A 138319-nucleotide genomic window follows, 5' to 3' on the forward strand; every position below is an offset into this window, starting at 1 on the left:
CAAGCGGGTTTTTATGTGCTCTGGAGTTATTTCTTTGCAAGCGGGTTTTTACATCCTTCTCAAACATTTCACTGGAAGTGGGTTTTTTAAGTGCTGTGGAGTCAATTCGTTGCAAGCGGGTTTTTAAGTGCTCTGGAGTCTTTTTTTGAAGCGGGTTTTTAAGTACTCTGGAGTCATTTCGTTGCTAGCGGGTTTTTACATACTTCTCAGACATTTCACTGGAAGCACGTTTTTAATTGCTCTGGATTCATTTCTTTGCAAGCGGGATTTTACATAATTTTCAGATATTTCACTGAAAGCGGGTTTTTTATGTGCACTGGAGTCATTTCGTTGCATTCGGGTTTTTAAGTGCTCTGGATTCATTTCGTTGCAAGCGGGTTTTTATGTGCTCTGGAGTCATTTCTTTGCAAGCGGGTTTTTCCATCCTTCTCAAACATTTCACTTGAAGCGGGTTTTTTAAGTGCTCTGGAGTCAATTCGTTCCAAGCGGGTTTTTAAGTGCTCTGGAGTTTTTTTTTGGAAGCGGGTTTTTAAGTGCTCTGGAGTCATTTCATTGCAAGTGGGTTTTTAAGTGCTCTGGATTCATTTCGTTGCAAGCGGGTTTTTACATACTTTTCAGACATTTCACTGGAAGCGGGTTTTTTATGTGCACTGGAGTCATTTCTTTGCAAAAGGGTTTTTAAGTGCTCTGGATTCATTTCGTTGCAAGCGGGTTTTTATGTGCTCTGGAGTTATTTCTTTGCAAGCGGGTTTTTACATCCTTCTCAAACATTTCACTTGAAGCGGGTTTTTTAAGTGCTCTGGAGTCAATTCGTTGCAAGCGGGTTTTTAAGTGCTCTGGAGTCTTTTTTTGAAGCGGGTGTTTAAGTGCTCTGGAGTCATTTCGTCGCTAGTGGGTTTTTACATACTTCTCAGACATTACACTGGAAGCACGTTTCTAAGTGCTCTGGATTCATTTCGTTGCAAGCGGATTTTTAAGTGCTCTGTAGTCATTTCGTTGAAAGTGGGTTTTTTCATACTTCTCAGACATTTCAATGGCAGCGGGTTTTTTAAGGGCTCTTGTGTCACTTCGTTGCAAGCGGGTTTTTACATACTTCTCAGATATTTCAATGGCAGCGGGTTTTTTAAGTGCTCTGGAGTCATTTCGTTGCAAGCGGGTTTTCACATACTTCTCAGATATTTCAATGGAAGCGGGTTTTTTAAGTTCTCTGGAGTCATTTCAATGCAAGCGGGTTTTTAAGTGCTCTGGAGTCAATTCGTTGCAAGCGGGTTTTTAAGTGCTCTGGAGTCTTTTTTGAAGCGGGTTTTTAAGTGCTCTGGATTCATTTCCTTGCAAGCAGGTTTTTAAATGCTCTGGAGTCTTTTCGTTTAAAGCGCCTTTTAAGTGTCCCGCAGTCATTTCGTTGTAAGCAGATTTTTAAGTGCTCTGGAGTCATTTCGTTGTAAGCGGGTTTATACATACTTCTCAGATATTTAACTAGAAGCGGGTTTTTTAATTGCTCTAGAGTCATTTCGTTGCAAGAAGGTTTTTAAGTGCTCTGGAGTCTTTTCGTTGTAAGCGGGATTTTACATACTTCTCAGACATTTCACTGGAAGCGGGTTTTTAAGTGCTCTGGAGTCATTTCGTTGCAAGAGGTTTTTTATGTGCTCTGGATTCTTTTCATTGGAAGCGGGTTTTTAAATACTTCTCAGACATTTCACTGGAAGTGGGTATTTAAGTGCTCTGGAGTCATTTCGTTGCAAGCGGGTTTTTTCATACTTCTCAGACATTTCAATGGAAGCGGGTTTTTTAAGTGCTTTGGAGTCATTTCGTTGCAAAAGGGTTTTTAAGTGCTCTGGAGTCTTTTCCTTGGAAGCAGGTTTTTAAGTGCTCTGGAGTCATTTCGTTGCAAGCGGGTTTTTCATAATTCTCAGACATTTCACTGAAAGCACATTTTTAAGTGCTCTGGATTCATTTCCTTGCAAGCAGGTTTTTAAGTGCTCTGGAGTCTTTTCATTTAAAGCGCCTTTTTAAGTGTCCTGGAGTCATTTCGTTGTAAGCGGATTTTTAAGTGCTCTGTAGTCATTTCGTTGAAAGTGGGTTTTTTCATACTTCTCAGAAATTTCAATGGCAGCGGGTTTTTTAAGTGCTCTTGAGTCACTTCGTTGCAAGCGGGTTTTTACATACTTCTCAGATATTTAACTGGAAGCGGGTTTTTTAAGTGCTCTGGAGTCATTTCATTGCAAGCGGGTTTTTACATACTTCTCAGATATTTAACTGGAAGCGGGTTTTTTAAGTGCTCTGGAGTCATTTCGTTGCAAGAGGGTTTTTAAGTGCTCTGGAGTCTTTTCGTTGTAAGCGGGTTTTCACATACTTCTCAGACATTTCACTGGAAGCGGGTTTTTAAGTGCTCTGGAGTCTTTACATTGTAAGTGGGTTTTCACATACTTCTCAGACATTTCACTGGAAGCGGGTTTTTAAGTGCTCTGGAGTCATTTCGTTGCAAGCGGGATTTCAAGTGCTCTGGAGTCAGTTCGTTGCAAGCGGGTTTTTACGAGCTCTGGAGTCAGTTTGTTTCAAGCGGGTTTTTACATACTTCTCTGACATTTCAATGGATGCGGGTTTTTTAAGTGCTCTGGATTCATTTCATTGCAAGCGGGTTTTTACGTGCTCTGGAGTCATTTAGTTGGAAGCGGGTTTTTAAGTGCTCTGGAGAGATTTCTTTGAAAGCAGTTTTTTAAGTGCTCTGGAGTCATTTTGTTGCAAGCGGGTTTTTAAGGGCTCTGGAGTCATTTCGTTGCAAGCGGGTTTTTAAGTGCTCTGGAGTCATTTCAATGCAAGCGGGTTTTTAAGTGCTCTGGAGTCAATTCGTTGCTAGCGGGTTTTTAAGTGCTCTGGAGTCTTTTTTGAAGCGGGTTTTTAAGTGCTCTGGAGTCATTTCGTCGCTATCGGGTTTTTACATACTTCTCAGACATTTCACTGGAAGCACGTTTTTAAGTGCTCTGGATTCATTTCCTTGCAAGCAGGTTTTTAAGTGCTCTGGAGTCTTTCGTTTAAAGCGCCTTTTAAGTGTCCTGCAGTCATTTCGTTGTAAGCGGATTTTTAAGTGCTCTGGAGTCATTTCGTTGTAAGCGGGTTTATACATACTTCTCAGATATTTAACTGGAAGCGGGTTTTTTAATTGCTCTAGTGTCATTTCGTTGCAAGAGGGTTTTTACATACTTCTCAGACATTTCACTGGAAGCGGGTTTTTTAAGTGCTCTGGAGTCATTTCGTTGCAAGCGGGTTTTTATATACTTCTCAGATATTTCACTGGAAGCGGGTTTTTAAGTGCTCTGGAGTCATTTCCTTGCAAGCGGGTTTTTAGGTGCTCTGGAGTTATTTCGTTGCAAGCGGGTTTTTACGTGCTCTGGAGTCATTTCGTTGCAAGCGGGTTTTTAAGAGCTCTGGAGTCATTTCATTGCAAGCGGGTTTTTAAGTGCTCTGGAGTCTTTTCGTTGCAAGCGGGTTTTTAAGTGCTCTGGAGGCATTTCGTTGTAAGCGGGTTTTTAAGTGCTCTGGAGTCATTTCGTTGCAAGCCGGTTTTTACGTGTTCTGGAGTCATTTCGTTGCAAGTGGGTTTTTACATACTTCTCAGACATTTCACTGGAAGAGGATTTTTTAAGTGCTCTGGAGTCATTTCGTTGCAAGCGGGTTTTTAAGTACTATGGAGTCATTTCGTTGCAAGCGGGTTTTTACGTGCTCTGGAGTCATTTCGTTGCAAGTGGTTTTTTACATACTTCTCAGACATTTCACTGGAAGCGAATTTTTTAAGTGCTCTGGAGTCCTTTTGTTGCAAGCGGGTTTTTACGTGCTCTGGAGTCATTTTGTTGCAAGCGGGTTTTTACATACTTCTCAGACATTCCACTGGAAGCGGGTTTTTTAAGTGCTCTGGAGTCATTTCGTTGCAAGCGGGTTTTTAAGTACTCTGGAGTCATTTCGTTGCAAGCGGGTTTTTAAGTGCTCTGGAGTCATTTCATTACAAGCGGGTTTTTAAGTGCTCTGGAGGTTTTTCGTTGCAAGCGGGTTTTTACGTGCTCTGGAGTCATTTCGTTGCAAGCGGGTTTTTAAGTGCTCTGGAGTCATTTCGTTGCAAGCGGGTTTTTAAGTGCTCTGGAGTCTTTTCATTGCAAGCTGGTTTTTAAGTGTTCTGGATTCATTTCGTTGCAAGCGGGTTTTTAAGTGCTCTGAAGGCATTTCGTTGTAAGTGGGTTTTTAAGTGCTCTGGAGTCATTTCGTTGCAAGCGGGTTTTTGCGTGTTCTGGAGTCATTTCTTTGCAAGCGGGTTTTTACATACTTCTCAGACATTTCACTGGAAGCGGGTTTTTTAAGTGCTTTGGAGTCATTTTGTTGCAAGCGGGTTTTTAAGTACTCTGGAGTCATTTCGTTGCAAGCGGTTTTTTACGTGCTCTGGAGTCATTTCGTTTCAAGCGGGTTTTTACATACTTCTCAGACATTTCACTGGAAGCGGGTTTTTAAGTGCTCTGGAGTCATTTCCTTGCAAGCGGGTTTTTAAGTGCTCTGGAGTCATTTCGTTGCAAGCGGGTTTTTAAGTGCTCTGGAGTCATTTCAATGCAAGCGGGTTTTTAAGTGCTCTGGAGTCAATTCGTTGCTAGCGGGTTTTTAAGTGCTCTGGAGTCTTTTTTGAAGCGGGTTTTTAAGTGCTCTGGAGTCATTTCGTCGCTATCGGGTTTTTACATACTTCTCAGACATTTCACTGGAAGCACGTTTTTAAGTGCTCTGGATTCATTTCCTTGCAAGCAGGTTTTTAAGTGCTCTGGAGTCTTTCGTTTAAAGCGCCTTTTAAGTGTCCTGCAGTCATTTCGTTGTAAGCGGATTTTTAAGTGCTCTGGAGTCATTTCGTTGTAAGCGGGTTTATACATACTTCTCAGATATTTAACTGGAAGCGGGTTTTTTAATTGCTCTAGTGTCATTTCGTTGCAAGAGGGTTTTTACATACTTCTCAGACATTTCACTGGAAGCGGGTTTTTTAAGTGCTCTGGAGTCATTTCGTTGCAAGCGGGTTTTTATATACTTCTCAGATATTTCACTGGAAGCGGGTTTTTAAGTGCTCTGGAGTCATTTCCTTGCAAGCGGGTTTTTAGGTGCTCTGGAGTTATTTCGTTGCAAGCGGGTTTTTACGTGCTCTGGAGTCATTTCGTTGCAAGCGGGTTTTTAAGAGCTCTGGAGTCATTTCATTGCAAGCGGGTTTTTAAGTGCTCTGGAGTCTTTTCGTTGCAAGCGGGTTTTTAAGTGCTCTGGAGGCATTTCGTTGTAAGCGGGTTTTTAAGTGCTCTGGAGTCATTTCGTTGCTAGCGGGTTCTTAAGTGCTCTGGAGTCATTTTGTTGCAAGGGGTTTTTTAAGTGCTCTTCAGTCATTTCGTTACAAGCGGGTTTTTAAGTGCTCTGGAGTCATTTCGTTGCTAGTGGGTTTTTACATACTTCTCAGTCATTTCACTGCAAGCGCATTTTTAAGTGCTCTGGAGTCATTTCTTTGCAAGCAGTTTTTTATGTGCTCGGGAGTCATTGTGTTGGAAGCGGGTTTTTAATTGCTCTTGAGTCATTTCGTTGCAAGCGGGTTTTTACATACTTCTCAGACATTGCAATGGAAGCGGGATTTTTAAGTGCTATGGTGTCATTTTGTTGGAAGCGGGTCATTAAGTGCTCTGGAGTCTTTTCGTTACAAGCGGGTATTTACATACTTCACAGACATTTCACTGGAAGCGGGTGTTTAAGTGCTCTGGAGTCATTTCATTGCAAGTGGTTTTTTACATAATTCTCAGACATTTCACTGCATGCGGATTTTTTAATTGCTCTGTAGTTATGTCGTTGAAAGCTGGTTTTTAAGTGCTCTGGAGTCATTTCATTGCAAGCGGGTTTTTACATTCTTCTCAGACATTTCACTGGAAGTGGGTTTTTTAAGTGCTCTGGAGACATTTCATTGCAAGCGGGTTTTTAAGTGCTCTGGAGTCATTTCGTTACAAGCGGGTTTTTACATACTTCTCAGACATTGCAAAGGAAGCGGGTTTTTTAAGTGCTATGGTGTCATTTTGTTGGAAGCGGGTTATTAAGTGCTCTGGAGTCTTTTCGTTACAAGCGGGTATTTACATACTTCTCAGACATTTCACTGGAAGCGGGTCTTTAAGTGCTCTGGAGTCAATTCATTGCAAGTGGTTTTTTACATAATTCTCAGACTTTTCACTGCAAGCGGGTTTTTTAATTGCTCTGTAGTCATGTCGTTGAAAGCGGGTTTTTAAGTGCTCTGCAGTCATTTCGTTGGAAGCGGGTTCTTACATACTTCTCAGACATTTCACTTTATGCCGGTTTTTTAAGTGCTCTGGAATAATTTCTTTAGAAGCAGATTTTTAAGTGCTCTGGAGTCTTTTCGTTGGAAGTGGTTTTTAAGTGCTCTGGAGTCATTTCATTGCAATCATGTTTTTAAGTGCTCTGGAGTCATTTCGTTGGAAGTGGGTTTTTACATACTTCTCAGACATTTCACTGCAAGTGGGTTTTTTAAGTGTTCTGGAGTCATTTTGTTGCAAGCGGATTTTTAAGTGCTCTGGAGTTATTTTGTTGAAACCGGGTTTTTAAGTGCTCTGGAGTCATTTCGATGGAAGTGGGTCATAAATGTTGTGGAGTTGTTTACATTGCAAGCGGGTTTTTAAGTGCACTGGAGTCATTTCTTTGGAAGGGGGTTTTTAAGTGCTTTGGAGTCATTTCGTTGAAAGCGGGTTTTTACATACTTCCCAGACATTTCACTGGATGCGGCTTTTTTAAGTGCTCTGGAGTCATTTCGTTGCAAGCGGGTTTTTACATTCTTCTCAGTCATTTCACTGGAAGTGGGTTTTTTAAGTGCTCTGGAGTAATTTCTTTGGAAGCAGTTTATTAAGTGCTCTGGAGTCATTGTGTTGGAAGCGGGTTTTTAATTGCTCTGGTTTCATTTCGCTGGAAGTGGATTTTTAAGTGCTCTGGAGTCTATTCGTTGGAAGTGGTTTTTTAAGTGCTCTGGAGTCATTTCGTTGCAAGCGGGTTTTTACATACTTCTCAGACATTGCAATGGAAGCGGGTTTTTAAGTGCTCCTGAGACATTTCGTTGCAAGCGGGTTTTTACATGCTCTGGAGTCATGTCGTTACAAGCGGGTTTTTACATACTTCACAGACATTTCACTGCATGCCAGTTTTTTAAGTGCTCTGGAGTAATTTCTTTGGAAGCAGATTTTTAAGTGCTCTGGAGTCTTTTCGTTGGAAGTGGTTTTTAAGTGCTCTGGAGTCATTTCATTGCAATCATGTTTTTAAGTACTCTGGAGTCATTTCGTTGCAAGCGGGTTTTTGCATATTTTTCAAACATTTTACTGCAAGCTGGTTTTTTAAATGCTCTCGTGTCATTTTGTTTCAATCAGGTTATTAAGTGCTCTGGAGTCTTTTTGTTGCAAGCGGGTTTTTAAGTGCTCTGGAGTCATTTTGTTGCAAGGGGATTTTTAAGTGCTCTAGAGTCATTTTGTTGCAAGCGGATTTTTGCCTACTTCTCAGACATTTCACTAGAAGCAGTTTTTTTAAGTGCTCTGGAGTCGTTTCGTTGCTAGCGGATTATTAAGTGCTCTGGAGTCTTTTCGTTGCAAGAGGGTTTTTAAATGCTCTGGAGTCATTTTGTTGCAAGCGGGTTTTTACATACTTATCAGACATTTCACTGGATGCGGGTTTCTTAATTGCTCTGGAGTCATTTCAGTGCAAGCAGGTTTTTAAGTGCTTTGAAGTCATTTTGTTGGAAGTGGGTTTTTAAGTGCTCTGAAGTCATTTCGTTGCAACTGGGTTTTTAAGTGCTCTGGAATCTTTTCATTGGAAGCGGGTTTTTAAGTGCTCTGGAGTCACTTCTTTGTTAGCGGGTTTTTACATACTTCTCAGACATGTCACTGGAAGCGGGTTTTTTAGGTGCTCTGGAGTCATTTCGTTGCAAGCAGATTTTTAAGTGCTCTGTAGTTATTTCGTTGGAAGCGGGTGTTGAAGTGCTCTGGAGTCATTTCGTTGCAAGCAGATTATTAAGTGCTCTGGAGTCTTTTACTTGGAAGCAGTTTTTAAAGTGCTCTGGAGTCATTTCGTTGCAAGCGGGATTTTTACATACTTCTCAGACATTTCACTGGATGACGGTTTTTTAAGTGCTCTGGAATAATTTCTTTAGAAGTAGATTTTTATGTGCTCTGGAGTCTTTTCGTTGGAAGTGGTTTTTAAGTGCTCTGGAGTCATTTCTGTGCAAGTGGGTTTTTAAGTACTCAGGAGTCATTTCGTTGCAAGCGGGTTTTTAAGTGCGCTGGAGTCATTTCGTTGCAGGCAGGTTTTTCAGTGCTCTGGAGTCAATTCGTTGCAAGCGGGTTTTTAAGTGCTCTGGAGTCTTTTTTTGGAAGCTGGTATTTAAGTGCTCTGGAGTCATTTCGTTGCAAGTGGATTTTTACATATTTCTCAGACATTTCACTCGAAGCAGGTTTTTAAGTGCTCTGGAGTCTTTTCGTTTAAAGAGGGTTTTTAAGTTTCCTGGAGTCATTTCGTTGCAAGAGGATTTTTAAGTGCTCTCTAGTCATTTCGTTGCAAGTGGGTTTTTTCATACTTCTCAGACATTTCATTGGCAGCAGGTTTTTTAAGTGCTCTGCTGTCATTTCGTTGCAAGGGGTTTTTTAAGTGCTCTCGAGTATTTTCGTTGGAAGCTGGTTTTTAATTGCTCTGGAGTCATTTCGTTGCAAGCGGGTTTTTACATATTTTTCAGACATTTCATTGGAAGCAGGTTTTTAAGTGCTCTGGATTCATTTCGTTGCAAGCGGGTTTTTACATACTTTTCTGACATTTCACTGGAAGCGGGTATTTTATGTGCACTGGAGTCATTTCGTTGCAAGCGGGTTTTTAAGTGCTCTGGATTCATTTCGTTGCAAGCGGGTTTTTATGTGCTCTGGTGTTATTTCTTTGCAAGCGGGTTTTTACATCCTTCTCAAACATTTCACTGGAAGTGGGTTTTTTAAGTGCTCTGGAGTCAATTCGTTGCAAGCGGGTTTTTAAGTGCTCTGGAGTCTTTTTTTGAAGCGGGTTTTTAAGTGCTCTGGAGTCATTTCTTTGCTAGCGGGTTTTTACATACTTCTCAGACATTTCACTGGAAGCACGTTTTTAAGTGCTCTGGATTCATTTCTTTGCAAGCGGGTTTTTACATACTTTTCAGATATTTCACTGAAAGCGGGTTTTTTATGTGCACTGGAGTCATTTCTTTGCATGCGGGTTTTTAAGTGCTCTGGATTCATTTCGTTTCAAGCGGGTTTTTATGTGCTCTGGAGTCATTTCTTTGCAAGCTGGTTTTTGCATCCTTCTCAAACATTTCACTGGAAGCGGGTTTTTTAAGTGCTCTGGAGTCAATTTGTTCCAAGCGGGTTTTTAAGTGCTCTGGATTCATTTCGTTGCAAGCGGGTTTTTACATACTTTTCAGACATTTCACTGGAAGCGGGTTTTTTATGTGCACTGGAGTCATTTCGTTGCAAAAGGGTTGTTAAGTGCTCTGGATTCATTTCGTTGCAAGCGGGTTTTTATGTGCTCTGGAGTTATTTCTTTGCAAGCGGGTTTTTACATCCTTCTCAAACATTTCACTTGAAGCGGGTTTTTTAAGTGCTCTGGAGTCAATTCTTTGCAAGCGGGTTTTTAAGTGCTCTGGAGTCTTTTTTTGAAGCGGGTTTTTAAGTGCTCTGGAGTCATTTCGTCGCTAGCTGGTTTTTACATACTTCTCAGACATTACACTGGAAGCACGTTTTTAAGTGCTCTGGATTCATTTCGTTGCAAGCAGGTTTTTAAGTGCTCTGTAGTCATTTCGTTGAAAGTGGGTTTTTTCATACTTCTCAGACATTTCAATGGCAGCGGGTTTTTTAAGTGCTCTTGAGTCACTTCGTTGCAAGCGGGTTTTTACATACTTCTCAGATATTTAACTGGAAGCGGGTTTTTTAAGTGCTCTGGAGTCATTTCGTTGCAAGCGGGTTTTCACATACTTCTCAGATATTTCAATGGAAGCGGGTTTTTTAAGTTCTCTGGAGTCATTTCGTTGCAAGAGGGTTTTTAAGTGCTCTGGAGTCTTTTCGTTGTAAGCGGGTTTTTACATACTTCTCAGACATTTCACTGGAAGCCGGTTTTTAAGTGCTCTGGAGTCATTTCGTTGCAAATGGGTTTTTTCATACTTCTCAGACATTTTAATGGAAGCGGGATATTTTAAGTGCTCTGGAGTCATTTCGTTGCAAGCGGGATTTCAAGTGCTCTGGAGTCATTTCGTTGCAAGCGGGTTTTTACGAGCTCTGGAGTCAGTTTGTTTCAAGCGGGTTTTTACATACTTCTCTGACATTTCAATGGATGCGGGTTTTTTAAGTGCTCTGGATTCATTTCGTTGCAAGCGGGTTTTTAAGTGCTCTGGAGTCATTTCAATGCAAGCGGGTTTTTAAGTGCTCTGGAGTCTTTTCGTTTAAAGCGCCTTTTAAGTGTCCTGCAGTCATTTCGTTGTAAGCGGATTTTTAAGTGCTCTGGAGTCATTTCGTTGTAAGCGGGTTTATACATACTTCTCAAATATTTAACTGGAAGCGGGTTTTTTAATTGCTCTAGAGTCATTTCGTTGCAAGAGGGTTTTTACATACTTCTCAGACATTTCACTGGAAGCGGGTTTTTTAAGTGCTCTGGAGTCATTTAGTTGCAAGCGGGTTTTTAAGTACTCTGGAGTCATTTCGTTGCAATCGGGTTTTTACATACTTCTCTGACATTTAACTTGAAGAGAGGTTTTTAAGTGCTCTGGAGTCATTTTGTTGCAAGCGGGTTTTTACATACTTCTCAGACATTTCACTGGAAGCGGGTTTTTTAAGTCCTCTGGAGTCATTTTGTTGCAAGCGGGTTTTTAAGTGCTCTGGAGTCATTTCGTTGCAAGCGGGTTTTTAAGTGCTCTGGAGTCATTTCTTTGCAAGCGGGTTTTAACTTCCTTCTCAAACATTTCACTGGAAGCGGGTTTTTTAAGTGCTCTGGAGTCAATTCGTTGCAAGCGGGTTTTTAAGTGCTCTGGAGTCTTTTTTTGGAAGCTGGTTTTTAAGTGCTCTGGAGTCATTTCGTTGGAAGCGGGTTTTTAAGTGGTCTGGAGTCATTTCGTTGCAAGCGGGTTTTTAAGTGCTCTGGAGTCATTTTGTTGCAAGCGGGTTTTTAAATTCTTCTCAAACATTTCAATGTATGCGGGTTTTTTAAGTGCTCTGGATTCATTTCGTTGCTAGCGGGTTCTTAAGTGCTCTGGAGTCATTTTGTTGCAAGGGGTTTTTTAAGTGCTCTTCAGTCATTTCGTTACAAGCGGGTTTTTAAGTGCTCTGGAGTCATTTCGTTGCTAGTGGGTTTTTACATACTTCTCAGTCATTTCACTGCAAGCGCATTTTTAAGTGCTCTGGAGTCATTTCTTTGCAAGCAGTTTTTTATGTGCTCGGGAGTCATTGTGTTGGAAGCGGGTTTTTAATTGCTCTTGAGTCATTTCGTTGCAAGCGGGTTTTTACATACTTCTCAGACATTGCAATGGAAGCGGGATTTTTAAGTGCTATGGTGTCATTTTGTTGGAAGCGGGTCATTAAGTGCTCTGGAGTCTTTTCGTTACAAGCGGGTATTTACATACTTCACAGACATTTCACTGGAAGCGGGTGTTTAAGTGCTCTGGAGTCATTTCATTGCAAGTGGTTTTTTACATAATTCTCAGACATTTCACTGCATGCGGATTTTTTAATTGCTCTGTAGTTATGTCGTTGAAAGCTGGTTTTTAAGTGCTCTGGAGTCATTTCATTGCAAGCGGGTTTTTACATTCTTCTCAGACATTTCACTGGAAGTGGGTTTTTTAAGTGCTCTGGAGACATTTCATTGCAAGCGGGTTTTTAAGTGCTCTGGAGTCATTTCGTTACAAGCGGGTTTTTACATACTTCTCAGACATTGCAAAGGAAGCGGGTTTTTTAAGTGCTATGGTGTCATTTTGTTGGAAGCGGGTTATTAAGTGCTCTGGAGTCTTTTCGTTACAAGCGGGTATTTACATACTTCTCAGACATTTCACTGGAAGCGGGTCTTTAAGTGCTCTGGAGTCAATTCATTGCAAGTGGTTTTTTACATAATTCTCAGACTTTTCACTGCAAGCGGGTTTTTTAATTGCTCTGTAGTCATGTCGTTGAAAGCGGGTTTTTAAGTGCTCTGCAGTCATTTCGTTGGAAGCGGGTTCTTACATACTTCTCAGACATTTCACTTTATGCCGGTTTTTTAAGTGCTCTGGAATAATTTCTTTAGAAGCAGATTTTTAAGTGCTCTGGAGTCTTTTCGTTGGAAGTGGTTTTTAAGTGCTCTGGAGTCATTTCATTGCAATCATGTTTTTAAGTGCTCTGGAGTCATTTCGTTGGAAGTGGGTTTTTACATACTTCTCAGACATTTCACTGCAAGTGGGTTTTTTAAGTGTTCTGGAGTCATTTTGTTGCAAGCGGATTTTTAAGTGCTCTGGAGTTATTTTGTTGAAACCGGGTTTTTAAGTGCTCTGGAGTCATTTCGATGGAAGTGGGTCATAAATGTTGTGGAGTTGTTTACATTGCAAGCGGGTTTTTAAGTGCACTGGAGTCATTTCTTTGGAAGGGGGTTTTTAAGTGCTTTGGAGTCATTTCGTTGAAAGCGGGTTTTTACATACTTCCCAGACATTTCACTGGATGCGGCTTTTTTAAGTGCTCTGGAGTCATTTCGTTGCAAGCGGGTTTTTACATTCTTCTCAGTCATTTCACTGGAAGTGGGTTTTTTAAGTGCTCTGGAGTAATTTCTTTGGAAGCAGTTTATTAAGTGCTCTGGAGTCATTGTGTTGGAAGCGGGTTTTTAATTGCTCTGGTTTCATTTCGCTGGAAGTGGATTTTTAAGTGCTCTGGAGTCTATTCGTTGGAAGTGGTTTTTTAAGTGCTCTGGAGTCATTTCGTTGCAAGCGGGTTTTTACATACTTCTCAGACATTGCAATGGAAGCGGGTTTTTAAGTGCTCCTGAGACATTTCGTTGCAAGCGGGTTTTTACATGCTCTGGAGTCATGTCGTTACAAGCGGGTTTTTACATACTTCACAGACATTTCACTGCATGCCAGTTTTTTAAGTGCTCTGGAGTAATTTCTTTGGAAGCAGATTTTTAAGTGCTCTGGAGTCTTTTCGTTGGAAGTGGTTTTTAAGTGCTCTGGAGTCATTTCATTGCAATCATGTTTTTAAGTACTCTGGAGTCATTTCGTTGCAAGCGGGTTTTTGCATATTTTTCAAACATTTTACTGCAAGCTGGTTTTTTAAATGCTCTCGTGTCATTTTGTTTCAATCAGGTTATTAAGTGCTCTGGAGTCTTTTTGTTGCAAGCGGGTTTTTAAGTGCTCTGGAGTCATTTTGTTGCAAGGGGATTTTTAAGTGCTCTAGAGTCATTTTGTTGCAAGCGGATTTTTGCCTACTTCTCAGACATTTCACTAGAAGCAGTTTTTTTAAGTGCTCTGGAGTCGTTTCGTTGCTAGCGGATTATTAAGTGCTCTGGAGTCTTTTCGTTGCAAGAGGGTTTTTAAATGCTCTGGAGTCATTTTGTTGCAAGCGGGTTTTTACATACTTATCAGACATTTCACTGGATGCGGGTTTCTTAATTGCTCTGGAGTCATTTCAGTGCAAGCAGGTTTTTAAGTGCTTTGAAGTCATTTTGTTGGAAGTGGGTTTTTAAGTGCTCTGAAGTCATTTCGTTGCAACTGGGTTTTTAAGTGCTCTGGAATCTTTTCATTGGAAGCGGGTTTTTAAGTGCTCTGGAGTCACTTCTTTGTTAGCGGGTTTTTACATACTTCTCAGACATGTCACTGGAAGCGGGTTTTTTAGGTGCTCTGGAGTCATTTCGTTGCAAGCAGATTTTTAAGTGCTCTGTAGTTATTTCGTTGGAAGCGGGTGTTGAAGTGCTCTGGAGTCATTTCGTTGCAAGCAGATTATTAAGTGCTCTGGAGTCTTTTACTTGGAAGCAGTTTTTAAAGTGCTCTGGAGTCATTTCGTTGCAAGCGGGATTTTTACATACTTCTCAGACATTTCACTGGATGACGGTTTTTTAAGTGCTCTGGAATAATTTCTTTAGAAGTAGATTTTTATGTGCTCTGGAGTCTTTTCGTTGGAAGTGGTTTTTAAGTGCTCTGGAGTCATTTCATTGCAATCATGTTTTTAAGTGCCCTGGAGTCATATCGTTGGAAGCGGGTTTTTACATACTTCTCAGACATTTCACTGCAAGTTGGTTTTTTAAGTGCTCTGGAGTCATTTCGTTGCAAGCATGTTTTTACATTCTTCTCAGTCATTTCACTGGAATTGGGTTTTTTAAGTGCTCTGGAGTAATTTCTTTGGAAGCAGTTTTTTAAGTGCCCGGGAGTCATTGTTTTGGAAGTGGGTTTTTAATTGCTCTGGTTTCATTTCACTGGAAGCAGATTTTTAAGTGCTCTGGAGTCATTTCATTGCAAGTGGTTTTTTACATAATTCTCAGACATTTCACTGCAGGCGGGTTTTTTAATGCTCTGTAGTCATGTCGTTGAAAGCTGGTTTTTAAGTGCTCTGGAGTCATTTCGTTGGAAGCAGGTTTTTACATACTTCTCAGACATTTCACTGGATGCCGGTTTTTTAAGTGCTCTGGAATAATTTCTTTAGAAGCAGATTTTTAAGTGCTCTGGAGTCTTTTCGTTGGAAGTGGTTTTTAAGTGCTCTGGAGTCATTTCATTGCAATCATATTTTTAAGTACTCTGGAGTCATTTCGTTGCAAGCAGGTTTTTGCATACTTCTCAAACATTTTACTGGAAGCTGGTTTTTTAAGTGCTCTCGTGTCATTTTGTTTCAATCAGGTTATTAAGTGCTCTGGAGTCATTTTGTTGCAAGGGGTTTTTTTAGTGCTCTAGAGTCATTTTGTTGCAAGCGGATTTTTGCCTACTTCTCAGACATTTCACTAGAAGCAGTTTTTTTAAGTGCTCTGGAGTCGTTTCGTTGCAAGGAGATTATTAAGTGCTCTGGAGTCTTTTCGTTGCAAGAGGGATTTTAAATGCTCTGGAGTCATTTTGTTGCAAGCGGGTTTTGACATACTTATCAGACATTTCACTGGAAGCGGGTTTCTTAATTGCTCTGGAGTCATTTCAGTGCAAGCGGGTTTTTAAGTGCTTTGAAGTCATTTTGTTTAAGCGGGTTTTTCAGTGCTCTGGAGTCATTTCGTTGCAAGTGGGTTTTTAAGTGCTCTGGAATCTTTTCATTCGAAGCGGGTTTTTAAGTGCTCTGGAGTCACTTCTTTGCAAGTGGATTAATAAGTGCTCTGGAGTCTTTTACTTGGAAGCGGTTTTTAAAGTGCTCTGGAGTCATTTCTTTGCAAGCGGGTTTTTATGTGCTCTGGAGTCATTTTGTTGCAAGCGGGTTTTTAAATTCTTCTCAAACATTTCAATGTATGCGGGTTTTTAAGTGCTCTGGAGTCATTTTGTTGCAAGGGGTTTTTTAAGTGCTCTGGAGTCATTTCGTTACAAGCGGGTTTTTACATACTTCTCAGACATTTCACTGGAAGTGGGTTTTTTAAATGCTCTGGAGTCATTTCGTTGCAAGCGGGTTTTTTAAGTTATCTGGAGTCTTTTCTTTGGAAGTGGGTTATTTAGTGACATGGAGTCATTTCATTGGAAGAGGATTTTTTAAGTGCTCTGGAGTCATGTTTTTGGAAGTAGATTTTTCAGTGCTCTGGAGTTATTTTTTTGAAACCGGGTTTTTAAGTGGTCAGGAGAAATTTCGATGGAAGCAGGTCATAAGTGTTCTGGAGTTGTTTACATTGGAAGCGGGTTTTTAATTGTACTGGAGTCATTTCTTTGGAAGGGGTTTTTTAAGTGTTCTGGAGTCATTTCCTTGCAAGCGGGTTTTTAAGTGCTCTGGAGTAATTTCGATGGAAGTGGGTCATAAGTGTTGTGGAGTTGTTTACATTGGAAGCGGGCTTTTAAGTGCACTGGAGTCATTTCTTTGGAAGGGGGTTTTTAAGTGCTTTGGAGTCATTTCTTTGAAAGCGGGTTTTTACATACTTCCCAGACATTTCACTGGATGCGGCTTTTTTAAGTGCTCTGGAGTCATTTCGTTTGAGGCAGGTTTTTAAGTGCTCTGGGGTCTTTTCGTTGTAAGAGGGTTTTTAAATGCTCTGGAGTCATTTTGTTGAAAGCGGGTTTTTACATACTTATCAGACATTTCCCTGGAAGCGGGTTTCTTAATTGCTCTGGAGTCATTTCAGTGCAAGCGGGTTTTTAAGTGCTTTGAAATCATTTTGTTGGAAGCGGGTTTTTAAGTGCTCTGGAGTCATTTCATTGCAAGTGGGTTTTTAAGTGCTCTGGAATCTTTTCATTGGAAGCGGGTTTTTAAGTGCTCTGGAGTCACTTCTTTGCTAGCGGGTTTTTACATACTTCTCAGACATTTCACTGGAAGCGGGTTTTAAGTGCTCTGGAGTCATTCCATTGCAAGCGGGTTTTTAAATACTTCTCAGATATTTCGATGGAAGCGGGTTTTTTAAGTGCTCTTGAGTCATTTTGTTGTAAGCATGTTTTTAAGTGCTCTGGAGTCTTTTCGTTGGAAGCAGGTTTTTAAGTGCTCTGTAGTCATTTAGTTGCAAGCGAGTTTTTAAGTGCTCTGGAGTCATTTCGTTGCTAGTGGGTTTTTACATACTTCTCAGTCATTTCACTGCAAGCGCGTTTTTAAGTGCTCTGGAGTCATTTCTTTGCAAGCAGTTTTTTATGTGCTCGGGAGTCATTGTGTTGGAAGCGGGTTTTTAATTGCTCTTGAGTCATTTCGTTGCAAGCGGGTTTTTACATACTTCTCAGACATTGCAATGGAAGCGGGTTTTTTAAGTGCTATGGTGTCATTTTTTTGGAAGCGTGTTATTAAGTGCTCTGGTGTCTTTTCGTTACAAGCTGGTATTTACATACTTCTCAGACATTTCACTGGAAGCGGGTCTTTAAGTGCTCTGGAGTCATTTCATTGCAAGTGGTTTTTTACATAATTCTCAGACATTTCACTGCATGCGGGTTTTTTAATTGCTCTGTAGTCATGTCGTTGAAAGCTGGTTTTTAAATGCTCTGGAGTCATTTCGTTGGAAGCAGGTTTTTACACACTTCTCAGACATTTCACTGGATGCCGGTTTTTTAAGTGCTCTGGAGTCATTTCGTTGTAAGAGGGTTTTTAAGTGCTCTGGAGTCTTTTCGTTGTAAGCGGGTTTTTACATACTTCTCAGACATTTCACTGGAAGCCGGTTTTTAAGTGCTCTGGAGTCATTTCGTTGCAAGCATGTTTTTACATTCTTCTCAGTCATTTCACTGGAATTGGGTTTTTTAAGTGCTCTGGAGTAATTTCTTTGGAAGCAGTTTTTTATGTGCCCGGGAGTCATTGTGTTGGAAGTGGGTTTTTAATTGCTCTGGTTTCATTTCACTGGAAGCAGATTTTTAAGTGCTCTGGAGTCTATTCTTTGGAAACGGTTTTTTAAGTGCTCTGGAGTCATTTCGTTACAAGCGGGTTTTTACATACTTCTCAGACATTGCAATGGAAGAGGGTTTTTTAAGTGCTATGGTGTCATTTTGTTGGAAGCGGGTTATTAAGTGCTCTGGAGTCTTTTCGTTACAAGCGGGTATTTACATACTTCTCAGACATTTCACTGGAAGCGGGTGTTTAAGTGCTCTGGAGTCATTTCATTGCAAGTGGTTTTTTACATAATTCTCAGACATTTCACTGCAGGCGGGTTTTTTAATGCTCTGTAGTCATGTCGTTGAAAGCTGGTTTTTAAGTGCTCTGGAGTCATTTCGTTGGAAGCAGGTTTTTACATACTTCTCAGACATTTCACTGGATGCCGGTTTTTTAAGTGCTCTGGAATAATTTCTTTAGAAGCAGATTTTTAAGTGCTCTGGAGTCTTTTCGTTGGAAGTGGTTTTTAAGTGCTCTGGAGTCATTTCATTGCAATCATATTTTTAAGTACTCTGGAGTCATTTCGTTGCAAGCAGGTTTTTGCATACTTCTCAAACATTTTACTGGAAGCTGGTTTTTTAAGTGCTCTCGTGTCATTTTGTTTCAATCAGGTTATTAAGTGCTCTGGAGTCATTTTGTTGCAAGGGGTTTTTTTAGTGCTCTAGAGTCATTTTGTTGCAAGCGGATTTTTGCCTACTTCTCAGACATTTCACTAGAAGCAGTTTTTTTAAGTGCTCTGGAGTCGTTTCGTTGCAAGGAGATTATTAAGTGCTCTGGAGTCTTTTCGTTGCAAGAGGGATTTTAAATGCTCTGGAGTCATTTTGTTGCAAGCGGGTTTTGACATACTTATCAGACATTTCACTGGAAGCAGGTTTCTTAATTGCTCTGGAGTCATTTCAGTGCAAGCGGGTTTTTAAGTGCTTTGAAGTCATTTTGTTTAAGCGGGTTTTTCAGTGCTCTGGAGTCATTTCGTTGCAAGTGGGTTTTTAAGTGCTCTGGAATCTTTTCATTCGAAGCGGGTTTTTAAGTGCTCTGGAGTCACTTCTTTGCAAGTGGATTAATAAGTGCTCTGGAGTCTTTTACTTGGAAGCGGTTTTTAAAGTGCTCTGGAGTCATTTCTTTGCAAGCGGGTTTTTATGTGCTCTGGAGTCATTTTGTTGCAAGCGGGTTTTTAAATTCTTCTCAAACATTTCAATGTATGCGGGTTTTTAAGTGCTCTGGAGTCATTTTGTTGCAAGGGGTTTTCTAAGTGCTCTGGAGTCATTTCGTTACAAGCGGGTTTTTACATACTTCTCAGACATTTCACTGGAAGTGGGTTTTTTAAATGCTCTGGAGTCATTTCGTTGCAAGCGGGTTTTTTAAGTTATCTGGAGTCTTTTCTTTGGAAGTGGGTTATTTAGTGACATGGAGTCATTTCATTGGAAGAGGATTTTTTAAGTGCTCTGGAGTCATGTTTTTGGAAGTAGATTTTTCAGTGCTCTGGAGTTATTTTTTTGAAACCGGGTTTTTAAGTGGTCAGGAGAAATTTCGATGGAAGCAGGTCATAAGTGTTCTGGAGTTGTTTACATTGGAAGCGGGTTTTTAATTGTACTGGAGTCATTTCTTTGGAAGGGGTTTTTTAAGTGTTCTGGAGTCATTTCCTTGCAAGCGGGTTTTTAAGTGCTCTGGAGTAATTTCGATGGAAGTGGGTCATAAGTGTTGTGGAGTTGTTTACATTGGAAGCGGGCTTTTAAGTGCACTGGAGTCATTTCTTTGGAAGGGGGTTTTTAAGTGCTTTGGAGTCATTTCTTTGAAAGCGGGTTTTTACATACTTCCCAGACATTTCACTGGATGCGGCTTTTTTAAGTGCTCTGGAGTCATTTCGTTTGAGGCAGGTTTTTAAGTGCTCTGGGGTCTTTTCGTTGTAAGAGGGTTTTTAAATGCTCTGGAGTCATTTTGTTGAAAGCGGGTTTTTACATACTTATCAGACATTTCCCTGGAAGCGGGTTTCTTAATTGCTCTGGAGTCATTTCAGTGCAAGCGGGTTTTTAAGTGCTTTGAAATCATTTTGTTGGAAGCGGGTTTTTAAGTGCTCTGGAGTCATTTCATTGCAAGTGGGTTTTTAAGTGCTCTGGAATCTTTTCATTGGAAGCGGGTTTTTAAGTGCTCTGGAGTCACTTCTTTGCTAGCGGGTTTTTACATACTTCTCAGACATTTCACTGGAAGCGGGTTTTAAGTGCTCTGGAGTCATTCCATTGCAAGCGGGTTTTTAAATACTTCTCAGATATTTCGATGGAAGCGGGTTTTTTAAGTGCTCTTGAGTCATTTTGTTGTAAGCATGTTTTTAAGTGCTCTGGAGTCTTTTCGTTGGAAGCAGGTTTTTAAGTGCTCTGTAGTCATTTAGTTGCAAGCGAGTTTTTAAGTGCTCTGGAGTCATTTCGTTGCTAGTGGGTTTTTACATACTTCTCAGTCATTTCACTGCAAGCGCGTTTTTAAGTGCTCTGGAGTCATTTCTTTGCAAGCAGTTTTTTATGTGCTCGGGAGTCATTGTGTTGGAAGCGGGTTTTTAATTGCTCTTGAGTCATTTCGTTGCAAGCGGGTTTTTACATACTTCTCAGACATTGCAATGGAAGCGGGTTTTTTAAGTGCTATGGTGTCAATTTTTTGGAAGCGTGTTATTAAGTGCTCTGGTGTCTTTTCGTTACAAGCTGGTATTTACATACTTCTCAGACATTTCACTGGAAGTGGGTCTTTAAGTGCTCTGGAGTCATTTCATTGCAAGTGGTTTTTTACATAATTCTCAGACATTTCACTGCATGCGGGTTTTTTAATTGCTCTGTAGTCATGTCGTTGAAAGCTGGTTTTTAAATGCTCTGGAGTCATTTCGTTGGAAGCAGGTTTTTACACACTTCTCAGACATTTCACTGGATGCCGGTTTTTTAAGTGCTCTGGAGTCATTTCGTTGTAAGAGGGTTTTTAAGTGCTCTGGAGTCTTTTCGTTGTAAGCGGGTTTTTACATACTTCTCAGACATTTCACTGGAAGCCGGTTTTTAAGTGCTCTGGAGTCATTTCGTTGCAAACGGGTTTTTTCATACTTCTCAGACATTTTAATGGAAGCGGGATATTTTAAGTGCTCTGGAGTCATTTCGTTGCAAGCGGGATTTCAAGTGCTCTGGAGTCATTTCGTTGCAAGCGGGTTTTTACGAGCTCTGGAGTCAGTTTGTTTCAAGCGGGTTTTTACATACTTCTCTGACATTTTAATGGATGCGGGTTTTTTAAGTGCTCTGGATTCATTTCGTTGCAAGCGGGTTTTTAAGTGCTCTGGAGTCATTTCAATGCAAGCGGGTTTTTAAGTGCTCTGGAGTCAATTCGTTGCAAGTGGGTTTTTAAGTGCTCTGGAGTCTTTTTTGAAGCGGGTTTTTAAGTGCTCTGGAGTCATTTCGTCGCTAGCGGGTTTTTACATACTTCTCTGACATTTCACTGGAAGCGGGTTTTTTAAGTGCTCTGGAGTCATTTCGTTGCAAGCTGGTTTTTACGTGCTCTGGATTCATTTCGTTGCAAGCGGGTTTTTACATACTTCTCTGACATTTAACTGGAAGCGGGTTTTTTAAGTGCTCTGGAGTCATTTCGTTGCAAGCAGGTTTTTACGTGCTCTGGAGTCATTTCGTTGCAAGCGGGTTTTTAAGTACTCTGGAGTCATTTCGTTGCAAGCGGGTTTTTAAGTACTCTGGAGTCATTTCGTTGCAAGCTGGTTTTTAAGTGCTCTGGAGTCATTTCCTTGCAAGCAGGTTTTTAAGTGCTGTGGAGTCATTTCGTTGCAAGCGGCTTTTTACGTGCTCTGGAGTCATTTCGTTGCAAGCAGGTTTTTAAGTGCTCTGGAGTCATTTCTGTGCAAGTGGGTATTTAAGTGCTCTGGAGTCATTTCGTTGCAAGTGGGTTTTTACATATTTCTCAGACATTTCACTCGAAGTGCTCTGGAGTCTTTTCGTTTAAAGAGGGTTTTTAAGTGTCCTGGAGTCATTTCGTTGCAAGAGGATTTTTAAGTGCTCTCTAGTCACTTCGTTGCAAGTGGGTTTTTTCATACTTCTCAGACATTTCATTGGCAGCAGGTTTTTTAAGTGCTCTGCTGTCATTTCGTTGCAAGGGGGTTTGTAAGTGTTCTGGAGTCTTTTCGTTGGAAGCTGGTTTTTAAGTGCTCTGGAGTCATTTCGTTGCAAGCGGGTTTTTACATATTTTTCAGACATTTCATTGGAAGCAGGTTTTTAAGTTCTCTGGATTCATTTCGTTGCAAGCGGATTTTTACATACTTTTCCGACATTTCACTGGAAGCGGGTATTTTATGTGCACTGGAGTCATTTCGTTGCAAGCGGGTTTTTAGGTGCTCTGGATTCATTTCGTTGCAAGCGGGTTTTTATGTGCTCTGGAGTTATTTCTTTGCAAGCGGGTTTTCACATCCTTCTCAAACATTTCACTGGAAGTGGGTTTTTTAAGTGCTCTGGAGTCAATTCGTTGCAAGCGGGTTTTTAAGTGCTCTGGAGTCTTTTTTTGAAGCGGGTTTTTAAGTGCTCTGGAGTCATTTCGTTGCTAGCGGGTTTTTACATACTTCTCAGACATTTCACTGGAAGCACGTTTTTAAGTGCTCTGGATTTATTTCTTTGCAAGCGGGTTTTTACATACTTTTCAGATATTTCACTGAAAGCGGGTTTTTTATGTGCACTGGAGTCATTTCGTTGCAAGCGGGTTTTTATGTGCTCTGGAGTCATTTCTTTGCAAGCGGGTTTTTGCATCCTTCTCAAACATTTCACTGGAAGCGGGTTTTTTAAGTGCTCTGGAGTCAATTCGTTCCAAGCCGGTTTTTAAGTGCTCTGGAGTTTTTTTTTTGGAAGCGGGTTTTTAAGTGCTCTGGAGTCATTTCATTGCAAGTGGGTTTTTAAGTGCTCTGGATTCATTTCGTTGCAAGCGGGTTTTTACATACTTTTCAGACATTTCACTGGAAGCGGGTTTTTTATGTGCACTGGAGTTATTTCGTTGCAAAAGGGTTTTTAAGTGCTCTGGATTCATTTCGTTGCAAGCGGGTTTTTATGTGCTCTGGAGTTATTTCTTTGCAAGCGGGTTTTTACATCCTTCTCAAACATTTCACTTGAAGCTGGTTTTTTAAGTGCTCTGGAGTCAATTCGTTGCAAGCAGGTTTTTAAGTGCTTTGGAGTCTTTTTTTGAAGCGGGTTTTTAAGTGCTCTGGAGTCATTTCGTCGCTAGTGGGTTTTTACATACTTCTCAGACATTACACTGGAAGCACGTTTTTAAGTGCTCTGGATTCATTTCGTTGCAAGTGGGTTTTTACATATTTCTCAGACATTTCACTCGAAGTGCTCTGGAGTCTTTTCGTTTAAAGAGGGTTTTTAAGTGTCCTGGAGTCATTTCGTTGCAAGAGGATTTTTAAGTGCTCTCTAGTCATTTCGTTGCATGTGGGTTTTTTCATACTTCTCAGACATTTCATTGGCAGCCGGTTTTTTAAGTGCTCTGCTGTCATTTCGTTGCAAGCAGGTTTTTAAGTGCTCTGGAGTCTTTTCATTTAAAGCGCCTTTTTAAGTGTCCTGAGTCTTTTCGTTGTAAGCGGATTTTTAAGTGCTCTGTAGTCATTTCGTTGAAAGTGCGTTTTTTCATACTTCTCAGACATTTCAATGTCAGCGGGTTTTTTAAGAGCTCTTGAGTCACTTCGTTGCAAGCGGGTTTTTACATACTTCTCAGATATTTAACTGGAAGCGGGTTTTTTAAGTGCTCTGGAGTCATTTCGTTGCAAGCGGGTTTTCACATACTTCTCAGATATTTCAATAGAAGCGGGTTTTTTAAGTTCTCTGGAGTCATTTCGTTGCAAGAGGGTTTTTAAGTGCTCTGGAGTCTTTTCGTTGTAAGCGGGTTTTTACATACTTCTCAGACATTTCACTGGAAGCCGGTTTTTAAGTGCTCTGGAGTCATTTCGTTGCAAACGGGTTTTTTCATACTTCTCAGACATTTTAATGGAAGCGGGATATTTTAAGTGCTCTGGAGTCATTTCGTTGCAAGCGGGATTTCAAGTGCTCTGGAGTCAGTTCCTTGCAAGCGGGTTTTTACGAGCTCTGGAGTCAGTTTGTTTCAAGCGGGTTTTTACATACTTCTCTGACATTTCAATGGATGCGGGTTTTTTAAGTGCTCTGGATTCATTTCGTTGCAAGCGGATTTTTAAGTGCTCTGGAGTCATTTCGATGCAAGCGGGTTTTTAAGTGCTCTGGAGTCATTTCGTCGCTAGCGGGTTTTTACATACTTCTCAGACATTTCACTGGAAGCACGTTTTTAAGTGCTCTGGATTCATTTCCTTGCAAGCAGGTTTTTAAGTGCTCTGGAGTCTTTTCGTTTAAAGCGCCTTTTAAGTGTCCTGCAGTCATTTCGTTGTAAGCGGATTTTTAAGTGCTCTGGAGTCATTTCGTTGTAAGCGGGTTTATACATACTTCTCAGATATTTCACTGGAAGCGGGTTTTTAAGTGCTCTGGAGTCATTTCGTTGCAAGAGGTTTTTTATGTGCTCTGGAGTCATTTCGTTACAAGCGGGTTTTTACATACTTCTCAGACATTTCACTGGAAGTGGGTTTTTTAAGTGCTCTGGAGTCATTTCGTTGCAAGCGGGTTTTTAAGTGCTCTGGAGTCATTTCTTTACAAGTGGGTATTTACATATCAGACATTTCACTGGAAGCGGGTTTTTTAAGTGCTCTGGAATCAGTTCGTTGCAAGCGGGTTTTTAAGTGATCTGGAGTGTTTTCTTTGGAAGTGGGTTATTAAGTGACCTGGCATCATTTCTTTGGAAGAGGATTTTTAAGTGCTTTAGAGTTATTTTGTTGCAAGCGGATTTTTAAGTGCTCTGGAGCTATTTTGTTGAAACCGGGTTTTTAAGTGCTCTGGAGACATATCGATGGAAGTGGGTCATAAGTGTTCTGGAGTTGTTTACATTGGAAACGGGTTTTTAAGTGCACTGAAGTCATTTCTTTGGAAGGGGGTTTTTACGTGCTGTGGAGTCATTTCGTTGAAAGCAGGTTTTTACATACTTCTCAGACATTTCACTGGAAGTGTTTTTTTTAAGTGCTCTGGAGTAATTTCTCTGGAAGCAGTTTTTTAAGTGCTCGGGAGTCATTGTGTTGGAAGCGGGTTTTTAATTGCTCTTGAGTCATTTCGTTGCCAGCGGGTTTTTACATACTTCTCAGACATTGCAATGGAAGCGGGTTTTTTAAGTGCTATGGTTTCATTTTGTTGCAAGCGGGTTATTAAGTGCTCTGGAGACTTTTCGTTACAAGCAGGTATTTACATACTTCTCAGACATTTCACTGGAAGCGGGTTTTTAAGTGCTCTGGAGTCATTTCGTTGCAAGTGGTTTTTTACATAATTCTCAGACATTTCACTGCATGTGGGTTTTTTAATTGCTCTGAGGTCATGTCGTTGAAAGCGGGTTTTTAAGTGCTCTGGAGTCATTTCGTTGGAAACGGGTTTTTACATACTTCTCAGACATTATAATGGATGCGGGTTTATTAAGTGCTCTGGAGTCATTTCGTTGGAAGCGGGTTTTTACGTGCTCTGGAGTCATTTTGTTGCAAGCGGGTTTTTACATACTTCTCAGACATTTCACTGGAAGCGGGTTTTTTAAGTGCTCTGGAGTCATTTCGTTGCAAGCGGGTTTTTAAGTGCTCTAGAGTCATTTCGTTGCAAGCGGGTTTTTATGTGCTCTGGAGTCATTTCGTTGCAAGCGGGTTTTTAAGTGTTCTGGAGTCATTTAGTTGCAAGCGGGTTTTTAAGTACTCTGGAGTCATTTCGTTGCAAGCGGGTTTTTAAGTACTCTGGAGTCATTTCGTTGTAAGCGGGTTTTTAAGTGCTCTGGAGTCATTTCCTTGCAAGCGGGTTTTTACATACTTCTCTGACATTTAACTGGAAGCGAATTTTTTAAGTGCTCTGGAGTCATTTCGTTGCAAGCGGGTTTTTACGTGCTCTGGAGTCATTTCGTTTCAAGCGGGTTTTTACATACTACACTGACATTTAACTGGAAGCGTTTTTTTTAAGTGCTCTGGAGTCATTTCGTTGCAAGCGGGTTTTTACGTGCTCTGGAATCATTTCGTTGCAAGTGGGTTTTTACATACTTCTCAGACATTGCAATGGAAGCGGGTTTTTATGTGCTCCTGAGACATTTCATTGCAAGCGGGTTTTTACGTGCTCTGGAGTCATTTCGTTACAAGCAGGTTTTTACATACTTCACAGACATTTCACTGGATGGCAGTTTTTTAAGTGCTCTGGAGTAATTTCTTTGGAAGCAGATTTTTAAGTGCTCTGGAGTCTTTTCGTTGGAAGTGGTTTTTAAGTGCTCTGGAGTCATTTCATTGCAATCATGTTTTAAGTACTCTGGAGTCATTTCGTTGCAAGCGGGATTTTGCATACTTTTCAAATATTTTACTGCAAGCTGGTTTTTTAAATGCTCTCGTGTCATTTTGTTTCAATCAGGTTATTAAGTGCTCTGGAGTCTTTTTGTTGCAAGCGGGTTTTTAAGTGCTCTGGAGTCATTTTGTTGCAAGGGGTTTTTTAAGTGCTCTAGAGTCATTTTGTTGCAAGCGGATTTTTGCCTACTTCTCAGACATTTCACTAGAAGCAGTTTTTTTAAGTCCTCTGGAGTCGTTTCTTTGCTAGCGGATTATTAAGTGCTCTGGAGTCTTTTCGTTGCAAGAGGGTTTTTAAATGATCTGGAGTCATTTTGTTGCAAGCAGATTTTTAAGTGCTCTGTAGTTATTTCGTTGGAAGCGGGTTTTTATGTGCTCTGGAGTCATTTTGTTGCAAGCGGGTTTTTAAATTCTTCTCAAACATTTCAATGTATGCGGGTTTTTAAGTGCTCTGGAGTCATTTTGTTGCAAGGGGTTTTTTAAGTGCTCTGGAGTCATTTCGTTACAAGCGGGTTTTTACATACTTCTCAGACATTTCACTGGAAGTGGGTTTTTTAAATGCTCTGGAGTCATTTCGTTGCAAGCGGGTTTTTTAAGTTATCTGGAGTCTTTTCTTGGAAGTGGGTTATTTAGTGACATGGAGTCATTTCATTGGAAGAGGATTTTTTAAGTGCTCTGGAGTCATGTTTTTGGAAGTAGATTTTTCAGTGCTCTGGAGTTATTTTTTTGAAACCGGGTTTTTAAGTGGTCAGGAGAAATTTCGATGGAAGCAGGTCATAAGTGTTCTGGAGTTGTTTACATTGGAAGCGGGTTTTTAATTGTACTGGAGTCATTTCTTTGGAAGGGGTTTTTTAAGTGTTCTGGAGTCATTTCCTTGCAAGCGGGTTTTTAAGTGCTCTGGAGTAATTTCGATGGAAGTGGGTCATAAGTGTTGTGGAGTTGTTTACATTGGAAGCGGGCTTTTAAGTGCACTGGAGTCATTTCTTTGGAAGGGGGTTTTTAAGTGCTTTGGAGTCATTTCTTTGAAAGCGGGTTTTTACATACTTCCCAGACATTTCACTGGATGCGGCTTTTTTAAGTGCTCTGGAGTCATTTCGTTTGAGGCAGGTTTTTAAGTGCTCTGGGGTCTTTTCGTTGTAAGAGGGTTTTTAAATGCTCTGGAGTCATTTTGTTGAAAGCGGGTTTTTACATACTTATCAGACATTTCCCTGGAAGCGGGTTTCTTAATTGCTCTGGAGTCATTTCAGTGCAAGCGGGTTTTTAAGTGCTTTGAAATCATTTTGTTGGAAGCGGGTTTTTAAGTGCTCTGGAGTCATTTCATTGCAAGTGGGTTTTTAAGTGCTCTGGAATCTTTTCATTGGAAGCGGGTTTTTAAGTGCTCTGGAGTCACTTCTTTGCTAGCGGGTTTTTACATACTTCTCAGACATTTCACTGGAAGCGGGTTTTAAGTGCTCTGGAGTCATTCCATTGCAAGCGGGTTTTTAAATACTTCTCAGATATTTCGATGGAAGCGGGTTTTTTAAGTGCTCTTGAGTCATTTTGTTGTAAGCATGTTTTTAAGTGCTCTGGAGTCTTTTCGTTGGAAGCAGGTTTTTAAGTGCTCTGTAGTCATTTAGTTGCAAGCGAGTTTTTAAGTGCTCTGGAGTCATTTCGTTGCTAGTGGGTTTTTACATACTTCTCAGTCATTTCACTGCAAGCGCGTTTTTAAGTGCTCTGGAGTCATTTCTTTGCAAGCAGTTTTTTATGTGCTCGGGAGTCATTGTGTTGGAAGCGGGTTTTTAATTGCTCTTGAGTCATTTCGTTGCAAGCGGGTTTTTACATACTTCTCAGACATTGCAATGGAAGCGGGTTTTTTAAGTGCTATGGTGTCATTTTTTTGGAAGCGTGTTATTAAGTGCTCTGGTGTCTTTTCGTTACAAGCTGGTATTTACATACTTCTCAGACATTTCACTGGAAGCGGGTCTTTAAGTGCTCTGGAGTCATTTCATTGCAAGTGGTTTTTTACATAATTCTCAGACATTTCACTGCATGCGGGTTTTTTAATTGCTCTGTAGTCATGTCGTTGAAAGCTGGTTTTTAAATGCTCTGGAGTCATTTCGTTGGAAGCAGGTTTTTACACACTTCTCAGACATTTCACTGGATGCCGGTTTTTTAAGTGCTCTGGAGTCATTTCGTTGTAAGAGGGTTTTTAAGTGCTCTGGAGTCTTTTCGTTGTAAGCGGGTTTTTACATACTTCTCAGACATTTCACTGGAAGCCGGTTTTTAAGTGCTCTGGAGTCATTTCGTTGCAAACGGGTTTTTTCATACTTCTCAGACATTTTAATGGAAGCGGGATATTTTAAGTGCTCTGGAGTCATTTCGTTGCAAGCGGGATTTCAAGTGCTCTGGAGTCATTTCGTTGCAAGCGGGTTTTTACGAGCTCTGGAGTCAGTTTGTTTCAAGCGGGTTTTTACATACTTCTCTGACATTTCAATGGATGCGGGTTTTTTAAGTGCTCTGGATTCATTTCGTTGCAAGCGGGTTTTTAAGTGCTCTGGAGTCATTTCAATGCAAGCGGGTTTTTAAGTGCTCTGGAGTCAATTCGTTGCAAGCGGGTTTTTAAGTGCTCTGGAGTCTTTTTTTTAGCGGGTTTTTAAGTGCTCTGGAGTCATTTCGTCGCTAGCGGGTTTTTACATACTTCTCTGACATTTCACTGGAAGCGGGTTTTTTAAGTGCTCTGGAGTCATTTCGTTGCAAGCTGGTTTTTACGTGCTCTGGATTCATTTCGTTGCAAGCGGGTTTTTACATACTTCTCTGACATTTAACTGGAAGCGGGTTTTTTAAGTGCTCTGGAGTCATTTCGTTGCAAGCAGGTTTTTACGTGCTCTGGAGTCATTTCGTTGCAAGCGGGTTTTTAAGTACTCTGGAGTCATTTCGTTGCAAGCGGGTTTTTAAGTACTCTGGAGTCATTTCGTTGCAAGCTGGTTTTTAAGTTCTCTGGAGTCATTTCCTTGCAAGCAGGTTTTTAAGTGCTCTGGAGTCATTTCGTTGCAAGCGGCTTTTTACGTGCTCTGGAGTCATTTCGTTGCAAGCGGGTTTTTACATACTTCTCAGACATTTCACTGGAAGCGGGTTTTTTAAGTGATCTGTAGGCATTTCGTTGCTAGCCGGTTTTTATGTACTATGGAGTCATTTCGTTGCAAGCGGGTTTTTCCGTGCTCTGGAGTCATTTCGTTGCAAGCGGGTTTTTAAGTGCTCTGGAGTCATTTCGTTGCAACCGGGTTTTTAAGTGCTCTGGAGTCATTTCGTTGCAAGGAGGTTTTTAAGTGCTCTGGAGTCATTTCGTTGCAAGTGGGTTTTTAAGTGCTCTGGAGTCATTTCTGTGCAAGTAGGTTTTTAAGTGCTCTGGAGTCACTTCGTTGCAAGCGGGTTTTTAAGTGCTCTGGAGTCAATTCATTGCAAGCGGGTTTCTAAGTGCTCTGGAGTATTTTTTTGGAAGATGGTTTTTAAGTACTCTGGAGTCATTTCATTGCAAGTGGGTTTTTTAGTGATCTGGAGTCATTTCGTTGCAAGCGGGTTTTTACATACTTCTCAGACATTTCATAGGAAGCACGTTTTTTAAGTGCTCTGGAGTCATTTCATTGCAAGAGGGTTTTTAAGTGCTCTGGAGTGTTTTCGTATAAAGCGGCTTTTTAAGTGTCCTGGAGTCATTTCGTTGCAAGCGGATTTTTAAGTGCTCTGTAGTCATTTCGTGGCTAGTGGGTTTTTACATATTTCTCAGACATTTCACTCGAAGCAGGATTTTAAGTGCTCTGGAGTCTTTTCGATTAAAGAGGGTTTTTAAGTGTCCTGGAGTCATTTTGTTGTAAGCGGATTTTTACGGGCTCTGTAGTCATTTCGTTGCAAGTGGGTTTTTACATCTTTCTCAGACATTTCACTCGAAACAGGTTTTTAAGTGCTCTGGAGTCTTTTCGTTTAAAGAGGGTTTTTAAGTGTCCTGGAGTCATTTCGTTGCAAGAGGATTTTTAAGTGCTCTCTAGTCATTTCGTTGCAAGTGGGTTTTTTCATACTTCTCAGACATTTCATTGGCAGCGGGTTTTTTAAGTGCTCTTGAGTCATTTTGTTGCAAGCGGGTTTTTACGTGCTCTGGAGTCATTTCGTTGCAAGCGGGTTTTTCATACTTCTCAGACAATTCAATGGAAGCGGGTTTTTAAGTGCTCTGGAGTCTTTTTCTTGGAAGCGGGTTTTTAAGGGCTCTGGAGTCATTTCGATGCAAGCGGGTTTTTCATACTTCTCAGACAATTCAATGGAAGCAGGTTTTTTAAGTGCTCTGGAGTCTTTTTTTTGGTTGCGGATTTTAAGTGCTCATTAGTCATTCCATTGCAAGTGGGTTTTTAAGAGATCTGGAGTCATTTCGTTGCAAGAGGTTTTTTAAATACTTCTCAGACATTTCACTGGAAGCACGTTATTAAGTGCTCTGGATTCATTTCGTTGCAAGCGGGTTTTTACATACTTTTCAGACATTTCACTGGAAGCGGGTTTTTTATATGAACCGGAGTCAATTCGTTGCAAGCGGGATTTAAGTGCTCTGGATTCATTACGTTGCAAGCGGGTTTTTATGTGCTCTGGAGTCATTTCTTTGCAAGCGGGTTTTTACTTCCTTCTCTGACATTTAACTGGAAGCGGGTTTTTTAAGTGCTCTGGAGTCAATTCGTTGCAAGCGGGTTTTTAAGTACTCTGGAGTCTTTTTTTGGAAGCTGGTTTTTAAGTGCTCTGGAGTCATTTTGTTGCAATTGGGTTTTTAGGTGCTCTGGAGTCATTTCATTGCAAGCAGGTTTTTAAGTGCTCTGGAGTCATTTCTGTGCAAGTGGGTATTTAAGTGCTCTGGAGTCATTTCGTTGCAAGTGGGTTTTTACATATTTCTCAGACATTTCACTCGAAGTCCTCTGGAGTCTTTTCGTTTAAAGAGGGTTTTTAAGTGTCCTGGAGTCATTTCGTTGCAAGAGGATTTTTAAGTGCTCTCTAGTCACTTCGTTGCAAGTGGGTTTTTTCATACTTCTCAGACATTTCATTGGCAGCAGGTTTTTTAAGTGCTCTGCTGTCATTTCGTTGCAAGGGGGTTTGTAAGTGTTCTGGAGTCTTTTCGTTGGAAGCTGGTTTTTAAGTGCTCTGGAGTCATTTCGTTGCAAGCGGGTTTTTACATATTTTTCAGACATTTCATTGGAAGCAGGTTTTTAAGTTCTCTGGATTCATTTCGTTGCAAGCGGATTTTTACATACTTTTCCGACATTTCACTGGAAGCGGGTATTTTATGTGCACTGGAGTCATTTCGTTGCAAGCGGGTTTTTAAGTGCTCTGGATTCATTTCGTTGCAAGCGGGTTTTTATGTGCTCTGGAGTTATTTCTTTGCAAGCGGGTTTTCACATCCTTCTCAAACATTTCACTGGAAGTGGGTTTTTTAAGTGCTCTGGAGTCAATTCGTTGCAAGCGGGTTTTTAAGTGCTCTGGAGTCTTTTTTTGAAGCGGGTTTTTAAGTGCTCTGGAGTCATTTCGTTGCTAGCGGGTTTTTACATACTTCTCAGACATTTCACTGGAAGCACGTTTTTAAGTGCTCTGGATTTATTTCTTTGCAAGCGGGTTTTTACATACTTTTCACATATTTCACTGAAAGCGGGTTTTTTATGTGCACTGGAGTCATTTCGTTGCAAGCGGGTTTTTATGTGCTCTGGAGTCATTTCTTTGCAAGCGGGTTTTTGCATCCTTCTCAAACATTTCACTGGAAGCGGGTTTTTTAAGTGCTCTGGAGTCAATTCGTTCCAAGCCGGTTTTTAAGTGCTCTGGAGTTTTTTTTTTGGAAGCGGGTTTTTAAGTGCTCTGGAGTCATTTCATTGCAAGTGGGTTTTTTAGTGCTCTGGATTCATTTCGTTGCAAGCGGGTTTTTACATACTTTTCAGACATTTCACTGGAAGCGGGTTTTTTATGTGCACTGGAGTTATTTCGTTGCAAAAGGGTTTTTAAGTGCTCTGGATTCATTTTGTTGCAAGCGGGTTTTTATGTGCTCTGGAGTTATTTCTTTGCAAGCGGGTTTTTACATCCTTCTCAAACATTTCACTTGAAGCTGGTTTTTTAAGTGCTCTGGAGTCAATTCGTTGCAAGCAGGTTTTTAAGTGCTTTGGAGTCTTTTTTTGAAGCGGGTTTTTAAGTGCTCTGGAGTCATTTCGTCGCTAGTGGGTTTTTACATACTTCTCAGACATTACACTGGAAGCACGTTTTTAAGTGCTCTGGATTCATTTCGTTGCAAGTGGGTTTTTACATATTTCTCAGACATTTCACTCGAAGTGCTCTGGAGTCTTTTCGTTTAAAGAGGGTTTTTAAGTGTCCTGGAGTCATTTCGTTGCATGTGGGTTTTTTCATACTTCTCAGACATTTCATTGGCAGCCTGTTTTTTAAGTGCTCTGCTGTCATTTCGTTGCAAGCAGGTTTTTAAGTGCTCTGGAGTCTTTTCATTTAAAGCGCCTTTTTAAGTGTCCTGAGTCTTTTCGTTGTAAGCGGATTTTTAAGTGCTCTGTAGTCATTTCGTTGAAAGTGGGTTTTTTCATACTTCTCAGACATTTCAATGTCAGCGGGTTTTTTAAGAGCTCTTGAGTCACTTCGTTGCAAGCGGGTTTTTACATACTTCTCAGATATTTAACTGGAAGCGGGTTTTTTAAGTGCTCTGGAGTCATTTCGTTGCAAGCGGGTTTTCACATACTTCTCAGATATTTCAATGGAAGCGGGTTTTTTAAGTTCTCTGGAGTCATTTCGTTGCAAGAGGGTTTTTAAGTGCTCTGGAGTCTTTTCGTTGTAAGCGGGTTTTTACATACTTCTCAGACATTTCACTGGAAGCGTGTTTTTAAGTGCTCTGGAGTCATTTCGTTGCAAACGGGTTTTTTCATACTTCTCAGACATTTTAATGGAAGCGGGATATTTTAAGTGCTCTGGAGTCATTTCGTTGCAAGCGGGATTTCAAGTGCTCTGGAGTCAGTTCCTTGCAAGCGGGTTTTTACGAGCTCTGGAGTCAGTTTGTTTCAAGCGGGTTTTTACATACTTCTCTGACATTTCAATGGATGCGGGTTTTTTAAGTGCTCTGGATTCATTTCGTTGCAAGCGGATTTTTAAGTGCTCTGGAGTCATTTCGATGCAAGCGGGTTTTTAAGTGCTCTGGAGTCATTTCGTCGCTAGCAGGTTTTTACATACTTCTCAGACATTTCACTGGAAGCACGTTTTTAAGTGCTCTGGATTCATTTCCTTGCAAGCAGGTTTTTAAGTGCTCTGGAGTCTTTTCGTTTAAAGCGCCTTTTAAGTGTCCTGCAGTCATTTCGTTGTAAGCGGATTTTTAAGTGCTCTGGAGTCATTTCGTTGTAAGCGGGTTTATACATACTTCTCAGATATTTCACTGGAAGCGGGTTTTTAAGTGCTCTGGAGTCATTTCGTTGCAAGAGGTTTTTTATGTGCTCTGGATTCTTTTCGTTGGAAGCGGGTTTTTACATACTTCTCAGACATTTCACTGGAAGTGGGTATTTAAGTGCTCTGGAGTCATTTCGTTGCAAGCGGGTTTTTTCATACTTCTCAGACCTTTCAATGGAAGCGGGTTTTTTAAGTTCTCTGGAGTCATTTCGTTGCAAAAGGGTTTTTTAGTGCTCTGGAGTCTTTTTGTTGGAAGCGGGCTTTTACATACTTCTCAGACATTTAACTGGAAGCGGGTTTTTAAGTGCTCTGGAGTCATTTCTTTGCAAGCGGGTTTTTTCATACTTCTCAGACATTTCAATGGAGGCGGGGTTTTTAAGTGCCCTGGAGTTATTTCATTGAAAGCGTGTTTTTAAGTGCTCTGGAGTCTTTTCCTTGGAAGCGGGTTTTTAAGTGCTCTGGAGTCATTTCGTTGCAAGCGGGTTTTTCATAATTCTCAGACAATTCAATGGAAGCGGGTTTTTTAAGTGCTCTGGAGTCATTTCGTTGCAAGCAGGTTTTTAAGTGCTCTGGAGTCATTTCGTTGCAAGCGGGTTTTTACATATTTTTCAGACATTTCATTGGAAGCAGGTTTTTAAGTGCTCTGGATTCATTTCGTTGCAAGCGGGTTTTTACATACTTTTCTGACATTTCACTGGAAGCGGGTATTTTATGTGCACCGGAGTCATTTCGTTGCAAGCGGGTTTTTAAGTGCTCTGGATTCATTTCGTTGCAAGCGGGTTTTTATGTGCTCTGGAGTTATTTCTTTGCAAGCGGGTTTTTACATCCTTCTCGAACATTTCACTGGAAGTGGGTTTTTTAAGTGCTCTGGAGTCAATTCGTTGCAAGCGGGTTCTTAAGTGCTCTGGAGTCTTTTTTTGAAGCGGGTTTTTAAGTGCTCTGGAGTCATTTCTTTGCTAGCGGGTTTTTACATACTTCTCAGACATTTCACTGGAAGCACGTTTTTAAGTGCTCTGGATTCATTTCTTTGCAAGTGGGTTTTTACATACTTTTCAGATATTTCACTGAAAGCGGGTTTTTTATGTGCACTGGAGTCATTTCGTTGCATGCGGGTTTTTAAGTGCTCTGGATTCATTTCGTTGCAAGCGGGTTTTTATGTGCTCTGGAGTCATTTCTTGGCAAGCTGGTTTTTGCATCCTTCTCAAACATTTCACTGGAAACGGGTTTTTTAAGTGCTCTGGAGTCAATTTGTTCCAAGCGGGTTTTTAAGTGCTCTGGATTCATTTCGTTGCAAGCGGGTTTTTACATACTTTTCAGACATTTCACTGGAAGCGGGTTTTTTATGTGCACTGGAGTCATTTCGTTGCAAAAGGGTTGTTAAGTGCTCTGGATTCATTTCGTTGCAAGCGGGTTTTTATGTGCTCTGGAGTTATTTCTTTGCAAGCGGGTTTTTACATCCTTCTCAAACATTTCACTTGAAGCGGGTTTTTTAAGTTTTCTGGAGTCAATTCTTTGCAAGCGGGTTTTTAAGTGCTCTGGAGTCTTTTTTTGAAGCGGGTTTTTAAGTGCTCTGGAGTCATTTCGTCGCTAGCTGGTTTTTACATACTTCTCAGACATTACACTGGAAGCACGTTTTTAAGTGCTCTGGATTCATTTCGTTGCAAGCAGGTTTTTAAGTGCTCTGTAGTCATTTCGTTGAAAGTGGGTTTTTTCATACTTCTCAGACATTTCAATGGCAGCGGGTTTTTGAAGTGCTCTTGAGTCACTTCGTTGCAAGAAGGTTTTTACATACTTCTCAGATATTTAACTGGAAGCGGGTTTTTTAAGTGCTCTGGAGTCATTTCGTTGTAAGGGGATTTTTAAGTGCTCTGGAGTCATTTCGTTGTAAGCGGGTTTATACATACTTCTCAGATATTTAACTGGAAGCGGGTTTTTTAATTGCTCTAGAGTCATTTCGTTGCAAGAGGGTTTTTACATACTTCTCAGACATTTCACTGGAAGCGGGTTTTTTAAGTGCTCTGGAGTCATTTCGTTGCAAGCGGGTTTTTAAGTACTCTGGAGTCATTTCGTTGCAATCGGGTTTTTACATACTTCTCTGACATTTAACTTGAAGAGAGGTTTTTAAGTGCTCTGGAGTCATTTTGTTGCAAGCGGGTTTTTACGTGCTCTGGAGTTATTTCGTTGCAAGCGGGTTTTTACATACTTCTCAGACATTTCACTGGAAGCGGGTTTTTAAGTCCTCTGGAGTCATTTTGTTGCAAGCGGGTTTTTAAGTGCTCTGGAGTCATTTCGTTGCAAGCGGGTTTTTAAGTGCTCTGGAGTCATTTCTTTGCAAGCGGGTTTTAACTTCCTTCTCAAACATTTCACTGGAAGTGGGTTTTTTAAGTGCTCTGGTGTCAATTCGTTGCAAGCGGGTTTTTAAGTGCTCTGGAGTCTTTTTTTGGAAGCTGGTTTTTAAGTGCTCTGGAGTCATTTTGTTGCAAGTGGGTTTTTAGGTGCTCTGGAGTCATTTCATTGCAAGCGGGTTTTTAAGTGCTCTGGAGTCATTTCTGTGCAAGTGGGTTTTTAAGTACTCAGGAGTCATTTCGTTGCAAGCGGGTTTTTAAGTGCTCTGGAGTCATTTCGTTGCAGGCGGGTTTTTCAGTGCTCTGGAGTCAATTCTTTGCAAGCGGGTTTTTAAGTGCTCTGGAGTCTTTTTTTGGAAGCTGGTTTTTAAGTGCTCTGGAGTCATTTTGTTGCAAGTGGGTTTTTAGGTGCTCTGGAGTCATTTCATTGCAAGCGGGTTTTTAAGTGCTCTGGAGTCTTTTTTTGAAGCGGGTTTTTAAGTGCTCTGGAGTCATTTCTTTGCTAGCGGGTTTTTACATACTTCTCAGACATTTCACTGGAAGCACGTTTTTAAGTGCTCTGGAGTCTTTTCGTTGTAAGCGGGTTTTTACATACTTCTCAGACATTTCACTGGAAGCCGGTTTTTAAGTTCTCTGGCGTCATTTCGTTGCAAACGGGTTTTTTCATACTTCTCAGACATTTTAATGGAAGCGGGATATTTTAAGTGCTCTGGAGTCATTTCTTTGCAAGCGGGATTTCAAGTGCTCTGGAGTCATTTCGTTGCAAGCGGGTTTTTACGAGCTCTGGAGTCAGTTTGTTTCAAGCGGGTTTTTACATACTTCTCTGACATTTCAATGGATGCGGGTTTTTTAAGTGCTCTGGATTCATTTCGTTGCAAGCGGGTTTTTAAGTGCTCTGGAGTCATTTCAATGCAAGCGGGTTTTTAAGTGCTCTGGAGTCTTTTCGTTTAAAGCACCTTTTAAGTGTCCTGCAGTCATTTCGTTGTAAGCGGATTTTTAAGTGCTCTGGAGTCATTTCGTTGTAAGCGGGTTTATACATACTTCTCAGATATTTAACTGGAAGCGGGTTTTTTAATTGCTCTAGAGTCATTTCGTTGCAAGAGGGTTTTTACATACTTCTCAGACATTTCACTGGAAGCGGGTTTTTTAAGTGCTCTGGAGTCATTTCGTTGCAAGCGGGTTTTTAAGTACTCTGGAGTCATTTCGTTGCAATCGGGTTTTTACATACTTCTCTGACATTTAACTTGAAGAGAGGTTTTTAAGTGCTCTGGAGTCATTTTGTTGCAAGCGGGTTTTTACGTGCTCTGGAGTTATTTCGTTGCAAGCGGGTTTTTACATACTTCTCAGACATTTCACTGGAAGCGGGTTTTTTAAGTGCTCTGGAGTCATTTCGTTGCAAGCGGGTTTTTAAGTCCTCTGGAGTCATTTTGTTGCAAGCGGGTTTTTAAGTGCTCTGGAGTCATTTTGTTGCAAGCGGGTTTTTAAGTGCTCTGGAGTCATTTCTTTGCAAGCGGGTTTTAACTTCCTTCTCAAACATTTCACTGAAAGCGGGTTTTTTAAGTGCTCTGGAGTCAATTCGTTGCAAGCGGGTTTTTAAGTGCTCTGGAGTCTTTTTTTGGAAGCTGGTTTTTAAGTGCTCTGGAGTCATTTTGTTGCAAGTGGGTTTTTAGGTGCTCTGGAGTCATTTCATTGCAAGCGGGTTTTTAAGTGCTCTGGAGTCATTTCTGTGCAAGTGGGTTTTTAAGTACTCAGGAGTCATTTTGTTGCAAGCGGGTTTTTAAGTGCTCTGGAGTCATTTCGTTGCAGGCAGGTTTTTCAGTGCTCTGGAGTCAATTCGTTGCAAGCGGGTTTTTAAGTGCTCTGGAGTCTTTTTTTGGAAGCTGGTATTTAAGTGCTCTGGAGTCATTTCGTTGCAAGTGGATTTTTACATATTTCTCAGACATTTCACTCGAAGCAGGTTTTTAAGTGCTCTGGAGTCTTTTCGTTTAAAGAGGGTTTTTAAGTTTCCTGGAGTCATTTCGTTGCAAGAGGATTTTTAAGTGCTCTCTAGTCATTTCGTTGCAAGTGGGTTTTTTCATACTTCTCAGACATTTCATTGGCAGCAGGTTTTTTAAGTGCTCTGCTGTCATTTCGTTGCAAGGGGTTTTTTAAGTGCTCTCGAGTATTTTCGTTGGAAGCTGTTTTTTAAGTGCTCTGGAGTCATTTCGTTGCAAGCGGGTTTTTACATATTTTTCAGACATTTCATTGGAAGCAGGTTTTTAAGTGCTCTGGATTCATTTCGTTGCAAGCGGGTTTTTACATACTTTTCCGACATTTCACTGGAAGCGGGTATTTTATGTGCACCGGAGTCATTTCGTTGCAAGCGGGTTTTTAAGTGCTCTGGATTCATTTCGTTGCAAGCGGGTTTTTATGTGCTCTGGAGTTATTTCTTTGCAAGCGGGTTTTTACATCCTTCTCAAACATTTCACTGGAAGTGGGTTTTTTAAGTGCTCTGGAGTCAATTCGTTGCAAGCGGGTTTTTAAGTGCTCTGGAGTCTTTTTTTGAAGCGGGTTTTTAAGTGCTCTGGAGTCATTTCTTTGCTAGCGGGTTTTTACATACTTCTCAGACATTTCACTGGAAGCACGTTTTTAAGTGCTCTGGATTCATTTCTTTGCAAGCGGGTTTTTACATACTTTTCAGATATTTCACTGAAAGCGGGTTTTTTATGTGCACTGGAGTCATTTCTTTGCATGCGGGTTTTTAAGTGCTCTGGATTCATTTCGTTTCAAGCGGGTTTTTATGTGCTCTGGATTCATTTCTTTGCAAGCTGGTGTTTGCATCCTTCTCAAACATTTCACTGGAAGCGGGTTTTTTAAGTGCTCTGGAGTCAATTTGTTCCAAGCGGGTTTTTAAGTGCTCTGTATTCATTTCGTTGCAACCGGGTTTTTACATACTTTTCAGACATTTCACTGGAAGCGGGTTTTTTATGTGCACTGGAGTCATTTCGTTGCAAAAGGGTTGTTAAGTGCTCTGGATTCATTTCGTTGCAAGCGGGTTTTTATGTGCTCTGGAGTTATTTCTTTGGAAGCGGGTTTTTACATCCTTCTCAAACATTTTACTTGAAGCGGGTTTTTTAAGTGCTCTGGAGTCAATTCTTTGCAAGCGGGTTTTTAAGTGCTCTGGAGTCTTTTTTTGAAGCGGGTTTTTAAGTGCTCTGGAGTCATTTCGTCGCTAGCTTGTTTTTACATACTTCTCAGACATTACACTGGAAGCACGTTTTTAAGTGCTCTGGATTCATTTCGTTGCAAGCAGGTTTTTAAGTGCTCTGTAGTCATTTCGTTGAAAGTGGGTTTTTTCATACTTCTCAGACATATCAATGGCAGCGGGTTTTTTAAGTGCTCTTGAGTCACTTCGTTGCAAGCGGGTTTTTACGTACTTCTCAGATATTTAACTGGAAGCGGGTTTTTTAAGTGCTCTGGAGTCATTTCTTTGCCAGCGGGTTTTCACATACTTCTCAGATATTTCAATGGAAGCGGGTTTTTTAAGTTCTCTGGAGTCATTTCGTTGCAAGAGGGTTTTTAAGTGCTCTGGAGTCTTTACGTTGTAAGCGGGTTTTTACATACTTCTCAGACATTTCACTGGAAGCCGGTTTTGAAGTGCTCTGGAGTCATTTCGTTGCAAACGGGTTTTTTCATACTTCTCATACATTTTAATGGAAGCGGGATATTTTAAGTGCTCTGGAGTCATTTCGTTGCAAGCGGGATTTCAAGTGCTCTGGAGTCATTTCGTTGCAAGCGGGTTTTTACGAGCTCTGGAGTCAGTTTGTTTCAAGCGGGTTTTTACACACTTCTCTGACATTTCAATGGATGCGGGTTTTTTAAGTGCTCTGGATTCATTTCGTTGCAAGCGGGTTTTTAAGTGCTCTGGAGTCATTTCAATGCAAGCGGGTTTTTAAGTGCTCTGGAGTCAATTCGTTGCAAGCGGGTTTTTAAGTGCTCTGGAGTCTTTTTTGAAGCGGGTTTTTAAGTGCTCTGGAGTCATTTCGTCGCTAGCGGGTTTTTACATACTTCTCTGACATTTAACTGGAAGCGGGTTTTTTAAGTGCTCTGGAGTCATTTCGTTGCAAGCAGGTTTTTACGTGCTCTGGAGTCATTTCGTTGCAAGCGGGTTTTTACGTACTCTGGAGTCATTTCGTTGCAAGCGGGTTTTTAAGTACTCTGGGGTCATTTCGTTGCAAGCTGGTTTTTAAGTGCTCTGGAGTCATTTCCTTGCAAGCAGGTTTTTAAGTGCTCTGGAGTCATTTCGTTGCAAGCGGCTTTTTACGTGCTCTGGAGTCATTTCGTTGCAAGCGGGTTTTTAAGTGCTCTGGAGTCATTTCGTTGCAAGCGGGTTTTTAAGTGCTCTGGAGTCATTTCGTTGCAAGTGGGTTTTTAAGTGGTCTGGAGTCTTTTCGTTGCAAGCGGGTTTTTAAGTGTTCTGGAGTCATTTCGTTGCAAGCGGGTTTTTAAGTGCTCTGAAGGCATTTCGTTGTAAGCGGGTTTTTAAGTGCTCTGGAGTCATTTCGTTGCAAGCGGGTTTTTACGTGTTCTGGAGTCATTTCGTTTCAAGCGGGTTTTTACATACTTCTCAGACATTTCACTGGAAGCGGGTTTTTTAAGTGCTCTGTAGGCATTTCGTTGCTAGCCGGTTTTTATGTACTATGGAGTCATTTCGTTGCAAGCGGGTTTTTCCGTGCTCTGGAGTCATTTCGTTGCAATCGGGCTTTTACATACTTCTCAGACAGTTCACTGGAAGCGGGTTTTTTAAGTGCTGTGGAGTCATTTCGTTGCAAGCGGGTTTTTAAGTACTCTGGAGTCATTTTGTTGCAAGTGGGTTTTTACATACTTCTCAGACATTTCACTGGAAGGGGGTTTTTTAATGCTCTGGAGTCATTTCGTTGCAAGCGGGTTTTTAAGTCCTCTGAAGTCATTTCGTTGCAAGCGGGTTTTTAAGTGCTCTGGAGTCATTTCGTTGCAAGCGGGTTTTTAAGTGCTCCTGAGTCATTTCTTTGCAAGCGGGTTTTTACTTCCTTCTCAAACATTTCACTGGAAGCGGGTTTTTTAAGTGCTCTGGAGTCAATTCGTTGCAAGCGGGTTTTTAAGTGCTCTGGAGTCTTTTTTTGGAAGCTGGTTTTTAAGTGCTCTGGAGTCATTTTGTTGCAAGTGGGTTTTTAGGTGCTCTGGAGTCATTTCATTGCAAGCGGGTTTTTAAGTGCTCTGGAGTCATTTCTGTGCAAGTGGGTTTTTAAGTGCTCTGGAGTCATTTCGTTGCAATCGGGTTTTTACGAGCTCTGGAGTCAGTTTGTTTCAAGCGGATTTTTACATACTTCTCTGACATTTCAATGGATGCGGGTTTTTTAAGTGCTCTGGATTCATTTCGTTGCAAGCGGGTTTTTAAGTGCTCTGGAGTCATTTCAAGGCAAGCGGGTATTTAAGTGCTCTGGAGTCAATTCGTTGCAAGCGGGTTTTTAAGTGCTCTGGAGTCTTTTTTGAAGCGGGTTTTTAAGTGCTCTGGAGTCATTTCGTCGCTAGCGGGTTTTTACATACTTCTCAGACATTTCACTGGAAGCACGTTTTTAAGTGCTCTGGATTCATTTCCTTACAAGCAGGTTTTTAAGTGCTCTGGAGTCTTTTCGTTTAAAGCGCCTTTTAAGTGTCCTGCAGTCATTTCGTTGTAAGCGGATTTTTAAGTGCTCTGGAGTCATTTCGTTGTTAGCGGGTTTATACATGCTTCTCAGATATTTAACTGGAAGCGGGTTTTTTAATTGCTCTAGAGTCATTTCGTTGCAAGAGGGTTTTTAAGTGCTCTGGAGTCTTTTCGTTGTAAGCGGGATTTTACATACTTCTCAGACATTTAACTGGAAGCGTGTTTTTAAGTGCTCTGGAGTCATTTCTTTGCAAGCGGGTTTTTTCATACTTCTCAGACATTTCAATGGAGGCGGGGTTTTTAAGTGCCCTGGAGTTATTTCATTGAAAGCGTGTTTTTAAGTGCTCTGGAGTCTTTTCCTTGGAAGCGGGTTTTTAAGTGCTCTGGAGTCATTTCGTTGCAAGCGGGTTTTTCATAATTCTCAGACAATTCAATGGAAGCGGGTTTTTTAAGTGCTCTGGAGTCATTTTGTTGCCAGCAGGTTTTTAAGTGCTCTGGAGTCATTTCGTTGCAAGCGGGTTTTTACATATTTTTCAGACATTTCATTGGAAGCAGGTTTTTAAGTGCTCTGGATTCATTTCGTTGCAAGCAGGTTTTTACATACTTTTCAGACATTTCACTGGAAGCAGGTTGTTTATGTGCACTGGAGTCATTTCGTTGCAAAAGGGTTTTTAAGTGCTCTGGATTCATTTCGTTGCACGAGGGTTTTTATGTGCTCTGGAGTTATTTCTTTGCAAGCGGGTTTTTACATCCTTCTCAAACATTTCACTTGAAGCGGGTTTTTTAAGTGCTCTGGAGTCAATTCGTTGCAAGCGGGTTTTTAAGTGCTCTGGAGTCTTTTTTTGAAGCGGGTTTTTAAGTGCTCTGGAGTCATTTAGTCGCTAGCGGGTTTTTACATACTTCTCAGACATTTCACTGAAAGCACGTTTTTAAGTGCTCTGGATTCATTTCCTTGCAAGCAGGTTTTTAAGTGCTCTGGAGTCTTTTCATTTAAAGCGCCTTTTAAGTGTCCTGGAGTCATTTCGTTGTAAGCGGATTTTTAAGTGCTCTGTAGTCATTTCGTTGAAAGTGGGTTTTTTCATACTTCTCAGAAATTTCAATGGCAGCGGGTTTTTTAAGTGCTCTTGAGTCACTTCGTTGCAAGCAGGTTTTTACATACTTCTCAGATATTTAACTGGAAGCGGGTTTTTTAAGTGCTCTGGAGTCATTTCATTGCAAGCGGGTTTTTACATACTTCTCAGATATTTAACTGGAAGCGGGTTTTTTAAGTGCTCTGGAGTCATTTTGTTGCAAGAGGGTTTTTAAGTGCTCTGGAGTCTTTTCGTTGTAAGCGAGTTTTCACATACTTCTCAGACATTTCACTGGAAGCGGGTTTTTAAGTGCTCTGGAGTGTTTTCGTTGTAAGCGGGTTTTCACATACTTCTCAGACATTTCACTGGAAGCGGGTTTTTAAGTGCTCTGGAGTCATTTCGTTGCAAGCGGGATTTCAAGTGCTCTGGATTCATTTCATTGCAAGCGGGTTTTTACGTGCTCTGGAGTCATTTAGTTGGAAGCGGGTTTTAAGTGCTCTGGAGTCTTTTTTTGAAGCGGGTTTTTAAGTGCTCTGGAGTCATTTCGTCGCTAGCTGGTTTTTACATACTTCTCAGACATTACACTGGAAGCACGTTTTTAAGTGCTCTGGATTCATTTCGTTGCAAGCAGGTTTTTAAGTGCTCTGTAGTCATTTCGTTGAAAGTGGGTTTTTTCATACTTCTCAGACATTTCAATGGCAGCGGGTTTTTTAAGTGCTCTTGAGTCACTTCGTTGCAAGCGGGTTTTTACATACTTCTCAGATATTTAACTGGAAGCGGGTTTTTTAAGTGCTCTGGAGTCATTTCGTTGCAAGCGGGTTTTCACATACTTCTCAGATATTTCAATGGAAGCGGGTTTTTTAAGTTCTCTGGAGTCATTTCGTTGCAATAGGGTTTTTAAATGCTCTGGAGTCTTTTCGTTGTAAGCGGGTTTTTACATACTTCTCAGACATTTCACTGGAAGCCGGTTTTTAAGTGCTCTGGAGTCATTTCGTTGCAAACGGGTTTTTTCATACTTCTCAGACATTTTAATGGAAGCGGGATATTTTAAGTGCTCTGGAGTCATTTCGTTGCAAGCGGGATTTCAAGTGCTCTGGAGTCATTTCGTTGCAAGCGGGTTTTTATGAGCTCTGGAGTCAGTTTGTTTCAAGCGGGTTTTTACATACTTCTCTGACATTTCAATGGATGCGGGTTTTTTAAGTGCTCTGGATTCATTTCGTTGCAAGCGGGTTTTTAAGTGCTCTGGAGTCATTTCAATGCAAGCGGGTTTTTAAGTGCTCTGGAGTCAATTCGTTGCAAGCGGGTTTTTAAGTGCTCTGGAGTCTTTTTTGAAGCGGGTTTTTAAGTGCTCTGGAGTCATTTCGTCGCTAGCGGGTTTTTACATACTTCTCAGACATTTCACTGGAAGCGGGTTTTTTAAGTGCTCTGGAGTCATTTCGTTGCAAGCGGGTTTTTACGTGCTCTGGAGTCATTTCGTTGCAAGCGGGTTTTTACATACTTCTCTGACATTTAACTGGAAGCGGGTTTTTTAAGTGCTCTGGAGTCATTTCGTTGCAAGCAGGTTTTTACGTGCTCTGGAGTCATTTCGTTGCAAGCGGGTTTTTAAGTACTCTGGAGTCATTTCGTTGCAAGCGGGTTTTTAAGTACTCTGGAGTCATTTCGTTGCAAGCTGGTTTTTAAGTGCTCTGGAGTCATTTCCTTGCAAGCAGGTTTTTAAGTGCTCTGGAGTCATTTCGTTGCAAGCGGCTTTTTACGTGCTCTGGAGTCATGTCGTTGCAAGCGGGTTTGTAAGTGCTCTGGAGTCATTTCGTTGCAAGCGGGTTTTTAAGTGCTCTGGAGTCATTTCGTTGCAAGTGGGTTTTTAAGTGGTCTGGAGTCTTTTCGTTGCAAGCGGGTTTTTAAGTGTTCTGGAGTCATTTCGTTGCAAGCGGGTTTTTAAGTGCTCTGAAGGCATTTCGTTGTAAGCGGGTTTTTAAGTGCTCTGGAGTCATTTCGTTGCAAGCGGGTTTTTACGTGTTCTGGAGTCATTTCGTTGCAAGCGGGTTTTTACATACTTCTCAGACATTTCACTGGAAGCGGGTTTTTTAAGTGCTCTGTAGGCATTTCGTTGCTAGCCGGTTTTTATGTACTATGGAGTCATTTCGTTGCAAGCGGGTTTTTCCGTGCTCTGGAGTCATTTCGTTGCAATCGGGTTTTTACATACTTCTCAGACATTTCACTGGAAGCGGGTTTTTTAAGTGCTCTGGAGTCATTTCGTTGCAAGCGGGTTTTTAAGTGTTCTGGAGACTTTTCGTTGTAAGCGGGTTTTCACATACTTCTCAGACATTTCACTGGAAGCGGGTTTTTAAGTGCTCTGGAGTCATTTCGTTGCAAGCGGGATTTCAAGTGCTCTGGAGTCATTTCGTTGCAAGCGGGATTTCAAGTGCTCTGGGGTCAGTTCGTTGCAAGCGGGATTTCAAGTGCTCTGGGGTCAGTTTGTTTCAAGCGGGTTTTTACATACTTCTCTGACATTTCAATGGATGCGGGTTTTTTAAGTGCTCTGGAGTCATTTCGTTGCAAGCGGGTTTTTAAGTGCTCTGGAGTCATTTCAAGGCAAGCGGGTATTTAAGTGCTCTGGAGTCAATTCGTTGCAAGCGGGTTTTTAAGTGCTCTGGAGTCTTTTTTGAAGCGGGTTTTTAAGTGCTCTGGAGTCATTTCGTCGCTAGCGGGTTTTTAAATACTTCTCAGACATTTCACTGGAAGCACGTTTTTAAGTGCTCTGGATTTATTTCCTTGCAAGCAGGTTTTTAAGTGCTCTGGAGTCTTTTCGTTTAAATCGCCTTTTAAGTGTCCTGCAGTCATTTCGTTGTAAGCGGATTTTTAAGTGCTCTGGAGTCATTTCGTTGTTAGCGGGTTTATACATGCTTCTCAGATATTTAACTGGAAGCGGGTTTTTTAATTGCTCTAGAGTCATTTCGTTGCAAGAGGGTTTTTAAGTGCTCTGGAGTCTTTTCGTTGTAAGCGGGATTTTACATACTTCTCAGACATTTAACTGGAAGCGGGTTTTTAAGTGCTCTGGAGTCATTTCTTTGCAAGCGGGTTTTTTCATACTTCTCAGACATTTCAATGGAGGCGGGGTTTTTAAGTGCCCTGGAGTTATTTCATTGAAAGCGTGTTTTTAAGTGCTCTGGAGTCTTTTCCTTGGAAGCGGGTTTTTAAGTGCTCTGGAGTCATTTTGTTGCCAGCAGGTTTTTAAGTGCTCTGGAGTCATTTCGTTGCAAGCGGGTTTTTACATATTTTTCAGACATTTCATTGGAAGCAGGTTTTTAAGTGCTCTGGATTCATTTCGTTGCAAGCAGGTTTTTACATACTTTTTAGACATTTCAATGGAAGCGGGTTGTTTATGTGCACTGGAGTCATTTCGTTGCAAAAGGGTTTTTAAGTGCTCTGGATTCATTTCGTTGCACGAGGGTTTTTATGTGCTCTGGAGTTATTTCTTTGCAAGCGGGTTTTTACATCCTTCTCAAACATTTCACTTGAAGCGGGTTTTTTAAGTGCTCTGGAGTCAATTCGTTGCAAGCGGGTTTTTAAGTGCTCTGGAGTCTTTTTTTGAAGCGGGTTTTTAAGTGCTCTGGAGTCATTTAGTCGCTAGCGGGTTTTTACATACTTCTCAGACATTTCACTGAAAGCACGTTTTTAAGTGCTCTGGATTCATTTCCTTGCAAGCAGGTTTTTAAGTGCTCTGGAGTCTTTTCATTTAAAGCGCCTTTTAAGTGTCCTGGAGTCATTTCGTTGTAAGCGGATTTTTAAGTGCTCTGTAGTCATTTCGTTGAAAGTGGGTTTTTTCATACTTCTCAGAAATTTCAATGGCAGCGGGTTTTTTAAGTGCTCTTGAGTCACTTCATTGCAAGCAGGTTTTTACATACTTCTCAGATATTTAACTGGAAGCGGGTTTTTTAAGTGCTCTGGAGTCATTTCATTGCAAGCGGGTTTTTACATACTTCTCAGATATTTAACTGGAAGCGGGTTTTTTAAGTGCTCTGGAGTCATTTTGTTGCAAGAGGGTTTTTAAGTGCTCTGGAGTCTTTTCGTTGTAAGCGAGTTTTCACATACTTCTCAGACATTTCACTGGAAGCGGGTTTTTAAGTGCTCTGGAGTGTTTTCGTTGTAAGCGGGTTTTCACATACTTCTCAGACATTTCACTGGAAGCGGGTTTTTAAGTGCTCTGGAGTCATTTCGTTGCAAGCGGGATTTCAAGTGCTCTGGATTCATTTCATTGCAAGCGGGTTTTTACGTGCTCTGGAGTCATTTAGTTGGAAGCGGGTTTTAAGTGCTCTGGAGTCTTTTTTTGAAGCGGGTTTTTAAGTGCTCTGGAGTCATTTCGTCGCTAGCTGGTTTTTACATACTTCTCAGACATTACACTGGAAGCACGTTTTTAAGTGCTCTGGATTCATTTCGTTGCAAGCAGGTTTTTAAGTGCTCTGTAGTCATTTCGTTGAAAGTGGGTTTTTTCATACTTCTCAGACATTTCAATGGCAGCGGGTTTTTTAAGTGCTCTTGAGTCACTTCGTTGCAAGCGGGTTTTTACATACTTCTCAGATATTTAACTGGAAGCGGGTTTTTTAAGTGCTCTGGAGTCATTTCGTTGCAAGCGGGTTTTCACATACTTCTCAGATATTTCAATGGAAGCGGGTTTTTTAAGTTCTCTGGAGTCATTTCGTTGCAATAGGGTTTTTAAATGCTCTGGAGTCTTTTCGTTGTAAGCGGGTTTTTACATACTTCTCAGACATTTCACTGGAAGCCGGTTTTTAAGTGCTCTGGAGTCATTTCGTTGCAAACGGGTTTTTTCATACTTCTCAGACATTTTAATGGAAGCGGGATATTTTAAGTGCTCTGGAGTCATTTCGTTGCAAGCGGGATTTCAAGTGCTCTGGAGTCATTTCGTTGCAAGCGGGTTTTTATGAGCTCTGGAGTCAGTTTGTTTCAAGCGGGTTTTTACATACTTCTCTGACATTTCAATGGATGCGGGTTTTTTAAGTGCTCTGGATTCATTTCGTTGCAAGCGGGTTTTTAAGTGCTCTGGAGTCATTTCAATGCAAGCGGGTTTTTAAGTGCTCTGGAGTCAATTCGTTGCAAGCGGGTTTTTAAGTGCTCTGGAGTCTTTTTTGAAGCGGGTTTTTAAGTGCTCTGGAGTCATTTCGTCGCTAGCGGGTTTTTACATACTTCTCAGACATTTCACTGGAAGCGGGTTTTTTAAGTGCTCTGGAGTCATTTCGTTGCAAGCGGGTTTTTACGTGCTCTGGAGTCATTTCGTTGCAAGCGGGTTTTTACATACTTCTCTAACATTTAACTGGAAGCGGGTTTTTTAAGTGCTCTGGAGTCATTTCGTTGCAAGCAGGTTTTTACGTGCTCTGGAGTCATTTCTTTGCAAGCGGGTTTTTAAGTACTCTGGAGTCATTTCGTTGCAAGCGGGTTTTTAAGTACTCTGGAGTCATTTCGTTGCAAGCTGGTTTTTAAGTGCTCTGGAGTCATTTCCTTGCAAGCAGGTTTTTAAGTGCTCTGGAGTCATTTCGTTGCAAGCGGCTTTTTACGTGCTCTGGAGTCATGTCGTTGCAAGCGGGTTTGTAAGTGCTCTGGAGTCATTTCGTTGCAAGCGGGTTTTTAAGTGCTCTGGAGTCATTTCGTTGCAAGTGGGTTTTTAAGTGGTCTGGAGTCTTTTCGTTGCAAGCGGGTTTTTAAGTGTTCTGGAGTCATTTCGTTGCAAGCGGGTTTTTAAGTGCTCTGAAGGCATTTCGTTGTAAGCGGGTTTTTAAGTGCTCTGGAGTCATTTCGTTGCAAGCGGGTTTTTACGTGTTCTGGAGTCATTTCGTTGCAAGCGGGTTTTTACATACTTCTCAGACATTTCACTGGAAGCGGGTTTTTTAAGTGCTCTGTAGGCATTTCGTTGCTAGCCGGTTTTTATGTACTATGGAGTCATTTCGTTGCAAGCGGGTTTTTCCGTGCTCTGGAGTCATTTCGTTGCAATCGGGTTTTTACATACTTCTCAGACATTTCACTGGAAGCGGGTTTTTTAAGTGCTCTGGAGTCATTTCGTTGCAAGCGGGTTTTTAAGTGTTCTGGAGACTTTTCGTTGTAAGCGGGTTTTCACATACTTCTCAGACATTTCACTGGAAGCGGGTTTTTAAGTGCTCTGGAGTCATTTCGTTGCAAGCGGGATTTCAAGTGCTCTGGAGTCATTTCGTTGCAAGCGGGATTTCAAGTGCTCTGGGGTCAGTTCGTTGCAAGCGGGATTTCAAGTGCTCTGGGGTCAGTTTGTTTCAAGCGGGTTTTTACATACTTCTCTGACATTTCAATGGATGCGGGTTTTTTAAGTGCTCTGGAGTCATTTCGTTGCAAGCGGGTTTTTAAGTGCTCTGGAGTCATTTCAAGGCAAGCGGGTATTTAAGTGCTCTGGAGTCAATTCGTTGCAAGCGGGTTTTTAAGTGCTCTGGAGTCTTTTTTGAAGCGGGTTTTTAAGTGCTCTGGAGTCATTTCGTCGCTAGCGGGTTTTTAAATACTTCTCAGACATTTCACTGGAAGCACGTTTTTAAGTGCTCTGGATTTATTTCCTTGCAAGCAGGTTTTTAAGTGCTCTGGAGTCTTTTCGTTTAAATCGCCTTTTAAGTGTCCTGCAGTCATTTCGTTGTAAGCGGATTTTTAAGTGCTCTGGAGTCATTTCGTTGTTAGCGGGTTTATACATGCTTCTCAGATATTTAACTGGAAGCGGGTTTTTTAATTGCTCTAGAGTCATTTCGTTGCAAGAGGGTTTTTAAGTGCTCTGGAGTCTTTTCGTTGTAAGCGGGATTTTACATACTTCTCAGACATTTAACTGGAAGCGGGTTTTTAAGTGCTCTGGAGTCATTTCTTTGCAAGCGGGTTTTTTCATACTTCTCAGACATTTCAATGGAGGCGGGGTTTTTAAGTGCCCTGGAGTTATTTCATTGAAAGCGTGTTTTTAAGTGCTCTGGAGTCTTTTCCTTGGAAGCGGGTTTTTAAGTGCTCTGGAGTCATTTTGTTGCCAGCAGGTTTTTAAGTGCTCTGGAGTCATTTCGTTGCAAGCGGGTTTTTACATATTTTTCAGACATTTCATTGGAAGCAGGTTTTTAAGTGCTCTGGATTCATTTCGTTGCAAGCAGGTTTTTACATACTTTTTAGACATTTCAATGGAAGCGGGTTGTTTATGTGCACTGGAGTCATTTCGTTGCAAAAGGGTTTTTAAGTGCTCTGGATTCATTTCGTTGCACGAGGGTTTTTATGTGCTCTGGAGTTATTTCTTTGCAAGCGGGTTTTTACATCCTTCTCAAACATTTCACTTGAAGCGGGTTTTTTAAGTGCTCTGGAGTCAATTCGTTGCAAGCGGGTTTTTAAGTGCTCTGGAGTCTTTTTTTGAAGCGGGTTTTTAAGTGCTCTGGAGTCATTTAGTCGCTAGCGGGTTTTTACATACTTCTCAGACATTTCACTGAAAGCACGTTTTTAAGTGCTCTGGATTCATTTCCTTGCAAGCAGGTTTTTAAGTGCTCTGGAGTCTTTTCATTTAAAGCGCCTTTTAAGTGTCCTGGAGTCATTTCGTTGTAAGCGGATTTTTAAGTGCTCTGTAGTCATTTCGTTGAAAGTGGGTTTTTTCATACTTCTCAGAAATTTCAATGGCAGCGGGTTTTTTAAGTGCTCTTGAGTCACTTCGTTGCAAGCAGGTTTTTACATACTTCTCAGATATTTAACTGGAAGCGGGTTTTTTAAGTGCTCTGGAGTCATTTCATTGCAAGCGCGTTTTTACATACTTCTCAGATATTTAACTGGAAGCGGGTTTTTTAAGTGCTCTGGAGTCATTTTGTTGCAAGAGGGTTTTTAAGTGCTCTGGAGTCTTTTCGTTGTAAGCGAGTTTTCACATACTTCTCAGACATTTCACTGGAAGCGGGTTTTTAAGTGCTCTGGAGTGTTTTCGTTGTAAGCGGGTTTTCACATACTTCTCAGACATTTCACTGGAAGCGGGTTTTTAAGTGCTCTGGAGTCATTTCGTTGCAAGCGGGATTTCAAGTGCTCTGGATTCATTTCATTGCAAGCGGGTTTTTACGTGCTCTGGAGTCATTTAGTTGGAAGCGGGTTTTAAGTGCTCTGGAGTCTTTTTTTGAAGCGGGTTTTTAAGTGCTCTGGAGTCATTTCGTCGCTAGCTGGTTTTTACATACTTCTCAGACATTACACTGGAAGCACGTTTTTAAGTGCTCTGGATTCATTTCGTTGCAAGCAGGTTTTTAAGTGCTCTGTAGTCATTTCGTTGAAAGTGGGTTTTTTCATACTTCTCAGACATTTCAATGGCAGCGGGTTTTTTAAGTGCTCTTGAGTCACTTCGTTGCAAGCGGGTTTTTACATACTTCTCAGATATTTAACTGGAAGCGGGTTTTTTAAGTGCTCTGGAGTCATTTCGTTGCAAGCGGGTTTTCACATACTTCTCAGATATTTCAATGGAAGCGGGTTTTTTAAGTTCTCTGGAGTCATTTCGTTGCAATAGGGTTTTTAAATGCTCTGGAGTCTTTTCGTTGTAAGCGGGTTTTTACATACTTCTCAGACATTTCACTGGAAGCCGGTTTTTAAGTGCTCTGGAGTCATTTCGTTGCAAACGGGTTTTTTCATACTTCTCAGACATTTTAATGGAAGCGGGATATTTTAAGTGCTCTGGAGTCATTTCGTTGCAAGCGGGATTTCAAGTGCTCTGGAGTCATTTCGTTGCAAGCGGGTTTTTATGAGCTCTGGAGTCAGTTTGTTTCAAGCGGGTTTTTACATACTTCTCTGACATTTCAATGGATGCGGGTTTTTTAAGTGCTCTGGATTCATTTCGTTGCAAGCGGGTTTTTAAGTGCTCTGGAGTCATTTCAATGCAAGCGGGTTTTTAAGTGCTCTGGAGTCAATTCGTTGCAAGCGGGTTTTTAAGTGCTCTGGAGTCTTTTTTGAAGCGGGTTTTTAAGTGCTCTGGAGTCATTTCGTCGCTAGCGGGTTTTTACATACTTCTCAGACATTTCACTGGAAGCGGGTTTTTTAAGTGCTCTGGAGTCATTTCGTTGCAAGCGGGTTTTTACGTGCTCTGGAGTCATTTCGTTGCAAGCGGGTTTTTACATACTTCTCTGACATTTAACTGGAAGCGGGTTTTTTAAGTGCTCTGGAGTCATTTCGTTGCAAGCAGGTTTTTACGTGCTCTGGAGTCATTTCGTTGCAAGCGGGTTTTTAAGTACTCTGGAGTCATTTCGTTGCAAGCGGGTTTTTAAGTACTCTGGAGTCATTTCGTTGCAAGCTGGTTTTTAAGTGCTCTGGAGTCATTTCCTTGCAAGCAGGTTTTTAAGTGCTCTGGAGTCATTTCGTTGCAAGCGGCTTTTTACGTGCTCTGGAGTCATGTCGTTGCAAGCGGGTTTGTAAGTGCTCTGGAGTCATTTCGTTGCAAGCGGGTTTTTAAGTGCTCTGGAGTCATTTCGTTGCAAGTGGGTTTTTAAGTGGTCTGGAGTCTTTTCGTTGCAAGCGGGTTTTTAAGTGTTCTGGAGTCATTTCGTTGCAAGCGGGTTTTTAAGTGCTCTGAAGGCATTTCGTTGTAAGCGGGTTTTTAAGTGCTCTGGAGTCATTTCGTTGCAAGCGGGTTTTTACGTGTTCTGGAGTCATTTCGTTGCAAGCGGGTTTTTACATACTTCTCAGACATTTCACTGGAAGCGGGTTTTTTAAGTGCTCTGTAGGCATTTCGTTGCTAGCCGGTTTTTATGTACTATGGAGTCATTTCGTTGCAAGCGGGTTTTTCCGTGCTCTGGAGTCATTTCGTTGCAATCGGGTTTTTACATACTTCTCAGACATTTCACTGGAAGCGGGTTTTTTAAGTGCTCTGGAGTCATTTCGTTGCAAGCGGGTTTTTAAGTGTTCTGGAGACTTTTCGTTGTAAGCGGGTTTTCACATACTTCTCAGACATTTCACTGGAAGCGGGTTTTTAAGTGCTCTGGAGTCATTTCGTTGCAAGCGGGATTTCAAGTGCTCTGGAGTCATTTCGTTGCAAGCGGGATTTCAAGTGCTCTGGGGTCAGTTCGTTGCAAGCGGGATTTCAAGTGCTCTGGGGTCAGTTTGTTTCAAGCGGGTTTTTACATACTTCTCTGACATTTCAATGGATGCGGGTTTTTTAAGTGCTCTGGAGTCATTTCGTTGCAAGCGGGTTTTTAAGTGCTCTGGAGTCATTTCAAGGCAAGCGGGTATTTAAGTGCTCTGGAGTCAATTCGTTGCAAGCGGGTTTTTAAGTGCTCTGGAGTCTTTTTTGAAGCGGGTTTTTAAGTGCTCTGGAGTCATTTCGTCGCTAGCGGGTTTTTAAATACTTCTCAGACATTTCACTGGAAGCACGTTTTTAAGTGCTCTGGATTTATTTCCTTGCAAGCAGGTTTTTAAGTGCTCTGGAGTCTTTTCGTTTAAATCGCCTTTTAAGTGTCCTGCAGTCATTTCGTTGTAAGCGGATTTTTAAGTGCTCTGGAGTCATTTCGTTGTTAGCGGGTTTATACATGCTTCTCAGATATTTAACTGGAAGCGGGTTTTTTAATTGCTCTAGAGTCATTTCGTTGCAAGAGGGTTTTTAAGTGCTCTGGAGTCTTTTCGTTGTAAGCGGGATTTTACATACTTCTCAGACATTTAACTGGAAGCGGGTTTTTAAGTGCTCTGGAGTCATTTCTTTGCAAGCGGGTTTTTTCATACTTCTCAGACATTTCAATGGAGGCGGGGTTTTTAAGTGCCCTGGAGTTATTTCATTGAAAGCGTGTTTTTAAGTGCTCTGGAGTCTTTTCCTTGGAAGCGGGTTTTTAAGTGCTCTGGAGTCATTTTGTTGCCAGCAGGTTTTTAAGTGCTCTGGAGTCATTTCGTTGCAAGCGGGTTTTTACATATTTTTCAGACATTTCATTGGAAGCAGGTTTTTAAGTGCTCTGGATTCATTTCGTTGCAAGCAGGTTTTTACATACTTTTTAGACATTTCAATGGAAGCGGGTTGTTTATGTGCACTGGAGTCATTTCGTTGCAAAAGGGTTTTTAAGTGCTCTGGATTCATTTCGTTGCACGAGGGTTTTTATGTGCTCTGGAGTTATTTCTTTGCAAGCGGGTTTTTACATCCTTCTCAAACATTTCACTTGAAGCGGGTTTTTTAAGTGCTCTGGAGTCAATTCGTTGCAAGCGGGTTTTTAAGTGCTCTGGAGTCTTTTTTTGAAGCGGGTTTTTAAGTGCTCTGGAGTCATTTAGTCGCTAGCGGGTTTTTACATACTTCTCAGACATTTCACTGAAAGCACGTTTTTAAGTGCTCTGGATTCATTTCCTTGCAAGCAGGTTTTTAAGTGCTCTGGAGTCTTTTCATTTAAAGCGCCTTTTAAGTGTCCTGGAGTCATTTCGTTGTAACCGGATTTTTAAGTGCTCTGTAGTCATTTCGTTGAAAGTGGGTTTTTTCATACTTCTCAGAAATTTCAATGGCAGCGGGTTTTTTAAGTGCTCTTGAGTCACTTCGTTGCAAGCAGGTTTTTACATACTTCTCAGATATTTAACTGGAAGCGGGTTTTTTAAGTGCTCTGGAGTCATTTCATTGCAAGCGCGTTTTTACATACTTCTCAGATATTTAACTGGAAGCGGGTTTTTTAAGTGCTCTGGAGTCATTTTGTTGCAAGAGGGTTTTTAAGTGCTCTGGAGTCTTTTCGTTGTAAGCGAGTTTTCACATACTTCTCAGACATTTCACTGGAAGCGGGTTTTTAAGTGCTCTGGAGTGTTTTCGTTGTAAGCGGGTTTTCACATACTTCTCAGACATTTCACTGGAAGCGGGTTTTTAAGTGCTCTGGAGTCATTTCGTTGCAAGCGGGATTTCAAGTGCTCTGGATTCATTTCATTGCAAGCGGGTTTTTACGTGCTCTGGAGTCATTTAGTTGGAAGCGGGTTTTAAGTGCTCTGGAGTCTTTTTTTGAAGCGGGTTTTTAAGTGCTCTGGAGTCATTTCGTCACTAGCTGGTTTTTACATACTTCTCAGACATTACACTGGAAGCACGTTTTTAAGTGCTCTGAATTCATTTCGTTGCAAGCAGGTTTTTAAGTGCTCTGTAGTCATTTCGTTGAAAGTGGGTTTTTTTCATACTTCTCAGACATTTCAATGGCAGCGGGTTTTTTAAGTGCTCTTGAGTCACTTCGTTGCAAGCGGGTTTTTACATACTTCTCAGATATTTAACTGGAAGCGGGTTTTTTAAGTGCTCTGGAGTCATTTCGTTGCAAGCGGGTTTTCACATACTTCTCAGATATTTCAATGGAAGCGGGTTTTTTAAGTTCTCTGGAGTCATTTCGTTGCAAGAGGGTTTTTAAATGCTCTGGAGTCTTTTCGTTGTAAGCGGGTTTTTACATACTTCTCAGACATTTCACTGGAAGCCGGTTTTTAAGTGCTCTGGAGTCATTTCGTTGCAAACGGGTTTTTTCATACTTCTCAGACATTTTAATGGAAGCGGGATATTTTAAGTGCTCTGGAGTCATTTCGTTGCAAGCGGGATTTCAAGTGCTCTGGAGTCATTTCGTTGCAAGCGGGTTTTTATGAGCTCTGGAGTCAGTTTGTTTCAAGCGGGTTTTTACATACTTCTCTGACATTTCAATGGATGCGGGTTTTTTAAGTGCTCTGGATTCATTTCGTTGCAAGCGGGTTTTTAAGTGCTCTGGAGTCATTTCAATGCAAGCGGGTTTTTAAGTGCTCTGGAGTCAATTCGTTGCAAGCGGGTTTTTAAGTGCTCTGGAGTCTTTTTTGAAGCGGGTTTTTAAGTGCTCTGGAGTCATTTCGTCGCTAGCGGGTTTTTACATACTTCTCAGACATTTCACTGGAAGCGGGTTTTTTAAGTGCTCTGGAGTCATTTCGTTGCAAGCGGGTTTTTACGTGCTCTGGAGTCATTTCGTTGCAAGCGGGTTTTTACATACTTCTCTGACATTTAACTGGAAGCGGGTTTTTTAAGTGCTCTGGAGTCATTTCGTTGCAAGCAGGTTTTTACGTGCTCTGGAGTCATTTCGTTGCAAGCGGGTTTTTAAGTACTCTGGAGTCATTTCGTTGCAAGCGGGTTTTTAAGTACTCTGGAGTCATTTCGTTGCAAGCTGGTTTTTAAGTGCTCTGGAGTCATTTCCTTGCAAGCAGGTTTTTAAGTGCTCTGGAGTCATTTCGTTGCAAGCGGCTTTTTACGTGCTCTGGAGTCATGTCGTTGCAAGCGGGTTTTTAAGTGCTCTGGAGTCATTTCGTTGCAAGCGGGTTTTTAAGTGCTCTGGAGTCATTTCGTTGCAAGTGGGTTTTTAAGTGGTCTGGAGTCTTTTCGTTGCAAGCGGGTTTTTAAGTGTTCTGGAGTCATTTCGTTGCAAGCGGGTTTTTAAGTGCTCTGAAGGCATTTCGTTGTATGCGGGTTTTTAAGTGCTCTGGAGTCATTTCGTTGCAAGCGGGTTTTTACGTGTTCTGGAGTCATTTCGTTGCAAGCGGGTTTTTACATACTTCTCAGACATTTCACTGGAAGCGGGTTTTTTAAGTGCTCTGTAGGCATTTCGTTGCTAGCCGGTTTTTATGTACTATGGAGTCATTTCGTTGCAAGCGGGTTTTTCCGTGCTCTGGAGTCATTTCGTTGCAATCGGGTTTTTACATACTTCTCAGACATTTCACTGGAAGCGGGTTTTTTAAGTGCTCTGGAGTCATTTCGTTGCAAGCGGGTTTTTAAGTGTTCTGGAGACTTTTCGTTGTAAGCGGGTTTTCACATACTTCTCAGACATTTCACTGGAAGCGGGGTTTTTAAGTGCTCTGGAGTCATTTCGTTGCAAGCGGGATTTCAAGTGCTCTGGAGTCATTTCGTTGCAAGCGGGATTTCAAGTGCTCTGGGGTCAGTTCGTTGCAAGCGGGTTTTTACGAGCTCTGGAGTCAGTTTGTTTCAAGCGGGTTTTTACATACTTCTCTGACATTTCAATGGATGCGGGTTTTTTAAGTGCTCTGGAGTCATTTCGTTGCAAGCGGGTTTTTAAGTCCTCTGGAGTCATTTCGTTGCAAGCGGGTTTTTAAGTGCTCTGGAGTCATTTCTTTGCAAGCGGGTTTTTACTTCCTTCTCAAACATTTCACTGGAAGCGGGTTTTTTAAGTGCTCTGGAGTCAATTCGTTGCAAGCGGGTTTTTAAGTGCTCTGGAGTCTTTTTTTGGAAGCTGGTTTTTAAGTGCTCTGGAGTCATTTTGTTGCAAGTGGGTTTTTAGGTGCTCTGCTGTCATTTCATTGCAAGCGGGTTTTTTAAGTTCTCTGGAGTCATTTCGTTGCAAGAGGGTTTTTAAGTGCTCTGGAATCTTTTCGTTGTAAGCGGGTTTTTACATACTTCTCAGACATTTCACTGGAAGCGGTTTTTTAAGTGCTCTGGAGTCATTTCGTTGCAAACGGGTTTTTTCATACTTCTCAGACATTTTAATGGAAGCGGGATATTTTAAGTGCTCTGGAGTCATTTCGTTGCAAGCGGGATTTCAAGTGCTCTGGAGTCATTTCGTTGCAAGCGGGTTTTTATGAGCTCTGGAGTCAGTTTGTTTCAAGCGGGTTTTTACATACTTCTCTGACATTTCAATGGATGCGGGTTTTTTAAGTGCTCTGGATTCATTTCGTTGCAAGCGGGTTTTTAAGTGCTCTGGAGTCATTTCAATGCAAGCGGGTTTTTAAGTGCTCTGGAGTCAATTCGTTGCAAGCGGGTTTTTAAGTGCTCTGGAGTCTTTTTTGAAGCGGGTTTTTAAGTGCTCTGGAGTCATTTCGTCGCTAGCGGGTTTTTACATACTTCTCAGACATTTCACTGGAAGCGGGTTTTTTAAGTGCTCTGGAGGCATTTTGTTGCAAGGGGTTTTTTAAGTACTCTGGAGTCATTTCGTTGCAAGCGGGTTTTTACGTGCTCGGGAGTCATTTCGTTGCATGCGGGTTTTTACATACTTCTCTGACATTTAACTGGAAGCGGGTTTTTTAAGTGCTCTGGAGTCATTTCGTTGCAAGCGGGTTTTTAAGTACTCTGGAGTCATTTCGTTGCAAGCGGGTTTTTAAGTACTCTGGAGTCATTTCGTTGCAAGCTGGTTTTTAAGTGCTCTGGAGTCATTTCCTTGCAAGCAGGTTTTTAAGTGCTCTGGAGTCATTTCGTTGCAAGCGGCTTTTTACGTGCTCTGGAGTCATTTCGTTGCAAGCGGGTTTTTAAGTGCTCTGGAGTCATTTCATTGCAAGCGGGTTTTTAAGTGCTCTGGAGTCATTTCGTTGCAAGTGGGTTTTTAAGTGGTCTGGAGTCTTTTCGTTGCAAGCGGGTTTTTAAGTGTTCTGGAGTCATTTCGTTGCAAGCGGGTTTTTAAGTGCTCTGAAGGCATTTCGTTGTAAGCGGGTTTTTAAGTGCTCTACAGTCATTTCGTTGCAAGCGGGTTTTTAAGTGCTCTGGAGTCATTTCTTTGCAAGCGGGTTTTTACTTCCTTCTCAAACATTTCACTGGAAGCGGGTTTTTTAAGTGCTCTGGAGTCAATTCGTTGCAAGCGGGTTTTTAAGTGCTCTGGAGTCTTTTTTTGGAAGCTGGTTTTTAAGTGCTCTGGAGTCATTTTGTTGCAAGTGGGTTTTTAGGTGCTCTGGAGTCATTTCATTGCAAGCGGGTTTTTAAGTGCTCTGGAGTCATTTCTGTGCAAGTGGGTTTTTAAGTACTCTGGAGTCATTTAGTTGCAAGCGGGTTTTCACATACTTCTCAGATATTTCAATGGAAGCGGGTTTTTTAAGTTCTCTGGAGTCATTTCGTTGCAAGAGGGTTTTTAAGTGCTCTGGATTCTTTTCGTTGTAAGCGGGTTTTTACATACTTCTCAGACATTTCACTGGAAGCGGGTTTTTAAGTGCTCTGGAGTCATTTCGTTGCAAACGGGTTTTTTCATACTTCTCAGACATTTTAATGGAAGCGGGATATTTTAAGTGCTCTGGAGTCATTTCGTTGCAAGCGGGTTTTTACGTGTTCTGGAGTCATTTCGTTGCAAGCGGGTTTTTACATACTTCTCAGACATTTCACTGGAAGCGGGTTTTTTAAGTGCTCTGGAGTCATTTCGTTGCAAGCGGGTTTTTAAGTCCTCTGAAGTCATTTCATTGCAAGCGGGTTTTTAAGTGCTCTAGAGTCATTTCGTTGCAAGCGGGTTTTAAAGTACTCTGGAGTCATTTCTTTGCAAGCGGGTTTTTTCATACTTCTCAGACATTTCAATGGAGGCGGGTTTTTTAAGTGCCCTGGAGTTATTTCATTGAAAGCGTGTTTTTAAGTGCTCTGGAGTCTTTTCCTTGGAAGCGGGTTTTTAAGTGCTCTGGAGTCATTTCGTTGCAAGCGGCTTTTTCATAATTCTCAGACAATTCAATGGAATCGGGTTTTTTAAGTGCTCTGGATTCATTTCGTTGCAAGCAGGTTTTTAAGTGCTCTGGATTCATTTCGTTGCAAGCGGGTTTTTACATATTTTTCAGACATTTCATTGGAAGCAGGTTTTTAAGTGCTCTGGATTCATTTCGTTGCAAGCGGGTTTTTACATACTTTTCAGACATTTCACTGGAAGCGGGTTGTTTATGTGCACTGGAGTCATTTCGTTGCAAAAGGGTTTTTAAGTGCTCAGGAATCATTTCGTTGCAAGAGGGTTTTTATGTGCTCTGGAATCATTTCGTTGCAAAAGGGTTTTTAAGTGCTCAGGAATCATTTCGTTGCAAGCGTGTTTTTACGAGCTCTGGAGTCAGTTTGTTTCAAGCAGGTTTTTACATACTTCTCTGACATTTCAATGGATGCGGGTTTTTTAAGTGCTCTGGATTCATTTCATTGCAAGCGGGTTTTTACGTGCTCTGGAGTCATTTAGTTGGAAGCGGGTTTTTAAGTGCTCTGGAGAGATTTCTTTGGAAGCAGTTTTTTAAGTGCTCTGGAGTCATTTTGTTGCAAGTGGGTTTTTAAGTGCTCTGGAGTCATTTCGTTGCAAGCAGGTTTTTAAGTGCTCTGGAGTCATTTCAATGCAAGCGGGTTTTTAAGTGCTCTGGAGTCAATTCGTTGCAAGCGGGTTTTTAAGTGCTCTGGAGTCTTTTTTGAAGCGGGTTTTTAAGTGCTCTGGAGTCATTTCGTCGCTAGCAGGTTTTTACAAACTTCTCAGACATTTCACTGGAAGCACGTTTTTAAGTGCTCTGGATTCATTTCCTAGCAAGCATGTTTTTAAGTGCTCTGGAGTCTTTTCGTTTAAAGCGCCTTTTAAGTGTCCTGCAGTCATTTCGTTGTAAGCGGATTTTTAAGTGCTCTGGAGTCATTTCGTTGTAAGCGGGTTTATACATACTTCTCAGATATTTAACTGGAAGCGGGTTTTTTAATTGCTCTAGAGTCATTTCGTTGCAAGAGGGTTTTTACATACTTCTCAGACATTTCACTGGAAGCGGGTTTTTTAAGTGCTCTGGAGTCATTTCGTTGCAAGTGGGTTTTTAAGTGGTCTGGAGTCATTTCGTTGCAAGCGGGTTTTTACGTGTTCTGCAGTCATTTCGTTGCAAGCGGGTTTTTACATACTTCTCAGACATTTCACTGGAAACGGGTTTTTTAAGTGCTCTGTAGGCATTTCGTTGCTAGCCGGTTTTTATGTACTATGGAGTCATTTCGTTGCAAGCGGGTTTTTCCGTGCTCTGGAGTCATTTCGTTGCAATCGGGCTTTTACATACTTCTCAGACAGTTCACTGGAAGCGGGTTTTTTAAGTGCTGTGGAGTCATTTCGTTGCAAGCGGGTTTTTAAGTACTCTGGAGTCATTTCGTTGCAATCGGGTTTTTACATACTTCTCTGACATTTAACTGGAAGCGAGTTTTTTAAGTGTCTGGAGTCATTTTGTTGCAAGCGGGTTTTTACGTGCTCTGGAGTTATTTCGTTGCAAGTGGGTTTTTACATACTTCTCAGACATTTCACTGGAAGGGGGTTTTTTAAGTGCTCTGGAGTCATTTCGTTGCAAGCGGGTTTTTAAGTCCTCTGAAGTCATTTCGTTGCAAGCGGGTTTTTAAGTGCTCTGGAGTCATTTCGTTGCAAGCGGGTTTTTAAGTGCTCCTGAGTCATTTCTTTGCAAGCGGGTTTTTACTTCCTTCTCAAACATTTCACTGGAAGCGGGTTTTTTAAGTGCTCTGGAGTCAATTCGTTGCAAGCGGGTTTTTAAGTGCTCTGGAGTCTTTTTTTGGAAGCTGGTTTTTAAGTGCTCTGGAGTCATTTTGTTGCAAGTGGGTTTTTAGGTGCTCTGGAGTCATTTCATTGCAAGCGGGTTTTTAAGTGCTCTGGAGTCATTTCTGTGCAAGTGGGTTTTTAAGTGCTCTGGAGTCACTTCGTTGCAAACGGGTTTTTTTCATACTTCTCAGACATTTTAATGGAAGCGGGATATTTTAAGTGCTCTGGAGTCATTTCGTTGCAAGCGGGATTTCAAGTGCTCTGGAGTCAGTTCGTTGCAATCGGGTTTTTACGAGCTCTGGAGTCAGGTTGTTTCAAGCGGATTTTTACATACTTCTCTGACATTTCAATGGATGCGGGTTTTTTAAGTGCTCTGGATTCATTTCGTTGCAAGCGGGTTTTTAAGTGCTCTTGAGTCATTTCAATGCAAGCGGGTTTTTAAGTGCTCTGGAGTCAATTCGTTGGGAGCGGGTTTTTAAGTGCTCTGGAGTCATTTCGTTGCAAGCGGGTTTTTTCATACTTCTCAGATATTTCAATGGAAGCGGGTTTTTTAAGTGCTCTGGAGTCATTTCGTTGCAAGCGGGTTTTTAAGTGCTCTGGAGTCATTTCCTTGCAAGCAGGTTTTTAAGTGCTCTGGAGTCTTTTCGTTTAAAGCGCCTTTTAAGTGTCCTGCAGTCATTTCGTTGTAAGCGGATTTTTAAGTGCTCTGGAGTCATTTCGTTGTTAGCGGGTTTATACATGCTTCTCAGATATTTAACTGGAAGCGGGTTTTTTAATTGCTCTAGAGTCATTTCGTTGCAAGAGGGTTTTTAAGTGCTCTGGAGTCTTTTCGTTGTAAGCGGGATTTTACATACTTCTCAGACATTTAACTGGAAGCAGGTTTTTAAGTGCTCTGGAGTCATTTCGTTGCAAGCGGGTTTTTATATATTTTTCAGACATTTCATTGGAAGCAGGTTTTTAAGTGCTCTGGATTCATTTCGTTGCAAGCAGGTTTTTACATACTTTTCAGACATTTCACTGGAAGCGGGTTGTTTATGTGCACTGGAGTCATTTCGTTGCAAAAGGGTTTTTAAGTGCTCTGGATTCATTTCGTTGCACGAGGGTTTTTATGTGCTCTGGAGTTATTTCTTTGCAAGCGGGTTTTTACATACTTCTCAAACATTTCACTTGAAGCGGGTTTTTTAAGTGCTCTGGAGTCAATTCGTTGCAAGCGGGTTTTTAAGTGCTCTGGAGTCTTTTTTTGAAGCGGGTTTTTAAGTGCTCTGGAGTCATTTAGTCGCTAGCGGGTTTTTACATACTTCTCAGACATTTCACTGAAAGCACGTTTTTAAGTGCTCTGGATTCATTTCCTTGCAAGCAGGTTTTTAAGTGCTCTGGAGTCTTTTCATTTAAAGCGCCTTTTAAGTGTCCTGGAGTCATTTCGTTGTAAGCGGATTTTTAAGTGCTCTGTAGTCATTTCGTTGAAAGTGGGTTTTTTCATACTTCTCAGAAATTTCAATGGCAGCGGGTTTTTTAAGTGCTCTTGAGTCACTTCGTTGCAAGCAGGTTTTTACATACTTCTCAGATATTTAACTGGAAGCGGGTTTTTTAAGTGCTCTGGAGTCATTTCATTGCAAGCGGGTTTTTACATACTTCTCAGATATTTAACTGGAAGCGGGTTTTTTAAGTGCTCTGGAGTCATTTCGTTGCAAGAGGGTTTTTAAGTGCTCTGGAGTCTTTTCGTTGTAAGCGAGTTTTCACATACTTCTCAGACATTTCACTGGAAGCGGGTTTTTAAGTGCTCTGGAGTCTTTTCGTTGTAAGCGGGTTTTCACATACTTCTCAGACATTTCACTGGAAGCGGGTTTTTAAGTGCTCTGGAGTCATTTCGTTGCAAGCGGGATTTCAAGTGCTCTGGATTCATTTCATTGCAAGCGGGTTTTTACGTGCTCTGGAGTCATTTAGTTGGAAGCGGGTTTTAAGTGCTCTGGAGTCTTTTTTTGAAGCGGGTTTTTAAGTGCTCTGGAGTCATTTCGTCGCTAGCTGGTTTTTACATACTTCTCAGACATTACACTGGAAGCACGTTTTTAAGTGCTCTGGATTCATTTCGTTGCAAGCAGGTTTTTAAGTGCTCTGTAGTCATTTCGTTGAAAGTGGGTTTTTTCATACTTCTCAGACATTTCAATGGCAGCGGGTTTTTTAAGTGCTCTTGAGTCACTTCGTTGCAAGCGGGTTTTTACATACTTCTCAGATATTTAACTGGAAGCGGGTTTTTTAAGTGCTCTGGAGTCATTTCGTTGCAAGCGGGTTTTCACATACTTCTCAGATATTTCAATGGAAGCGGGTTTTTTAAGTTCTCTGGAGTCATTTCGTTGCAAGAGGGTTTTTAAATGCTCTGGAGTCTTTTCGTTGTAAGCGGGTTTTTACATACTTCTCAGACATTTTAATGGAAGCGGGATATTTTAAGTGCTCTGGAGTCATTTCGTTGCAAGCGGGATTTCAAGTGCTCTGGAGTCATTTCGTTGCAAGCGGGTTTTTATGAGCTCTGGAGTCAGTTTGTTTCAAGCGGGTTTTTACATACTTCTCTGACATTTCAATGGATGCGGGTTTTTTAAGTGCTCTGGATTCATTTCGTTGCAAGCGGGTTTTTACGTGCTCTGGAGTCATTTCAATGCAAGCGGGTTTTTAAGTGCTCTGGAGTCAATTCGTTGCAAGCGGGTTTTTAAGTGCTCTGGAGTCTTTTTTGAAGCGGGTTTTTAAGTGCTCTGGAGTCATTTCGTCGCTAGCGGGTTTTTACATACTTCTCAGACATTTCACTGGAAGCGGGTTTTTTAAGTGCTCTGGAGTCATTTCGTTGCAAGCGGGTTTTTAGGTGCTCTGGAGTCATTTCGTTGCAAGCGGGTTTTTACATACTTCTCTGACATTTAACTGGAAGCGGGTTTTTTAAGTGCTCTGGAGTCATTTCGTTGCAAGCAGGTTTTTACGTGCTCTGGAGTCATTTCGTTGCAAGCGGGTTTTTAAGTACTCTGGAGTCATTTCGTTGCAAGCGGGTTTTTAAGTACTCTGGAGTCATTTCGTTGCAAGCTGGTTTTTAAGTGCTCTGGAGTCATTTCCTTGCAAGCAGGTTTTTAAGTGCTCTGGAGTCATTTCGTTGCAAGCGGCTTTTTACGTGCTCTGGAGTCATGTCGTTGCAAGCGGGTTTTTAAGTGCTCTGGAGTCATTTCGTTGCAAGCGGGTTTTTAAGTGCTCTGGAGTCATTTCGTTGCAAGTGGGTTTTTAAGTGGTCTGGAGTCTTTTCGTTGCAAGCGGGTTTTTAAGTGTTATGGAGTCATTTCGTTGCAAGCGGGTTTTTAAGTGCTCTGAAGGCATTTCGTTGTAAGCGGGTTTTTAAGTGCTCTGGAGTCATTTCGTTGCAAGCGGGTTTTAACGTGTTCTGGAGTCATTTCGTTGCAAGCGGGTTTTTACATACTTCTCAGACATTTCACTGGAAGCGGGTTTTTTAAGTGCTCTGTAGGCATTTCGTTGCTAGCCGGTTTTTATGTACTATGGAGTCATTTCGTTGCAAGCGGGTTTTTCCGTGCTCTGGATTCATTTCGTTGCAATCGGGTTTTTACATACTTCTCAGACATTTCACTGGAAGCGGGTTTTTTAAGTGCTCTGGAGTCATTTCGTTGCAAGCGGGTTTTTAAGTGCTCTGGAGACTTTTCGTTGTAAGCGGGTTTTCACATACTTCTCAGACATTTCACTGGAAGCGGGTTTTTAAGTGCTCTGGAGTCATTTCGTTGCAAGCGGGATTTCAAGTGCTCTGGAGTCATTTCGTTGCAAGCGGGATTTCAAGTGCTCTGGGGTCAGTTCGTTGCAAGCGGGTTTTTACGAGCTCTGGATTCAGTTTGTTTCAAGCGGGTTTTTACATACTTCTCTGACATTTCAATGGATGCGGGTTTTTTAAGTGCTCTGGAGTCATTTCGTTGCAAGCGGGTTTTTAAGTCCTCTGGAGTCATTTCGTTGCAAGCGGGTTTTTAAGTGCTCTGGAGTCATTTCGTTGCAAGCGGGTTTTTAAGTGCTCTGGAGTCATTTCTTTGCAAGCGGGTTTTTACTTCCTTCTCAAACATTTCATTGGAAGCGGGTTTTTTAAGTGCTCTGGAGTCAATTCGTTGCAAGCGGGTTTTTAAGTGCTCTGGAGTCTTTTTTTGGAAGCTGGTTTTTAAGTGCTCTGGAGTCATTTTGTTGCAAGTGGGTTTTTAGGTGCTCTGGTGTCATTTCATTGCAAGCGGGTTTTTTAAGTTCTCTGGAGTCATTTCGTTGCAAGAGGGTTTTTAAGTGCTCTGGAATCTTTTCGTTGTAAGCGGGTTTTTACATACTTCTCAGACATTTCACTGGAAGCGGTTTTTTAAGTGCTCTGGAGTCATTTCGTTGCAAACGGGTTTTTTCATACTTCTCAGACATTTTAATGGAAGCGGGATATTTTAAGTGCTCTGGAGTCATTTCGTTGCAAGCGGGATTTTAAGTGCTCTGGAGTCATTTCGTTGCAAGCGGGTTTTTACGAGCTCTGGAGTCAGTTTGTTTCAAGCGGGTTTTTACATACTTCTCTGACATTTCAATGGATGCGGGTTTTTTAAGTGCTCTGGATTCATTTCGTTGCAAGCGGGTTTTTAAGTGCTCTGGAGTCATTTCAATGCAAGCGGGTTTTTAAGTGCTCTGGAGTCAATTCGTTGCAAGCGGGTTTTTAAGTGCTCTGGAGTCTTTTTTGAAGCGGGTTTTTAAGTGCTCTGGAGTCATTTCGTCGCTAGCGGGTTTTTACATACTTCTCAGACATTTCACTGGAAGCGGGTTTTTTAAGTGCTCTGGAGGCATTTTGTTGCAAGGGGTTTTTTAAGTACTCTGGAGTCATTTCGTTGCAAGCGGGTTTTTACGTGCTCTGGAGTCATTTCGTTGCATGCGGGTTTTTACATACTTCTCTGACATTTAACTGGAAGCGGGTTTTTTAAGTGCTCTGGAGTCATTTCGTTGCAAGCGGGTTTTTAAGTACTCTGGAGTCATTTCGTTGCAAGCGGGTTTTTAAGTACTCTGGAGTCATTTCGTTGCAAGCTGGTTTTTAAGTGCTCTGGAGTCATTTCCTTGCAAGCAGGTTTTTAAGTGCTCTGGAGTCATTTCGTTGCAAGCGGCTTTTTACGTGCTCTGGAGTCATTTCGTTGCAAGCGGGTTTTTAAGTGCTCTGGAGTCATTTCATTGCAAGCGGGTTTTTAAGTGCTCTGGAGTCATTTCGTTGCAAGTGGGTTTTTAAGTGGTCTGGAGTCTTTTCGTTGCAAGCGGGTTTTTAAGTGTTCTGGAGTCATTTCGTTGCAAGCGGGTTTTTAAGTGCTCTTAAGGCATTTCGTTGTAAGCGGGTTTTTAAGTGCTCTGGAGTCATTTCGTTGCAAGCGGGTTTTTACGTGTTCTGGAGTCATTTTGTTGCAAGCGGGTTTTTACATACTTCTCAGACATTTCACTGGAAGCGGGTTTTTTAAGTGCTCTGGAGTCATTTCGTTGCAAGCGGGTTTTTACGTGTTCTGGAGTCATTTTGTTGCAAGCGGGTTTTTACATACTTCTCAGACATTTCACTGGAAGCGGGTTTTTAAGTGCTCTGGAGTCATTTCGTTGCAAACGGGTTTTTTCATACTTCTCAGACATTTTAATGGAAGCGGGATATTTTAAGTGCTCTGGAGTCATTTCGTTGCAAGCGGGTTTTTAAGTCCTCTGAAGTCATTTCGTTGCAAGCGGGTTTTTAAGTGCTCTAGAGTCATTTCGTTGCAAGCGGGTTTTTAAGTGCTCTGGAGTCATTTCTTTGCAAGCGGGTTTTTACTTCCTTCTCAAACATTTCACTGGAAGCGGGTTTTTTAAGTGCTCTGGAGTCAATTCGTTGCAAGCGGGTTTTTAAGTGCTCTGGAGTCATTTCTGTGCAAGTGGGTTTTTAAGTACTCTGGAGTCATTTCGTTGCAAGCGGGTTTTCACATACTTCTCAGATATTTCAATGGAAGCGGGTTTTTTAAGTTCTCTGGAGTCATTTCGTTGCAAGCGGGTTTTTAAGTGCTCTTGAGTCATTTCAATGCAAGCGAGTTTTTAAGTGCTCTGGAGTCAATTCGTTGCGAGCGGGTTTTTAAGTGCTCTGGAGTCATTTCGTTGCAAGCAGGTTTTTTCATACTTCTCAGATATTTCAATGGAAGCGGGTTTTTTAAGTGCTCTGGAGTCATTTCGTTGCAAAAGGGTTTTTAAGTGCTCTGGATTCTTTTCGTTGTAAGCGGGTTTTTACATACTTCTCAGACATTTCACTGGAAGCGGGTTTTTAAGTGCTCTGGAGTCATTTCGTTGCAAACGGGTTATTTCATACTTCTCAGACATTTTAATGGAAGCGGGATATTTTAAGTGCTCTGGAGTCATTTCGTTGCAAGCGGGATTTCAAGTGCTCTGGAGTCAGTTTGTTGCAAGCGGGTTTTTACGAGCTCTGGAGTCAGTTTGTTTCAAGCGGGTTTTTACATACTTCTCTGACATTTCAATGGATGCGGGTTTTTTAAGTGCTCTGGATTCATTTCGTTGCAAGCGGGTTTTTAAGTGCTCTTGAGTCATTTCAATGCAAGCGGGTTTTTAAGTGCTCTGGATTCAATTCGTTGCGAGCGGGTTTTTAAGTGCTCTGGAGTCATTTCGTTGCAAGCAGGTTTTTTCATACTTCTCAGATATTTCAATGGAAGCGGGTTTTTTAAGTGCTCTGGAGTCATTTCGTTGCAAAAGGGTTTTTAAGTGCTCTGGAGTCTTTTTGTTGGAAGCGGGCTTTTACATTCTTCTCAGACATTTAACTGGAAGCGGGTTTTTAAGTGCTCTGGAGTCATTTCTTTGCAAGCGGGTTTTTTCATACTTCTCAGACATTTCAATGGAGGCGGGTTTTTTAAGTGCCCTGGAGTTATTTCATTGAAAGCGTGTTTTTAAGTGCTCTGGAGTCTTTTCCTTGGAAGCGGGTTTTTAAGTGCTCTGGAGTCATTTCGTTGCAAGCGGCTTTTTCATAATTCTCAGACAATTCAATGGAATCGGGTTTTTTAAGTGCTCTGGATTCATTTCATTGCAAGCAGGTTTTTAAGTGCTCTGGATTCATTTCGTTGCAAGCGGGTTTTTACATATTTTTCAGACATTTCATTGGAAGCAGGTTTTTAAGTGCTCTGGATTCATTTCGTTGCAAGCGGGTTTTTACATACTTTTCAGACATTTCACTGGAAGCGGGTTGTTTATGTGCACTGGAGTCATTTCGTTGCAAAAGGGTTTTTAAGTGCTCAGGAATCATTTCGTTGCAAGAGGGTTTTTATGTGCTCTGGAATCATTTCGTTGCAAAAGGGTTTTTAAGTGCTCAGGAATCATTTCGTTGCAAGCGGGTTTTTACGAGCTCTGGAGTCTGTTTGTTTCAAGCGGGTTTTTACATACTTCTCTGACATTTCAATGGATGCGGGTTTTTTAAGTGCTCTGGATTCATTTCATTGCAAGCGGGTTTTTACGTGCTCTGGAGTCATTTAGTTGGAAGCGGGTTTTTAAGTGCTCTGGAGAGATTTCTTTGGAAGCAGTTTTTTAAGTGCTCTGGAGTCATTTCGTTGCAAGCAGGTTTTTAAGTGCTCTGGAGTCATTTCAATGCAAGCGGGTTTTTAAGTGCTCTGGAGTCAATTCGTTGCAAGCGGGTTTTTAAGTGCTCTGGAGTCTTTTTTGAAGCGGGTTTTTAAGTGCTCTGGAGTCATTTCGTCGCTAGCAGGTTTTTACATACTTCTCAGATATTTCACTGGAAGCACGTTTTTAAGTGCTCTGGATTCATTTCCTTGCAAGCAGGTTTTTAAGTGCTCTGGAGTCTTTTCGTTTAAAGCGCCTTTTAAGTGTCCTGCAGTCATTTCGTTGTAAGCGGATTTTTAAGTGCTCTGGAGTCATTTCGTTGTAAGCGGGTTTATACATACTTCTCAGATATTTAACTGGAAGCAGGTTTTTTAATTGCTCTAGAGTCATTTCGTTGCAAGAGGGTTTTTACATACTTCTCAGACATTTCACTGGAAGCGGGTTTTTTAAGTGCTCTGGAGTCATTTCGTTGCAAGCGGGTTTTTAAGTACTCTGGAGTCATTTCGTTGCAATCGGGTTTTTACATACTTCTCTGACATTTAACTGGAAGCGAGGTTTTTAAGTGCTCTGCAGTCATTTTGTTGCAAGCGGGTTTTTACGTGCTCTGGAGTTATTTCGTTGCAAGCAGGTTTTTACATACTTCTCAGACATTTCACTGGAAGCGGTTTTTTAAGTGCTCTGGAATCATTTCGTTGCAAGCGGGTTTTTAAGTCCTCTGGAGTCATTTCGTTGCAAGCGGGTTTTTAAGTGCTCTGGAGTCATTTCGTTGCAAGCGGGTTTTTAAGTGCTCTGGAGTCATTTCTTTGCAAGCGGGTTTTTACTTCCTTCTCAAACATTTCACTGGAAGCGGGTTTTTTAAGTGCTCTGGAGTCAATTCGTTGCAAGCGGGTTTTTAAGTGCTCTGGAGTCTTTTTTTGGAAGCTGGTTTTTAAGTGCTCTGGAGTCATTTTGTTGCAAGTGGGTTTTTAGGTGCTCTGGTGTCATTTCATTGCAAGCGGGTTTTTTAAGTTCTCTGGAGTCATTTTGTTGCAAGAGGGTTTTTAAGTGCTCTGGAATCTTTTCGTTGTAAGCGGGTTTTTACATACTTCTCAGACATTTCACTGGAAGCGGGTTTTTAAGTGCTCTGGAGTCATTTCGTTGCAAACGGGTTTTTTCATACTTCTCAGACATTTTAATGGAAGCAGGATATTTTAAGTGCTCTGGAGTCATTTCGTTGCAAGCGGGATTTCAAGTGCTCTGGAGTCATTTCGTTGCAAGCGGGTTTTTACGAGCTCTGGAGTCAGTTTGTTTCAAGCGGGTTTTTACATACTTCTCTGACATTTCAATGGATGCGGGGTTTTTAAGTGCTCTGGATTCATTTCGTTGCAAGCGGGTTTTTAAGTGCTCTGGAGTCATTTCAATGCAAGCGGGTTTTTAAGTGCTCTGGAGTCAATTCGTTGCAAGCGGATTTTTAAGTGCTCTGGAGTCTTTTTTGAAGCGGGTTTTTAAGTGCTCTGGAGTCATTTCGTCGCTAGCGGGTTTTTACATACTTCTCAGACATTTCACTGGAAGCGGGTTTTTTAAGTGCTCTGGAGGCATTTTGTTGCAAGGGGTTTTATAAGTACTCTGGAGTCATTTCGTTGCAAGCGGGTTTTTACGTGCTCTGGAGTCATTTCGTTGCACGCGGGTTTTTACATACTTCTCTGACATTTAACTGGAAGCCGGTTTTTTAAGTGCTCTTGAGTCATTTCGTTGCAAGCAGGTTTTTACGTGCTCTGGAGTCATTTCGTTGCAAGCGGGTTTTTAAGTACTCTGGAGTCATTTCGTTGCAAGCGGGTTTTTAAGTACTCTGGAGTCATTTCGTTGCAAGCTGGTTTTTAAGTGCTCTGGAGTCATTTCCTTGCAAGCAGGTTTTTAAGTGCTCTGGAGTCATTTCGTTGCAAGCGGCTTTTTACGTGCTCTGGAGTCATTTCGTTGCAAGCGGGTTTTTAAGTGCTCTGGAGTCATTTCGTTGCAAGCGGGTTTTTAAGTGCTCTGGAGTCATTTCATTGCAAGTGGGTTTTTAAGTGGTCTGGAGTCTTTTCGTTGCAAGCGGGTTTTTAAGTGTTCTGGAGTCATTTCGTTGCAAGCGGGTTTTTAAGTGCTCTTAAGGCATTTCGTTGTAAGCGGGTTTTTAAGTGCTCTGGAGTCATTTCGTTGCAAACGGGTTTTTACGTGTTCTGGAGTCATTTCGTTGCAAGCGGGTTTTTACATACTTCTCAGACATTTCACTGGAAGCGGGTTTTTTAAGTGCTCTGGAGTAATTTCGTTGCAAGCGGGTTTTTAAGTCCTCTGAAGTCATTTCGTTGCAAGCGGGTTTTTAAGTGCTCTAGAGTCATTTCGTCGCAAGCGGGTTTTTAAGTGCTCTGGAGTCATTTCTTTGCAAGCGGGTTTTTACTTCCTTCTCAAACATTTCACTGGAAGCGGGTTTTTTAAGTGCTCTGGAGTCAATTCGTTGCAAGCGGGTTTTTAAGTGCTCTGGAGTCTTTTTTTGGAAGCTGGTTTTTAAGTGCTCTGGAGTCATTTTGTTGCAAGTGGGTTTTTAGGTGCTCTGGAGTCATTTCATTGCAAGCGGGTTTTTAAGTGCTCTGGAGTGTTTTCTGTGCAAGTGGGTTTTTAAGTACTCTGGAGTCATTTCGTTGCAAGCGGGTTTTCACATACTTCTCAGATATTTCAATGGAAGCGGGTTTTTTAAGTTCTCTGGAGTCATTTCGTTGCAAGAAGGTTTTTAAGTGCTCTGGATTCTTTTCGTTGTAAGTGGGTTTTTACATACTTCTCAGACATTTCACTGGAAGCGGGTTTGTAAGTGCTCTGGAGTCATTTCGTTGCAAACGGGTTTTTTCATACTTCTCAGACATTTTAATGGAAGCGGGATATTTTAAGTGCTCTGGAGTCATTTCGTTGCAAGCGGGTTTTTACGTGTTCTGGAGTCATTTCTTTGCAAGCGGGTTTTTACATACTTCTCAGACATTTCACTGGAAGCGTGTTTTTTAAGTGCTCTGGAGTCATTTCGTTGCAAGCGGGTTTTTAAGTCCTCTGAAGTCATTTCGTTGCAAGCGGGTTTTTAAGTGCTCTAGAGTCATTTCGTTGCAAGCGGGTTTTTAAGTGCTCTGGAGTCATTTCTTTGCAAGCGGGTTTTTACTTCCTTCTCAAACATTTCACTGGAAGCGGGTTTTTTAAGTGCTCTGGAGTCAATTCGTTGCAAGCGGGTTTTTAAGTGCTCTGGAGTCTTTTTTTGGAAGCTGGTTTTTAAGTGCTCTGGAGTCATTTTGTTGCAAGTGGGTTTTTAGGTGCTCTGGAGTCATTTCATTGCAAGCGGGTTTTTAAGTGCTCTGGAGTCATTTCTGTGCAAGTGGGTTTTTAAGTACTCTGGAGTCATTTCGTTGCAAGCGGGTTTTTACATACTTCTCAGACATTTCACTGGAAGCGGGTTTTTAAGTGCTCTGGAGTCATTTCGTTGCAAACGGGTTTTTTCATACTTCTCAGACATTTTAATGGAAGCGGGATATTTTAAGTGCTCTGGAGTCATTTCGTTGCAAGCGGGATTTCAAGTGCTCTGGAGTCAGTTTGTTGCAAGCGGGTTTTTACGAGCTCTGGAGTCAGTTTGTTTCAAGCGGGTTTTTACATACTTCTCTGACATTTCAATGGATGCGGGTTTTTTAAGTGCTCTGGATTCATTTCGTTGCAAGCGGGTTTTTAAGTGCTCTTGAGTCATTTCAATGCAAGCGGGTTTTTAAGTGCTCTGGAGTCAATTCGTTGTGAGCGGGTTTTTAAGTGCTCTGGAGTCATTTCGTTGCAAGCGGGTTTTTTCATACTTCTCAGATATTTCAATGGAAGCGGGTTTTTTAAGTGCTCTGGAGTCATTTCGTTGCAAAAGGGTTTTTAAGTGCTCTGGAGTCTTTTCGTTGGAAGCGGGCTTTTACATACTTCTCAGACATTTAACTGGAAGCGGGTTTTTAAGTGCTCTGCAGTCATTTCTTTGCAAGCGGGTTTTTTCATACTTCTCAGACATTTCAATGGAGGCGGGTTTTTTAAGTGCCCTGGAGTTATTTCATTGAAAGCGTGTTTTTAAGTGCTCTGGAGTCTTTTCCTTGGAAGCGGGTTTTTAAGTGCTCTGGAGTCATTTCGTTGCAAGCGGGTTTTTCATAATTTTCAGACAATTCAATGGAAGCGGGTTTTTTAAGTGCTCTGGATTCATTTCGTTGCAAGCAGGTTTTTAAGTGCTCTGGATTCATTTCGTTGCTAGCGGGTTTTTACATATTTTTCAGACATTTCATTGGAAGCAGGTTTTTAAGTGCTCTGGATTCATTTCGTTGCAAGCGGGTTTTTACATACTTTTCAGACATTTCACTGGAAGCGGGTTGTTTATGTGCACTGGAGTCATTTCGTTGCAAAAGGGTTTTTAAGTGCTCAGGAATCATTTCGTTGCAAGAGGGTTTTTATGTGCTCTGGAGTTATTTCTTTGCAAGCGGGTTTTTACATCCTTCTCAAACATTTCACTTGAAGCGGGTTTTTTAAGTGCTCTGGAGTCAATTCGTTGCAAGCGGGTTTTTAAGTGCTCTGGAGTCTTTTTTTGAAGCGGGTTTTTAAGTGCTCTGGAGTCATTTCTTTGCAAGCGGGTTTTTACTTCCTTCTCAAACATTTCACTGGAAGCGGGTTTTTTAAGTGCACTGGAGTCAATTCGTTGCAAGCGGGTTTTTAAGTGCTCTGGAGTCTTTTTTTGGAAGCTGGTTTTTAAGTGCTCTGGAGTCATTTTGTTGCAAGTGGGTTTTTAGGTGCTCTGGAGTCATTTCATTGCAAGCGGGTTTTTAAGTGCTCTGGAGTCATTTCTGTGCAAGTGGGTTTTTAAGTACTCTGGAGTCATTTCGTTGCAAGCTGGTTTTCACATACTTCTCAGATATTTCAATGGAAGCGGGTTTTTTAAGTTCTCTGGAGTCATTTCGTTGCAAGAGGGTTTTTAAGTGCTCTGGAGTCTTTTCGTTGTAAGCGGGTTTTTACATACTTCTCAGACATTTCACTGGAAGCCGGTTTTTAAGTGCTTTGGAGTCATTTCGTTGCAAACGGGTTTTTTCATACTTCTCAGACATTTTAATGGAAGCGGGATATTTTAAGTGCTCTGGAGTCATTTCGTTGCAAGCGGGATTTCAAGTGCTCTGGAGTCATTTCGTTGCAAGCGGGTTTTTACGAGCTCTGGAGTCAGTTTGTTTCAAGCGGGTTTTTACATACTTCTCTGTCATTTCAATGGATGCGGGTTTTTTAAGTGCTCTGGATTCATTTCGTTGCAAGCGGGTTTTTAAGTGCTCTGGATTCATTTCAATGCAAGCGGGTTTTTAAGTGCTCTGGAGTCAATTCGTTGCAAGCGGGTTTTTAAGTGCTCTGGAGTCTTTTTTGAAGCGGGTTTTTAAGTGCTCTGGAGTCATTTCGTCGCTAGCGGGTTTTTAAATACTTCTCAGACATTTCACTGGAAGCGGGTTTTTTAAGTGCTCTGGAGGCATTTCGTTGCAAGGGGTTTTTTAAGTACTCTGGAGTCATTTCGTTGCAAGCGGGTTTTTACGTGCTCTGGAGTCATTTCGTTGCAAGCGGGTTTTTACGTACTTCTCTGACATTTAACTCGAAGCGGGTTTTTTAAGTGCTCTGGAGTCATTTCGTTGCAAGCGGGTTTTTAAGTACTCTGGAGTCATTTCGTTGCAAGCAGGTTTTTAAGTACTCTGGAGTCATTTTGTTGCAATCGTATTTTTACATACTTCTCTGACATTTAACTGGAAGCGAGTTTTTTAAGTGCTCTGGAGTCATTTCGTTGCAAGCGGGTTTTTAAGTGCTCTGGAGTCATTTCTTTGCAAGCGGGTTTTTACTTCCTTCTCTAACATTTCATTGGAAGCGGGTTTTTTAAGTGCTCTGGAGTCAATTCGTTGCAAGCGGGTTTTTAAGTGCTCTGGAGTCTTTTTTTGGAAGCTGGTTTTTAAGTGCTCTGGAGTCATTTTGTTGCAAGTGGGTTTTTAAGTGCTCTGGAGTCATTTCTGTGCAAGTGCGTTTTTATGTACTCAGGAGTCATTTCGTTGCAAGCGGGTTTTTAAGTGCTTTGGAGTCATTTCGTTGCAGGCGGGTTTTTAAGTGCTCTGGAGTCAATTCGTTGCAAGCGGGTTTTTAAGTGCTCTGGAGTCTTTTTTTGGAAGCTGGTATTTAAGTGCTCTGGAGTCATTTCGTTGCAAGTGGGTTTTTACATTTCACTCGAAGCAGGTTTTTAAGTGCTCTGGAGTCTTTTCGTTTAAAGAGGGTTTTTAAGTGTCCTGGAGTCATTTCGTTGCAAGAGGATTTTTAAGTGCTCTCTAGTCATTTCGTTGCAAGTGGGTTTTTTCATACTTCTCAGACATTTCATTGGCAGCAGGTTTTTTAAGTGCTCTGCTGTCATTTCGTTGCAAGGGAGTTTTTAAGTGCTCTGGAGTCTTTTCGTTGGAAGCTGGTTTTTAAGTGCTCTGGAGTCATTTCGTTGCAAGCGGGTTTTTACATATTTTTCAGGCATTTCATTGGAAGCAGGTTTTTAAGTGCTCTGGATTCATTTCGTTGCAAGCGGGTTTTTACATACTTTTCAGACATTTCACTGGAAGCGGGTATTTTATGTGCACTGGAGTCATTTCGTTGCAAGCGGGTTTTTAAGTGCTCTGGATTCATTTCGTTGCAAGCGGGTTTTTATGTGCTCTGGAGTTATTTCTTTGCAAGCGGGTTTTTACATCCTTCTCAAACATTTCACTGGAAGTGGGTTTTTTAAGTGCTCTGGAGTCAATTCGTTGCAAGCGGGTTTTTAACTGCTCTGGAGTCTTTTTTGAAGCGGGTTTTTAAGTGCTCTGGAGTCATTTCGTCGCTAGCGGGTTTTTAAATACTTCTCAGACATTTCACTGGAAGCGGGTTTTTTAAGTGCTCTGGAGGCATTTCGTTGCAAGGGGTTTTTTAAGTACTCTGGAGTCATTTCGTTGCAAGCGGGTTTTTACGTGCTCTGGAGTCATTTCGTTGCAAGCGGGTTTTTACGTACTTCTCTGACATTTAACTCGAAGCGGGTTTTTTAAGTGCTCTGGAGTCATTTCGTTGCAAGCGGGTTTTTAACTGCTCTGGAGTCTTTTTTTGAAGCGGGTTTTTAAGTGCTCTGGAGTCAATTTGTTCCAAGCGGGTTTTTAAGTGCTCTGGAGTTTTTTTTTGGAAGCGGGTTTTTAAGTGCTCTGGAGTCATTTCATTGCAAGTGGGTTTTTAAGTGCTCTGGATTCATTTCGTTGCAAGCAGGTTTTTATATACTTTTCAGACATTTCACTGGAAGCGGGTTTTTTATGTGCACTGGAGTCATTTCCTTGCAAAAGGGTTTTTAAGTGCTCTGGATTCATTTCGTTGCAAGCGGGTTTTCACATACTTCTCAGATATTTCAATGGAAGCGGGTTTTTTAATTTCTCTGGAGTCATTTCGTTGCAAGAGGGTTTTTAAGTGCTCTGGAGTCTTTTCGTTGTAAGCGGGTTTTTACATACTTCTCAGACATTTCACTGGAAGCCGGTTTTTAAGTGCTTTGGAGTCATTTCGTTGCAAACGGGTTTTTTCATACTTCTCAGACATTTTAATGGAAGCGGGATATTTTAAGTGCTCTGGAGTCATTTCGTTGCAAGCGGGATTTCAAGTGCTCTGGAGTCATTTCGTTGCAAGCGGGTTTTTACATCTTTCTCAAACATTTCACTTGAAGCGGGTTTTTTAAGTGCTCTGGAGTCAATTCGTTGCAAGCGGGTTTTTAAGTGCTCTGTAGTCTTTTTTTGAAGCGGGTTTTTAAGTGCTCTGGAGTCATTTCGTCGCTAGCTGGTTTTTACATACCTATCAGACATTACACTGGAAGCACGTTTTTAAGTGCTCTGGATTCATTTCGTTGCAAGCAGGTTTTTAAGTGCTCTGGAGTCTTTTCATTTAAAGCGCCTTTTTAAGTGTCCTGGAGTCATTTCGTTGTAAGCGGATTTTTAAGTGCTCTGTAGTCATTTCGTTGAAAGTGGGTTTTTTCATACTTCTCAGAAATTTCAATGGCAGCGGGTTTTTTAAGTGCTCTTGAGTCACTTCGTTGCAAGCGGGTTTTCACATACTTCTCAGATATTTCAATGGAAGCGGGTTTTTTAATTTCTCTGGAGTCATTTCGTTGCAAGAGGGTTTTTAAGTGCTCTGGAGTCTTTTCGTTGTAAGCGGGTTTTTACATACTTCTCAGACATTTCACTGGAAGCCGGTTTTTAAGTGCTTTGGAGTCATTTCGTTGCAAACGGGTTTTTTCATACTTCTCAGACATTTTAATGGAAGCGGGATATTTCAAGTGCTCTGGAGTCATTTCGTTGCAAGCGGGATTTCAAGTGCTCTGGAGTCATTTCGTTGCAAGCGGGTTTTTACGAGCTCTGGAGTCAGTTTGTTTCAAGCGGGTTTTTACATACTTCTCTGTCATTTCAATGGATGCGGGTTTTTTAAGTGCTCTGGATTCATTTCGTTGCAAGCGGGTTTTTAAGTGCTCTGGATTCATTTCAATGCAAGCGGGTTTTTAAGTGCTCTGGAGTCAATTCGTTGCAAGCGGGTTTTTAAGTGCTCTGGAGTCTTTTTTGAAGCGGGTTTTTAAGTGCTCTGGAGTCATTTCGTCGCTAGCGGGTTTTTAAATACTTCTCAGACATTTCACTGGAAGCGGGTTTTTTAAGTGCTCTGGAGGCATTTCGTTGCAAGGGGTTTTTTAAGTACTCTGGAGTCATTTCGTTGCAAGCGGGTTTTTACGTGCTCTGGAGTCATTTCGTTGCAAGCGGGTTTTTACGTACTTCTCTGACATTTAACTCGAAGCGGGTTTTTTAAGTGCTCTGGAGTCATTTCGTTGCAAGCGGGTTTTTAAGTACTCTGGAGTCATTTCGTTGCAAGCAGGTTTTTAAGTACTCTGGAGTCATTTTGTTGCAATCGGGTTTTTACATACTTCTCTGACATTTAACTGGAAGCGAGTTTTTTAAGTGCTCTGGAGTCATTTCGTTGCAAGCGGGTTTTTAAGTGCTCTGGAGTCATTTCTTTGCAAGCGGGTTTTTACTTCCTTCTCTAACATTTCATTGGAAGCGGGTTTTTTAAGTGCTCTGGAGTCAATTCGTTGCAAGCGGGTTTTTAAGTGCTCTGGAGTCTTTTTTTGGAAGCTGGTTTTTAAGTGCTCTGGAGTCATTTTGTTGCAAGTGGGTTTTTAGGTGCTCTGGAGTCATTTCATTGCAAGCGGGTTTTTAAGTGCTCTGGAGTCATGTGCAAGTGGGTTTTTATGTACTCAGGAGTCATTTCGTTGCAAGCGGGTTTTTAAGTGCTTTGGAGTCATTTCGTTGCAGGCGGGTTTTTAAGTGCTCTGGAGTCAATTCGTTGCAAGCGGGTTTTTAAGTGCTCTGGAGTCTTTTTTTGGAAGCTGGTATTTAAGTGCTCTGGAGTCATTTCGTTGCAAGTGGGTTTTTACATTTCACTCGAAGCAGGTTTTTAAGTGCTCTGGAGTCTTTTCGTTTAAAGAGGGTTTTTGAGATGGTAGTAACAATGGTGGCTGTAGTTCCAAGATCCCTTTTCTGTCTGAAGAGAGTCATAGCGTGAGGGGCATCAATGGGCATAGGCACCCAGTGAGGCATGCGAGAAACCAGGGCATACCTAACGTTACTAGCATTGGGGTTTAAAAAAAAAGCGAGTATCATTACCACAATTACTTGGCTCTATCTGGCTAATAATGAATAAAAATGGGGGATATAGACAAACAGGTGTGGGCTTATAGGAAATATTATGAGAAGCCTTAACCCCTCGTTGGAACATCCTGCGTCAGTTCTAGAACTAGCAGTGGTAGTGTCCGAGGTCTGAGTAGGTTCAGGAGACCATTGCCCCCAGGGGCGAGACGTGCTCCATGCCAATTGACTAACTCCATGTTTTCCTCCACTTTTGAAAGTCATTTAAGGTTCTTAAATTATTTTTTCCCTTTTTTTTTAAATTTTTCATCCAACGGCTGTTGGAGCTACCACCAGGGCATTAGCCATGAATCATACTGGGCAGACTGCTCAGACCCTGAATAATCATTTAGCCAATGTAGCTCATGCCTTAGTTGTACATAAAGGAATTAATGCTCAACTAAAAGGAAGCTTGATGGTGTTCAATCAGAGGATTGACCTCTTGCAGGAGCAAATTGATACCCTATGGCAAATCGCTCAACCTGGCTGTCAATGAAAGTATGCTGGACTTTGTGTCACTAGCATACAACATGAGAATTTTTCCTGCGCTGCAAATCTGTCTAAACAATTGTCGAGCTATATTTTAGGTAATTGGACTGGAGAATTCGATACTACGATGGAGCAGCTGAGAGTGGCCATTGTCACAGTAAATTCTACCGGAGTGGACGCAGGACTAGCCACAGGATTATCAACATGGATTGCTGCAGCCATGAATCATCTGAAGGAATGGGCGGGCATGGGAGTGTTAGCAGGCCTTCTGGTGTTGGTCTCCTTGGTTTGCCTGTGGTATATATGCAAGATTAGAGTCTCACAACAGTGTGATGCAGCCATGATCATTCAGGCCTTTACAGCCATTGAAGCAAGACATTCTCCCCAAGCATGGTTGGATACCATAAAAAGCTAAAATGATACGCTCAGGATGCGAGGCTAAGCACTGCACTCAGGGTCAGCCGCTTTGGACCCAGAGAAGAGCATGTCTGATTGCATGCGGGTTGATGCCCCAGGTCCCGCCTCTGAGAAAAAGGTATCGGACGGGTCCGATGCTCTTTGGGTGGATGACACCTAAATGAACATCTGTACAAAGTCCCAATTTATTTCTAATATCAGAGATCAGACCTCTACTCTTGCCTGATGCATCTAAAACAAAAAGGGGGAACTGTAGAGAGCTGCAGAATGCTATGCCTTAAAGATGGAGCTGGTTTCTGCCTTCCACCTTCCCGATGGGGAGTGCTCTCTGTCAGGAACAACTCCACATTTGGCTAAGGCCGAGGATCTGGCTTGCTTCCATGTATGTGGACCTATCTGCATTGCCCCCGTGGCACGCCTGGGTTGGCTACCCAGAGGCTATTTAAGCTGTGGGCTGGCTTTCCCCGGGGTCCGAGGATTGTTCAATGTTCCTGAATAAACTGCATTGAAAAAAAAAAATAAAGAGGGTTTTTAAGTGTCCTGGAGTCATTTCGTTGCAAGAGGATTTTTAAGTGCTCTCTAGTCATTTCGTTGCAAGTGGGTTTTTTCATACTTCTCAGACATTTCATTGGCAGCAGGTTTTTTAAGTGCTCTGCTGTCATTTCGTTGCAAGGGAGTTTTTAAGTGCTCTGGAGTCTTTTCGTTGGAAGCTGGTTTTTAAGTGCTCTGGAGTCATTTCGTTGCAAGCGGGTTTTTACATATTTTTCAGGCATTTCATTGGAAGCAGGTTTTTAAGTGCTCTGGATTCATTTCGTTGCAAGCGGGTTTTTACATACTTTTCCGACATTTCACTGGAAGCGGGTATTTTATGTGCACTGGAGTCATTTCGTTGCAAGCGGGTTTTTAAGTGCTCTGGATTCATTTCGTTGCAAGCGGGTTTTTATGTGCTCTGGAGTTATTTCTTTGCAAGCGGGTTTTTACATCCTTCTCAAACATTTCACTGGAAGTGGGTTTTTTAAGTGCTCTGGAGTCAATTCGTTGCAAGCGGGTTTTTAACTGCTCTGGAGTCTTTTTTTGAAGCGGGTTTTTAAGTGCTCTGGAGTCATTTCGTTGCTAGCGGGTTTTTACATACTTCTCAGACATTTCACTGGAAGCACGTTTTTAAGTGCTCTGGATTCATTTCTTTGCAAGCGGGTTTTTACATACTTTTCAGATATTTCACTGAAAGCGGGTTTTTTATGTGCACTGGAGTCATTTCGTTGCATGCGGGTTTTTAACTGCTCTGGATTCATTTCGTTGCAAGCGGGTTTTTATGTGCTCTGGAGTCATTTCTTTGCAAGCGGGTTTTTGCATCCTTCTCAAACATTTCACTGGAAGCGGGTTTTTTAAGTGCTCTGGAGTCAATTTGTTCCAAGCGGGTTTTTAAGTGCTCTGGAGTTTTTTTTTGGAAGCGGATTTTTAAGTGCTCTGGAGTCATTTCATTGCAAGTGGGTTTTTAAGTGCTCTGGATTCATTTCGTTGCAAGCTGGTTTTTATATACTTTTCAGACATTTCACTGGAAGCGGGTTTTTTATGTGCACTGGAGTCATTTCCTTGCAAAAGGGTTTTTAAGTGCTCTGGATTCATTTCGTTGCAAGCGGGTTTTTATGTGCTCTGGAGTTATTTCTTTGCAAGCGGGTTTTTACATCTTTCTCAAACATTTCACTTGAAGCGGGTTTTTTAAGTGCTCTGGAGTCAATTCGTTGCAAGCGGGTTTTTAAGTGCTCTGTAGTCTTTTTTTGAAGCGGGTTTTTAAGTGCTCTGGAGTCATTTCGTCGCTAGCTGGTTTTTACATACCTCTCAGACATTACACTGGAAGCACGTTTTTAAGTGCTCTGGATTCATTTCTTTGCAAGCAGGTTTTTAAGTGCTCTGGAGTCTTTTCATTTAAAGCGCCTTTTTAAGTGTCCTGGAGTCATTTCGTTGTATGCGGATTTTTAAGTGCTCTGTAGTCATTTCGTTGAAAGTGGGTTTTTTCATACTTCTCAGAAATTTCAATGGCAGCGGGTTTTTTAAGTGCTCTTGAGTCACTTCGTTGCAAGCGGGTTTTCACATACTTCTCAGATATTTCAATGGAAGCGGGTTTTTTAAGTTCTCTGGAGTCATTTCGTTGCAAGAGGGTTTTTAAGTGCTCTGGAGTCTTTTCGTTGTAAGCGGGTTTTTACATACTTCTCAGACATTTCACTGGAAGCCGGTTTTTAAGTGCTTTGGAGTCATTTCGTTGCAAACGGGTTTTTTCATACTTCTCAGACATTTTAATGGAAGCGGGATATTTTAAGTGCTCTGGAGTCATTTCGTTGCAAGCGGGATTTCAAGTGCTCTGGAGTCATTTCGTTGCAAGCGGGTTTTTACGAGCTCTGGAGTCAGTTTGTTTCAAGCGGGTTTTTACATACTTCTCTGTCATTTCAATGGATGCGGGTTTTTTAAGTGCTCTGGATTCATTTCGTTGCAAGCGGGTTTTTAAGTGCTCTGGATTCATTTCAATGCAAGCGGGTTTTTAAGTGCTCTGGAGTCAATTCGTTGCAAGCGGGTTTTTAAGTGCTCTGGAGTCATTTCGTCGCTAGCGGGTTTTTACATACTTCTCAGACATTTCACTGGAAGCGGGTTTTTTAAGTGCTCTGGAGGCATTTCGTTGCAAGGGGTTTTTTAAGTACTCTGGAGTCATTTCGTTGCAAGCGGGTTTTTACGTGCTCTGGAGTCATTTCGTTGCAAGCGGGTTTTTACGTGCTCTGGAGTCATTTCGTTGCAAGCGGGTTTTTAAGTACTCTGGAGTCATTTCGTTGCAAGCGGGTTTTTAAGTACTCTGGAGTCATTTCGTTGCAAGCTGGTTTTTAAGTGCTCTGGAGTCATTTCCTTGCAAGCGGGTTTTTAAGTGCTCTGGAGTCCTTTCGTTGCAAGCAGCTTTTTACGTGCTCTGGAGTCATTTCAATGCAAGCGGGTTTTTAAGTGCTCTGGAGTCATTTCGTTGCAAGCGGGTTTTTAAGTGCTCTGGAGTCATTTCATTGCAAGCGGGTTTTTATGTGCTCTGGAGTTATTTCTTTGCAAGCGGGTTTTTACATCCTTCTCAAACATTTCACTGGAAGTGGGTTTTTTAAGTGCTGTGGAGTCAATTCGTTGCAAGCGGGTTTTTAAGTGCTCTGGAGTCTTTTTTTGAAGCGGGTTTTTAAGTACTCTGGAGTCATTTCGTTGCTAGCGGGTTTTTACATACTTCTCAGACATTTCACTGGAAGCACGTTTTTAATTGCTCTGGATTCATTTCTTTGCAAGCGGGATTTTACATAATTTTCAGATATTTCACTGAAAGCGGGTTTTTTATGTGCACTGGAGTCATTTCGTTGCATTCGGGTTTTTAAGTGCTCTGGATTCATTTCGTTGCAAGCGGGTTTTTATGTGCTCTGGAGTCATTTCTTTGCAAGCGGGTTTTTCCATCCTTCTCAAACATTTCACTTGAAGCGGGTTTTTTAAGTGCTCTGGAGTCAATTCGTTCCAAGCGGGTTTTTAAGTGCTCTGGAGTTTTTTTTTGGAAGCGGGTTTTTAAGTGCTCTGGAGTCATTTCATTGCAAGTGGGTTTTTAAGTGCTCTGGATTCATTTCGTTGCAAGCGGGTTTTTACATACTTTTCAGACATTTCACTGGAAGCGGGTTTTTTATGTGCACTGGAGTCATTTCTTTGCAAAAGGGTTTTTAAGTGCTCTGGATTCATTTCGTTGCAAGCGGGTTTTTATGTGCTCTGGAGTTATTTCTTTGCAAGCGGGTTTTTACATCCTTCTCAAACATTTCACTTGAAGCGGGTTTTTTAAGTGCTCTGGAGTCAATTCGTTGCAAGCGGGTTTTTAAGTGCTCTGGAGTCTTTTTTTGAAGCGGGTGTTTAAGTGCTCTGGAGTCATTTCGTCGCTAGTGGGTTTTTACATACTTCTCAGACATTACACTGGAAGCACGTTTCTAAGTGCTCTGGATTCATTTCGTTGCAAGCGGATTTTTAAGTGCTCTGTAGTCATTTCGTTGAAAGTGGGTTTTTTCATACTTCTCAGACATTTCAATGGCAGCGGGTTTTTTAAGGGCTCTTGTGTCACTTCGTTGCAAGCGGGTTTTTACATACTTCTCAGATATTTCAATGGCAGCGGGTTTTTTAAGTGCTCTGGAGTCATTTCGTTGCAAGCGGGTTTTCACATACTTCTCAGATATTTCAATGGAAGCGGGTTTTTTAAGTTCTCTGGAGTCATTTCAATGCAAGCGGGTTTTTAAGTGCTCTGGAGTCAATTCGTTGCAAGCGGGTTTTTAAGTGCTCTGGAGTCTTTTTTGAAGCGGGTTTTTAAGTGCTCTGGATTCATTTCCTTGCAAGCAGGTTTTTAAATGCTCTGGAGTCTTTTCGTTTAAAGCGCCTTTTAAGTGTCCCGCAGTCATTTCGTTGTAAGCAGATTTTTAAGTGCTCTGGAGTCATTTCGTTGTAAGCGGGTTTATACATACTTCTCAGATATTTAACTAGAAGCGGGTTTTTTAATTGCTCTAGAGTCATTTCGTTGCAAGAAGGTTTTTAAGTGCTCTGGAGTCTTTTCGTTGTAAGCGGGATTTTACATACTTCTCAGACATTTCACTGGAAGCGGGTTTTTAAGTGCTCTGGAGTCATTTCGTTGCAAGAGGTTTTTTATGTGCTCTGGATTCTTTTCATTGGAAGCGGGTTTTTAAATACTTCTCAGACATTTCACTGGAAGTGGGTATTTAAGTGCTCTGGAGTCATTTCGTTGCAAGCGGGTTTTTTCATACTTCTCAGACATTTCAATGGAAGCGGGTTTTTTAAGTGCTTTGGAGTCATTTCGTTGCAAAAGGGTTTTTAAGTGCTCTGGAGTCTTTTCCTTGGAAGCAGGTTTTTAAGTGCTCTGGAGTCATTTCGTTGCAAGCGGGTTTTTCATAATTCTCAGACATTTCACTGAAAGCACATTTTTAAGTGCTCTGGATTCATTTCCTTGCAAGCAGGTTTTTAAGTGCTCTGGAGTCTTTTCATTTAAAGCGCCTTTTTAAGTGTCCTGGAGTCATTTCGTTGTAAGCGGATTTTTAAGTGCTCTGTAGTCATTTCGTTGAAAGTGGGTTTTTTCATACTTCTCAGAAATTTCAATGGCAGCGGGTTTTTTAAGTGCTCTTGAGTCACTTCGTTGCAAGCGGGTTTTTACATACTTCTCAGATATTTAACTGGAAGCGGGTTTTTTAAGTGCTCTGGAGTCATTTCATTGCAAGCGGGTTTTTACATACTTCTCAGATATTTAACTGGAAGCGGGTTTTTTAAGTGCTCTGGAGTCATTTCGTTGCAAGAGGGTTTTTAAGTGCTCTGGAGTCTTTTCGTTGTAAGCGGGTTTTCACATACTTCTCAGACATTTCACTGGAAGCGGGTTTTTAAGTGCTCTGGAGTCTTTACATTGTAAGTGGGTTTTCACATACTTCTCAGACATTTCACTGGAAGCGGGTTTTTAAGTGCTCTGGAGTCATTTCGTTGCAAGCGGGATTTCAAGTGCTCTGGAGTCAGTTCGTTGCAAGCGGGTTTTTACGAGCTCTGGAGTCAGTTTGTTTCAAGCGGGTTTTTACATACTTCTCTGACATTTCAATGGATGCGGGTTTTTTAAGTGCTCTGGATTCATTTCATTGCAAGCGGGTTTTTACGTGCTCTGGAGTCATTTAGTTGGAAGCGGGTTTTTAAGTGCTCTGGAGAGATTTCTTTGAAAGCAGTTTTTTAAGTGCTCTGGAGTCATTTTGTTGCAAGCGGGTTTTTAAGGGCTCTGGAGTCATTTCGTTGCAAGCGGGTTTTTAAGTGCTCTGGAGTCATTTCAATGCAAGCGGGTTTTTAAGTGCTCTGGAGTCAATTCGTTGCTAGCGGGTTTTTAAGTGCTCTGGAGTCTTTTTTGAAGCGGGTTTTTAAGTGCTCTGGAGTCATTTCGTCGCTATCGGGTTTTTACATACTTCTCAGACATTTCACTGGAAGCACGTTTTTAAGTGCTCTGGATTCATTTCCTTGCAAGCAGGTTTTTAAGTGCTCTGGAGTCTTTCGTTTAAAGCGCCTTTTAAGTGTCCTGCAGTCATTTCGTTGTAAGCGGATTTTTAAGTGCTCTGGAGTCATTTCGTTGTAAGCGGGTTTATACATACTTCTCAGATATTTAACTGGAAGCGGGTTTTTTAATTGCTCTAGTGTCATTTCGTTGCAAGAGGGTTTTTACATACTTCTCAGACATTTCACTGGAAGCGGGTTTTTTAAGTGCTCTGGAGTCATTTCGTTGCAAGCGGGTTTTTATATACTTCTCAGATATTTCACTGGAAGCGGGTTTTTAAGTGCTCTGGAGTCATTTCCTTGCAAGCGGGTTTTTAGGTGCTCTGGAGTTATTTCGTTGCAAGCGGGTTTTTACGTGCTCTGGAGTCATTTCGTTGCAAGCGGGTTTTTAAGAGCTCTGGAGTCATTTCATTGCAAGCGGGTTTTTAAGTGCTCTGGAGTCTTTTCGTTGCAAGCGGGTTTTTAAGTGCTCTGGAGGCATTTCGTTGTAAGCGGGTTTTTAAGTGCTCTGGAGTCATTTCGTTGCAAGCCGGTTTTTACGTGTTCTGGAGTCATTTCGTTGCAAGTGGGTTTTTACATACTTCTCAGACATTTCACTGGAAGAGGATTTTTTAAGTGCTCTGGAGTCATTTCGTTGCAAGCGGGTTTTTAAGTACTATGGAGTCATTTCGTTGCAAGCGGGTTTTTACGTGCTCTGGAGTCATTTCGTTGCAAGTGGTTTTTTACATACTTCTCAGACATTTCACTGGAAGCGAATTTTTTAAGTGCTCTGGAGTCCTTTTGTTGCAAGCGGGTTTTTACGTGCTCTGGAGTCATTTTGTTGCAAGCGGGTTTTTACATACTTCTCAGACATTCCACTGGAAGCGGGTTTTTTAAGTGCTCTGGAGTCATTTCGTTGCAAGCGGGTTTTTAAGTACTCTGGAGTCATTTCGTTGCAAGCGGGTTTTTAAGTGCTCTGGAGTCATTTCATTACAAGCGGGTTTTTAAGTGCTCTGGAGGTTTTTCGTTGCAAGCGGGTTTTTACGTGCTCTGGAGTCATTTCGTTGCAAGCGGGTTTTTAAGTGCTCTGGAGTCATTTCGTTGCAAGCGGGTTTTTAAGTGCTCTGGAGTCTTTTCATTGCAAGCTGGTTTTTAAGTGTTCTGGATTCATTTCGTTGCAAGCGGGTTTTTAAGTGCTCTGAAGGCATTTCGTTGTAAGTGGGTTTTTAAGTGCTCTGGAGTCATTTCGTTGCAAGCGGGTTTTTGCGTGTTCTGGAGTCATTTCTTTGCAAGCGGGTTTTTACATACTTCTCAGACATTTCACTGGAAGCGGGTTTTTTAAGTGCTTTGGAGTCATTTTGTTGCAAGCGGGTTTTTAAGTACTCTGGAGTCATTTCGTTGCAAGCGGTTTTTTACGTGCTCTGGAGTCATTTCGTTTCAAGCGGGTTTTTACATACTTCTCAGACATTTCACTGGAAGCGGGTTTTTAAGTGCTCTGGAGTCATTTCCTTGCAAGCGGGTTTTTAAGTGCTCTGGAGTCATTTCGTTGCAAGCGGGTTTTTAAGTGCTCTGGAGTCATTTCAATGCAAGCGGGTTTTTAAGTGCTCTGGAGTCAATTCGTTGCTAGCGGGTTTTTAAGTGCTCTGGAGTCTTTTTTGAAGCGGGTTTTTAAGTGCTCTGGAGTCATTTCGTCGCTATCGGGTTTTTACATACTTCTCAGACATTTCACTGGAAGCACGTTTTTAAGTGCTCTGGATTCATTTCCTTGCAAGCAGGTTTTTAAGTGCTCTGGAGTCTTTCGTTTAAAGCGCCTTTTAAGTGTCCTGCAGTCATTTCGTTGTAAGCGGATTTTTAAGTGCTCTGGAGTCATTTCGTTGTAAGCGGGTTTATACATACTTCTCAGATATTTAACTGGAAGCGGGTTTTTTAATTGCTCTAGTGTCATTTCGTTGCAAGAGGGTTTTTACATACTTCTCAGACATTTCACTGGAAGCGGGTTTTTTAAGTGCTCTGGAGTCATTTCGTTGCAAGCGGGTTTTTATATACTTCTCAGATATTTCACTGGAAGCGGGTTTTTAAGTGCTCTGGAGTCATTTCCTTGCAAGCGGGTTTTTAGGTGCTCTGGAGTTATTTCGTTGCAAGCGGGTTTTTACGTGCTCTGGAGTCATTTCGTTGCAAGCGGGTTTTTAAGAGCTCTGGAGTCATTTCATTGCAAGCGGGTTTTTAAGTGCTCTGGAGTCTTTTCGTTGCAAGCGGGTTTTTAAGTGCTCTGGAGGCATTTCGTTGTAAGCGGGTTTTTAAGTGCTCTGGAGTCATTTCGTTGCAAGCCGGTTTTTACGTGTTCTGGAGTCATTTCGTTGCAAGTGGGTTTTTACATACTTCTCAGACATTTCACTGGAAGAGGATTTTTTAAGTGCTCTGGAGTCATTTCGTTGCAAGCGGGTTTTTAAGTACTATGGAGTCATTTCGTTGCAAGCGGGTTTTTACGTGCTCTGGAGTCATTTCGTTGCAAGTGGTTTTTTACATACTTCTCAGACATTTCACTGGAAGCGAATTTTTTAAGTGCTCTGGAGTCCTTTTGTTGCAAGCGGGTTTTTACGTGCTCTGGAGTCATTTTGTTGCAAGCGGGTTTTTACATACTTCTCAGACATTCCACTGGAAGCGGGTTTTTTAAGTGCTCTGGAGTCATTTCGTTGCAAGCGGGTTTTTAAGTACTCTGGAGTCATTTCGTTGCAAGCGGGTTTTTAAGTGCTCTGGAGTCATTTCATTACAAGCGGGTTTTTAAGTGCTCTGGAGGTTTTTCGTTGCAAGCGGGTTTTTACGTGCTCTGGAGTCATTTCGTTGCAAGCGGGTTTTTAAGTGCTCTGGAGTCATTTCGTTGCAAGCGGGTTTTTAAGTGCTCTGGAGTCTTTTCATTGCAAGCTGGTTTTTAAGTGTTCTGGATTCATTTCGTTGCAAGCGGGTTTTTAAGTGCTCTGAAGGCATTTCGTTGTAAGTGGGTTTTTAAGTGCTCTGGAGTCATTTCGTTGCAAGCGGGTTTTTGCGTGTTCTGGAGTCATTTCTTTGCAAGCGGGTTTTTACATACTTCTCAGACATTTCACTGGAAGCGGGTTTTTTAAGTGCTTTGGAGTCATTTTGTTGCAAGCGGGTTTTTAAGTACTCTGGAGTCATTTCGTTGCAAGCGGTTTTTTACGTGCTCTGGAGTCATTTCGTTTCAAGCGGGTTTTTACATACTTCTCAGACATTTCACTGGAAGCGGGTTTTTAAGTGCTCTGGAGTCATTTCCTTGCAAGCGGGTTTTTAAGTGCTCTGGAGTTATTTCGTTGCAAGCGGGTTTTTACGTGCTCTGGAGTCATTTCGTTGCAAGCGGGTTTTTAAGTGCTCTGGAGTCATTTCGTTGCAAGCGGGTTTTTAAGTGCTCTGGAGTCTTTTCGTTGCAAGCGGGTTTTTTAGTGTTCTGGAGTCATTTCGTTGCAAGCGGGTTTTTAAGTGCTCTGGTGGCATTTCGTTGTAAGCGGGTTTTTAAGTGCTCTGGAGTCATTTCGTTGCAAGCGGGTTTTTACGTGTTCTGGAGTCATTTCGTTGCAAGTGGGTTTTTACATACTTCTCAGACATTTCACTGGAAGTGGATTTTTTAAGTGCTCTGGAGGCTTTTCGTTGCAAGCGGGTTTTTAAGTACTATGGAGTCATTTCGTTGCAAGCGGGTTTTTACGTGCTCTGGAGTCATTTCGTTGCAAGCGGGTTTTTACATACTTCTCTGACATTTAACTGGAAGCAGTTTTTTTAAGTGCTCTGGAGTCATTTCGTTGCAAGCGGGTTTTAAAGTGCTCTGAAGGCATTTCGTTGTAAGCGGGTTTTTAATTGCTCTGGAGTCATTTCGTTGCAAGCGGGTTTTTGCGTGTTCTGGAGTCATTTCGTTGCAAGCGGGTTTTTACGTGCTCTGGAGTCATTTCGTTGCAAGCGGGTTTTTAAGAGCTCTGGAGTCATTTCGTTGCAAGCGGGTTTTTAAGTGCTCTGGAGTCTTTTCGTTGCAAACGGGTTTTTTAGTGTTCTGGAGTCATTTCGTTGCAAGCGGGTTTTTAAGTGCTCTGGAGGCATTTCGTTGTAAGCGGGTTTTTAAGTGCTCTGGAGTCATTTCGTTGCAAGCCGGTTTTTACGTGTTCTGGAGTCATTTCGTTGCAAGTGGGTTTTTACATACTTCTCAGACATTTCACTGGAAGAGGATTTTTTAAGTGCTCTGGAGTCATTTCGTTGCAAGCGGGTTTTTAAGTACTATGGAGTCATTTCGTTGCAAGCGGGTTTTTACGTGCTCTGGAGTCATTTCGTTGCAAGTGGTTTTTTACATACTTCTCAGACATTTCACTGGAAGCGAATTTTTTAAGTGCTCTGGAGTCCTTTTGTTGCAAGCGGGTTTTTACGTGCTCTGGAGTCATTTTGTTGCAAGCGGGTTTTTACATACTTCTCAGACATTCCACTGGAAGCGGGTTTTTTAAGTGCTCTGGAGTCATTTCGTTGCAAGCGGGTTTTTAAGTACTCTGGAGTCATTTCGTTGCAAGCGGGTTTTTAAGTGCTCTGGAGTCATTTCATTACAAGCGGGTTTTTAAGTGCTCTGGAGTTATTTCGTTGCAAGCGGGTTTTTACGTGCTCTGGAGTCATTTCGTTGCAAGCGGGTTTTTAAGTGCTCTGGAGTCATTTCGTTGCAAGCGGGTTTTTAAGTGCTCTGGAGTCTTTTCATTGCAAGCTGGTTTTTAAGTGTTCTGGATTCATTTCGTTGCAAGCGGGTTTTTAAGTGCTCTGAAGGCATTTCGTTGTAAGTGGGTTTTTAAGTGCTCTGGAGTCATTTCGTTGCAAGCGGGTTTTTGCGTGTTCTGGAGTCATTTCTTTGCAAGCGGGTTTTTACATACTTCTCAGACATTTCACTGGAAGCGGGTTTTTTAAGTGCTTTGGAGTCATTTTGTTGCAAGCGGGTTTTTAAGTACTCTGGAGTCATTTCGTTGCAAGCGGTTTTTTACGTGCTCTGGAGTCATTTCGTTTCAAGCGGGTTTTTACATACTTCTCAGACATTTCACTGGAAGCGGGTTTTTAAGTGCTCTGGAGTCATTTCCTTGCAAGCGGGTTTTTAAGTGCTCTGGAGTTATTTCGTTGCAAGCGGGTTTTTACGTGCTCTGGAGTCATTTCGTTGCAAGCGGGTTTTTAAGTGCTCTGGAGTCATTTCGTTGCAAGCGGGTTTTTAAGTGCTCTGGAGTCTTTTCGTTGCAAGCGGGTTTTTTAGTGTTCTGGAGTCATTTCGTTGCAAGCGGGTTTTTAAGTGCTCTGGTGGCATTTCGTTGTAAGCGGGTTTTTAAGTGCTCTGGAGTCATTTCGTTGCAAGCGGGTTTTTACGTGTTCTGGAGTCATTTCGTTGCAAGTGGGTTTTTACATACTTCTCAGACATTTCACTGGAAGTGGATTTTTTAAGTGCTCTGGAGGCATTTCGTTGCAAGCGGGTTTTTAAGTACTATGGAGTCATTTCGTTGCAAGCGGGTTTTTACGTGCTCTGGAGTCATTTCGTTGCAAGCGGGTTTTTACATACTTCTCTGACATTTAACTGGAAGCAGGTTTTTTAAGTGCTCTGGAGTCATTTCGTTGCAAGCGGGTTTTAAAGTGCTCTGAAGGCATTTCGTTGTAAGCGGGTTTTTAATTGCTCTGGAGTCATTTCGTTGCAAGCGGGTTTTCGCGTGTTCTGGAGTCATTTCGTTGCAAGCGGGTTTTTACGTGCTCTGGAGTCATTTCGTTGCAAGCGGGTTTTTAAGAGCTCTGGAGTCATTTCGTTGCAAGCGGGTTTTTAAGTGCTCTGGAGTCTTTTCGTTGCAAGCGGGTTTTTTAGTGTTCTGGAGTCATTTCGTTGCAAGCGGGTTTTTAAGTGCTCTGGAGGCATTTCGTTGTAAGCGGGTTTTTAAGTGCTCTGGAGTCATTTCGTTGCAAGCGGGTTTTTACGTGTTCTGGAGTCATTTCGTTGCAAGTGGGTTTTTACATACTTCTCAGACATTTCACTGGAAGCGGATTTTTTAAGTGCTCTGGAGACATTTCGTTGCAAGCGGGTTTTTAAGTACTATGGAGTCATTTCGTTGCAAGTGGGTTTTTACGTGCTCTGGAGTCATTTCGTTGCAAGCGGGTTTTTACATACTTCTCTGACATTTAACAGGAAGCGGGTTTTTTAAGTGCTCTGGAGTCATTTCGTTGCAAGCGGGTTTTTAAGTACTCTGGATTCATTTCGTTGCAAGCGGGTTTTTAAGTGCTCTGGAGTCTTTTCGTTGCAAGCTGGTTTTTAAGTGTTCTGGAGTCATTTCGTTGCAAGCGGGTTTTTAAGTGCTCTGAAGGCATTTCGTTGTAAGCGGGTTTTTAAGTGCTCTGGAGTCATTTCGTTGCAAGCGGGTTTTTGTGTGTTCTGGAGTCATTTCGTTGCAAGCGGGTTTTTACATACTTCTCAGAGATTTCACTGGAAGCGGGTTTTTTAAGTGCTCTGGAGTCCTTCTGTTGCAAGCGGGTTTTTACGTGCTCTGGAGTCATTTCGTTGCAAGCGGGTTTTTACATACTTCTCAGACATTTCACTGGAAGCGAATTTTTTAAGTGCTCTGGAGTCCTTTTGTTGCAAGCGGGTTTTTACGTGTTCTGGAGTCATTTCGTTGCAAGCGGGTTTTTACATACTTCTCAGACATGTCACTGGAAGCGGGTTTTTAAGTGCTCTGGAGTCATTTCAATGCAAGCGGATTTTTAAGTGCTCTGGAGTCAATTCGTTGCAAGCGGGTTTTTAAGTGCTCTGGAGTCTTTTTTGAAGCGGGTTTTTAAGTGCTCTGGAGTAATTTCGTCGCTAGCGGGTTTTTACATACTTCTCAGACATTTCACTGGAAGCACGTTTTTAAGTGCTCTGGATTCATTTCCTTGCAAGCAGGTTTTTAAGTGCTCTGGAGTCTTTTCGTTTAAAGCGCCTTTTAAGTGTCCTGCAGTCATTTCGTTGTAAGCAGATTTTTAAGTGCTCTGGAGTCATTTCGTTGTAAGCGGGTTTATACATACTTCTCAGATATTTAACTGGAAGCGGGTTTTTTAATTGCTCTAGAGTCATTTCGTTGCAAGAGGGTTTTTAAGTGCTCTGTAGTCTTTTCGTTGTAAGCGGGATTTTACATACTTCTCAGACATTTCACTGGAAGCGGGTTTTTAAGTGCTCTGGAGTCATTTCGTTGAAAGCGGGTTTTTTCATACTTCTCAGACATTTCAATGGAAGCGGGTTTTTTAAGTGCTCTGGAGTCGTTTCGTTGCAAAAGGGTTTTTAAGTGCTCTGGAGTCTTTTCCTTGGAAGCGGGTTTTTAAGTGCTCTGGAGTCATTTCGTTGCAAGCGGGTTTTTGATAATTCTCAGACAATTCAATGGAAGCGGGTTTTTTAAGTACTCTGGAGTCATTTCGTTGCAAGCAGGTTTTTAAGTGCTCTGGAGTCATTTCGTTGCAAGCGGGTTTTTACATATTTTTCAGACATTTCATTGGAAGCAGGTTTTTAAGTGCTCTGGATTCATTTCGTTGCAAGCGGGTTTTTACATACTTTTCAGACATTTCACTGGAAGCGGGTTGTTTATGTGCACTGGAGTCATTTCGTTGCAAAAGGGTTTTTAAGTGCTCTGGATTCATTTCTTTGCAAGAGGGTTTTTATGTGCTCTGGAGTTATTTCTTTGCAAGCGGGTTTTTACATCCTTCTCAAACATTTCACTTGAAGCGGGTTTTTTAAGTGCTCTGCAGTCAATTCGCTGCAAGCGGGTTATTAAGTGCTCTGGAGTCTTTTCATTTAAAGCGCCTTTTTAAGTGTCCTGGAGTCATTTCGTTGTAAGCGGATTTTTAAGTGCTCTGTAGTCATTTCGTTGAAAGTGGGTTTTTTCATACTTCTCAGAAATTTCAATGGCAGCGGGTTTTTTAAGTGCTCTGGAGTCATTTCATTGCAAGCGGGTTTTTACGTGCTCTGGAGTCATTTCGTTGCAAGCGGGTTTTTAAGTGCTCTGGAGTCATTTCGTTGCAAGCGGGTTTTTAAGTGCTCTGGTGTCATTTCGTTGCAAGCGGGTTTTTAAGTGCTCTGGAGTCTTTTCGTTGCAAGCGGGTTTTTTAGTGTTCTGGAGTCATTTCGTTGCAAGCGGGTTTTTAAGTGCTCTGGAGGCATTTCGTTGTAAGCGGGTTTTTAAGTGCTCTGGAGTCATTTCGTTGCAAGCGGGTTTTTACGTGTTCAGGAGTTATTTCGTTGCAAGTGGGTTTTTACATACTTCTCAGACATTTCACTGGAAGCAGATTTTTTAAGTGCTCTGGAGGCATTTCGTTGCAAGCGGGTTTTTAAGTACTCTGGAGTCATTTCGTTGAAAGCGGGATTTTACGTGCTCTGGAGTCATTTCGTTGCAAGCTGGTTTTTACATACTTCTCTGACATTTAACTGGAAGCGGGTTTTTAAGTGCTCTGGAATCATTTCGTTGCAAGCGGATTTTTAAGTGCTCTGGAGTCATTTGGTTGCAAGCGGGTTTTTAAATGCTCTGGAGTCATTTCGTTGCAAGCGGGTTTTTAAGTGCTCTGGAGTCTTTTCGTTGCAAGCTTGTTTTTAAGTGTTTTGGAGTCATTTCTTTGCAAGCGGGTTTTTAAGTGCTCTGAAGGCATTTCGTTTTAAGCGGGTTTTTAAGTGCTCTGGAGTCATTTCGTTGCAAGCGGGTTTGTGCGTGTTCTGGAGTCATTTCGTTGCAAGCGGGTTTTTACATACTTCTCAGACATTTCACTGGAAGCGGGTTTTTTAAGTGCTCTGGAATCATTTCGTTGCAAGCGGGTTTTTAAGTACTCTGGAGTCATTTCGTTGCAAGCGGGTTTTTACGTGCTCTGGAGTCATTTCGTTGCAAGCGGGTTTTTACATACTTCTCTGACATTTAACTGGAAGCGGTTTTTTAAGTGCTCTGGAGTCATTTCGTTGCAAGCAAGTTTTAACGTGCTCTGGAGTCATTTCGTTGCAAGCGGGTTTTTACATACTTCTCAGACATTTCACTGGAAGCGGATTTTTTAAGTGCTCTGGAGTCATTTCGTGGCAAGCGGGTTTTTAAGTGCTCTGGAGTCATTTCGTTTCAAGCGGGTTTTTAAGTGTTCTGGAGTCATTTCGTTGCAAGCGGGTTTTTACGTGCTCTGGAGTCATTTCGTTGCAAGCGGGTTTTTACATACTTCTCAGACATTTCACTGGAAGCGGGTTTTTTAAGTGCTCTAGAGTCATTTCGTTGGAAGCGGGTTTTTACGTGCTCTGGAGTCATTTCGTTGCAAGTGGGTTTTTAAGTGCTCTGGAGTCATTTCGTTGCGCGGGTTTTTAAGTGCTCTGGAGTCATTTCGTTGCAAGTGGGTTTTTAAGTGCCCTGGAGTCATTTCGTTGCAAGCGGGTTTTTCAGTACTCTGAAGGCATTTCGTTGTAAGCGGGTTTTTAAGTGCTCTGGAGTCATTTCGTTGCAAGCGGGTTTTTAAGTACTCTGGAGTCATTTCGTTGCAAGCGGGTTTTTAAGTGCTCTGAAGGCATTTCGTTGTAAGCGGGTTTTTAAGTGCTCTGGAGTCATTTCGTTGCAAGCGGGTTTTTAAGTACTCTGGAGTCATTTCGTTGCAAGCGGGTTTTTACGTGCTCTGGAGTCATTTCGTTGCAAGCGGGTTTTTACATACTTCTCTGACATTTAACTGAAAGCGGGTTTTTTAAGTGCTCTGGAGTCATTTCGTTGCAAGCGGGTTTTTACGTGCTCTGGAGTCATTTCGTTGCAAGCGGGTTTTTACATACTTCTCAGACATTTCACTGGAAGCGGGTTTTTAAGTGCTCTGGAGTCATTTCGTTGCAAGCGGGTTTTTAAGTGCTCTAGAGTCTTTTCGTTGCAAGCGGGTTTTTACGTGATCTGAAGTAATTTCGTTGCAAGCGGGTTTTTAAGTGCTCTGGAGTCATTTCGTTGCAACTGGGTTTTACGTGCTCTGGAGTTATTTCTTTGCAAGCGGGTTTTTAAGTGCTCTGGAGTCATTTTGTTGCAAGCGGGTTTTTAAGTGCACTGGAGTCATTTCGTTGCAAGCCTGTTTTTAAGTGTTCTGGAGTCATTTCGTTGCAAGCGGGTTTTTAAGTACTCTGGAGTCATGTCGTTGCAAGCGGGTTTTTAAGTGCTCTGGAGTCATTTCGTTGCATGCGGGTTTTTAAGTGCTCTGGAGTCAATTCGTTGCAAGCGGGTTTTTAAGTGCTCTGGAGTCATTTCGTTGCAAGCGGGTTTTTAAGTACTCTGGAGTCATTTCGTAGCAAGCGGGTTTTTAAGTGCTCTGGAGTCATTTCGTTGCAAGCGGGTTTTTAAGTGCTCTGGAGTCATTTCGTTGCAAGCGGGTTTTTAAGTGCTCTGGAGTCATTTCGTTGCAAGCGGGTTTTTAAGTACTCTGGAATCATTTCGTTGCAAGCGGGTTTTTAAGTGCTCTGGAGTCATTTCATTGCAAGCGGGGTTTTAAGTGCTCTGGAGTCATTTCGTTGCAAGCGGGTTTTTACGTGCTCTGGAGTCATTTAGTTGCAAGCGGGTTTTTACATACTTCTCAGACATTTCACTGGAAGCGGGTTTTTTAAGTGCTCTGGAGGCATTTCGTTGCAAGCGGGTTTTTAAGTGCTCTGGAGTCATTTCGTTGCAAGCGGGTTTTTAAGTGCTCTGGAGTCATTTCGTTGCAAGCGGGTTTTTAAGTTCTCTGGAGTCATTTCGTTGCAATCGGATTTTTAAGTGCTCTGGAGGCATTTCGTTGTAAGCGGGTTTTTAAGTACTCTGGAGTCATTTCTTTGCAAGCGGGTTTTTACGTGCTCTGGAGTCATTTCGTTGCAATCGGGTTTTTACATACTTCTCTGACATTTAACTGGAAGCGAATTTTTTAAGTGCTCCTGAGTCATTTTGTTGCAAGCGGGTTTTTACGTGCTCTGGAGTCATTTCGTTGCAAGCGGGTTTTTACATACTTCTCAGACATTTCACTGGAAGCGGGTTGTTTAAGTGCTCTGGAGTCATTTCGTTGCAAGCGGGTTTTTAAGTACTCTAGAGTCATTTCGTTGCAAGCGGGTTTTTAAGTACTCTGGAGTCATTTCGTTGCAAGCGGGTTTTTAAGTGCTCTGGAGTCATTTCCTTGCAAGCGGGTTTTTAAGTGCTCTGGAGTTATTTCGTTGCAAGCGGATTTTTAAGTGCTCTGGAGTCTTTTCGTTGCAAGCGGGATTTTTACTGTTCTGTAGTCATTTCATTGCAAGCGGGTTTTTAAGTGCTCTGGAGGCATTTTGTTGTAATCGGGTTTTTAAGTGCTCTGGAGTCATTTCGTTGCAAGCGGGTTTTTAAGTGCTCTGGAGTCTTTTCGTTGCAAGCTGGTTTTTAAGTGTTCTGGAGTCATTTCGTTGCAAGCGGGTTTTTAAGTGCTCTGAAAGCATTTCGTTGTAAGCGGGTTTTTAAGTGCTCTGGAGTCATTTCGTTGCAAGCGGGTTTTTGCGTGTTCTGGAGTCATTTCGTTGCAAGCGGGTTTTTACATACTTCTCTGACATTTAACTGGAAGCGAATTTTTTAAGTTCTCTGGAGTCCTTTTGTTGCAAGCTGGTTTTTACGTGCTCTGGAGTCATTTCGTTGCAAGCGGGTTTTTACATACTTCTCAGACATTTCACTGGAAGCGGGTTTTTTAAGTGCTCTGGAGTCATTTCGTTGTAAGCGGGTTTTTAAGTGCTCTGGAGTCATTTCGTTGCAAGCGGGTTTTTAAGTACTCTGGAGTCATTTCGTTGCAAGCGGGTTTTTACGTGCTCTGCAGTCATTTCGTTGCAAGCGGGTTTTTACATACTTCTCAGACATTTCACTGGAAGCGGGTTTTTAAGTGCTCTGGAGTTATTTCGTTGCATGCGGGTTTTTAAGTGCTCTAGAGTCTTTTCGTTGCAAGCGGGTTTTTACGTGCTCTGAAGTAATTTCGTTGCAAGCGGGTTTTTAAGTGCTCTGGAGTCATTTCGTTGCAACTGGGTTTTACGTGCTCTGGAGTTATTTCTTTGCAAGCGGGTTTTTAAGTGCTCTGGAGTCATTTTGTTGCAAGCGGGTTTTTAAGTGCACTGGAGTCATTTCGTTGCAAGCCTGTTTTTAAGTGTTCTGGAGTCATTTCGTTGCAAGCGGGTTTTTAAGTACTCTGGAGTCATGTCGTTGCAAGCGGGTTTTTAAGTGCTCTGGAGTCATTTCGTTGCAAGCGGGTTTTTAAGTGCTCTGGAGTCATTTCGTTGCAAGCGGGTTTTTAAGTACTCTGGAATCATTTCGTTGCAAGCGGGTTTTTAAGTGCTCTGGAGTCATTTCATTGCAAGCGGGGTTTTAAGTGCTCTGGAGTCATTTCGTTGCAAGCGGGTTTTTACGTGCTCTGGAGTCATTTAGTTGCAAGCGGGTTTTTACATACTTCTCAGACATTTCACTGGAAGCGGGTTTTTTAAGTGCTCTGGAGGCATTTCGTTGCAAGCGGGTTTTTAAGTGCTCTGGAGTCATTTCGTTGCAAGCGGGTTTTTAAGTGCTCTGGAGTCATTTCGTTGCAAGCGGGTTTTTAAGTTCTCTGGAGTCATTTCGTTGCAATCGGATTTTTAAGTGCTCTGGAGGCATTTCGTTGCAAGCGGGTTTTTAAGTACTCTGGAGTCATTTCTTTGCAAGCGGGTTTTTACGTGCTCTGGAGTCATTGCGTTGCAATCGGGTTTTTACATACTTCTCTGACATTTAACTGGAAGCGAATTTTTTAAGTGCTCCTGAGTCATTTTGTTGCAAGCGGGTTTTTACGTGCTCTGGAGTCATTTCGTTGCAAGCGGGTTTTTACATACTTCTCAGACATTTCACTGGAAGCGGGTTGTTTAAGTGCTCTGGAGTCATTTCGTTGCAAGCGGGTTTTTAAGTACTCTAGAGTCATTTCGTTGCAAGCGGGTTTTTAAGTACTCTGGAGTCATTTCGTTGCAAGCGGGTTTTTAAGTGCTCTGGAGTCATTTCCTTGCAAGCGGGTTTTTAAGTGCTCTGGAGTTATTTCGTTGCAAGCGGATTTTTAAGTGCTCTGGAGTCTTTTCGTTGCAAGCGGGTTTTTTACTGTTCTGTAGTCATTTCGTTGCAAGCGGGTTTTTAAGTGCTCTGGAGGCATTTTGTTGTAATCGGGTTTTTAAGTGCTCTGGAGTCATTTCGTTGCAAGCGGGTTTTTAAGTGCTCTGGAGTCTTTTCGTTGCATGCTGGTTTTTAATGTTTACTGGAGTCATTTCGTTGCAAGCGGGTTTTTAAGTGCTCTGAAGGCATTTCGTTGTAAGCGGGTTTTTAAGTGCTCTGGAGTCATTTCGTTGCAAGCGGGTTTTTGCGTGTTCTGGAGTCATTTCGTTGCAAGCGGGTTTTTACATACTTCTCTGACATTTAACTGGAAGCGAATTTTTTAAGTTCTCTGGAGTCCTTTTGTTGCAAGCTGGTTTTTACGTGCTCTGGAGTCATTTCGTTGCAAGCGGGTTTTTACATACTTCTCAGACATTTCACTGGAAGCGGGTTTTTTAAGTGCTCTGGAGTCATTTCGTTGTAAGCGGGTTTTTAAGTGCTCTGGAGTCATTTCGTTGCAAGCGGGTTTTTAAGTACTCTGGAGTCATTTCGTTGCAAGCGGGTTTTTACGTGCTCTGGAGTCATTTCGTTGCAAGCGGGTTTTTACATACTTCTCAGACATTTCACTGGAAGCGGGTTTTTAAGTGCTCTGGAGTTATTTCGTTGCATGCGGGTTTTTAAGTGCTCTAGAGTCTTTTCGTTGCAAGCGGGTTTTTACGTGCTCTGAAGTAATTTCGTTGCAAGCGGGTTTTTAAGTGCTCTGGAGTCATTTCGTTGCAACTGGGTTTTACGTGCTCTGGAGTTATTTCTTTGCAAGCGGGTTTTTAAGTGCTCTGGAGTCATTTTGTTGCAAGCGGGTTTTTAAGTGCACTGGAGTCATTTCGTTGCAAGCCTGTTTTTAAGTGTTCTGGAGTCATTTCGTTGCAAGCGGGTTTTTAAGTACTCTGGAGTCATGTCGTTGCAAGCGGGTTTTTAAGTGCTCTGGAGTCATTTCGTTGCAAGCGGGTTTTTAAGTGCTCTGGAGTCAATTCGTTGCAAGCGGGTTTTTAAGTGCTCTGGAGTCATTTCGTTGCAAGCGGGTTTTTAAGTACTCTGGAGTCATTTCGTTGCAAGCGGGTTTTTAAGTGCTCTGGAGTCATTTCGTTGCAAGCGGGTTTTTAAGTGCTCTGGAGTCATTTCGTTGCAAGCGGGTTTTTAAGTGCTCTGGAGTCATTTCGTTGCAAGCGGGTTTTTAAGTACTCTGGAATCATTTCGTTGCAAGCGGGTTTTTAAGTGCTCTGGAGTCATTTCATTGCAAGCGGGTTTTTAAGTGCTCTGGAGTCATTTCGTTGCAAGCGGGTTTTTACGTGCTCTGGAGTCATTTAGTTGCAAGCGGGTTTTTACATACTTCTCAGACATTTCACTGGAAGCGGGTTTTTTAAGTGCTCTGGAGGCATTTCGTTGCAAGCGGGTTTTTAAGTGCTCTGGAGTCATTTCGTTGCAAGCGGGTTTTTAAGTGCTCTGGAGTCATTTCGTTGCAAGCGGGTTTTTAAGTTCTCTGGAGTCATTTCGTTTCAATCGGATTTTTAAGTGCTCTGGAGGCATTTCGTTGCAAGCGGGTTTTTAAGTACTCTGGAGTCATTTCTTTGCAAGCGGGTTTTTACGTGCTCTGGAGTCATTTCGTTGCAATCGGGTTTTTACATACTTCTCTGACATTTAACTGGAAGCGAATTTTTTAAGTGCTCCTGAGTCATTTTGTTGCAAGCGGGTTTTTACGTGCTCTGGAGTCATTTCGTTGCAAGCGGGTTTTTACATACTTCTCAGACATTTCACTGGAAGCGGGTTTTTTAAGTGCTCTGGAGTCATTTCGTTGCAAGCGGGTTTTTAAGTACTCTAGAGTCATTTCGTTGCAAGCGGGTTTTTAAGTACTCTGGAGTCATTTCGTTGCAAGCGGGTTTTTAAGTGCTCTGGAGTCATTTCCTTGCAAGCGGGTTTTTATGTGCTCTGGAGTTATTTCGTTGCAAGCGGATTTTTAAGTGCTCTGGAGTCTTTTCGTTGCAAGCGGGTTTTTAAGTGTTCTGGAGTCATTTCGTTGCAAGCGGGATTTTAAGTGCTCTGAAGGCATTTCGTTGTAAGCGGGTTTTTAAGTGCTCTGGAGTCATTTCGTTGCATGCGGGTTTTACGTGTTCTGGTGTCATTTCGTTGCAAGCGGGTTTTTACATACTTCTCAGACATTTCACTGGAAACGGGTTTTTTAAGTGCTCTGTAGGCATTTCGTTGCTAGCCGGTTTTTAAGTACTCTGGAGTCATTTCGTTGCAAGCGGGTTTTTACGTGCTCTGGAGTCATTTCGTTGCAATCGGGTTTTTACATACTTCTCTGACATTTAACTGGAAGCGAATTTTTTAAGTGCTCTGGAGTCATTTTGTTGCAAGCGGGTTTTTACGTGCTCTGGCGTCATTTCGTTGCAAGCGGGTTTTTACATACTTCTCAGACATTTCACTGGAAGCGGGTTTTTTAAGTGCTCTGGAGTCATTTCGTTGCAAGAGGGTTTTTAAGTGCTCTGGAGTCTTTTCGTTGTAAGCGGGTTTTCACATACTTCTCAGACATTTCACTGGAAGCGGGTTTTTAAGTGCTCTGGAGTCTTTACATTGTAAGCGGGTTTTCACATACTTCTCAGACATTTCACTGGAAGCGGGTTTTTAAGTGCTCTGGAGTCATTTCTTTGCAAGCGGGTTTTTGCGTGTTCTGGAGTCATTTCGTTGCAAGCGGGTTTTTACATACTTCTCAGACATTTCACTGGAAGCGGGTTTTTTAAGTGCTCTGGAGGCATTTCGTTGCAAGTGGGTTTTTAAGTACTCTGGAGTCATTTCGTTGCAAGCGGGTTTTTACGTGCTCTGGAGTCATTTCGTTGCAAGCGGGTTTTTACATACTTCTCTGACATTTAACTGGAAGCGAATTTTTTAAGTTCTCTGGAGTCCTTTTGTTGCAAGCGGGTTTTTACATACTTCTCAGACATTTCACTGGAAGCGGGTTTTTTAAGTGCTCTGGAGTCATTTCGTTGCAAGCGGGTTTTTAAGTGCTCTGGAGTCTTTTCGTTGCAAGCGGGTTTTTAAGTGTTCGGGAATCATTTCGTTGCAAGCGGGATTTTAAGTGCTCTGAAGGCATTTCGTTGTAAGCGGGTTTTTAAGTGCTCTGGAGTCATTTCGTTGCATGCGGGTTTTACGTGTTCTGGAGTCATTTCGTTGCAATCGGGTTTTTACATACTTCTCTGACATTTAACTGGAAGCGAATTTTTTAAGTGCTCTGGAGGCATTTCGTTGCAAGCGGGTTTTTACATACTTCTCAGACATTTCACTGGAAGCGGGTTTTTTAAGTGCTCTGGAGTCATTTCGTTGCAAGAGAGTTTTTAAGTGCTCTGGAGTCTTTTCGTTGTAAGCGGGTTTTCACATACTTCTCAGACATTTCACTGGAAGCAAGTTTTTAAGTGCTCTGGAGTCTTTACATTGTAAGCGGGTTTTCACATACTTCTCAGACATTTCACTGGAAGCGGGTTTTTAAGTGCTCTGGAGTCATTTCGTTGCAAGCGGGATTTCAAGTGCTCTGGAGTCAGTTCGTTGCAAGCGGGTTTTTACGAGCTCTGGAGTCATTTCGTTGCAAGCGGGATTTCAAGTGCTCTGGAGTCTTTTCGTTGTAAGCAGGTTTTCACATACTTCTCAGACATTTCACTGGAAGCGGGTTTTTAAGTGCTCTGGAGTCTTTACATTGTAAGCGGGTTTTCACATAATTCTCAGACAATTCAATGGAAGCGGGTTTTTTAAGTGCTCTGGAGTCCTTTTGTTGCAAGCGGGTTTTTACGTGCTCTGGAGTCATTTCGTTGCAAGCGGGTTTTTACATACTTCTCAGACATTTCACTGGAAGCGGGTTTTTTAAGTGCTCTGGAGTCATTTCGTTGCAAGCGGGTTTTTAAGTTCTCTGAAGGCATTTCGTTGTAAGCAGGTTTTTAAGTGCTCTGGAGTCATTTCGTTGCAAGCGGGTTTTTAATTGCTCTGAAGGCATTTCGTTGCACGCGGGATTTTAAGTGCTCTGGAGTCATTTCGTTGCAAGCGGGTTTTTACATACTTCTCAGACATTTCACTGGAAGCGCGTTTTTTAAGTGCTCTGGAGGCATTTCGTTACAAGCGGGTTTTTAAGTACTCTGGAGTCATTTCGTTGCAAGCGGGTTTTTACGTGCTCTGGAGTCATTTCATTGGAAGCGGGTTTTTACATACTTCTCAGACATTTCACTGGAAGCGGGTTTTTAAGTGCTCTGGAGTCATTTCCTTGCAAGCGGGTTTTTAAGTGCTCTGGAGTTATTTCGTTGCAAGCGGGTTTTTACGTGCTCTGGAGTCATTTCGTTGCAAGCGGGTTTTTAAGTGCTCTGGAGTCATTTCGTTGCAAGCGGGTTTTTAAGTGCTCTGGAGTCTTTTCGTTGCAAGCGGGTTTTTAAGTGCTCTGGAGTCTTTTCGTTGCAAGCAGGTTTTTTAGTGTTCTGGAGTCATTTCCTTGCCAGCGGGTTTTTAAGTGTTCTGGAGTCATTTCGTTGCAAGCGGGTTTTTAAGTACTCTGGAGTCATTTCGTTGCAAGCGGGTTTTTAAGTACTCTGGAGTCATTTCGTTGCAAGCGGGTTTTTAAGTACTCTGGAGTCATTTCGTTGCAAGCGGGTTTTTAAGTACTATGGAGTCATTTCGTTGCAAGCGGGTTTTTACGTGCTCTGGAGTCATTTCGTTGCAAACGGGTTTTTAAGTGCTCTGGAGTCATTTCGTTGCAAGCGGGTTTTTAAGTGCTCTGGAGTCTTTACATTGCAAGCTGGTTTTTAAGTGTTCTGGAGTCATTTCGTTGCAAGCGCGTTTTTAAGTGCTCTGAAGGCATTTCGTTGTAAGCGGGTTTTTAAGTGCTCTGGAGTCATTTCGTTGCAATCGGGTTTTGCGTGTTCTGGAGTCATTTCTTTGCAAGCGGGTTTTTACATACTTCTCAGACTTTTCACTGGAAGCGGGTTTTTTAAGTGCTCTGGAGGCATTTCGTTGCAAGCGGGTTTTTAAGTACTCTGGAGTCATTTCGTTGCAAGCGGGTTTTTACGTGCTCTGGAGTCATTTCGTTGCAAGCGGGTTTTTACATACTTCTCAGACATTTCACTGGAAGCGGGTTTTTTAAGAGCTCTGGAGTCATTTCGTTGCAAGCGGGTTTTTAAGTACTCTGGAGTCATTTCGTTGCAAGCGGGTTTTTAAGTGCTCTGGAGTCATTTCATTGCAAGCGGGTTTTTAAGTGCTCTGGAGTTATTTCGTTACAAGCGGGTTTTACGTGCTCTGGAGTCCTTTCGTTGCAAGCGGGTTTTTAAGTGCTCCGGAGTCATTTCGTTGCAAGCAGGTTTTTAAGTGCTCTGGAGTCATTTCGTTGCAAGCGGGTTTTTAAGTGCTCTGGAGTCTTTTCGTTGCAAGCGGGTTTTTTAGTGTTCTGGAGTCATTTCGTTGCAAGCGGGTTTTTAAGTGCTCTGGAGGCATTTCGTTGTAAGCGGGTTTTTAAGTGCTCTGGAGTCATTTCGTTGCAAGCGGGTTTTTACGTGTTCTGGAGTCATTTCGTTGCAAGTGGGTTTTTACATACTTCTCAGACATTTCACTGGAAGCGGATTTTTTCAGTGCTCTGGAGGCATTTCGTTGCAAGCGGGTTTTTAAGTACTCTGGAGTCATTTCGTTGAAAGCGGGTTTTTACGTGCTCTGGAGTCATTTCGTTGCAAGCTTGTTTTTAAGTGTTTTGGAGTCATTTCTTTGCAAGCAGGTTTTTGCGTGTTCTGGAGTCATTTCGTTGCAAGCGGGTTTTTACATACTTCTCAGACATTTCACTAGAAGAGGGTTTTTTAGTGCTCTGGAATCATTTCGTTGCAAGCGGGTTTTTAAGTACTCTGGAATCATTTCCTTGCAAGCGGGTTTTTACGTGCTCTGGAGTCATTTCGTTGCAAGCGGGTTTTTACATACTTCTCTGACATTTAACTGAAAGCGGGTTTTTTAAGTGCTCTGGAGTCATTTCGTTGAAAGCGGGTTTTTACGTGCTCTGGAGTCATTTCGTTGCAAGCGGGTTTTTACATACTTCTCAGACATTTCACTGGAAGCGGGTTTTTTAAGTGCTCTGGAGTCATTTCGTTGCAAGCGGGTTTTTACGTGCTCTGAAGTCATTTCGTTGCAAGCGGGTTTTTAAGTGCTCTGGAGTCATTTCGTTGCAACTGGTTTTACGTGCTCTGGAGTTATTTCTTTGCAAGCGGGTTTTTAAGTGCTCTGGAGTCATTTTGTTGCAAGCGGGTTTTTAAGTGCACTGGAGTCATTTCGTTGCAAGCCTGTTTTTAAGTGTTCTGGAGTCATTTCGTTGCAAGCGGGTTTTTAAGTACTCTGGAGTCATTTCGTTGCAAGCGGGTTTTTAAGTACTCTGGAGTCATTTCGTTGCAAGCGGGTTTTTAAGTACTCTGGAGTCATTTCGTTGCAAGCGGGATTTTAAGTACTATGGAGTCATTTCGTTGCAAGCGGGTTTTTACGTGCTCTGGAGTCATTTCGTTGCAAGCGGGTTTTTACATACTTCTCTGACATTTAACTGGAAGCGGGTTTATTAAGTGCTCTGGAGTCATTTTGTTGCAAGCGGGTTTTTACGTGCTCTGGAGTCATTTCGTTGCAAGCGGGTTTTTACATACTTCTCAGACATTTCACTGGAAACGGGTTTTTTAAGTGCTCTGTAGGCATTTCGTTGCTAGCCGGTTTTTAAGTACTCTGGAGTCATTTCGTTGCAAGCGGGTTTTTACGTGCTCTGGAGTCATTTCGTTGCAATCGGGTTTTTACATACTTCTCTGACATTTAACTGGAAGCGAATTTTTTAAGTGCTCTGGAGTCATTTTGTTGCAAGCGGGTTTTTACGTGCTCTGGCGTCATTTCGTTGCAAGCGGGTTTTTACATACTTCTCAGACATTTCACTGGAAGCGGGTTTTTTAAGTGCTCTGGAGTCATTTCGTTGCAAGAGGGTTTTTAAGTGCTCTGGAGTCTTTTCGTTGTAAGCGGGTTTTCACATACTTCTCAGACATTTCACTGGAAGCGGGTTTTTAAGTGCTCTGGAGTCTTTACATTGTAAGCGGGTTTTCACATACTTCTCAGACATTTCACTGGAAGCGGGTTTTTAAGTGCTCTGGAGTCATTTCTTTGCAAGCGGGTTTTTGCGTGTTCTGGAGTCATTTCGTTGCAAGCGGGTTTTTACATACTTCTCAGACATTTCACTGGAAGCGGGTTTTTTAAGTGCTCTGGAGGCATTTCGTTGCAAGTGGGTTTTTAAGTACTCTGGAGTCATTTCGTTGCAAGCGGGTTTTTACGTGCTCTGGAGTCATTTCGTTGCAAGCGGGTTTTTACATACTTCTCTGACATTTAACTGGAAGCGAATTTTTTAAGTTCTCTGGAGTCCTTTTGTTGCAAGCGGGTTTTTACATACTTCTCAGACATTTCACTGGAAGAGGGTTTTTTAAGTGCTCTGGAGTCATTTCGTTGCAAGCGGGTTTTTAAGTGCTCTGGAGTCTTTTCGTTGCAAGCGGGTTTTTAAGTGTTCGGGAATCATTTCGTTGCAAGCGGGATTTTAAGTGCTCTGAAGGCATTTCGTTGTAAGCGGGTTTTTAAGTGCTCTGGAGTCATTTCGTTGCATGCGGGTTTTACGTGTTCTGGAGTCATTTCGTTGCAATCGGGTTTTTACATACTTCTCTGACATTTAACTGGAAGCGAATTTTTTAAGTGCTCTGGAGGCATTTCGTTGCAAGCGGGTTTTTACATACTTCTCAGACATTTCACTGGAAGCGGGTTTTTTAAGTGCTCTGGAGTCATTTCGTTGCAAGAGAGTTTTTAAGTGCTCTGGAGTCTTTTCGTTGTAAGCGGGTTTTCACATACTTCTCAGACATTTCACTGGAAGCAAGTTTTTAAGTGCTCTGGAGTCTTTACATTGTAAGCGGGTTTTCACATACTTCTCAGACATTTCACTGGAAGCGGGTTTTTAAGTGCTCTGGAGTCATTTCGTTGCAAGCGGGATTTCAAGTGCTCTGGAGTCAGTTCGTTGCAAGCGGGTTTTTACGAGCTCTGGAGTCATTTCGTTGCAAGCGGGATTTCAAGTGCTCTGGAGTCTTTTCGTTGTAAGCAGGTTTTCACATACTTCTCAGACATTTCACTGGAAGCGGGTTTTTAAGTGCTCTGGAGTCTTTACATTGTAAGCGGGTTTTCACATAATTCTCAGACAATTCAATGGAAGCGGGTTTTTTAAGTGCTCTGGAGTCCTTTTGTTGCAAGCGGGTTTTTACGTGCTCTGGAGTCATTTCGTTGCAAGCGGGTTTTTACATACTTCTCAGACATTTCACTGGAAGCGGGTTTTTTAAGTGCTCTGGAGTCATTTCGTTGCAAGCGGGTTTTTAAGTTCTCTGAAGGCATTTCGTTGTAAGCAGGTTTTTAAGTGCTCTGGAGTCATTTCGTTGCAAGCGGGTTTTTAATTGCTCTGAAGGCATTTCGTTGCACGCGGGATTTTAAGTGCTCTGGAGTCATTTCGTTGCAAGCGGGTTTTTACATACTTCTCAGACATTTCACTGGAAGCGCGTTTTTTAAGTGCTCTGGAGGCATTTCGTTACAAGCGGGTTTTTAAGTACTCTGGAGTCATTTCGTTGCAAGCGGGTTTTTACGTGCTCTGGAGTCATTTCATTGGAAGCGGGTTTTTACATACTTCTCAGACATTTCACTGGAAGCGGGTTTTTAAGTGCTCTGGAGTCATTTCCTTGCAAGCGGGTTTTTAAGTGCTCTGGAGTTATTTCGTTGCAAGCGGGTTTTTACGTGCTCTGGAGTCATTTCGTTGCAAGCGGGTTTTTAAGTGCTCTGGAGTCATTTCGTTGCAAGCGGGTTTTTAAGTGCTCTGGAGTCTTTTCGTTGCAAGCGGGTTTTTAAGTGCTCTGGAGTCTTTTCGTTGCAAGCGGGTTTTTTAGTGTTCTGGAGTCATTTCCTTGCCAGCGGGTTTTTAAGTGTTCTGGAGTCATTTCGTTGCAAGCGGGTTTTTAAGTACTCTGGAGTCATTTCGTTGCAAGCGGGTTTTTAAGTACTCTGGAGTCATTTCGTTGCAAGCGGGTTTTTAAGTACTCTGGAGTCATTTCGTTGCAAGCGGGTTTTTAAGTACTATGGAGTCATTTCGTTGCAAGCGGGTTTTTACGTGCTCTGGAGTCATTTCGTTGCAAACGGGTTTTTAAGTGCTCTGGAGTCATTTCGTTGCAAGCGGGTTTTTAAGTGCTCTGGAGTCTTTACATTGCAAGCTGGTTTTTAAGTGTTCTGGAGTCATTTCGTTGCAAGCGCGTTTTTAAGTGCTCTGAAGGCATTTCGTTGTAAGCGGGTTTTTAAGTGCTCTGGAGTCATTTCGTTGCAATCGGGTTTTGCGTGTTCTGGAGTCATTTCTTTGCAAGCGGGTTTTTACATACTTCTCAGACTTTTCACTGGAAGCGGGTTTTTTAAGTGCTCTGGAGGCATTTCGTTGCAAGCGGGTTTTTAAGTACTCTGGAGTCATTTCGTTGCAAGCGGGTTTTTACGTGCTCTGGAGTCATTTCGTTGCAAGCGGGTTTTTACATACTTCTCAGACATTTCACTGGAAGCGGGTTTTTTAAGAGCTCTGGAGTCATTTCGTTGCAAGCGGGTTTTTAAGTACTCTGGAGTCATTTCGTTGCAAGCGGGTTTTTAAGTGCTCTGGAGTCATTTCATTGCAAGCGGGTTTTTAAGTGCTCTGGAGTTATTTCGTTACAAGCGGGTTTTACGTGCTCTGGAGTCCTTTCGTTGCAAGCGGGTTTTTAAGTGCTCCGGAGTCATTTCGTTGCAAGCAGGTTTTTAAGTGCTCTGGAGTCATTTCGTTGCAAGCGGGTTTTTAAGTGCTCTGGAGTCTTTTCGTTGCAAGCGGGTTTTTTAGTGTTCTGGAGTCATTTCGTTGCAAGCGGGTTTTTAAGTGCTCTGGAGGCATTTCGTTGTAAGCGGGTTTTTAAGTGCTCTGGAGTCATTTCGTTGCAAGCGGGTTTTTACGTGTTCTGGAGTCATTTCGTTGCAAGTGGGTTTTTACATACTTCTCAGACATTTCACTGGAAGCGGATTTTTTAAGTGCTCTGGAGGCATTTCGTTGCAAGCGGGTTTTTAAGTACTCTGGAGTCATTTCGTTGAAAGCGGGTTTTTACGTGCTCTGGAGTCATTTCGTTGCAAGCTTGTTTTTAAGTGTTTTGGAGTCATTTCTTTGGAAGCAGGTTTTTGCGTTTTCTGGAGTCATTTCGTTGCAAGCGGGTTTTTACATACTTCTCAGACATTTCACTAGAAGAGGGTTTTTTAGTGCTCTGGAATCATTTCGTTGCAAGCGGGTTTTTAAGTACTCTGGAATCATTTCCTTGCAAGCGGGTTTTTACGTGCTCTGGAGTCATTTCGTTGCAAGCGGGTTTTTACATACTTCTCTGACATTTAACTGAAAGCGGGTTTTTTAAGTGCTCTGGAGTCATTTCGTTGAAAGCGGGTTTTTACGTGCTCTGGAGTCATTTCGTTGCAAGCGGGTTTTTACATACTTCTCAGACATTTCACTGGAAGCGGGTTTTTTAAGTGCTCTGGAGTCATTTCGTTGCAAGCGGGTTTTTACGTGCTCTGAAGTCATTTCGTTGCAAGCGGGTTTTTAAGTGCTCTGGAGTCATTTCGTTGCAACTGGTTTTACGTGCTCTGGAGTTATTTCTTTGCAAGCGGGTTTTTAAGTGCTCTGGAGTCATTTTGTTGCAAGCGGGTTTTTAAGTGCACTGGAGTCATTTCGTTGCAAGCCTGTTTTTAAGTGTTCTGGAGTCATTTCGTTGCAAGCGGGTTTTTAAGTACTCTGGAGTCATTTCGTTGCAAGCGGGTTTTTAAGTACTCTGGAGTCATTTCGTTGCAAGCGGGTTTTTAAGTACTCTGGAGTCATTTCGTTGCAAGCGGGATTTTAAGTACTATGGAGTCATTTCGTTGCAAGCGGGTTTTTACGTGCTCTGGAGTCATTTCGTTGCAAGCGGGTTTTTACATACTTCTCTGACATTTAACTGGAAGCGGGTTTATTAAGTGCTCTGGAGTCATTTTGTTGCAAGCGGGTTTTTACGTGCTCTGGAGTCATTTCGTTGCAAGCGGGTTTTGACATACTTCTCTGACAGTTAACTGGAAGCGGGTTTTTTAAGTGCTCTGGAGTCATTTCGTTGCAAGCGGGTTTCTAAGTGCTCTGCAGTCATTTCGTTGCCAGCGCGTTTTTAAGTGCTCTGAAGGCATTTCGTTGTAAGCGGGTTTTTAAGTGCTCTGGAGTCATTTCGTTGCAATCGGGTTTTGCGTGTTCTGGAGTCATTTCTTTGCAAGCGGGTTTTTACATACTTCTCAGACTTTTCACTGGAAGCGGGTTTTTTAAGTGCTCTGGAGGCATTTCGTTGCAAGCGGGTTTTTAAGTACTCTGGAGTCATTTCGTTGCAAGCGGGTTTTTACGTGCTCTGGAGTCATTTCGTTGCAAGCGGGTTTTTACATACTTCTCAGACATTTCACTGGAAGCGGGTTTTTTAAGAGCTCTGGAGTCATTTCGTTGCAAGCGGGTTTTTAAGTACTCTGGAGTCATTTCGTTGCAAGCGGGTTTTTAAGTGCTCTGGAGTCATTTCATTGCAAGCGGGTTTTTAAGTGCTCTGGAGTTATTTCGTTACAAGCGGGTTTTTACGTGCTCTGGAGTCATTTCGTTGCAAGCGGGTTTTTAAGTGCTCTGGAGGCATTTCGTTGCAAGCGGCTTTTTAAGTGCTCTGGAGGCATTTCGTTGTAAGCGGGTTTTTAAGTGCTCTGGAGTCATTTCGTTGCAAGCGGGTTTTCACGTGTTCTGGAGTCATTTCGTTGCAAGTGGGTTTTTACATACTTCTCAGACATTTCACTGGAAGCGGATTTTTTAAGTGCTCTGGAGGCATTTCGTTGCAAGCGGGTTTTTAAGTACTCTGGAGTCATTTCGTTGAAAGCGGGTTTTTACGTGCTCTGGAGTCATTTCGTTGCAAGCTTGTTTTTAAGTGTTTTGGAGTCATTTCTTTGCAAGCAGGTTTTTGCGTGTTCTGGAGTCATTTCGTTGCAAGCGGGTTTTTACATACTTCTCAGACATTTCACTGGAAGAGGGTTTTTTAAGTGCTCTGGAATCATTTCGTTGCAAGCGGGTTTTTAAGTACTCTGGAGTCATTTCGTTTCAAGCGGGTTTTTACGTGCTCTGGAGTCATTTCGTTGCAAGCGGGTTTTTACATACTTCTCTGACATTTAACTGGAAGCGGTTTTTTAAGTGCTCTGGAGTCATTTCGTTGAAAGCAAGTTTTAACGTGCTCTGGAGTCATTTCGTTGCAAGCGGGTTTTTACATACTTCTCAGACATTTCACTGGAAGCGGGTTTTTTAAGTGCTCTGGAGTCATTTCGTTGCAAGCGGGTTTTTAAGTGCTCTGGAGTCATTTCTTGGCAAGCGGGTTTTTAAGTGCTCTGGAGTCATTTCGTTTCAAGCGGGTTTTTAAGTGTTCTGGATTCATTTCGTTGCAAGCAGGTTTTTACGTGTTCTGGAGTCATTTCGTTGCAAGCGGGTTTTTACATACTTCTCTGACATTTAACTGGATGCGGGTTTTTTAAGTGCTCTGGAGTCATTTCGTTGCAAGCGGGTTTTTACGTGCTCTGGAGTCATTTCGTTGCAAGCTGGAATCGGGTTTTTTAAGTGCTCTGGAGTCATTTCGTTGGAAGCGGGTTTTTACGTGCTCTGGAGTCATTTCGTTGCAAGCGGGTTTTTAAGTGGTCTGCAGTCATTTCGTTGCAAGTTGGTTTTTAAGTGCTCTGGAGTCATTTCGTTGCAAGCGGGTTTTTAAGTGCTCTGGAGTCATTTCGTTGCAAGTGGGTTTTTAAGTGCCCTGGAGTCATTTCGTTGCAAGCGGGTTTTTCAGTACTCTGAAGGCATTTCGTTTTAAGCGGGTTTTTAAGTGCTCTGGAGTCATTTCGTTGCAAGCGTGTTTTTAAGTACTCTGGAGTCATTTCGTTGCAAGCGGGTTTTTAAGTGCTCTGAAGGCATTTCGTTGTAAGCGGGTTTTTAAGTGCTCTGGAGTCATTTCGTTGCAAGCGGGTTTTTAAGTACTCTGGAGTCATTTCGTTGCAAGCAGGTTTTTACGTGCTCTGGAGTCATTTCGTTGCAAGCGGGATTTCAAGTGCTCTGGAGTCAGTTCGTTGCAATCGGGTTTTTACGAGCTCTGGAGTCAGTTTGTTTCAAGCGGATTTTTACATACTTCTCTGACATTTCAATGGATGCGGGTTTTTTAAGTGCTCTGGATTCATTTCGTTGCAAGCGGGTTTTTAAGTGCTCTTGAGTCATTTCAATGCAAGCGGGTTTTTAAGTGCTCTGGAGTCAATTCGTTGGGAGCGGGTTTTTAAGTGCTCTGGAGTCATTTCGTTGCAAGCGGGTTTTTTCATACTTCTCAGATATTTCAATGGAAGCGGGTTTTTTAAGTGCTCTGGAGTCATTTCGTTGCAAGCGGGTTTTTAAGTGCTCTGGAGTCATTTCCTTGCAAGCAGGTTTTTAAGTGCTCTGGAGTCTTTTCGTTTAAAGCGCCTTTTAAGTGTCCTGCAGTCATTTCGTTGTAAGCGGATTTTTAAGTGCTCTGGAGTCATTTCGTTGTTAGCGGGTTTATACATGCTTCTCAGATATTTAACTGGAAGCGGGTTTTTTAATTGCTCTAGAGTCATTTCGTTGCAAGAGGGTTTTTAAGTGCTCTGGAGTCTTTTCGTTGTAAGCGGGATTTTACATACTTCTCAGACATTTAACTGGAAGCGGGTTTTTAAGTGCTCTGGAGTCATTTCTTTGCAAGCGGGTTTTTTCATACTTCTCAGACATTTCAATGGAGGCGGGGTTTTTAAGTGCCCTGGAGTTATTTCATTGAAAGCGTGTTTTTAAGTGCTCTGGAGTCTTTTCCTTGGAAGCGGGTTTTTAAGTGCTCTGGAGTCATTTCGTTGCAAGCGGGTTTTTCATAATTCTCAGACAATTCAATGGAAGCGGGTTTTTTAAGTGCTCTGGAGTCATTTTGTTGCCAGCAGGTTTTTAAGTGCTCTGGAGTCATTTCGTTGCAAGCGGGTTTTTATATATTTTTCAGACATTTCATTGGAAGCAGGTTTTTAAGTGCTCTGGATTCATTTCGTTGCAAGCGGGTTTTTACGTGCTCTGGAGTCATTTCATTGCAAGCGGGTTTTTACATACTTCTCTGACAGTTAACTGGAAGCGGGTTTTTTAAGTGCTCTGGAGTCATTTCGTTGCAAGCGGGTTTCTAAGTGCTCTGCAGTCATTTCGTTGCAAGCGCGTTTTTAAGTGCTCTGAAGGCATTTCGTTGTAAGCGGGTTTTTAAGTGCTCTGGAGTCATTTCGTTGCAATCGGGTTTTGCGTGTTCTGGAGTCATTTCTTTGCAAGCGGGTTTTTACATACTTCTCAGACTTTTCACTGGAAGCGGGTTTTTTAAGTGCTCTGGAGGCACTTCGTTGCAAGCGGGTTTTTAAGTACTCTGGAGTCATTTCGTTGCAAGCGGGTTTTTACGTGCTCTGGAGTCATTTCGTTGCAAGAGGGTTTTTACATACTTCTCAGACATTTCACTGGAAGCGGGTTTTTTAAGAGCTCTGGAGTCATTTCGTTGCAAGCGGGTTTTTAAGTACTCTGGAGTCATTTCGTTGCAAGCGGGTTTTTAAGTGCTCTGGAGTCATTTCATTGCAAGCGGGTTTTTAAGTGCTCTGGAGTTAATTCGTTACAAGCGGGTTTTTACGTGCTCTGGAGTCATTTCGTTGCAAGCGGGTTTTTACGTGCTCTGGAGTCATTTCGTTGCAAGCGGGTTTTTACATACTTCTCAGACATTTCACTGGAAGCGGGTTTTTTAAGAGCTCTGGATTCATTTCGTTGCAAGCGGGTTTTTAAGTACTCTGGAGTCATTTCGTTGCAAGCGGGTTTTTAAGTGCTCTGGAGTCATTTCATTGCAAGCGGGTTTTTAAGTGCTCTGGAGTTATTTCGTTACAAGCGGGTTTTTACGTGCTCTGGAGTCATTTCGTTGCAAGCGGGTTTTTAAGTGCTCTGGAGTCATTTCGTTGCAAGCGGGTTTTTAAGTGCTCTGGAGTCATTTCGTTGCAAGCGGGTTTTTAAGTGCTCTGGAGTCTTTTCGTTGCAAGCGGGTTTTTTAGTGTTCTGGAGTCATTTCGTTGCAAGCGGGTTTTTAAGTGCTCTGGAGGCATTTCGTTGTAAGCGGGTTTTTAAGTGCTCTGGAGTCATTTCGTTGCAAGCGGGTTTTTACGTGTTCTGGAGTCATTTCGTTGCAAGTGGGTTTTTACATACTTCTCAGACATTTCACTGGAAGCGGATTTTTTAAGTGCTCTGGAGGCATTTCGTTGCAAGCGGGTTTTTAAGTACTCTGGAGTCATTTCGTTGAAAGCGGGTTTTTACGTGCTCTGGAGTCATTTCGTTGCAAGCTTGTTTTTAAGTGTTTTGGAGTCATTTCTTTGCAAGCAGGTTTTTGCGTGTTCTGGAGTCATTTCGTTGCAAGCGGGTTTTTACATACTTCTCAGACATTTCACTGGAAGCGGGTTTTTTAAGTGCTATGGAATCATTTCGTTGCAAGCGGGTTTTTAAGTACTCTGGAGTCATTTCGTTTCAAGCGGGTTTTTACGTGCTCTGGAGTCATTTCGTTGCAAGCGGGTTTTTACATACTTCTCTGACATTTAACTGGAAGCGGTTTTTTAAGTGCTCTGGAGTCATTTCGTTGCAAGCAAGTTTTAACGTGCTCTGGAGTCATTTCGTTGCAAGCGGGTTTTTACGTGCTCTGGAGTCATTTCGTTGCAAGCGGGTTTTTACATACTTCTCTGACATTTAACTGAAAGCGGGTTTTTTAAGTGCTCTGGAGTCATTTCGTTGCAAGCGGGTTTTTACGTGCTCTGGAGTCATTTCGTTGCAAGCGGGTTTTTACATACTTCTCAGACATTTCACTGGAAGCGGGTTTTTAAGTGCTCTGGAGTCATTTCGTTGCAAGCGGGTTTTTAAGTGCTCTAGAGTCTTTTCGTTGCAAGCGGGTTTTTACGTGCTCTGAAGTAATTTCGTTACAAGCGGGTTTTTAAGTGCTCTGGAGTCATTTCGTTGCAACTGGGTTTTACGTGCTCTGGAGTTATTTCTTTGCAAGCGGGTTTTTAAGTGCTCTGGAGTCATTTTGTTGCAAGTGGGTTTTTAAGTGCACTGGAGTCATTTCGTTGCAAGCCTGTTTTTAAGTGTTCTGGAGTCATTTCGTTGCAAGCGGGTTTTTAAGTACTCTGGAGTCATGTCGTTGCAAGCGGGTTTTTAAGTGCTCTGGAGTCATTTCGTTGCAAGCGGGTTTTTAAGTGCTCTGGAGTCAATTCGTTGCAAGCAGGTTTTTAAGTGCTCTGGAGTCATTTCGTTGCAAGCGGGTTTTTAAGTACTCTGGAGTCATTTCGTTGCAAGCGGGTTTTTAAGTGCTCTGGAGTCATTTCGTTGCAAGCGGGTTTTTAAGTGCTCTGGAGTCATTTCGTTGCAAGCGGGTTTTTAAGTGCTCTGAAGTCATTTCGTTGCAAGCGGGTTTTTAAGTACTCTGGAATCATTTCGTTGCAAGCGGGTTTTTAAGTGCTCTGGAGTCATATCGTTGCAAGCGGGTTTTTAAGTGCTCTGGAGTCATTTCGTTGCAAGCGGGTTTTTAGTTGCTCTGGAGTCATTTAGTTGCAAGCGAGTTTTTACATACTTCTCAGACATTTCACTGGAAGCGGGTTTTTTAAGTGCTCTGGAGGCATTTCGTTGCAAGCGGGTTTTTAAGTGCTCTGGAGTCATTTCGTTGCAAGCGGGTTTTTAAGTGCTCTGGAGTCATTTCGTTGCAAGCGGGTTTTTAAGTTCTCTGGAGTCATTTCGTTGCAATCGGATTTTTAAGTGCTCAGGAGTCATTTCGTTGCAAGCGGGTTTTTAAGTGTTCTGGAGTCAGTTCGTTGCAAGCGGGTTTTTAAGTGCTCTGGAGTCTTTTCGTTGCAAGCGGGTTTTTAAGTGTTCTGGAGTCATTTCGTTTCAAGCGGGATTTTAAGTGCTCTGAAGGCATTTCGTTGTAAGCGGGTTTTTAAGTGCTCTGGAGTCATTTCGTTGCATGCGGGTTTTACGTGTTCTGGTGTCATTTCGTTGCATGCGGGTTTTTACATATTTCTCAGACATTTCACTGGAAACGGGTTTTTTAAGTGCTCTGTAGGCATTTCGTTGCTAGCCGGTTTTTAAGTACTCTGGAGTCATTTCTTTGCAAGCGGGTTTTTACGTGATCTGGAGTCATTTCGTTGCAATCGGGTTTTTACATACTTCTCTGACATTTAACTGGAAGCGAATTTTTTAAGTGCTCCTGAGTCATTATGTTGCAAGCGGGTTTTTACGTGCTCTGGAGTCATTTCGTTGCAAGCGGGTTTTTACATACTTCTCAGACATTTCACTGGAAGCGGGTTTTTTAAGTGCTCTGGAGTCATTTCGTTGCAAGCGGGTTTTTAAGTACTCTAGAGTCATTTCGTTGCAAGCGGGTTTTTAAGTACTCTGGAGTCATTTCGTTGCAAGCGGGTTTTTAAGTGCTCTGGAGTCATTTCCTTGCAAGCGGGTTTTTAAGTGCTCTGGAGTTATTTCGTTGCAAGCGGATTTTTAAGTGCTCTGGAGTCTTTTCGTTGCAAGCGGGTTTTTTACTGTTCTGTAGTCATTTCGTTGCAAGCGGGTTTTTAAGTGCTCTGGAGGCATTTTGTTGTAATTGGGTTTTTAAGTGCTCTGGAGTCATTTCGTTGCAAGCGGGTTTTTAAGTGCTCTGGAGTCTTTTCGTTGCAAGCTGGTTTTTAAGTGTTCTGGAGTCATTTCGTTGCAAGCGGGTTTTTAAGTGCTCTGAAGGCATTTCGTTGTAAGCGGGTTTTTAAGTGCTCTGGAGTCATTTCGTTGCAAGCGGGTTTTTGCGTGTTCTGGAGTCATTTCGTTGCAAGCGGGTTTTTACATACTTCTCAGACATTTCACTGGAAGAGGGTTTTTTAAGTGCTCTGGAGGCATTTCATTGCAAGTGGGTTTTTAAGTACTCTGGAGTCATTTCGTTGCAAGCGGGTTTTTACGTGCTCTGGAGTCATTTCGTTGCAAGCGTGTTTTTACATACTTCTCTGACATTTAACTGGAAGCGAATTTTTTAAGTTCTCTGGAGTCCTTTTGTTGCAAGCTGGTTTTTACGTGCTCTGGAGTCATTTCGTTGCAAGCGGGTTTTTACATACTTCTCAGACATTTCACTGGAAGCGGGTTTTTTAAGTGCTCTGGAGTCATTTCGTTGCAAGCGGGTTTTTAAGTGCTCTGGAGTCTTTTCGTTGCAAGCGGGTTTTTAAGTGTTCTGGAGTCATTTCGTTGCAAGCGGGATTTTAAGTGCTCTGAAGGCATTTCGTTGTAAGCGGGTTTTTAAGTGCTCTGGAGTCATTTCGTTGCATGCGGGTTTTACGTGTTCTGGTGTCATTTCGTTGCAAGCGGGTTTTTACATACTTCTCAGACATTTCACTGGAAACGGGTTTTTTAAGTGCTCTGTAGGCATTTCGTTGCTAGCCGGTTTTTAAGTACTCTGGAGTCATTTCGTTGCAAGCGGGTTTTTACGTGCTCTGGAGTCATTTCGTTGCAATCGGGTTTTTACATACTTCTCTGACATTTAACTGGAAGCGAATTTTTTAAGTGCTCTGGAGTCATTTTGTTGCAAGCGGGTTTTTACGTGCTCTGGCATCATTTCGTTGCAAGCGGGTTTTTACATACTTCTCAGACATTTCACTGGAAGCGGGTTTTTTAAGTGCTCTGGAGTCATTTCGTTGCAAGAGGGTTTTTAAGTGCTCTGGAGTCTTTTCGTTGTAAGCGGGTTTTCACATACTTCTCAGACATTTCACTGGAAGCGGGTTTTTAAGTGCTCTGGAGTCTTTACATTGTAAGCGGGTTTTCACATACTTCTCAGACATTTCACTGGAAGCGGGTTTTTAAGTGCTCTGGAGTCATTTCGTTGCAAGCGGGTTTTTGCGTGTTCTGGAGTCATTTCGTTGCAAGCGGGTTTTTACATACTTCTCAGACATTTCACTGGAAGCGGGTTTTTTAAGTGCTCTGGAGGCATTTCGTTGCAAGTGGGTTTGTAAGTACTCTGGAGTCATTTCGTTGCAAGCGGGTTTTTACGTGCTCTGGAGTCATTTCGTTGCAAGCGGGTTTTTACGTGCTCTGGAGTCATTTTGTTGCAAGCGGGTTTTTACATACTTCTCAGACATTTCACTGGAAGCGGGTTTTTTAAGTGCTCTGGAGTCATTTCGTTGGAAGCGGGTTTTTACGTGCTCTGGAGTCATTTCGTTGCAAGCGGGTTTTTAAGTGGTCTGCAGTCATTTCGTTGCAAGTTGGTTTTTAAGTGCTCTGGAGTCATTTCGTTGCAAGCGGGTTTTTAAGTGCTCTGGAGTCATTTCGTTGCAAGCGGGCTTTTCAGTACTCTGAAGGCATTTCGTTTTAAGCGGGTTTTTAAGTGCTCTGGAGTCATTTCGTTGCAAGCGGGTTTTTAAGTACTCTGGATTCATTTCGTTGCAAGCGGGTTTTTAAGTGCTCTGAAGGCATTTCGTTGTAAGCGGGTTTTTAAGTGCTCTGGAGTCATTTCGTTGCAAGCGAGTTTTTAAGTACTCTGGAGTCATTTCCTTGCAAGCGGGTTTTTACGTGCTCTGGAGTCATTTCGTTGCAAGCGGGTTTTTACATACTTCTCTGACATTTAACTGAAAGCGGGTTTTTTAAGTGCTCTGGAGTCATTTCGTTGAAAGCGGGTTTTTACGTGCTCTGGAGTCATTTCGTTGCAAGCGGGTTTTTACATACTTCTCTGACATTTAACTGGAAGCGGGTTTTTTAAGTGCTCTGGAGTCATTTCGTTGCAAGCGGGTTTTTACATACTTCTCAGACATTTCACTGGAAGCGGGTTTTTTAAGTGCTCTGGAGTCATTTCGTTGCAAGCGGGTTTTTAAGTGCTCTAGAGTCTTTTCGTTGCAAGCGGGTTTTTACGTGCTCTGAAGTCATTTCGTTGCAAGCGGGTTTTTAAGTGCTCTGGAGTCTTTTCGTTGCAACTGGTTTTACGTGCTCTGGAGTTATTTCTTTGCAAGCGGGTTTTTAAGTGCTCTGGAGTCATTTTGTTGCAAGCGGGTTTTTAAGTGCACTGGAGTCATTTCGTTGCAAGCCTGTTTTTAAGTGTTCTGGAGTCATTTCGTTGCAAGCGGGTTTTTAAGTACTCTGGAGTCATTTCGTTGCAAGCGGGTTTTTAAGTACTCTGGAGTCATTTCGTTGCAAGCGGGTTTTTAAGTACTCTGGAGTCATTTCGTTGCAAGCGGGTTTTTAAGTACTATGGAGTCATTTCGTTGCAAGCGGGTTTTTACGTGCTCTGGAGTCATTTCGTTGCAAGCGGGTTTTTACATACTTCTCTGACATTTAACTGGAAGCGGGTTTTTTAAGTGCTCTGGAGTCATTTCGTTGCAAGCGGGTTTTTACATACTTCTCTGACATTTAACTGGAAGCGGGTTTATTAAGTGCTCTGGAGTCATTTTGTTGCAAGCGGGTTTTTACGTGCTCTGGAGTCATTTCGTTGCAAGCGGGTTTTTACATACTTCTCTGACAGTTAACTGGAAGCGGGTTTTTTAAGTGCTCTGGAGTCATTTCGTTGCAAGCGGGTTTCTAAGTGCTCTGCAGTCATTTCGTTGCAAGCGCGTTTTTAAGTGCTCTGAAGGCATTTCGTTGTAAGCGGGTTTTTAAGTGCTCTGGAGTCATTTCGTTGCAATCGGGTTTTGCGTGTTCTGGAGTCATTTCTTTGCAAGCGGGTTTTTACATACTTCTCAGACTTTTCACTGGAAGCGGGTTTTTTAAGTGCTCTGGAGGCATTTCGTTGCAAGCGGGTTTTTAAGTACTCTGGAGTCATTTCGTTGCAAGCGGGTTTTTACGTGCTCTGGAGTCATTTCGTTGCAAGCGGGTTTTTACATACTTCTCAGACATTTCACTGGAAGCGGGTTTTTTAAGAGCTCTGGAGTCATTTCGTTGCAAGCGGGTTTTTAAGTACTCTGGAGTCATTTTGTTGCAAGCGGGTTTTTAAGTGCTCTGGAGTCATTTCATTGCAAGCGGGTTTTTAAGTGCTCTGGAGTTATTTCGTTACAAGCGGGTTTTTACGTGCTCTGGAGTCATTTCGTTGCAAGCGGGTTTTTAAGTGCTCTGGAGGCATTTCGTTGCAAGCGGGTTTTTAAGTGCTCTGGAGGCATTTCGTTGTAAGCGGGTTTTTAAGTGCTCTAGAGTCATTTCGTTGCAAGCGGGTTTTTACGTGTTCTGGAGTCATTTCGTTGCAAGCGGGTTTTTACATACTTCTCAGACATTTCACTGGAAGCGGATTTTTTAAGTGCTCTGGAGGCATTTCGTTGCAAGCGGGTTTTTAAGTACTCTGGAGTCATTTCGTTGAAAGCGGGTTTTTACGTGCTCTGGAGTCATTTTGTTGCAAGCTTGTTTTTAAGTGTTTCGGAGTCATTTCTTTGCAAGCAGGTTTTTGCGTGTTCTGGAGTCATTTCGTTGCAAGCGGGTTTTTACATACTTCTCAGACATTTCACTGGAAGAGGGTTTTTTAAGTGCTCTGGAATCATTTCGTTGCAAGCGGGTTTTTAAGTACTCTAGAGTCATTTCGTTGCAAGCGGGTTTTTAAGTACTCTGGAGTCATTTCGTTGCAAGCGGGTTTTTAAGTGCTCTGGAGTCATTTCCTTGCAAGCGGGTTTTTAAGTGCTCTGGAGTTATTTCGTTGCAAGCGGATTTTTAAGTGCTCTGGAGTCTTTTCGTTGCAAGCGGGTTTTTTACTGTTCTGTAGTCATTTCGTTGCAAGCGGGTTTTTAAGTGCTCTGGAGGCATTTTGTTGTAATTGGGTTTTTAAGTGCTCTGGAGTCATTTCGTTGCAAGCGGGTTTTTAAGTGCTCTGGAGTCTTTTCGTTGCAAGCTGGTTTTTAAGTGTTCTGGAGTCATTTCGTTGCAAGCGGGTTTTTAAGTGCTCTGAAGGCATTTCGTTGTAAGCGGGTTTTTAAGTGCTCTGGAGTCATTTCGTTGCAAGCGGGTTTTTGCGTGTTCTGGAGTCATTTCGTTGCAAGCGGGTTTTTACATACTTCTCAGACATTTCACTGGAAGAGGGTTTTTTAAGTGCTCTGGAGGCATTTCATTGCAAGTGGGTTTTTAAGTACTCTGGAGTCATTTCGTTGCAAGCGGGTTTTTACGTGCTCTGGAGTCATTTCGTTGCAAGCGTGTTTTTACATACTTCTCTGACATTTAACTGGAAGCGAATTTTTTAAGTTCTCTGGAGTCCTTTTGTTGCAAGCTGGTTTTTACGTGCTCTGGAGTCATTTCGTTGCAAGCGGGTTTTTACATACTTCTCAGACATTTCACTGGAAGCGGGTTTTTTAAGTGCTCTGGAGTCATTTCGTTGCAAGCGGGTTTTTAAGTGCTCTGGAGTCTTTTCGTTGCAAGCGGGTTTTTAAGTGTTCTGGAGTCATTTCGTTGCAAGCGGGATTTTAAGTGCTCTGAAGGCATTTCGTTGTAAGCGGGTTTTTAAGTGCTCTGGAGTCATTTCGTTGCATGCGGGTTTTACGTGTTCTGGTGTCATTTCGTTGCAAGCGGGTTTTTACATACTTCTCAGACATTTCACTGGAAACGGGTTTTTTAAGTGCTCTGTAGGCATTTCGTTGCTAGCCGGTTTTTAAGTACTCTGGAGTCATTTCGTTGCAAGCGGGTTTTTACGTGCTCTGGAGTCATTTCGTTGCAATCGGGTTTTTACATACTTCTCTGACATTTAACTGGAAGCGAATTTTTTAAGTGCTCTGGAGTCATTTTGTTGCAAGCGGGTTTTTACGTGCTCTGGCATCATTTCGTTGCAAGCGGGTTTTTACATACTTCTCAGACATTTCACTGGAAGCGGGTTTTTTAAGTGCTCTGGAGTCATTTCGTTGCAAGAGGGTTTTTAAGTGCTCTGGAGTCTTTTCGTTGTAAGCGGGTTTTCACATACTTCTCAGACATTTCACTGGAAGCGGGTTTTTAAGTGCTCTGGAGTCTTTACATTGTAAGCGGGTTTTCACATACTTCTCAGACATTTCACTGGAAGCGGGTTTTTAAGTGCTGTGGAGTCATTTCGTTGCAAGCGGGTTTTTGCGTGTTCTGGAGTCATTTCGTTGCAAGCGGGTTTTTACATACTTCTCAGACATTTCACTGGAAGCGGGTTTTTTAAGTGCTCTGGAGGCATTTCGTTGCAAGTGGGTTTGTAAGTACTCTGGAGTCATTTCGTTGCAAGCGGGTTTTTACGTGCTCTGGAGTCATTTCGTTGCAAGCGGGTTTTTACGTGCTCTGGAGTCATTTTGTTGCAAGCGGGTTTTTACATACTTCTCAGACATTTCACTGGAAGCGGGTTTTTTAAGTGCTCTGGAGTCATTTCGTTGGAAGCGGGTTTTTACGTGCTCTGGAGTCATTTCGTTGCAAGCGGGTTTTTAAGTGGTCTGCAGTCATTTCGTTGCAAGTTGGTTTTTAAGTGCTCTGGAGTCATTTCGTTGCAAGCGGGTTTTTAAGTGCTCTGGAGTCATTTCGTTGCAAGCGGGCTTTTCAGTACTCTGAAGGCATTTCGTTTTAAGCGGGTTTTTAAGTGCTCTGGAGTCATTTCGTTGCAAGCGGGTTTTTAAGTACTCTGGATTCATTTCGTTGCAAGCGGGTTTTTAAGTGCTCTGAAGGCATTTCGTTGTAAGCGGGTTTTTAAGTGCTCTGGAGTCATTTCGTTGCAAGCGAGTTTTTAAGTACTCTGGAGTCATTTCCTTGCAAGCGGGTTTTTACGTGCTCTGGAGTCATTTCGTTGCAAGCGGGTTTTTACATACTTCTCTGACATTTAACTGAAAGCGGGTTTTTTAAGTGCTCTGGAGTCATTTCGTTGAAAGCGGGTTTTTACGTGCTCTGGAGTCATTTCGTTGCAAGCGGGTTTTTACATACTTCTCTGACATTTAACTGGAAGCGGGTTTTTTAAGTGCTCTGGAGTCATTTCGTTGCAAGCGGGTTTTTACATACTTCTCAGACATTTCACTGGAAGCGGGTTTTTTAAGTGCTCTGGAGTCATTTCGTTGCAAGCGGGTTTTTAAGTGCTCTAGAGTCTTTTCGTTGCAAGCGGGTTTTTACGTGCTCTGAAGTCATTTCGTTGCAAGCGGGTTTTTAAGTGCTCTGGAGTCTTTTCGTTGCAACTGGTTTTACGTGCTCTGGAGTTATTTCTTTGCAAGCGGGTTTTTAAGTGCTCTGGAGTCATTTTGTTGCAAGCGGGTTTTTAAGTGCACTGGAGTCATTTCGTTGCAAGCCTGTTTTTAAGTGTTCTGGAGTCATTTCGTTGCAAGCGGGTTTTTAAGTACTCTGGAGTCATTTCGTTGCAAGCGGGTTTTTAAGTACTCTGGAGTCATTTCGTTGCAAGCGGGTTTTTAAGTACTCTGGAGTCATTTCGTTGCAAGCGGGTTTTTAAGTACTATGGAGTCATTTCGTTGCAAGCGGGTTTTTACGTGCTCTGGAGTCATTTCGTTGCAAGCGGGTTTTTACATACTTCTCTGACATTTAACTGGAAGCGGGTTTTTTAAGTGCTCTGGAGTCATTTCGTTGCAAGCGGGTTTTTACATACTTCTCTGACATTTAACTGGAAGCGGGTTTATTAAGTGCTCTGGAGTCATTTTGTTGCAAGCGGGTTTTTACGTGCTCTGGAGTCATTTCGTTGCAAGCGGGTTTTTACATACTTCTCTGACAGTTAACTGGAAGCGGGTTTTTTAAGTGCTCTGGAGTCATTTCGTTGCAAGCGGGTTTCTAAGTGCTCTGCAGTCATTTCGTTGCAAGCGCGTTTTTAAGTGCTCTGAAGGCATTTCGTTGTAAGCGGGTTTTTAAGTGCTCTGGAGTCATTTCGTTGCAATCGGGTTTTGCGTGTTCTGGAGTCATTTCTTTGCAAGCGGGTTTTTACATACTTCTCAGACTTTTCACTGGAAGCGGGTTTTTTAAGTGCTCTGGAGGCATTTCGTTGCAAGCGGGTTTTTAAGTACTCTGGAGTCATTTCGTTGCAAGCGGGTTTTTACGTGCTCTGGAGTCATTTCGTTGCAAGCGGGTTTTTACATACTTCTCAGACATTTCACTGGAAGCGGGTTTTTTAAGAGCTCTGGAGTCATTTCGTTGCAAGCGGGTTTTTAAGTACTCTGGAGTCATTTTGTTGCAAGCGGGTTTTTAAGTGCTCTGGAGTCATTTCATTGCAAGCGGGTTTTTAAGTGCTCTGGAGTTATTTCGTTACAAGCGGGTTTTTACGTGCTCTGGAGTCATTTCGTTGCAAGCGGGTTTTTAAGTGCTCTGGAGGCATTTCGTTGCAAGCGGGTTTTTAAGTGCTCTGGAGGCATTTCGTTGTAAGCGGGTTTTTAAGTGCTCTAGAGTCATTTCGTTGCAAGCGGGTTTTTACGTGTTCTGGAGTCATTTCGTTGCAAGCGGGTTTTTACATACTTCTCAGACATTTCACTGGAAGCGGATTTTTTAAGTGCTCTGGAGGCATTTCGTTGCAAGCGGGTTTTTAAGTACTCTGGAGTCATTTCGTTGAAAGCGGGTTTTTACGTGCTCTGGAGTCATTTTGTTGCAAGCTTGTTTTTAAGTGTTTCGGAGTCATTTCTTTGCAAGCAGGTTTTTGCGTGTTCTGGAGTCATTTCGTTGCAAGCGGGTTTTTACATACTTCTCAGACATTTCACTGGAAGAGGGTTTTTTAAGTGCTCTGGAATCATTTCGTTGCAAGCGGGTTTTTAAGTACTCTGGAGTCATTTCGTTTCAAGCGGGTTTTTACGTGCTCTGGAGTCATTTCGTTGCAAGCGGGTTTTTACATACTTCTCTGACATTTAACTGGAAGCGGTTTTTTAAGTGCTCTGGAGTCATTTCGTTGAAAGCAAGTTTTAACGTGCTCTGGAGTCATTTCGTTGCAAGCGGGTTTTTACATACTTCTCAGACATTTCACTGGAAGCGGGTTTTTTAAGTGCTCTGGAGTCATTTCGTTGCAAGCGGGTTTTTAAGTGCTCTGGAGTCATTTCGTTTCAAGCGGGTTTTTAAGTGTTCTGGAGTCATTTCGTTGCAAGCAGGTTTTTACGTGTTCTGGAGTCATTTCGTTGCAAGCGGGTTTTTACATACTTCTCTGACATTTAACTGGATGCGGGTTTTTTAAGTGCTCTGGAGTCATTTCGTTGCAAGCGGGTTTTTACTTGCTCTGGAGTCATTTCGTTGCAAGCGGGTTTTTACATACTTCTCAGACATTTCACTGGAAGCGGGTTTTTTAAGTGCTCTGGAGTCATTTCGTTGGAAGCTGGTTTTTAAGTGCTCTGGAGTCATTTCGTGGCAAGCGGGTTTTTAAGTGCTCTGGAGTCATTTCGTTTCAAGCGGGTTTTTAAGTGTTCTGGAGTCATTTCGTTTCAAGCGGTTTTTTACGTGTTCTGGAGTCATTTCGTTGCAAGCGGGTTTTTACATACTTTTCTGACATTTAACTGGAAGCGGGTTTTTTAAGTGCTCTGGAGTCATGTCGTTGCAAGCGGGTTTTTACGTGCTCTGGAGTCATTTCGTTGCAAGCGGGTTTTTACATACTTCTCAGACATTTCACTGGAAGCGGGTTTTTTAAGTGCTCTGGAGTCATTTCGTTGGAAGCGGGTTTTTACGTGCTCTGGAGTCATTTCGTTGCAAGCGGGTTTTTCAGTGGTCTGCAGTCATTTCGTTGCAAGTTGGTTTTTAAGTGCTCTGGAGTCATTTCGTTGCAAGCGGGTTTTTAAGTGCTCTGGAGTCATTTCGTTGCAAGTGGGTTTTTAAGTGCCCTGGAGTCATTTCGTTGCAAGCGGGTTTTTCAGTACTCTGAAGGCATTTCGTTTTAAGCGGGTTTTTAAGTGCTCTGGAGTCATTTCGTTGCAAGCGGGTTTTTAAGTACTCTGGAGTCATTTCGTTGCAAGCGGGTTTTTAAGTGCTCTGAAGACATTTCGTTGTAAGCGGGTTTTTAAGTGCTCTGGAGTCATTTCGTTGAAAGCGGGTTTTTAAGTACTCTGGAGTCATTTCGTTGAAAGCGGGTTTTTTCATACTTCTCAGACATTTCACTGGAAGCGGGTTTTTTAAGTGCTCTGGAGTCATTTCGTTGCAAGCGGGTTTTTAAGTGCTCTAGAGTCTTTTCGTTGCAAGCGGGTTTTTACGTGCTCTGAAGTCATTTCGTTGCAAGCGGGTTTTTAAGTGCTCTGGAGTCATTTCGTTGCAACTGGGTTTTACGTGCTCTGGAGTTATTTCTTTGCAAGCGGGTTTTTAAGTGCTCTGGAGTCATTTTGTTGCAAGCGGGTTTTTAAGTGCACTGGAGTCATTTCGTTGCAAGCCTGTTTTTAAGTGTTCCGGAGTCATTTCGTTGCAAGCGGGTTTTTAAGTACTCTGGAGTCATTTCGTTGCAAGCGGGTTTTTAAGTACTCTGGAGTCATTTCGTTGCAAGCGGGTTTTTAAGTACTCTGGAGTCATTTCGTTGCAAGCGGGTTTTTAAGTACTATGGAGTCATTTCGTTGCAAGCGGGTTTTTACGTGCTCTGGAGTCATTTCATTGCAAGCGGGTTTTTACATACTTCTCTGACATTTAACTGGAAGCGGGTTTATTAAGTGCTCTGGAGTCATTTTGTTGCAAGCGGGTTTTTACGTGCTCTGGAGTCATTTCGTTGCAAGCGGGTTTTTACATACTTCTCTGACAGTTAACTGGAAGCGGGTTTTTTAAGTGCTCTGGAGTCATTTCGTTGCAAGCGGGTTTCTAAGTGCTCTGCAGTCATTTCGTTGCAAGCGCGTTTTTAAGTGCTCTGAAGGCATTTCGTTGTAAGCGGGTTTTTAAGTGCTCTGGAGTCATTTCGTTGCAATCGGGTTTTGCGTGTTCTGGAGTCATTTCTTTGCAAGCGGGTTTTTACATACTTCTCAGACTTTTCACTGGAAGCGGGTTTTTACGTGCTCTGGAGTCATTTCGTTGCAAGCGGGTTTTTACATACTTCTCAGACATTTCACTGGAAGCGGGTTTTTTAAGAGCTCTGGAGTCATTTCGTTGCAAGCGGGTTTTTAAGTACTCTGGAGTCATTTCGTTGCAAGCGGGTTTTTAAGTGCTCTGGAGTCATTTCATTGCAAGCGGGTTTTTAAGTGCTCTGGAGTTATTTCGTTACAAGCGGGTTTTTACGTGCTCTGGAGTCATTGCGTTGCAAGCGGGTTTTTAAGTGCTCTGGAGTCATTTCGTTGCAAGCGGGTTTTTAAGTGCTCTGGAGTCATTTCCTTGCAAGCGGGTTTTTAAGTGCTCTGGAGTCTTTTCGTTGCAAGCGGGTTTTTTAGTGTTCTGGAGTCATTTCGTTACAAGCGGGTTTTTAAGTGCTCTGGAGGCATTTCGTTGTAAGCGGGTTTTTAAGTGCTCTGGAGTCATTTCGTTGCAAGCAGGTTTTTACGTGCTCTGGAGTCATTTCGTTGCAAGTGGGTTTTTACATACTTCTCAGACATTTCACTGGAAGCGGATTTTTTAAGTGCTCTGGAGGCATTTCGTTGCAAGCGGGTTTTTAAGTACTCTGGAGTCATTTCGTTGAAAGCGGGTTTTTACGTGCTCTGGAGTCATTTCGTTGCAAGCTTGTTTTTAAGTGTTTTGGAGTCATTTCTTTGCAAGCAGGTTTTTGCGTGTTCTGGAGTCATTTCGTTGCAAGCGGGTTTTTACATACTTCTCAGACATTTCACTGGAAGCGGGTTTTTTAAGTGCTCTGGAATCATTTCGTTGCAAGCGGGTTTTTAAGTACTCTGGAGTCATTTCGTTTCAAGCGGGTTTTTACGTGCTCTGGAGTCATTTCGTTGCAAGCGGGTTTTTACATACTTCTCTGACATTTAACTGGAAGCGGTTTTTTAAGTGCTCTGGAGTCATTTCGTTGCAAGCAAGTTTTAACGTGCTCTGGAGTCATTTCGTTGCAAGCGGGTTTTTACATACTTCTCAGACATTTCACTGGAAGCGGGTTTTTTAAGTGCTCTGGAGTCATTTCGTTGCAAGCGGGTTTTTAAGTGCTCTGGAGTCATTTCGTGGCAATCGGGTTTTTAAGTGCTCTGGAGTCATTTCGTTTCAAGCGGGTTTTTAAGTGTTCTGGAGTCATTTCGTTGCAAGCAGGTTTTTACGTGTTCTGGAGTCATTTCGTTGCAAGCGGGTTTTTACATACTTCTCTGACATTTAACTGGAAGCGGGTTTTTTAAGTGCTCTGGAGTCATTTCGTTGCAAGCGGGTTTTTACGTGCTCTGGAGTCATTTCGTTGCAAGCGGGTTTTTACATACTTCTCAGACATTTCACTGGAAGCGGGTTTTTTAATGCTCTGGAGTCATTTCGTTGGAAGCGGGTTTTTAAGTGCTCTGGAGTCATTTCGTGGCAAGCGGGTTTTTAAGTGCTCTGGAGTCATTTCGTTTCAAGCGAGTTTTTAAGTGTTCTGGAGTCATTTCGTTTCAAGCGGTTTTTTACGTGTTCTGGAGTCATTTTGTTGCAAGCGGGTTTTTACATACTTCTCTGACATTTAACTGGAAGCGGGTTTTTTAAGTGCTCTGGAGTCATTTCGTTGCAAGCGGGTTTTTACGTGCTCTGGAGTCATTTCGTTGCAAGCGGGTTTTTACATACTTCTCAGACATTTCACTGGAAGCGGGTTTTTTAAGTGCTCTGGAGTCATTTCGTTGGAAGCGGGTTTTTACGTGCTCTGGAGTCATTTCGTTGCAAGCGGGTTTTTAAGTGGTCTGCAGTCATTTCGTTGCAAGTGGGTTTTTAAGTGCTCTGGACTCATTTCGTTGCAAGCGGGTTTTTAAGTGCTCTGGAGTCATTTCGTTGCAAGTGGGTTTTTAAGTGACCTGGAGTCATTTCGTTGCAAGCGGGTTTTTCAGTACTCTGAAGGCATTTCGTTTTAAGCGGGTTTTTAAGTGCTCTGGAGTCATTTCGTTGCAAGCGGGTTTTTAAGTACTCTGGAGTCATTTCGTTGCAAGCGGGTTTTTAAGTGCTCTGAAGGCATTTCGTTGTAAGCGGGTTTTTACGTGCTCTGGAGTCATTTCGTTGCAAGCGGGTTTTTACATACTTCTCTGACATTTAACTGAAAGCGGGTTTTTTAAGTGCTCTGGAGTCATTTCGTTGAAAGCGGGTTTTTACGTGCTCTGGAGTCATTTCGTTGCAAGCGGGTTTTTACATACTTCTCAGACATTTCACTGGAAGCGGGTTTTTTAAGTGCTCTGGAGTCATTTCGTTGCAAGCGAGTTTTTAAGTGCTCTGGAGTCTTTTCGTTGCAAGCGGGTTTTTACGTGCTCTGAAGTCATTTCATTGCAAGCGGGTTTTTAAGTGCTCTGGAGTCATTTCGTTGCAACTGGGTTTTACGTGCTCTGGAGTTATTTCTTTGCAAGCCGGTTTTTAAGTGCTCTGGAGTGATTTCGTTTCAAGCGGGTTTTTACGTGCTCTGGAGTCATTTCGTTGCAAGCGGGTTTTTACATACTTCTCTGACATTTAACTGGAAGCGGTTTTTTAAGTGCTCTGGAGTCATTTCGTTGAAAGCAAGTTTTAACGTGCTCTGGAGTCATTTCGTTGCAAGCGGGTTTTTACATACTTCTCAGACATTTCACTGGAAGCGGGTTTTTTAAGTGCTCTGGAGTCATTTCGTTGCAAGCGGGTTTTTAAGTGCTCTGGAGTCATTTCGTTGCAAGCGGGTTTTTAAGTGCTCTGGAGTCATTTCGATTCAAGCGTGTTTTTAAGTGTTCTGGAGTCATTTCGTTGCAAGCAGGTTTTTACGTGTTCTGGAGTCATTTCGTTGCAAGCGGGTTTTTACATACTTCTCTGACATTTAACTGGATGCGGGTTTTTTAAGTGCTCTGGAGTCATTTCGTTGCAAGCGGGTTTTTACATGCTCTGGAGTCATTTCGTTGCAAGCGGGTTTTTACATACTTCTCAGACATTTCACTGGAAGCGGGTTTTTTAAGTGCTCTGGAGTCATTTCGTTGGAAGCTGGTTTTTAAGTGCTCTGGAGTCATTTCTTGGCAAGCGGGTTTTTAAGTGCTCTGGAGTCATTTCGTTTCAAGCGGGTTTTTAAGTGTTTTGGAGTCATTTCGTTTCAAGCGGTTTTTTACGTGTTCTGGAGTCATTTCGTTGCAAGCGGGTTTTTACATACTTTTCTGACATTTAACTGGAAGCGGGTTTTTTAAGTGCTCAGGAGTCATGTCGTTGCAAGCGGGTTTTTACGTGCTCTGGAGTCATTTCGTTGCAAGCGGGTTTTTACATACTTCTCAGACATTTCACTGGAAGCGGGTTTTTTAAGTGCTCTGGAGTCATTTCGTTGGAAGCGGGTTTTTACGTGCTCTGGAGTCATTTCGTTGCAAGCGGGTTTTTAAGTGGTCTGCAGTCATTTCGTTGCAAGTTGGTTTTTAAGTGCTCTGGAGTCATTTCGTTGCAAGCGGGTTTTTAAGTGCTCTGGAGTCATTTCGTTGCAAGTGGGTTTTTAAGTGCCCTGGAGTCATTTCGTTGCAAGCGGGTTTTTCAGTACTCTGAAGGCATTTCGTTTTAAGCGGGTTTTTAAGTGCTCTGGAGTCATTTCGTTGCAAGCGGGTTTTTAAGTACTCTGGAGTCATTTCGTTGCAAGCGGGTTTTTAAGTGCTCTGAAGACATTTCGTTGTAAGCGGGTTTTTAAGTGCTCTGGAGTCATTTCGTTGCAAGCGGGTTTTTAAGTGCTCTGGAGTCATTTCGTTGCAAGCGGGTTTTTACATACTTCTCTGACATTTAACTGAAAGCGGGTTTTTTAAGTGCTCTGGAGTCATTTCGTTGAAAGCGGGTTTTTACGTGCTCTGGAGTCATTTCGTTGCAAGCGGGTTTTTACATACTTCTGAGACATTTCACTGGAAGCGGGTTTTTTAAGTGCTCTGGAGTCATTTCGTTGCAAGCGGGTTTTTAAGTGCTCTAGAGTCTTTTCGTTGCAAGCGGGTTTTTACGTGCTCTGAAGTCATTTCGTTGCAAGCGGGTTTTTAAGTGCTCTGGAGTCATTTCGTTGCAACTGGGTTTTAAGTGCTCTGGAGTTATTTCTTTGCAAGCGGGTTTTTAAGTGCTCTGGAGTCATTTTGTTGCAAGCGGGTTTTTAAGTGCACTGGAGTCATTTCGTTGCAAGCCTGTTTTTAAGTGTTCTGGAGTCATTTCGTTGCAAGCGGGTTTTTAAGTACTCTGGAGTCATTTCGTTGCAAGCGGGTTTTTAAGTACTCTGGATTCATTTCGTTGCAAGCGGGTTTTTAAGTACTATGGAGTCATTTCGTTGCAAGCGGGTTTTTACGTGCTCTGGAGTCATTTCATTGCAAGCGGGTTTTTACATACTTCTCTGACATTTAACTGGAAGCGGGTTTATTAAGTGCTCTGGAGTCATTTTGTTGCAAGCGGGTTTTTACGTGCTCTGGAGTCATTTCGTTGCAAGCGGGTTTTTACATACTTCTCTGACAGTTAACTGGAAGCGGGTTTTTTAAGTGCTCTGAAGTCATTTTGTTGCAAGCGGGTTTTTACGTGCTCTGGAGTCATTTCGTTGCAAGCGGGTTTTGACATACTTCTCTGACAGTTAACTGGAAGCGGGTTTTTTAAGTGCTCTGGAGTCATTTCGTTGCGAGCGGGTTTCTAAGTGCTCTGAAGGCATTTCGTTGTAAGCGGGTTTTTAAGTGCTCTGGAGTCATTTCGTTGCAATCGGGTTTTGCGTGTTCTGGAGTCATTTCTTTGCAAGCGGGTTTTTACATACTTCTCAGACTTTTCACTGGAAGCGGGTTTTTACGTGCTCTGGAGTCATTTCGTTGCAAGCGGGTTTTTACATACTTCTCAGACATTTCACTGGAAGCGGGTTTTTTAATGCTCTGGAGTCATTTCGTTGGAAGCGGGTTTTTAAGTGCTCTGGAGTCATTTCGTGGCAAGCGGGTTTTTAAGTGCTCTGGAGTCATTTCGTTTCAAGCGAGTTTTTAAGTGTTCTGGAGTCATTTCGTTTCAAGCGGTTTTTTACGTGTTCTGGAGTCATTTCGTTGCAAGCGGGTTTTTACATACTTCTCTGACATTTAACTGGAAGCGGGTTTTTTAAGTGCTCTGGAGTCATTTCGTTGCAAGCGGGTTTTTACGTGCTCTGGAGTCATTTCGTTGCAAGCGGGTTTTTACATACTTCTCAGACATTTCACTGGAAGCGGGTTTTTTAAGTGCTCTGGAGTCATTTCGTTGGAAGCGGGTTTTTACGTGCTCTGGAGTCATTTCGTTGCAAGCGGGTTTTTAAGTGGTCTGCAGTCATTTCGTTGCAAGTGGGTTTTTAAGTGCTCTGGAGTCATTTCGTTGCAAGCGGGTTTTTAAGTGCTCTGGAGTCATTTCGTTGCAAGTGGGTTTTTAAGTGCCCTGGGGTCATTTCGTTGCAAGCGGGTTTTTCAGTACTCTGAAGGCATTTCGTTTTAAGCGGGTTTTTAAGTGCTCTGGAGTCATTTCGTTGCAAGCGGGTTTTTAAGTACTCTGGAGTCATTTCGTTGCAAGCGGGTTTTTAAGTGCTCTGAAGGCATTTCGTTGTAAGCGGGTTTTTACGTGCTCTGGAGTCATTTCGTTGCAAGCGGGTTTTTACATACTTCTCTGACATTTAACTGAAAGCGGGTTTTTTAAGTGCTCTGGAGTCATTTCGTTGAAAGCGGGTTTTTACGTGCTCTGGAGTCATTTCGTTGCAAGCGGGTTTTTACATACTTCTCAGACATTTCACTGGAAGCGGGTTTTTTAAGTGCTCTGGAGTCATTTCGTTGCAAGCGAGTTTTTAAGTGCTCTGGAGTCTTTTCGTTGCAAGCGGGTTTTTACGTGCTCTGAAGTCATTTCATTGCAAGCGGGTTTTTAAGTGCTCTGGAGTCATTTCGTTGCAACTGGGTTTTACGTGCTCTGGAGTTATTTCTTTGCAAGCCGGTTTTTAAGTGCTCTGTAGTGATTTCGTTTCAAGCGGGTTTTTACGTGCTCTGGAGTCATTTCGTTGCAAGCGGGTTTTTACATACTTCTCTGACATTTAACTGGAAGCGGTTTTTTAAGTGCTCTGGAGTCATTTCGTTGAAAGCAAGTTTTAACGTGCTCTGGAGTCATTTCGTTGCAAGCGGGTTTTTACATACTTCTCAGACATTTCACTGGAAGCGGGTTTTTTAAGTGCTCTGGAGTCATTTCGTTGCAAGCGGGTTTTTAAGTGCTCTGGAGTCATTTCGTTGCAAGCGGGTTTTTAAGTGCTCTGGAGTCATTTCGATTCAATCGGGTTTTTAAGTGTTCTGGAGTCATTTCGTTGCAAGCAGGTTTTTACGTGTTCTGGAGTCATTTCGTTGCAAGCGGGTTTTTACATACTTCTCTGACATTTAACTGGATGCGGGTTTTTTAAGTGCTCTGGAGTCATTTCGTTGCAAGCGGGTTTTTACGTGCTCTGGAGTCATTTCGTTGCAAGCGGGTTTTTACATACTTCTCAGACATTTCACTGGAAGCGGGTTTTTTAAGTGCTCTGGAGTCATTTCGTTGGAAGCTGGTTTTTAAGTGCTCTGGAGTCATTTCGTGGCAAGCGGGTTTTTAAGTGCTCTGGAGTCATTTCGTTTCAAGCGGGTTTTTAGGTGTTCTGGAGTCATTTCGTTTCAAGCGGTTTTTTACGTGTTCTGGAGTCATTTCGTTGCAAGCGGGTTTTTACATACTTTTCTGACATTTAACTGGAAGCGGGTTTTTTAAGTGCTCTGGAGTCATGTCCTTGCAAGCGGGTTTTTACGTGCTCTGGAGTCATTTCGTTGCAAGCGGGTTTTTACATACTTCTCAGACATTTCACTGGAAGCGGGTTTTTTAAGTGCTCTGGAGTCATTTCGTTGGAAGCGGGTTTTTACGTGCTCTGGAGTCATTTCGTTGCAAGCGGGTTTTTAAGTGGTCTGCAGTCATTTCGTTGCAAGTTGGTTTTTAAGTGCTCTGGAGTCATTTCGTTGCAAGCGGGTTTTTAAGTGCTCTGGAGTCATTTCGTTGCAAGTGGGTTTTTAAGTGCCCTGGAGTCATTTCGTTGCAAGCGGGTTTTTCAGTACTCTGAAGGCATTTCGTTTTAAGCGGGTTTTTAAGTGCTCTGGAGTCATTTCGTTGCAAGCGGGTTTTTAAGTACTCTGGAGTCATTTCGTTGCAAGCGGGTTTTTAAGTGCTCTGAAGACATTTCGATGTAAGCGGGTTTTTAAGTGCTCTGGAGTCATTTCGTTGCAAGCGGGTTTTTAAGTACTCTGGAGTCATTTCGTTGCAAGCGGGTTTTTACATACTTCTCTGACATTTAACTGAAAGCGGGTTTTTTAAGTGCTCTGGAGTCATTTCGTTGAAAGCGGGTTTTTACGTGCTCTGGAGTCATTTCGTTGCAAGCGGGTTTTTACATACTTCTGAGACATTTCACTGGAAGCGGGTTTTTTAAGTGCTCTGGAGTCATTTCGTTGCAAGCGGGTTTTTAAGTGCTCTAGAGTCTTTTCGTTGCAAGCGGGTTTTTACGTGCTCTGAAGTCATTTCGTTGCAAGCGGGTTTTTAAGTGCTCTGGAGTCATTTCGTTGCAACTGGGTTTTACGTGCTCTGGAGTTATTTCTTTGCAAGCGGGTTTTTAAGTGCTCTGGAGTCATTTTGTTGCAAGCGGGTTTTTAAGTGCACTGGAGTCATTTCGTTGCAAGCCTGTTTTTAAGTGTTCTGGAGTCATTTCGTTGCAAGCGGGTTTTTAAGTACTCTGGAGTCATTTCGTTGCAAGCGGGTTTTTAAGTACTCTGGAGTCATTTCGTTGCAAGCGGGTTTTTAAGTACTCTGGAGTCATTTCGTTGCAAGCGGGTTTTTAAGTACTATGGAGTCATTTCGTTGCAAGCGGGTTTTTACGTGCTCTGGAGTCATTTCATTGCAAGCGGGTTTTTACATACTTCTCTGACATTTAACTGGAAGCGGGTTTATTAAGTGCTCTGGAGTCATTTTGTTGCAAGCGGGTTTTTACGTGCTCTGGAGTCATTTCGTTGCAAGCGGGTTTTTACATACTTCTCTGACAGTTAACTGGAAGCGGGTTTTTTAAGTGCTCTGGAGTCATTTCGTTGCAAGCGGGTTTCTAAGTGCTCTGCAGTCATTTCGTTGCAAGCGCGTTTTTAAGTGCTCTGAAGGCATTTCGTTGTAAGCGGGTTTTTAAGTGCTCTGGAGTCATTTCGTTGCAATCGGGTTTTGCGTGTTCTGGAGTCATTTCTTTGCAAGCGGGTTTTTACATACTTCTCAGACTTTTCACTGGAAGCGGGTTTTTACGTGCTCTGGAGTCATTTCGTTGCAAGCGGGTTTTTACATACTTCTCAGACATTTCACTGGAAGCGGGTTTTTTAAGTGCTCTGGAGTCATTTCGTTGGAAGCGGGTTTTTAAGTGCTCTGGAGTCATTTCGTTGCAACTGGGTTTTACGTGCTCTGGAGTTATTTCTTTGCAAGCGGGTTTTTAAGTGCTCTGGAGTCATTTCGTTGCAAGCGGGTTTTTAAGTGCTCTAGAGTCTTTTCGTTGCAAGCGGGTTTTTACGTGCTCTGAAGTCATTTCGTTGCAAGCGGGTTTTTAAGTGCTCTGGAGTCATTTCGTTGCAACTGGGTTTTACGTGCTCTGGAGTTATTTCTTTGCAAGCGGGTTTTTAAGTGCTCTGGAGTCATTTTGTTGCAAGCGGGTTTTTAAGTGCACTGGAGTCATTTCGTTGCAAGCCTGTTTTTAAGTGTTCTGGAGTCATTTCGTTGCAAGCGGGTTTTTAAGTACTCTGGAGTCATTTCGTTGCAAGCGGGTTTTTAAGTACTCTGGAGTCATTTCGTTGCAAGCGGGTTTTTAAGTACTATGGAGTCATTTCGTTGCAAGCGGGTTTTTACGTGCTCTGGAGTCATTTCATTGCAAGCGGGTTTTTACATACTTCTCTGACATTTAACTGGAAGCGGGTTTATTAAGTGCTCTGGAGTCATTTTGTTGCAAGCGGGTTTTTACGTGCTCTGGAGTCATTTCGTTGCAAGCGGGTTTTTACATACTTCTCTGACAGTTAACTGGAAGCGGGTTTTTTAAGTGCTCTGAAGTCATTTTGTTGCAAGCGGGTTTTTACGTGCTCTGGAGTCATTTCGTTGCAAGCGGGTTTTGACATACTTCTCTGACAGTTAACTGGAAGCGGGTTTTTTAAGTGCTCTGGAGTCATTTCGTTGCGAGCGGGTTTCTAAGTGCTCTGAAGGCATTTCGTTGTAAGCGGGTTTTTAAGTGCTCTGGAGTCATTTCGTTGCAATCGGGTTTTGCGTGTTCTGGAGTCATTTCTTTGCAAGCGGGTTTTTACATACTTCTCAGACTTTTCACTGGAAGCGGGTTTTTACGTGCTCTGGAGTCATTTCGTTGCAAGCGGGTTTTTACATACTTCTCAGACATTTCACTGGAAGCGGGTTTTTTAATGCTCTGGAGTCATTTCGTTGGAAGCGGGTTTTTAAGTGCTCTGGAGTCATTTCGTGGCAAGCGGGTTTTTAAGTGCTCTGGAGTCATTTCGTTTCAAGCGAGTTTTTAAGTGTTCTGGAGTCATTTCGTTTCAAGCGGTTTTTTACGTGTTCTGGAGTCATTTCGTTGCAAGCGGGTTTTTACATACTTCTCTGACATTTAACTGGAAGCGGGTTTTTTAAGTGCTCTGGAGTCATTTCGTTGCAAGCGGGTTTTTACGTGCTCTGGAGTCATTTCGTTGCAAGCGGGTTTTTACATACTTCTCAGACATTTCACTGGAAGCGCGTTTTTTAAGTGCTCTGGAGTCATTTCGTTGGAAGCGGGTTTTTACGTGCTCTGGAGTCATTTCGTTGCAAGCAGGTTTTTAAGTGGTCTGCAGTCATTTCGTTGCAAGTGGGTTTTTAAGTGCTCTGGAGTCATTTCGTTGCAAGCGGGTTTTTAAGTGCTCTGGAGTCATTTCGTTGCAAGTGGGTTTTTAAGTGCCCTGGGGTCATTTCGTTGCAAGCGGGTTTTTCAGTACTCTGAAGGCATTTCGTTTTAAGCGGGTTTTTAAGTGCTCTGGAGTCATTTCGTTGCAAGCGGGTTTTTAAGTACTCTGGAGTCATTTCGTTGCAAGCGGGTTTTTAAGTGCTCTGAAGGCATTTCGTTGTAAGCGGGTTTTTACGTGCTCTGGAGTCATTTCGTTGCAAGCGGGTTTTTACATACTTCTCTGACATTTAACTGAAAGCGGGTTTTTTAAGTGCTCTGGAGTCATTTCGTTGAAAGCGGGTTTTTACGTGCTCTGGAGTCATTTCGTTGCAAGCGGGTTTTTACATACTTCTCAGACATTTCACTGGAAGCGGGTTTTTTAAGTGCTCTGGAGTCATTTCGTTGCAACTGGGTTTTACGTGCTCTGGAGTTATTTCTTTGCAAGCCGGTTTTTAAGTGCTCTGGAGTGATTTCGTTTCAAGCGGGTTTTTACGTGCTCTGGAGTCATTTCGTTGCAAGCGGGTTTTTACATACTTCTCTGACATTTAACTGGAAGCGGTTTTTTAAGTGCTCTGGAGTCATTTCGTTGAAAGCAAGTTTTAACGTGCTCTGGAGTCATTTCGTTGCAAGCGGGTTTTTACATACTTCTCAGACATTTCACTGGAAGCGGGTTTTTTAAGTGCTCTGGAGTCATTTCGTTGCAAGCGGGTTTTTAAGTGCTCTGGAGTCATTTCGTTGCAAGCGGGTTTCTAAGTGCTCTGGAGTCATTTCGATTCAAGCGGGTTTTTAAGTGTTCTGGAGTCATTTCGTTGCAAGCAGGTTTTTACGTGTTCTGGAGTCATTTCGTTGCAAGCGGGATTTTACATACTTCTCTGACATTTAACTGGATGCGGGTTTTTTAAGTGCTCTGGAGTCATTTCGTTGCAAGCGGGTTTTTACGTGCTCTGGAGTCATTTCGTTGCAAGCGGGTTTTTACATACTTCTCAGACATTTCACTGGAAGCGGGTTTTTTAAGTGCTCTGGAGTCATTTCGTTGGAAGCTGGTTTTTAAGTGCTCTGGAGTCATTTCGTGGCAAGCGGGTTTTTAAGTGCTCTGGAGTCATTTCGTTTCAAGCGGGTTTTTAAGTGTTCTGGAGTCATTTCGTTTCAAGCGGTTTTTTACGTGTTCTGGAGTCATTTCGTTGCAAGCGGGTTTTTACATACTTTTCTGACATTTAACTGGAAGCGGGTTTTTTAAGTGCTCTGGAGTCATGTCCTTGCAAGCGGGTTTTTACGTGCTCTGGAGTCATTTCGTTGCAAGCGGGTTTTTACATACTTCTCAGACATTTCACTGGAAGCGGGTTTTTTAAGTGCTCTGGAGTCATTTCGTTGGAAGCGGGTTTTTACGTGCTCTGGAGTCATTTCGTTGCAAGCGGGTTTTTAAGTGGTCTGCAGTCATTTCGTTGCAAGTTGGTTTTTAAGTGCTCTGGAGTCATTTCGTTGCAAGCGGGTTTTTAAGTGCTCTGGAGTCATTTCGTTGCAACTGGGTTTTACGTGCTCTGGAGTTATTTCTTTGCAAGCGGGTTTTTAAGTGCTCTGGAGTCATTTCGTTGCAAGCGGGTTTTTAAGTGCTCTAGAGTCTTTTCGTTGCAAGCGGGTTTTTACGTGCTCTGAAGTCATTTCGTTGCAAGCGGGTTTTTAAGTGCTCTGGAGTCATTTCGTTGCAACTGGGTTTTACGTGCTCTGGAGTTATTTCTTTGCAAGCGGGTTTTTAAGTGCTCTGGAGTCATTTTGTTGCAAGCGGGTTTTTAAGTGCACTGGAGTCATTTCGTTGCAAGCCTGTTTTTAAGTGTTCTGGAGTCATTTCGTTGCAAGCGGGTTTTTAAGTACTCTGGAGTCATTTCGTTGCAAGCGGGTTTTTAAGTACTCTGGAGTCATTTCGTTGCAAGCGGGTTTTTAAGTACTATGGAGTCATTTCGTTGCAAGCGGGTTTTTACGTGCTCTGGAGTCATTTCATTGCAAGCGGGTTTTTACATACTTCTCTGACATTTAACTGGAAGCGGGTTTATTAAGTGCTCTGGAGTCATTTTGTTGCAAGCGGGTTTTTACGTGCTCTGGAGTCATTTCGTTGCAAGCGGGTTTTTACATACTTCTCTGACAGTTAACTGGAAGCGGGTTTTTTAAGTGCTCTGAAGTCATTTTGTTGCAAGCGGGTTTTTACGTGCTCTGGAGTCATTTCGTTGCAAGCGGGTTTTGACATACTTCTCTGACAGTTAACTGGAAGCGGGTTTTTTAAGTGCTCTGGAG

Source organism: Meriones unguiculatus, chromosome 1, assembly GCF_030254825.1.
Source record: "Meriones unguiculatus strain TT.TT164.6M chromosome 1, Bangor_MerUng_6.1, whole genome shotgun sequence".
Taxonomy (NCBI): Eukaryota; Metazoa; Chordata; class Mammalia; order Rodentia; family Muridae; genus Meriones; species Meriones unguiculatus.